Here is a 132322-nt window from a genome sequence, read left to right on the forward strand (position 1 = left end):
ATGGTCCCTGTAGCCCTACCAGGAGTGATGCCTGGTCATCAGCAGGTGTGGCACAAAAAAATAAAAACAAAAGGAAAAATATTCTTTTTTTTTTTTTTTTGGAAAAATAATCTTAAAATAATCAGGACCAGGGGCCCGGAGAAAAAGCACAGCGGTGTTTGCCTTGCAAGCAGCCGATCCAGGACCAAAGGTGGTTGGTTCGAATCCCGGTGTCCCATATGGTCCCCCATGCCTGCCAGGAGCTATTTCTGAGCAGACAGCCAGGAGTAACCCCTGAGCACCGCCAGGTGTGGCCCAAAAACAAACAAACAAACAAAAAAAAAAATTAGGACCATTGGGCTGGGGGAATGGCACAGCAGTAGGGCATTTGCCTTGCACGCAGCTGACCCATGACGGACCGCGGTTCGATCCCACCCCCAGTCCCATAGGGTCCTCCAAATCAGGGGCGATTTCTGAGCACATAGCCAGGAGTAATCCCTGAGGGTCTCCTGGTGTGGCCCAACCCCCTCTCCCAAATAATAATAATCAGCACCAAATCTATTTTGTACGAAGTAAAGGGAGCATGCTGTTTTGACACAAGGAATCAAACCCAGGACCTTACACACAGGAAGCCTCTACTTTACCCAGCCACTTTCCCTCCCAACCTTGACGTTTTTTCGTTTTCTACTTCCCCATTTTGTTCTTAAATAAAATCTCATACCTCAACCACCAACACTTTGAAAAGGATACTGACAAAGTCATCAAATCCTAGAAGTGTGCCAACGATTTCCTTATCACTCTTCATCACAATGTGAATTCTGGATCCTATACATTTGTCCACAAGCTCTATGTATAGATATATTTTTATGGGGGAAAATATTTATGGGGGAAAAACATTTTACCCATAATTTCAACAAACATTTGAGCACTGACACGTGTTTCCTCCCCCCCCCGCCCCAACGGAGCCAAATCTCGCCCAAACCACGACTGAAACTTATTTTGAGAGCCACTGACAGAGGTTAGGAGCAGAGTCTGACTCCTGGAGCGGCCGCCCGGCACACAGAAGAGCCAAATTCAAAGTGGAAAGAGCCACAAGTGGCTCGTGAGCCGCAGGTTGCCGACCACTGGGCTAAAGGAATGGACCGGGAAAGTAATACCTTTGGCAACTTGAGGTTTTAACCACAGCTCTCTGCTTAAATATTCTAGCAGGGAAAGTTTACCCTATTCTTTCATGCACCTGCGCCTTTGGGAAGCTGCCTTGGTTGTTGGATAATATCCCAAACTATCGATTAGCTTATTAACTGTCTCAACAACTGCTTGTGAGGTCGTTTCCCAGGCCTGCAGGCTCGCTCGCCACAGAACCACGGATGCTTCCACCGAGCAAGGGCACAGGCTGGGCTTTCAAAGTCAGCTTCGGGCCTCACTGGAGTCTAGGCCGGCAGCGACGCTGGAAACGGAGTTCGCGCTACTTTAACATCTGACACCGACACCACCCACCGCACTTGGAGCATTCGCTTCTGGTTTCTTTTTCTCTTCCGCCCAAGGCTGCCTCAGCACCCCCACCACCACCACCAACATTCGGCTCTGGGTCCCCCAACCCTAAAAGCTGGCTGCCCAACCCCACTGCTACGGACAGCGATTACCTAGAGGAAGCAACTGCGAAGGGTTGGTGGTAGCGCTAGCCGCCATGGCGACGCCGGAAGTGACCCGCGCGCCGGCGAGTCGTGATTTAAAAGAGCGCGCTTCCGCCTTTGGCCACGCCCCTCCGCAGGCTCGACCAGTCGGAGACCGAGCGGCTGAGCCGGCCAGTCCTGATGGGTCGCATCGTCGAGTCATTTCTCTACCGTGACATTGGGGAAGTGTTTCCGTGCCTGGAATAGTCTGCCATCTCAACTGATACCCTCTCTATTCTTGAAGTTTTCCAAGGCATTAGAAATATGCTATGTTGTGTGAATAAATTGTTCGTCTTATCCGGGTGACTTTACCGGATACCAAAACTTTACTTTGTCTGTTTTTAGTTAAAGTTACATGTCATCTTAATCCAGTTCTTTATCCCTGCATAAATCATGTTGACTTCCCCTGACCAATAGATTGCTTTGCAGTGTATTTTATTTTATTTTATTGTTTCTCTCTCTCCCTCTCCTCTTTCCCCCTCCTCCTTTCCCCCTCCCCTCCCCTACCCTCCTCTCCTCTCTTCTCTCTTCTCCTATTCCCTCTCTCTCTAGACCTTTTTCCCTGGGGTGGAATCATGGCGTGTGGAGCCCAACAATCTCTTATCTTGTATCAGACAGTCAGTAAACATAGTTTATTACTGCTGTGTTGATTTTGTTTTGGGGTCACACCAGGTGGTGCTCAATTAGCCAGGGCTCTGTAGGGATCACACCTGGCAGAGCTCAGGGATGCTATGTGGTGCCGGGGATTAAAACCAGGGTAGACGGTATTCATGGCAAGTAACTACCTGCTCTACTATGACTTCAGCCCTATTACTGACATGAATCATCAATTTATTATCTAACAATTTATTATCTGATGTACAACCAGCAGGTGTCACTCTGGGCTAGTCATCACACTTAATTCCTATGTTTTGAAAAGATTAAAAAAAAAAAAAGTTCTCTGCTTTATTCTCCTATTTGTATCCAAGAAACTTGGGTAAAATGTCTAAATAGGAAATGCCATAAAGAATATCAGTTAAAGGGGGCCTGGAGAGATAGCACAGCGGCGTTTGCCTTGCAAGCAGCCGATCCAGGACCAAAGGTGGTTGGTTCGAATCCCGGTGTCCCATATGGTCTCCCGTGCCTGCCAGGAGCTATTTCTGAGCAGACAGCCAGGAGTAACCCCTGAGCAACACCGGGTGTGACCCAAAAACCAAAACCAAAAAAAAAAAAAAAAAAAAAAAGAATATCAGTTAAAGGGGCCGGAGAGATAGCATGGAGGTAAGGCGTTTGCCTTTCATGCAGGTCATTCGTTCAAATCCCGGCCGGCCTCCCATATGGTCCCCCGAGCCTGCCAGGAGCGATTTCTGAGCATGGAGCCAGGAGTAACCCCTGAGCGCTGCCGAGTGTGACCCAAAAACAAAACAAAAAAACAAAAAAACAAAAAACAAAAAAAGGCAAAAAAAAAACAACAACAACAAACAAACATAGAAGTTGACAGGCATCTTGCCAAGTATAAAAACAATGTACAAGATATTTTGTTATTAGGTCATAGGGATTAGTAGGGAAAAAGTCAACTAGCAAATATTATGTGCGAACACGTGAGCTATAAAACAAAAAGAAAGCTTTGAAGCAAATATCAATAAGAAGGTTCAGAAGACTAAACAGCTTCAAAATGGACTATAGTTCAAAGTCCCCTAGAATTTAGTGACTCCTAAATAACGGGAATTCTGGGATCAGAGATATAGCACAGCGGTAGGGCATTTACCTTGCATGCAGCCGACCTGGGATGAACCCAGGTTCGATCCCCAGCATCCCATATAGTCTCCCACGCTTGACAGGAGCATTCTGAGGGCAAAGCCAGGTGTAACCCCTGAGTCCCACCTGGTGTGCCCCAAAACAATAAATAAATACATAAATAATAACAGGAATTAGCTATTCCTTTTAAATTTAACAGCTTTCCATTTACTTATTTCATAACTCTTTATTCCTATCATTTGAATATGTGCTGATAAAATCCTTCATTCCCAGGTTAAGTAACATACCTAACCATTGACCAATAACTTGGGAAACCTCAAAGCAAGACATTTAGAAAAGTTATCTTTTTTAAAAATTTAATTTAAAACTCAAATATGTGGCCTGTGCACCCATTTGTGTGGACATGAAACACCCCATAATTTTAATCTGATTTCTCAGTAGAAATACACAAAATATTAAGTGAATTATTCCTGCCTTCCAAGGGACAGATTTCGGGGAGTTTTGGAAACTGATGACCAGGTTAGAGGGAATTTTATATTTATGGTGGAATATTGAATGCCAGAAATAACAGAATGAATAGCTCTGTAAACCAGTATCTAAAATAAAAGAATTAATTTTAGAATTTAATTAAAGGACCAGTTTATAAAGTGATTGATAGTTGAGTTTTAGGAATATTAAATTTCTTTTGTTTTTTGTTTTGTTTTTGTTTTTATTTGTTTTTTTTTGTTTTGGTTTTTTGGGTCACACCCGGCAGTGCTCAGGGGTTACTCCTGGCTCTATGCTCAGAAATTGCTCCTGGCAGGCTTGGGGAACCATATGGGATGCCGGGATTGGAACCACTGTCCTTCTGCATGCAAGGCAAACACCCTACCTCTATGCTATCTCTCCGAACCCCTAGGAATATTATATTTCAACACCAATCTCTGTCACCACCAGAGTCAACTCCCATCACCACTGCTCCCATACTTCATCATATCCCACCCTTCACTTTCCTCCCCTCCCTGTCTGCCACCTTGGTAGACACATTACAAAGTTCAGTGGTTGCAGCCTAGATCTCATGTTTTCAGTGTTGTTGAATCTGTGCTTTGGTATACTTCTATATCACTCTTCCTTATCCCCCATATAACAAGCCCAAATCCCTATTCCCTCATTATTTCCCTTTCTTATCTTCTTCCTTCCCACTTTGATTTATTTTCTTCAATGTCCTTTTCCTCCCTAGGCCTTAAGGTCAAAAGTAATTTAGACATCTCATTTACTAAATTACATTTCCTCATCCAGTTATTCTATATACCCCAGTGTGATCTCTTGTGTTTATCTTTCTTCTTCTGACTTGCTTCACTCAACATAATATCTTCCAGTTCCAACTAGTTCACAACAAATTGCATGATTTCATCATTCCTTGCAGCTGCACAGTATTCCACTGTATATATATACTACATCTTCATAATCCATTCATCTGTCAGACACCTAGGTTGATTTCATAGCTTAGCTACTGTGATAAGTAAAGCAATGAATACTGGCATGCATTCATACATCTTTTTGAATGAATGCTTTTCTGTCCTGGATAGATACTCAAAAGATACTCAAAATTTCAAATGTGAAATTGCTGTGTCCTGTGGCAATTCAATTTTACTATATAAAATAATTTATACTATACAATTATACTATATAAAGTAAACTTTATATATAAGTAAATAAAGTATATATAAGTAAAAATAAGTAAAGTGTACTATATATATGTATATACATAAATGTATATAAATGTATTTACTTTATATATATGTATACTATATGTTTACTAAGGACTCTCTATACTGTTTTCCACAGGGGTTGAACCAGATAACAGTCTCATCAACAGTAGATGAGACTTTCTTTTTAGTTACATACCTCCCACCACAGATTGTTCCTACTATTTTTAATATGTTCCATCTTTACTAGTGTGAGATATCTGGTCCTGATTTGGATTTCCCTAGAGATACTGAGCACTTTTTCATATGCCTATTGGCCATATAAACTTCTTTCTCTCTGAGAATTTTTTAATTTTTTAATTCTCAGGTCTGCTGCTGAGAATTTTCTATTCGCATCCTCCCCCCCCCATTTTTGATAGTTTTTTTTATTTTTTTGCTGATATTTGTTAATTAATAAATATAATGAGAATGAACAAGTTGCATAGGCGGTACTGTATTCTAAGTAAAGGGAACACTATTCAATTGCTAGGAGCCCCGCTAAATTTCTTTTGCTGTACCATTTTTTTTGTTTTGAGGTTGAGTTTTTTGTTTGTTTGGTTTTGGTTTTGGTTTTTGGACCACACCCGGTGACGCTCAGGGGTTACTCCTGGCTATGCACTCAGAAATCGCTCTTGGCTTGGGGGACCATAAGGGACACGGGGGGGGGGGGATCAGTCCATCCTAGGTCAGCCACATGCAAGGCCAACAACCTACGCCTGTGCCACCACTCCGGCTCCCTTTTTTTTTTATGGGGGGGGTTGGTTTTGGGCTGCTGCTCGCGGAGCTCAGGGATTGGTTACTCCTGGCTCTGTGCTCAGAAATCACTCCTGGCAGGCTCGGGGGTACCATATGAAATTCCAGGGATTGAACCCCATTCTCGATTGTCGTCCTGCAAGGCAAATGCCTTACCACCATGCTATCGCTCCAGCCCACAGCTGTACTTTTGTTAAGTCTTTTCTTTTTTCCCCAAGTTTGGCATAAAATAGTGAAGTCTTGGCTAATTTAAAGACAATGTTACAGGCGAGAGTGATAGCAAAGCAGGTAGGGCATTTGCCTTGCACGCAGTCAACCTGGATTGGATCCCCAGCATCCTCTCTAGCTTCCCAACACAGCCAAGAGTGATTTCTGAGCGCAAAGCCAAGAGTAACCCTGAGTGCTGAGGGGTGGCCCCAAAACCGAGAGAGAGAGAGAAAGAGAGAGAGAGAGAGAGAGAGAGAGAGAGAGAGAGAGAGAGAGAGAGAGAGAGAGAGAGAGAGAGAGAGAGAGAGAGAGAGAGAATGACCTTGCGTGGCCCTAAAAAGACAAAGTGACCTAGCATTGATAAATTAGGTCAGATAAAACTCTCTCACACTGGGTCATAGTGACAGTGCAGCAAGTGGGGCATTTGCCTTACACCTGGCTCGCCCAGGTTTTATCACTGGCATCTCAGTCTCCAGAGCAGCAGTACCACCAGAAATAATTCCTGAGTACAGAGCCAAGTAACCCCCTTGCATTGTTGGATGTGGTTTAACAACAAAAAGAGGAAAAAGTAGTCTACTGAGGTGCTGGAGAACTAATACTGTGGGTAGGACATTTGCCTTGTACCTAGCCCACCCAGGTTTCATTACTGGCATCCCATGTGGTCCTCAGAGCACCTCTGGGAGTGATCCCTTAACACAGAGCCTGGAGCATCAAGGGTATGCTCCCAAACAAAAACACACACTAGCAAAAACTTGCTCACACTGCTTTCATAAACTGCTTTGAAGAAGCAATAAATACAACTTTTTGTGGAAAAGAATAGCAAGCAGACATACATATCTCACATATGTTCTTGGATTTTTGCCTTCAGCATTGCCAGCAGAGTATAAAAGGGAACTGGTGAGACTGTACAATAGTTAGGGCATTTGCTGCACATGGTTGGGCAGGTTTGATTCCTGGCCCCCTACATGGTCCCCTAAGCACTTTCAGGAGTGATGCTGGGGCACACACAGCTGGGTGTGACCCCTAAACAAAATGAAAGATCTGTTTACAAGGAAGAAATGCAAAGAAAATAATCCTGAAGGCCAGATGAACTGGTTATCTCAAGGCTCTGTTCTATTATTGAGAAACCTACCTCCTGTATTTTTAAAAAAGAGATAAGAGGGGCTGGAGAGATAGCATGGAGGTAAGGCGTTTGCCTTTCATGCAAGAGGTCATCGGTTCGAATCCCAGCGTCCCATATGGTCCCCCGTGCCTGCCAGGAGCAATTTCTGAGCATGGAGCCAGGAGTAACCCCTGAGCACTGCCGGGTGTGACCCAAAAAACACAAAAAAAAAAAAAAAAAAAAAAAAAAAGAGATAAGAGAAGTTTCTAACCCTTCTTTCTACCTTTGTAAATATTCTAAAATAAAAAAAACAGCAAGAAGGAATGAGTATGGTACTTGTGTTCTGCATTCCTTGTTCCCTAATGTACAGTAAGACTTTCTTTCATGCAGAAATACTCATGTGCCAGAATTTGCCTCCTTTCTTCCTTATTTTCCTCCCTCCCTTGTTTTCTTCCTCCCCTCCTTCCTTCCCTCTTTCTTTCCTTCCTCCCCTCCTTTTTTCCTTTCTTCCTCCCTCCTTTCTTCCCTCTTTCTTTCCTTCCTTTCCTCTTTCTTCCCTTTCTTCTTTCCTTCCCTCCTTCCCTCCTTCCTTCTTTCCTTCCTTCCTCCCTCCCTCCCTTTTTTCCTCCCTTCCTCCCTTCCTTCCTTCCTTCCTTTCTTCCTTCCTTCCTTCCTCCCTTCCTCCCTCCCTTCCTTCCTCCCTTCCTCCCTCCCTCCCTCCCTCCCTCCCTCCCTCCCTTCCTTCCTTCCTTCCTTCCTTCCTTCCTTCCTTCCTTCCTTCCTTCCTTCCTTCCTTCCTTCCTTCCTTCCTTCCTTCCTTCCTTCCTTCCTTTCTTCTTTCCCTCCCTCCCTCTCTCCCTCCCTCCCTCCCTCTTTCCTCTCTTTCTGCTTAGAACTTACTCCTGGGATCACTCAGGGATCATTCCTGGCAGGGCTCAGAGGACCATATGCAGTGCTGGGAATCAACCCCCACCTAGCTGCTTGCAATGCTAGTGCCCACGGTATGATGGCTCCTGCTCTAGTATTCAACTTTATTATTATTATTATTATTATTATTATTATTATTATTATTATTATTTGGTTTTGGGGCCACACTTGGTGACGTTCAGGGATTACTACTGGATATGAGCTCAGAAATCACTCCGGGCTTTGGGGGGACCATATGGGATGTCCGGGGATCTAACCGCAGTCTGTTCTAGATTAACTCATGCAAGGCAAATGCCCTACTGCCTGCACCACTGCTCTGGCCCCTAATATTCAACTTTCTTTTTTGTTTTGTTTTTGTTTTTGGGTCACATCTGTCAGCACTCAGGGGTTACTTCTGGGTCTATGCTCAGATATCGCTCCTGGCAGGCTTAGGGGACCATGTGGAATGCTGGGATTTGAACCACCATCCTGCATGCAAGGCAAATGCCTTACCTCCATGCTATCTCTCCAGCCCAATATTCAACTTTCTTTTTTTGGAGGGGGGTTTGGGTCACACTCGGCAGTGCTCAGGGGTCACTCCTGGCTCTATGCTCAGAAATCGCCCCTGGCAGGCACAGGGGACCATATGAGATGCTGGGATTCCAACCACCGTCTTTCTGCATGCAAGGCAAATGCCTTACCTCCATGCTATCTCTCTGGCCCCATCAATATTCAACTTTCTGATGAAGCTTTCTACAGCAGACCAACATTAGACTTCAACACTTCACTTCCCGAATCTTTTCTTAAATAATAGTTTTATTTTTAATGTATTTAAGGTGTTTTAGTCCCTCACTCTGATAGAATTCTGTTCATCTTTTAAGACCTTGTTCAAATGAGACTTTCTATATGAAGAAACTTGATCCACATGCATTGCTCTCTAACAATACTAATAGCTCTCAGAATGATATGTACTCAGGGGGCCAGAACAATAGTACAGTGGGTAGGAAGTTTGCTTTGCATGTGTCCAACCACATATGATCTCTGGAATCCCATATGGTCTCCTGAGCTGCCAGGAGTGATTCCTGAGCACAGAGCCACTGTGAATCACTGGGTGTGGCCAAAAACAAACAAATATAATATGTATTCTTTTAAAATTATCTAAGAGAGGGCCAGAGCAATAGCACAGTGGTAGGACGTTTGCCTTGCACTCAGCCAAATTCAGAAGGGATAGTGGTTCAAATCCCAGCATCCATATGGGCCCCCATGGTGATTTTTGAGCACAGAGCCAGGAGTAACCCCTGAGCACTGCTGAGTGTAACCCCCTCCCCCCCCCCAAACAAAACAAAAAAAAAAACATTATCTAAGAGAGTATTATCTACCTTCACAAAACTGGAGCTACTCAAAATCAAGAATTTTGGTAGTGTGTGTGTATGTCTGTGTGTTTGTGTCTTTTATTACTTAACTAATATATATATCTTATTATTTATCTCACACGTAAAGTGATGTTTTTTTTTTTTTTTTGGTTTTGGGCCACACCCGGTGATGCTCAGGAGTTACTCCTGGCTATGCACTCAGAAGTTGCTCCTGGCTTGGGGGACCATATGGGACGCCGGGGGATCGAACCGCAGTCCGTCCTAGGCTAGCGCAGGCAAGGCAGGCACCTTACCTCTAGCGCCACCACCCGGCCCCTGTTTTTTTTTTTTACCTTATTTTTGTCTTTAGTTTTGGGTCAGACCTGGCAGCGCTCAGGGGTTTCTCCTGGCTCAAAGCTCAGAAATCACTCCTGGCAGGCTTGGGGGATCATATGGGATGCTGGGATTCGAACCACAGTCCTTCTGCATGCAAGGCAAATGCACTACTTCCATGCTATCTCTCTGGCCCCTACATTTACCTTATTTTTATAACCAGACACAAACCACATTAAGGCAATATTATCTTTTTTTGGGGGGTCCACACCCAGCAGCACTCAGGAGTTACTCCTGGCTCTATGCTCAGAAATCGCACCTGGTAGGCTCAGGGGACCATATGGGATGCTGGATTCCAACCATCGACCTTTCACATGCAAGGCCAATGCTTTACCTCCAGGCTATCTCTCCACCCCCTGGCAATATTATCTTTAGCTTAAAGCACTGTGCCTATCGCTGTTCCAGTTGTACTGCAGGGTCTTATAAATATATCTTGGATTTTTGTTTTTTTGCTCAGCGGTTACTCCTGGCTCTACACTCAGGGATCAGTCGTAGTAGGCTTGGAGAACCATATGAGATGTTGAAGATCAAACCTAGGTCTGCCTCAAGCAAGGCATTTATCCACTGCACTATCACTCCAGGCCCCTCATAAATATTTTTAAATCAATTGCCACCATTTCACTCCTACGTACCAACATTCTTATACTTTTCATATAATTCTATACATAGTAATGCCAAATTAGTTGTGAGACTCTTTTCCTCTTTTATTTACTTTTTTATTTTAGTTTTTGGGCCACAACCAGAATGGTGCTCAGGGGTTACTCCTGGCTCTGCATCAGAAGTTACTGCTGGCAGGCTCAGGGGACCATATGGGATGCTGGGGATCAAACTTAGGTTGTGCAAGGCAAACAATGCCCTACCTCTGTGCTAGCATTCCAGCCTGAATCTTTTCTTCTGCTTTTTCTTTCCCCTCTCTATTCTTGTTATGTTTTCACTATAGTAAGAACCAATTCAAAATAACTCAAAACAATTCAAAAGAATTGTTATAAATTTATAGATTTAAAATTCAGAGTTTTCCTTAAGAAATCCATTATTAACTTCCAGTAGAACATCAAAATAAACATTAGTAAGCTTCAGTGATATTAATAATAGTTTCTATTCTCTGAAAAAGGAGTTATCTTTCATTTGCACAGTGAGTTAATAGGGATGCTGGAAGGGAATGGTTCTATTCTATTATGATCTTTCCTCAGATCTCTTTCTCTCACACACACAGACACACAGATACACACACACACACACACACACACTTACACACACACACACTTACACACACAAACCACAGGCTAGTTTCAGATGGAGAATTCATTTTTAATTAATTTGAAAATATGTCAGTTCTTTGTCTTGAGAGTTTTTCTTCCTAGAACAAACAAAAAATAATGTATAGTTCATTATAAAACATGTAGTTTTATATCATGTGTTCAGAGAAGCACTTCTCATTTTCCCCTGGAGATAGATGTCATTAAAATACAAGTAGAGGGGCCAGAATGATAGCACTGTGGTAGGGCATTTTGCCTTGCACGTAGCTGACCTGGGATGCAACTGGATTTGATTCCCGGCATCCCATATGGTCCCCTGAGCCTGCCAGGAGCGATTTCTGAGCACAGAGCACAAAGTAACCCCTGAGCACTGGGTGTGGCCCAAAAAACAGTCAATTAATCAATAAACTGCTTTAAAAAATAAAATAGGGGCTGGAGAGATAGCATGGAGGTAAGGCATTTGCCTTGCATGCAGAAGGTCGGTGGTTCTAATCCTGGCATCCCATATGGTCCCCCGAACCTGCCAGGAGCAATTTCTGAGCATAGAACCAGGAGTAACCCTGAGCGCTGCCAGGTGTGATGCAAAAAACAAACAAACAAATAAAAACAAATAAAATAAAATAAATTTGGAAGTGGTCAGGGACACTTAAAGTTCAAGTGTAAGTCCTGATAAAAGTGTAAGCAATCTGCTGGGCTTGAGGGCAGTTTTCTGGTGATTTCTGCAAGTACCCAACTTTCTTCTAGTCCAATGCTTGCTATCAGTTTGAGAAGCCATGAGATTGAAACAGTACCTTCCTCCTAAAGGCTCACACTAAATTCTTGACCTTAAGCATTGGTCTCACTCTTGAATTTATCTTACTTTGGCAGAAAGTCACTATTCCTCACTCAATAACTTCAGCTTTGAAACCAAACAGCCTATCAGTAACACCTTTAAATCATAGCCTGCTGGTTGCTTTCGAAATGAGGCATGGGCTACATCTGGAAAGGACCTGGCACTGTCAGAAAATAAAGATTCCTGTGTTTCTTATAGAATAACAAATATGGCTTGTTTGGCCCCCACCCCACCTCCTAGTTTGATTTTTTTCCTTGAGAGTTTGTCTCAGAGTGCTTTGTGAAACCTGTGTTCTGTGATAACATTTTTTTTTTGTTTGTTTTTGGGCCACACCCGGTAACGCTCAGGGGTTACTCCTGGCTATGCGCTCAGAAGTCGCTCCTGGCTTGGGGGACCATATGGGACGCTGGGGGATCGAACCGCAGTCCGTCTCCTAGGCTAGCGCAGGTAAGGCAGGCACCTTACCTCCAGCGCCACCGCCCGGCCCCCTGTGATAACATTTTAATGGACTGCTAACATCCCAAATCTCCCAAATCTCTTAGTCTGTCCTTCAGTCTCCACCTTCCCACTACCTTCATTCCATCTTGGCAAGTTAGGGTTTTAACTAGAACTTCTTTACTAATTGTGGTTAATGGTTCCACCCAAATTTAGTAATAATTTTCTACTAAATAACCTCTGGTGCCTTATTATAGTATGCAGCTAGATTCTGAGCTCAAGTGTCCTTCAAGAATAAAGTCATACATACTTCGTTGGGCGAAGAGGCCCTGACTTAAATGGGAGGCATTCTTCCTTACCTTATTGGGCCTATAATTAGGGAGAACCTATTGTGTGGGTTCTATGAGAAACAAAAACTTCCAGCTGCAAAAGTTAGAATCGCATCCTTCATCTGGCAGAGCCCAGACCGTCCTGGCTGCCTGGCTCACACTTCAGCTCAATCAATTCAGTTCAGAGGGAAGAAGGAATAAAGGGAGGGATGCATTTTAAAAAATCTGGCAAATGCTCAGTTTTACTCCTGGGCACTTCTGAGAGGAGAATTAGGAGAGAAAAAAAAAGCCTTATTATTGTTATTATTATTATTATTTTTGTGAGTTCAGGTTCTAAATTGTGTTTACCTATCACTTAAAAAAAATAAAGTGTGGGCCCGGAGAGATAGCACAGCGGCGTTTGCCTTGAAAGCAGCCGATCCAGGACCAAAGGTGGTTGATTCGAATCCAGGTGTCCCATATGGTCCCCCGTGCCTGCCAGGAGCTATTTCTGAGCAGACAGTCAGGAGTAACCCCTGAGCACCGCTGGGTGTAGCCCAAAAACCAAAAAAAAAAAAAAAAAAAAAAAAAAAAGTGTAAGCAAAATAAAATGTCTGGAGTGTTGCCTGGACCAAATTGAGTGGGTGCAAATTGTATGTCTGCACAGGGAGGTGAGAAGACCATCCTCGGAAGAGGAAATTGTTAAATAAGATCTCTGGGCAGTCCATGCCTCAGCCACCTGGCCTTTTTTATAATGGATAAAAGACCTGCATTAGGAAAATTGACTTTTTAAAATAAAAACCATGTATGTCCAAATTGATCTAGAGAGACATTAAGATAAGCATTAAGATCACTAGCCTTGGGGCCCGGAGAGATAGCACAGCGGTGTTTGCCTTGCAAGCAGCCCATCCAGGACCAAAGGTGGTTGGTTTGAATCCTGGTGTCCCATATGGTCCCCTGTGCCTGCCAGGAGCTATTTCTGAGCAGACAATCAGGAGTAACCCCTGAGCACCGCTGGGTGTGGCCCAAAAACAAAAAAAAAAAAAAAAAAAAAAAAGATCACTAGCCTTCATTGGAAGGTTTATCGTTCTATTCGCATAGCCTAGAAACAATCTGTGCAAAGGATTCCTCTGGTGTTGTGGTGGCTGATCTTCTGGGTGGAGACAGACAGAATCACTGGTAAACAAAAATGCTGGAATTCCGTTGATGAATTTTCATTTGAAAGTTCTAAATTTGAGAAATAAAGATCATTAAAAATCAAAATAAAATTGATTAAATAAATAACTAAAATACAAGTAGAAAGGCTGGAGCAAGAGTTCAGCGGGTAGGTCGTTGGCCTTGCCCGCAGTTGACATCCCATGGCCCCACCAGGAGTGATTCCGGACAGCAGAGCCAGGGAACAAGCCCTGGCGCTGGCCCCAAACAAAACAAAAGAAAAGTACAACCAGAGGCAATTCCTCAGGAGCTTGAGGCAGGTGAGCCCGAGAGCCCACAGGGCCCGCAGCATCCTCCTCCCTCCCTCAGGCTCCCCTCCGAGGCCCGCCCCCTCCGAGGCCCCGCCCTCAGGCCTGGTCCCGCCTCGCCAGCGCGCTCTGACGTCAGCTGACACCCGGAAGCCGGAGACGCGGCGAGGAGCCGCGGGAGGGGGAGCGGGAGGCGGCGCGGCTCGTGCAGCGCTTCGCCGACGGACGGACGGACGCCCGAAGGCCGCTCGCAGCTCGGCGTCCTCCCTCGCCCACTCGCCCGTCCCCCCTCCCTCCCTCCACCTAGGCGCGGCCGCCCATGGAGCAGAAGGCCGAGCGCGAAGGCGAGGGCGCCCCGCGGGGCCCGGTGCTGCACATCGTGGTGGTGGGCTTCCACCACAAGAAGGGCTGCCAGGTGAGGAGAGGGGCTCCGCGCGCGCGGACCGTCGGGGCTGGGAGGCGCGGCCGAGTGTGGAGGAGCCGGAGCCGGAGCCGGGACGGACCCTCCGGGGCTTCCTCGCCACGACGCGAGTTCTCGGCGACGCTGCTCCCGCGGGCCGGAACCCGGATGCCGCAGCTCGGCCGCTCGGAGCCTCCGCACGCGGCGCCGTGGGAAAAGCCGCTTCCTTTGTTTACCCGGAGCCGAGGCCGGGAGGTGCGCGCGTGGTCTCCGCCCCCGCCCAGCTCGGGTCGCTGAGGCCTGCGCTCGCCGAGCCCCTTGGCCTTCCTTGGAGGGAATGAATTTACCGGAAAGCATGGTAGAAACAGCCCCATGCTATTCATTTTGCCATTTTATTTCTGCAAGGAAACAAACCAGAAAGCGAATGCGCCCCCACCCCCGTACAGGTCCTCCTTGGAAGGCAATGATGTCATTCTTATGTCTGTGCTGGGGAAGAATATACGGAAGGACTTTTTTCTTTTACTAATTTTATTTGATTTCATTGTTTTACATACTGATTTCTGCCACTAGGTGATGTAGCCCTTACGTTCTTTGCATTTTCGCAGAAAATGTCACATCTTAGAAGAAGGACACAAGTTTCAGTTCCCCTTGGGGGATGCCGAGAGAAAAGTGGTGCAGGGAATGAAGGAGAAGATACCCCTAAAAATTACTTAACTTGGAAAGAGCCACGTGTTCTTGGCCCTCGGGTTAAGAAGAAAGTCATTTTTGAAAAGCGTAGGATCCAAAGAGGAAGTGGCATTATTCAGTGCGTTTTATATTTTTATTTTTAATTACAGATGGCTGCAGTAGAATGTACGTGGTTTTAAAAGTGGCCATAATTGGGGCCGGAGAGATAGCATGGAGGTCGGGTGTTTGCGTTGCATGCAGAAGGACGATGGTTCGAATCCCGGCACTCCTTATGCTCCCCGAACCTACCAGGAGCGATTTCAGAGCATAGAGCCAGAAGTAACCCCTGAACGCTGCCGGGTGTGACCCCAAAACAAAAACAAACAAAAGTGGCCATAATTTAGAGAAAAGACGGTAGATATTTGAAACTGCCAGGGGATGCAACGCTGTGTACCATTAGACTTTTACTACTTTAAAACGAAACATCTTTGGTTTTATTCTTTATAGCTTGACTTTTGGATAGGGCTGAAGTAACAGACTTGGAGGGAATAAGATGATCTTACTGAGGTCACCGTGAAACAGTTAGTTTTACAGTTAGACTTCGAATTGCTCTGGCACTGTTTGTGTTCATTCTGCTGGGCCCGGTTGCATTTAGTCTTCTGGGAAGAGTAAGTGGGAGCCTAGGTTAGAGCATGCTGAATGGAATTTTTGAAGAGAATAAAAAAAAGGAATATTAAGAGAAGACAAAAACTTAACTTTTGTTCTGAGCTAAGATCGAGTACTATTATTCACCTATTGTTGTTTTACTATTCTATATACACATATATATTTAATAATTTGTATTTTGAGCCATTTATGGTTGGCTGGGGAATCAAACCTGGGACTCCCACATGCAAAATGGGATTTGTGCCCTATGAGCCAGCTCCCTTACCCAGCTTATTAATCTATTTTATTGACAGATGTGATATTACTTTTATTTCCAAAGAGGAAGAAGTACTAACTTTTAAAAGCACATGACACAGGGCCATAGTGATAGTGCAGTGTGTAGGACTCATAGGCCTTGCTTGCAGCCAACCCAAGTTGTATCGCCAACTGCATGTGATCCCCCCAACCTCATCAGAAGTGATCCCTGAGTTCAGAAGCAGGAGTAAGCCTTAAGCAGTGGTGGGTGTAGCACCCCCAAAATAAATAACAACACAAAAGTACATCACACTGCTTAGAAAAGAAAACTGGAAAGATTCTAAGATGAAAGAACTTTAGGTTCCAGTAGTACCCTGTATACTATGCCATGTCTTGGCATTCCTCTGGCTTTGGATTGCAAAGCACAGGAAAATGCAAACTGCTTGTGTGAAATGAATCCTATATTATGAGTTCACAGTCAGCTTCATACAGTTCCCATGACCTATAGCATGTTTAAATTGTTTAATTTCTTGTACTTCATTCCCCTTTACCAGTTTTTTTGGGAGGGTTTGTTATTTTTTTGCCACCCTAGGAGTCCCAGCTCCTTTGAAGCAGTTACTCCTGGCTAAGCTCAAGTCACCAGACAGTGTGTGCTTGGAACCCAGGTCTCCTGCTTGCCAAACAAGTGCTCAGCCTTTTGCCCTATCTGTCTGGCCCCATACTAGATTTTGGTATTAAATCATCTATTCCAGCTTTTCTAGTTTAGTAAACTAAATTCCAGGAAGGTCAGGTGACTTAAACATACTTACATACCTAGTTTGGCATGATCATAGAAAACCAGAGTGGGATAATAAAGCAGTAGAAAACAATCTATTCACAAGAGCTGTTGAAGTACAGGGAAAGAGATTTCTATATCGAATTGGACTTAATCCTAAGTTCAATAAGGAAAAGTAAGAATTCATAGCTGAGAAAAAAGATAGAAGAGAGCAACCTTAAAGAAAGTTGCTAGTTCAACCGACCTCATAGAGTAGTCACTAAAATTGGACTATTTTAAAGCCCCAAGGTGAGGGTGAGTTAAGAACAGAATCCAGAAGTGCAGGAGTCAAACTTGGTTTGGTAGCAACCTGTGGTCAACACTACTACTAACCAGATGACCCTCTTTTTTGTTGTTTATTTGATTTTGGTCCATACTTGGTGAGCTCAGGAATTATTCCTGGCTCTGCACTCAGGAATTGCACTTGGCGGTGCTCAGGGGATCTTATGGGGTGCCAGGGATCAAACCTGGGTCAGCCACATGCAAACCAAATTCCCTACCTCCTCTGTCCCCATGATAGCCCTCATTTTTTATTACATCCCATGTTTGTTTGTTTTTTATTTTCACAAGCCTTTTAGTCAGTTAGTTCTGGGGCTACGCCGGGCAGTGCTCAGGAGTTACTCCTGGTTCTGCATTCAGAAATTGTTCCTGGCAGGCTTGGGGGGACCATATGGGATGCTGGGAATCGAAACTGATCCGGTCTGTTCTGCATTGGCCTCATGCAAGGCAAATGCTCTACCACTGTGCTATCTCTCGGGCCCCTACTACATCTATCTTAATAGGACTTTTAGATCGCAGGTTCTTAGTAGGTATAATTACGTATCTTATTTACTTACATTTTTGTTGGACAGTTTTTATTTGGAACGGAGGGAGAGGATAAGAAAGAGAATAACAAGCCCCAGAGAGAACCAGTACGCATCTGAGTGTAAAAGTATGAAAGCATGAAAGTATACATCTCAAGATGGAAGATGTGGGCACCATAAGAACACATATACCTCATACTTTATATTTTTTAATCTATCTGGTGTTTTGTAGAGGGGGGAATATTTTTTTTATGTAGAGCTTAACTCAGGGGCCCCCTCACACACACACACACACACACACACACACACACACCTCATACTTTATACTTTATATTTTTTAATCTACCTGGTGTTTTGTAGAGGGGGGGATATTTTTTTTCATGTAGAGCTTAACTCGGGCGCACGCACGCACACACATGCCTTTTAGTCCCCCCCTCTACAAACACACACACCCCAGGACACACACACACACACACACCCAGGCCTGTTATGAGAAACCTGTCACACACGAGAAACCCACACACACACACACACACACACGCGCACACACACACACACACACACACACACACACACGAGAAACACACAGGCCTGTTATGAGAAACCTACACACACATACACACACAGGCCTGTTATTGGAAACCTGTCACACACACACATGAGAAACCTACACACACACACACACACACACACACACACACACACACACACACACACACACACACACACACACACACACACCAGGCCTGTTATGAGAAACCTGTCTGTTGCTCATAATGTTTTCTTGTTTGGAAGTGGAAGGAGGCCTGTTATGAGAAACCTGTCACACACACACACACACACACACACACACACACACACACACCAGGCCTGTTATGAGAAACCTGTCTGTTGCTTGTAATGTTTTCTTGTTTGGAAGTGGAAGGAGTTTGGGTTTTGGGTTGGAGACCATATCTGGCAGTGCAGCAGTGCTGGCTTCTCTCTCTTTACTTGGATCTGGGCCTTTGGGGCCAGAGCACACAGAGGGTAGGACACTTACTTTGCAGGCAGTGTGCCTGGGTTCAATCCCTGGCATTCCATATATTCTCCTGAGCCCACCAGGCATGATCCCTGAGCACAGAGCTAGGAATAACCCTGAGTGTGGCCTCCAAGCAAAAAAGAACATGGGCCTCCTGAAAATAAATGCATGAGTATACTCTGCCCACTGAACTATTTCTCCAACCCCAGAGGCTTGTGTTTTTGTTTGTTTTATTTTGGGGCCACACCCAACGGGGCTTGGGGATTATTTTTGGCTCTGTGTTCTGGGGTTACTCCTGGAAAGTTCAGGTGATTATATGGGATCCAGGGATCGGGTCTGCTGCTTGCAGGGCAAATGCCCTCTCCACTATACTATTGTTCTGTCCTCAGAGGCTTGTTTTCTTAGTGATATACTGATAACAAATAGCAGCTTTAAAGAATTACACTTTCCTTTTTTGTATTGTAGCAGAAAATAGAAAAGTCTCAATTTTTCAAATCAAACTTGGAAATGTTTTAACAAGTCAGAATGCATAGTAAAAATTAAAATGTGACTTCTAGATTAACCTTTTGGATATTCTGTAGCTTTTACAAATATCAAATGTTTATAATTTATTTTTGGTTTTTCAGGCCACACCGTTTGATGCTCAGGGGTTACTCCTGGCTAAGCACTCAGAAATTGCCCCTGCCTTGGAGGACCATATGGGACGCTGGGGGATCTAACCAAGGTCCTTCCTTGGCTAGCGCTTGCAAGGCAGACAGACCCCTTACCTCTAGCTCCACCTTACTGGCCCCAAATGTTTATAATTGAATTAGCATTAACAGAGCTATTACTATTTTTTAGAACTATAATTTAGGAGTAATCCTTTTCTTCTTTTATCTAGGTTGGCTAGATAAATGATTTCTGGATTTTAATTTTTTGTTATTGTTATTTTTGGGCCATACCCGTCAGCGCTCAGGGTTACTCCTGGCTCTGTGCTCAGAAATCGCTCCTTGGCAGGCATGGGGGTTGTGGGGGGTGGGGGGGGGACCATGTGGGATTCCGGGATTCGAACCACCATTGGTCCTGGGTTGGTCGCTTGTTAGGCAACGCCCTATCACTGCTGTCTCTCCAGCCCTTCTATTTTAATTAAGTTAACTTTCTCACACTTTTGGTTTTTGGGCCACACTGGCTGTGACCCTGAGCTATGGCTCTGTGTTCAGGGATCATCACTTTTGTTGGGTTCAGGGAAACCATCTAGAGTACTCGCCAGTACTGGTAGGAAGGAAGGGTGGATGGAGGGAAGGAAAAGAAAGTTGCTGGTAACATGTATAAATTTATGTTCGTTCATCCAGCTAGAACATACATTTAGGCGTTTTATAGTAGCATCCTCAGTTGACATGTGCAGTGCCTTGGCTTGAACTTGGATTCTCTGTATACAAGACATACTCCAGCCCTTTGAGAGCTCTCTCACTGACCCCTCTATTACTGTAGTTCTTTTGGTAATGGGGCCACACCCAATGATGCTCACAGCTGACTCCTGGCTTTGCTCTCAGAAATTACTCCTGACAATATTTGGGGGACCATATGGGATGCCAGGAATTGGACGTAGGTTAGCTGCTTGTAGCATAAACACCTACCCGCTATACTATCTTTCCAGATCCCCACCCCATTAGTTATTAAAATAAATTTTTTCCTTTTGCAAATAATTATCTTGTGTAGATAGTACAGCACTGTAGATCTGCCCTTTTAAACTCTTTAAAGTCCAAATTTCATGTTTCAGAATTCATTCTCTACCATTCTTAGAATGACTGTTGCAAGCATTTTATAATTTTATAAGATTTCCCCTCAGAATGGTTTAATCAAGTACTTCAGTCTTTGTTTTAAGATTTTTATTCAAGGGCCGAAGAGATAGCATGGAGGTAGGGTGTTTGCCTTGCATGCAGAAGGATGGTGATTTGAATTCCAGCATCCCATATGGTCCTCCAACCCTGCCAGGAGCAATTTCTGAGCGTAGAACCAGGAGTAACCCCTGAACACTTGCTGGATGTGACCCAAAAACCAAAAAAAAAAAAAAAAAAAAAGATTTTTATTTCCAGGCATAATAGATTAAAAGTGCAGGTCATAGGAACAGAGAGATGGATAGGGTGCTTGTCATGTAATTTGGCTAATCTGGATTCAGCCAGGTATGACGACCCCCACCTCCCCAATTTTTTTTTTTTTTAAAAAGGGCTGCTAACTTCAGACGGTTTTTTGTTGTCTCAAGGACCTGCTGGCTAGATTGCTCTTCTGGGTGTTACTGGCTATTAGTTCTTTCAGTGTACTGAGATTATTCACTCTGAAAGTCCTGTACTTGATTAATTTTCATAACTTGGTAAGTTCCAGATTCTAACAAACCTTTTTTATAGTAAGGCCTTTGATTAGTCTGACCTGTACATTCTGATCATGTCTGCATGATCATATAGGGGAATGTATGAAATCCCTGTAGACTCCTCAGTTACAAATATGCTCTATGTGTTGTGATAAAGGGATCCAGTTATTTCACCTGGAGAATATGGTGAAAGCTGTCTCCTAAACCAACTCTTTGGGTTCCCAGCCTTTACATGTGGGACAAATTTCTTCATTTGATTTCCTACAGTTTTATTTTCATTTTGAAACTTGCAGCTGGATTGTTTGTCTGTTTATGACAAGCATCTGTTGTACTCCAGCTAACTCCTGGCTCTGTGCTCAGGGATTGCTAGTGGGGCTTGTGGAATCATATGTGGTGCCAGGGATTTCTTCTGTGTTGACTATTTGCATGGTATTGCCCTACCCACTCTACTCTTTCCCCAATCCCCTGCAGGTGAATAAATGAAATACTGCTTCATTAAAATGAAAACTTTATTTTTATCTTTTTTTTTTTTTTTTTTTTTTTTAGTTTTTCGGCCACACCCATTTGATGCTCAGGGGTTACTCCTGGCTAAGCGCTCAGAAATTGCCCCTGGCTTGGGGGAACCATATGGGACTCGGGGGGATCGAACCTTGGTCACGGTCCTTCCTTGGCTAGCGCTTGCAAGGCAGACACCTTACCTCTAGCGCCACCTCACCGGCCCCTAAAACTAGTCTTATTCTATTCTCTGACTATGATGACAGATTAAAAATATGGTTCCTGCCAGAGAACTACTTAAAAGGGCTGAGCACATGATTTGCATGCATGAGACCTGGATTCTGTACATGGCACTCCATGGTACCCCTGCAGAGACTGGGAGTAATCCTCAAAAATTGCTGGATATATGCCCCAAACTGAATAATAATAATAATAATAATAATTATTATTAATAATAACAGCAATAACATATAGGTAATAACAACAGCCACACTAAAAATAGCCTTCTGACTTCTCTCTATTTTGGAGGATGTATGTGTGTGTGTGTGTGTATGTGTGTATGTGTATGTATTTGGGGAGGGGGCACATTTAGCAGTGCTCAGGGCTTACTCCTAGCAGTACTCAAGAGACCGTAAGCAGTGCCTGGGATCAAACCTGGGTTGGTGAGATATGAGACAAGCATCCTACTTGCTGTACAATCTCTAAAACTGGATCTGCCTTTTTATGTAACAATATATTTTGTATATTTGGGCCCGGAGAGATAGCATAGCGGCATTTGCCTTGCAAGCAGCTGATCCAGGACCAAAGGTGGTTGGTTCAAATCCCAGTGTCCCATGTGGTCCCCCGTGCCTGCCAGGAGCTATTTCTGAGCAGACAGCCAGGAGTAACCCCTGAGCACCGCCGAGTGTGGCCCAAAAACAAAACAAAACAAAAACTATATTTTGTATATTTGTATAGTACAAACAAAAGGTTGTAGTGACAATAGACACTTATCATTAAGGAAATCCAAATCAAGGCAACAATGAGTTATCTTTTTTTTTGTTTGTTTGTTTGTTTTTTGTTTTTTTTGGGCCACACCCGTTTGACGCTCAGGGGTTACTCCTGGCTATGTGCTCAGAAATCGCCCCTGGCTTGGGGGGACCATATGGGACGCCGGGGGATCGAACCGCGGTCCTGATCCTTGGCTAGCGCTTGCAAGGCAGACACCTTACCTCCAGCGCCACCTACCCGGCCAACAATGAGTTATCTTATACCAGTGAGATGGCACATATCAAAAATACTGGGAACAACGTCTTTAGGCAGGGCTGTGGTGAAAAAGGAACTCTCATCCATAGCTTATGGGAATGCTGCCTGGTCCAATCCCTATGGAAAACAGTATGGAGGGTTCTCAGTAAACTCAAAATTGAGCTGTCATACAACCCAGCAGTTGGATATGTATCCTCAGGACAGAAAAACATTGATCCAAAAGGATGTATGCACACCGCAATTCATTACAGCACTCAGTACAATAGCTAAGACTTGGAATTAGCCTACATGTCCAACAACAGATGAATGGATTATGAAGATCTGATACATATATACAATGAAATACTACATAGCTATAAGAAATGATGTAATCATGCAATTTGCAGCAACATGGACAGAACTGTTAAATGAAGTAAGCCAAAAGAAGAAAAATAAATACAAAATGGTACCATTTACATGTGATATTTATAATACCATTGCATGAAGAAATGCAATGGTTTAAATGGGAGATGTCTCGAACATCCTTGGCCCTGAAGTATAGCAAGGAAAAGGAAAGAAACTGAAGGAGGAGGGGGCTAGAGAGATAGCATGGAGGTAAGGTGTTTGCCTTTCATACAGAAGAACAGTGGTTTGAATCCCGGCATCCCATATGGTCCCCCGAGCATTCAAGGAGTAACCCTTGAGCTGCTGGGTGTGGCCCAAAAAGCAAAAAAAAAAAAAAAAAAAAAAAAAAGTTGAAGGAAGAGAAACACAAATTTGAAAGATGGAGGCCAGTGGCCAAGCGGTCTCATGTGCTTTGGTGCACTGGTGGAAATTAAAAAAAAAAAAAAAAAAAAAAAAAGGACAGAACTAAGTATCTCAGCAAAAGTTAACAGCAATGGTATCAAGAGACCTAAACTTTAAAAATAAAAATTTAAGATGAGGGGGCCAGAGAGATAGCATGAAGATAAGGCATTTGCCTTGCATGCAGAAGGTCGGTGGTTCGAATCCCGGCATCCCATATGGTCCCCCGAGCCTGCCAGGAGCAATTTCTGAGCATAGAGCCAGGAGTAACCCCCCCCCCCAAAAAAAAAATTTAAGATGGGCCTGTTATACTGATAGGCTGGGGAGTGGTTTGGGATATTTTTTGGGTAACTGGTGGAAGGAGGTTGACACTGGTGGTGGGATTGATTATTTGTCTGAAATCCAACTATGAAGAACTTTGTTGGGGCTAGGGTAAGGTGTCTGCCTTGCCAGCACTATCCTAGGACGGACTACGGTTCGATCCCCGGCGTCCCATATGGTCCCCCTGCCCCAAGCCAGGAGCGACTTCTGAGCGCATAGCCAGGAGTAACACTTGAGCGTCACCGGGTGTGGTCCAAAAACAAAAAATAAATAAAAAGTAAAAACCTTTGTAAATCACAATGGTTTCAATAATAATAATAAAAAAGGTGTAGGGGGTTGAATCCAGGATCTTTTGCATGTGAGATCTGCACTCTGCCACAACACCACACCTGTAAACATGTAAAAATGTTTCCTTATATTAACATTGCAGTGTAGCATTTAGAATTTGCCAAAGTGTTTGTTTTTGTTTTGGGGCCACACCTGGCAGCACTCTGGGGTTACTCTTAGCTCTACACTCAGGAATCACTCTTGGTGGGCTCAGGCCCATTGGGATGCTGGGATTGAAGCTGGGTTGGCCATGTACAAGACAAACATTCTACTGACTGTACTATTGCTCCAAGAATTTTTCTTTTTTAAATATGGAATGCTTCACGAATTTGCATGTCATCCTTGCGCAGGGGCCATGCTAATCTTCTCTGTATCGTTCCAATTTTAGTATATGTGTTGCCGAAGCATGGCTCCAAGAATTTACTAAAAGTATTTTGTAGCTATGTTTATTGAACTGGTCTATTTTAGGCATTCCAGTGTGTGTTCTGTTGAATAATGTTAAGAACATTCTTGTGGATACATCTTTGCCCGTTTTTAGAGAGATATTTTTTAGCTTCCTGTTTTCCTGAAGATCATATTAAAATGAGCACAGTGGTTGGCTGCCTTTTGAACAAGTGCATTCTGTTCTGTGGTAGTTTCAGTTGAACTAGGTTTTCCACATGTCTCCGACTAAGCTGAGTTTTGTTAGTCAGGGAGATGATGGTATGGCAGCAATTACTTCCTAGGTTTGTCTTGAAATAGTATTGTAGTTAACAGCTTCCCCAACTTCTCTTGTTAATTGCTTCTGTAGTTAGTGGACTACCATTTCAGCTAAACATTTTAACTGTTTGAAATCAGCCGACTCAGATCATGCAAGACAACTTGGCATTGCTTGTGCGAGACCGAAATTCTGTGGTGACCACTTAGGCTGTTGGTGCATTTCTCAGTGTGCTGGGTAATGGTTAAAAAGTGCAATATCTGACTGTGTTTGGGTATCCTCTATTAGATTTAGGACATGATCCCATATACTTCACCCTTCACCTGATGTTGGTTGTCATGGTCTGCTGGGTTTTCATATACAAGGAATTGACCACATGCTTATTACTGACACCCTGTTTTTGTCCTCACAACTTTGCTCAATGGTAATAGTCATTTATTAGACTCCCTTTGGGGAAATGGGGCACTACCACGAGTTGGAATCATGTTTTCACCAATGGCATTCAATATTGAAATGTTTGGGGTTGCAGCAACACAGCTTGCCTTGCTTGTGGCTGAACCAGGATCAGGAGCACCATCGGGAGCTCAGGTTGACCCTGAACACCATTAGGAGTAATTCCTGAGCACTTTCAGGTATGGTCCAAACACCCCCCACCCAAAATAATGGAAACATTAAAAAGAAAGCTAAAATATAAGGGTAGAATTCATTAAAATTGACTTAAGTTATTTGCTAGGAAATTTTCTACTATTTTTCCTATAAGAAAATATTTTATGTAATTTTGATAACGTCTTTGAATATATTTTGAGTTACCTACATAGCAAATTCTGTTTTGTTTATATCATTTTGTCCAGAAGATAAGTCTTTTACTTCCCATCATGTGGTTGTTTTATTTAGTAACCATAAAATTACAAAGTTCTCATAATTGGGTTTCATCATATATAGTTTTTGCAAATCCTCATTCCTTCTACTGTTCTAGCTTGATGTAGTGACTATGAAGTGTGTAATCTGGGACACGTTGCCTACCATTCAGGGTCTTCCTTCATTATCTGTAATATGAGAATTAAAAGTAAATGATTGCAAAGATACCCTCCACTTCTGTGATTTAAAGAAGAAATTAAAAAATGTACTGTATTTGCATGGTCAGAGAGAAATAGTCAGCTAATGTATGGTGCTAGGAGTTTGAATAGAGGAGCTTTGCAGGATGATCTTTCTGTGTCTTGATGAGGTTGTGGGCAATAAATTTATTAAAGTCTCTGAGCAGTGGGGCCAGAGTGATAGATAGCACAGCAGGGAAGGTGTTTGTCTTGCAGGTGGATGACCTGCATTTGATCCCTGGCATTCATATGGTTCCCCCAATACTGTCAGGAGTAATTTCTGATTGCAGAACCAGGAGTAACTCCTGAGGGTCGCCAGGTGTAGCCCTAAAGCCAAAATAAATAAAAAACAACAGCAACCAAAAATCCATGAACTATGTACTTTAGATCTTTATTCTTCATACCCTGTAGTTTAGATCAAGTCTAAATGATTTTTATTTTGGCCATACCCAGCCCAGCAGTGCTTAGGGATCATTCCTGGGTCTTGTGCTCAGGAATCACTCAGGGTCAGCTTCATGCAAGTTAAACACCTTACTTGCTATACATCTCTCTCGCCCCAAATCTAAATACATTTTAAGTTTTTTAAAATATGAACATTTCTCCCTGTGGACTTTACAAATGACTTGTCTGTCCCATTTGTCCATACCAGTTACAGTTCATTGGCACTGGTTTTTGTTTTTCTTTCTTTATTTGCGGCACTAGGATTGACAGCTGTGTTCCTGGTGCAGTTTCACGCATAGCATATAGCATTTCAGCACCAACATTGTTTCAGTGTCCGCTATTGACATTGTTTTATAGACAAGGAAGTTCACCTTCAGAGTCGGCCTTGTTCAAGGTCAACTGAGGGAATTTTGTGGGACTGGGATGCAGTGCTTATACATTTTCAAAGACCTTGTGCTTTATTTAAGTAGTAGGCCCAAACTTATTTGGCTTAAAACCCAACTACATGGGTGCCGGGCGGTGGCGCTGGTGGTAAGGTGCCTGCCTTGCCTGCGCTAGCCTAGGACGGACCGCGGTTCGATCCCCCCGCGTCCCATATGGTCCCCCAAGAAGCCAGGAGCAACTTCTGAGCGCATAGCCAGGAGTAACCCCTGAGCGTCACAGGGTGTGGCCCAAAAACCAAAAAAAAAAAAAAAAAAACAAAAAACCCAACTACAAACATACGTGTAATCATGATGCTTAAATAAAGATATTTATAAAAATAAATAGTTTTAAAAATGCTCTACCTGCTATGGGTATATGTTGATTGGAACTGTTTAGGTCTCTTGTATTTGAATGTTCCTTTTCCTTCTGGAATCCCTATAACATGTATTATTCCTGTTGATGTACTCAGAGAATTCTTCCACTGTCTTCATGTTTTACAATCCTCTTTTCAGTTTTGCTCTTTAAGATGTTTTCCATTATTGTTCTCTACTTCTTGTTTACTGTTAAGTGCCTCTTCTGTAATCTTTTGGTCCATTATCAATGTATGAAGCTTTTTAATAGTTTTACTGTCCTTGATATCAATCTCTCTCTTATTTTTTGGGCCACACCCAGCAGCCTCAGGGGTTACTTCTGGCTCTGTGCTCAGAAATCACTCCTGGCAGGCTCGGGGGACAATATGGGATGGTGGAGATCTAACTGGTTGGCCACTTGCAAGGCAAATGCCTACCCGTGTGCTATCCCTCTGACATCGGTATAAATCTCATATTAGTTTTCAATTGTTTTTTTTTAAATCATTCCACATCCTTTAATCACTCCACACATGTACTTGGAATGCCGGGCCTCGAACCTGAATGGTTCCATCTGGGCAGCTTGCTAGGCAAGCGCCTTTCCGCTGGGCTAGGGCTCCGGACCCAGTTTTCAATTGATTTACTGGTCTTGGAGCTTGCTATAACATTGGGGTTTGTTTTATTCCATCATTTATAGCCTGAGTTGGTTTGATATTTGGGGGGGGGGCACACCCAGCAGTGTTCAGTAATTACTCCTGGCTCTGCACTCAGAAATCGCTCCTGGCAGGCTCGGGAGACCACATGGACTGCTGAGAATTGAACCCAGGTCGCCCACATGCAAGGCAAATGCCCTATCACTGTGCTGTCACTCTAGCCCCTGTTTGATATTCTGTATTAACTACTGTGCATTGAGTGAAAGAGTGGCACTTTCTTTTTTTGGTTTTTGGGCCACACCCAGTGATGCTCAGGGGTTACTCATACGCCCAGAAATCTCTCCTGGCTTGGGGAACCATGTAGGACGGCAGGGGATCGAACTGCAGTCCATCCTAGGTCAGCGTATGCAGGGCAAACACCCTACTACTGTTGTGCATGTAAACATTTCCATGGGACTAACGGAGGGATGGAGGATGAGGTCTTTCTCCTCCAGCTCAGAGCACGCATCTGTCACCCCATTCCGCCTGCGGTTCTGAGGTGAATGCGGCGGGTATAAAGCTAACAGGCAGTCAGGCTTCAGAAGAAAACAGCTTTATTCAGTAGACATGGCTGAAGCCAAAAGCCCCTACCTTCCACAGATCCTTGCTTTTATACATCAGAATCAGGTACCACCCTCAGGTGGGAGCAGAATGCCAGGTCACACCCTAGGGTAGGGCACAATCAGCGATCAGGGTAGGATCAGTAACATAATAATCCCATGGAAATGTTTACATACACAACAGCCTCTTGTGCCACTGCTCCAGCCCCAGAAGTGGCACATATTTTAAACCACAATTACATTCTATAGAATATAACCATAGGATATTTAGCAGGAGTCTCTGGAATCTGTTTGTGGATATCCAACGCTCCTGCATCTGTATATGTGATTGGCCAGGCAGGCACTGCTGACACAAGTTAAAGCTGAGGCAGCTGAGGGCAGAGAAGGTACATAACTTCAAGCCTCCTAGGGGCTGGATTGGCAGGGAGGAGGGTATGCCAGAAACTTTCAGTTCCAACGCCAGGTTTTCTCAAATGTTTCAGGTTACTGTGGACTATTTCCTTCTCCCCCCACAGGGGGTGAGTTTAAGTCAGTTAGGACTGAACAAGGATTTAAAATGCCCTCCTTGCACTCTGCTTTTAACTCTGACCAGGAGCTGGAAACATCTCTGAGTGAACTCAAGCCTAAAGTGCTTTAACCAGGCCAGGTGTGGGAGGAGCCTCACTAACAAGGAGGCCACGGGGGGAGGGGTTAGGGGCTCTCCTTCCATCCCCAAGGTACAGACTCAGGTGTAATTCACATTACAGTGGACAGTCATGAGAGCTGTGCCAGAACCTCCCGAACCCCTCTCAGAATCCCCCTTCACTTCTACCCTCTCAGAATCCCCCTTCACTTCTACCTTCCTCTGCTCCCTAATTGCTCTGCTGCCCTCCAGAGGAAAGCCTCTGCATTGCAACGTACCTTCTTTTTTTTTTTTTTTTTTTTTGGTTTTTGGGCCACACCCGGCAGTGCTCAGGGGTTACTCCTGGCTGTCTGCTCAGAAATAGCTCCTGGCAGGCATGGGGGACCATATGGGACACCGGGAGTCGAACCAATCACCTTTGGTCCTGGGTTGGCTGCTTGCAAGGCAAACGCCGCTGTGCTATCTCTACGGGCCCGCAACGTACCTTCTAATGCAGCAGATCAGAATTTGCTAGGAGGGCTCAGAACTCAGGAAAACTCGATATATGTTTACTGCTTTGTCATAAAGGATGGAAGTTTAGGAACAGCCAAAGGGAAGGTGCTGCTTAGGACAAGGTATGCTCTCCCATGACCTCTCTGTGACTCCTTTATAGCTTCCTCAAGGGAAGCTATAAAGCCCATTTGTTAAGGGCTTTTATTGATGGAGGCTTTGGTTCACAGGCATGATTGTTTGAGTTGCTAGTTATTAGTGATATTGATGGAGGTTTTATTACATAGGCATAGTTGATAGAGTTATTCATTATTGTTGATAGAACTTTTAGATCTCCAAACCCGTTCTCCTTCATGAGGATCAAGGGAAAAACTGAGAATTCCAGTTTTCTAATCAAGGCTTGGTTAACATTGCCCCAATTGAGGCCCAGCTCAGGTGACTACTATGTAGTATAAACCCTGGCATGGTTGAAGAAGCTTGTTAAGAATTGCAAAAATGGGGCTGGAGAGATAGCACAGCGGCATTTGCCTTGCAAGCAGCCAATCCAGGACCTAAGGTGGTTGGTTCAAATCCCGGCTTCCCATATGGTCCGTTCCCCCCCCCCCCCACACACACCTCACCCCCGTGCCTGCCAGGAGCTATTTCTGAGCAGATAGACAGGAGTAACCCCTGAGCACCGCTGGGTGTGGCCCCAAAACCAAAAAAAAAAAAAAAAAAAAAAAAGAATTGCAAAAGTGTGCCTGTCACTTAGGTAACTCTAAAGATTTTAGGCGTTCTAGGTCAGGGAACATTGGGATAAAGCCCAGCTATATTTATTATTGTATGACATTTGAATAATATGTAATGATAAGCTGTAAAATATGTTCAGCAGTAGATACTTGATTTTAAGATAAAATAACACTAAATATCAATTAAAAGTTTTGCACATTTGAGGACTTAGAAAGGAGTTGGAGTGAAGAGTTTTGACCTTAAATAAGTTTCAAAATGGAAATATTGATGTCAATACTGCAAAAGAAAATAATGTCCCAGAAGATGGCTGTTTGAAATTCTGAGCACATTTTTTCTAAGAAACTATTTAAAATACTATAGACCTGCCTTCATTTTTATTTTATTTCTTTATTTTGGTTTTTGGGTCACACCCGGCAGTGCTCAGGGGTTACTCCTGGCAGCTCTATGCTCAGAAATCACTCCTGGCAGGCTCGGGAGACCATATGGGATGCCGGGATTCGAACCTCCATCCTTCTGCATGCAAGGCAAACTCCTTACCTCCATGCTATCTCTCCGGCCCCTAGACCTACCTTAATTTTATACAAATGATATTATTGGAACATAGGGGTAAAAATAGTGAAATTTTACTTAGCCTCTTTTATGAGAGATTTTAAGTGTCAAATTGGTCACGCAACACAGATCACACTTTATAATATTATCAGATATTAATTATACTCTGGCCATTTGTACTAGTTAACTGAATCTTTTAAGAAGAAAGTGGAGAGATAGTATAGAGTAGGACACTCACCATGTACAAGGCTGACCCAGGTTTGATTCCTGGTACCACATATAATCCCCTGAGCACCACCATAAGTGATCCCAGAGTGCAGCATTAGGAGTAAGTTCTGAGCAATAGCCAGGTGTGCCCTCCCTGCCCCCCAAAAATAGGGGCTGGGAAGAAATTTTAGTGGTAAAAGCTTGCCTCGCAGGTATGAGACTGTGAGTTACATTTTCAGCACTGCCATAACTGGTCCCTGATGACACAGGGAACGTTAAGTGCACTAATGTGCACTACAACAAGGTATATGCAGCTTGATTCCACTGATGTGTGAAGATGAGCCATCATCTATTTTTTCATTAAAGTAAGGGGCTGGGGATCACAGTGAAGAGGATTTGATGGGGTTGAGGAGGGAAGGATGGAAAGGAAGAAACCTTGGTGATCAAGGTGTAGTAGCATTGTATACCTTAAACATATTAATGCTGTTGCAAATCATGATACAATAAAAATATTAATGAATTAATAAATACAAAGAAGGGTTAAAATGATTCTTTTTTCTGTGTTGAAACGATGGTAGTGTCTCTACTTAATTAAATTAATTAAATTATACTGGGAAAATTAAGTGTAAGTGATCTGAAATTTTGGGAAGAAAATAAAACATAGGTAGTTATTTGGAATGTCTAAGATAGTAAAAGTAATGCGAGTAATTCATTTCCTTCTGCCTTCCCCTTCAAACGTTTTGTTGGGGAAAAACTGTAAAATGTAGGAAAATAAAAAACTATACACCTTGGGAATGCCAGAAACAAGGAATATATAGTTAAAACTGCTATTTTATCAGGATAGCATTGGTTTTCAGCCTTCATGTAATCTTACATCATGAAGGGATGAGTGCTGGAACATTGTATGACTGAAATTCAACTATCAACAACTTTTTAACTCTATCTCCTGATGATTTAGTACAAAATTTTTCTTTGAATAACCCAAAATGTTTGTTATAACTCATCCACTGCCAACTCCACTCTCATTAGATCCTTAAGCTCAAAGCCACAAGCAATGGGCTTTGAAAGAAAGCCAACTGAGGGAAACGAATTTGGATCTTAGCTCTCACTCCTTTGTTTAATTGCTCATACTATATTCAGTGGGATGTTGATCAAAAACCTTTTGGCTAACATTCCTTACCATTTTAGGTTGAATTCTCTTACCCGCCCCTGATTCCAGGAGATGGTCACGACAGTCACACTTTGCCTGAAGAATGGAAGTATTTACCCTTCCTTGCCTTGCCAGATGGTGCACACAACTACCAAGAAGGTGTGTAAATAGAAAAAAGAACTGTTTAAAACTCTAGACCTGCCTTAACTTACAAATTAGTAGGTTCTTTTCCCTTTAATTTGCTAAGACATATTAGATTTATTTGTTTGTTTTTGTTGTTTTTTATGGGGGTGGGGTGGACTACACCTAGTGACACTCGGGTTACTCCTGGCTATGCACTCAGAAATTGCTCCTGGCTTGAGGGGACGCCGGGGATCGAACCGAGGTCTGTACTGGGTGCCTTGTGCGAGGCAAATGCCCAACTGCTACACCACCGCTCTAGCCCCTGAGACATATTAACTTTAATTTCTGGCCAGTGAATAACCTTTGGCCTGTTGTGACTATGTTAGTTTTTGTTTACATTCTGAAAAGACATGCCAGATGTTGACCAACATTGGCTAGTAAACCTTAGCAACTCTTTTGCCAGAAGCTCTGAGTAAAAGAAGAGATTATTGAGTTTGGGGCATCTGCTGCTACATTTGTACTTCAACCTTTTCTCAGAGGGAACTGTAAAGGCTCACCTCTACCAACTGCAGATTGATTGGCACTTTCGGTCTGCAGACTTTTTGTTTTTGTTTTTGTTTTTTTTTGTTTTTTTGGGCCACACCGGTTTGACGCTCAGGGGTTACTCCTGGCTATGTGCTCAGAAATCGCCCCTGGCTTGGGGGGACCATATGGGACGCTGGGGGATTGAACCTCGGTCCGTCCTACGCTAGCGCTTGCAAGGTAGACACCTTACCTGTAGCGCCACCTTCCCGCCCCAGTCTGCAGACTTATTAGGTTAGTTTTGTTTTTGATGACCTAGAAGTAGTTCCAATTGCTTTCCCACCTGAAGCTATTAGTATCACAATCCTTTGCTTAAATGTGTGCTTGCATATCTGTGGAGCATATTAATTACCTCAGAAGGCTACTAAAGTGTCTACTAAAGTTGTGTCCCCTACAAATCTGTAAATAGGTGCTTTCTTTGACTGCTTAATTAAGGAAGAACTATACTTTTTTTGTTTGTTTGTTTGTTTGTTTTGGGCCACACCCGGTGATGCTCAGGGGTTACTCCTGGCTATGCGTTCAGAAATGCTCCTGGCTTGGGGGACCATATGGGATGCTGGGGGATTGAACCGTGGTTTGTTCAAGGCTAGCACTGGCAAGGCGCCACCACCCCTGCCCAGAACTATACTTTTATCATAGTATTAGAAACTAACAAAACAAATGAAACATGACTTATTAAACTGTTTCTTAATATTTTCTTGTTAAATGATGAAGCAAATATTATAATGTAGATTAGTATAAAACTTTTTTCTCTTCACAAGTTTATTTACCTAATTTTCTATTATGATGGCTTTTAATATACAGAAAAATCAAAAGAATAGTCTGGTGAATTTCCTGCATATTGTCTTTATAATAGTATATGTGATCAATCGTGGCTATACTTTTTAAAATATTCAAAATCATTTTATTCTTCTCATTATTTAGCTTGTATCTCTGAGGAAAATTAGTATTCCTCTAGATAAATCCCCATGCTAAAAGACTTAATATTGACTGTTTACTGTCCTATCTGTCTTCAAGTTTCTGCAAGTTGTTCCAAGAACTTCATGGTTTTTTTTTTTTTTTTTTTTTTTTCTTTTTTTTTGGCCACACCCAGCGATGCTCAGGGGTTACTCCTGGCTGTCTGCTCAGAAATAGCTCCTGGCAGGCATGGGGGGACCATATGGGACACCGGATCCTGGATCAGCTGTTTGCAAGGCAAACACCGCTGTGCTATCTCCCCCAGGCCTGGGTTTTTGTTTTTATTTTGCCTCTTGGGGGTATTTTTTTTGGTCACTCTGGTGGTTTGAGGGGGACCATATGCAGAGTCCAGGATTGAGCCTGAGTTGGCTATGTGCAAGGCAAGTACCTTACTTTAATATCATATCTCTGATGCCAAGGGTTCTTTCAGTTTTTATAGCTGTCTACTCTCCCCCCCTCCCCCAGAACAGGGTATATAAATAAAATCTTATTTGAAGTGATTGTAGTCTCAATTTGACATAACATAATTCAGCCTTTAGGCTTTTCATGTTGTATATACAGTATAAAGCAGTGAAAGTAATTCCAAACCATTGATTTATTTTTCCTTTTATTTTTTGATTTTTGGGCCACACCCATTTGACACTCAGGGTTACTCCTGGCTATGTGCTCAGAAATTGCCCCTGGCTGGGGCCGGAGAGATAGCACAGCGGCAATTGCCTTGCAAGCAGCTGACCCAGAACCTAAGGTGGTTGGTTCAAATCCCAGTGTCCCATATGGTTCCCCATGCCTGCCAGGAGCTATTTCTGAGCAGATAGCCAGGAGTAACCCCTGAGCCCAAAAACCAAAAAAAAAAGAAAGAAAGAAATTTCTCCTGGCTTGGGGGGACCATATGGGATTCCGAGGGATCGAACCGCGCCTTGCAAGGCAGACACTTTACCTCTAGCGCCATCTCTCCAGCTCCTCAAATCATTGATTTAATGCTAGAAATAGATATAACATGAGTCCCCTGCACATCTTGATTTTTGTTTTAATGACTATATTTAATAGCTATAAATTTTATTATTTTATAATAAAAGTAATTTACCTTTGTTTTTATTTTCTTATGTACCTCCTAGATACCGTGTTTTTTCACTTGCCACCCAGAAATGGAAATGGAGCCACAGTATATGGTATCTCTTGTTATCGACAGATTGAAGCCAAGGTAAGGTTGTTACTATGGACAGCAGCAAAAAATACTCTATTTCCTTCCTTCCTTCCAAGGTGTTGGCCACTTGTAGTATAATAATAGAAAAACAATCTTTATATGTAGTTCTTATGATGTTTTAAATTTTTATTAAAAAAACATGTACCTATTGTTCCAGTAGTACCAAATTATTTGTGTGATTATTTTTTTCAGGTGATATTGCTGGATATAATTATTTCTTTTATCATGGAATGTTTTATATATTGAATTTTAGATAGTGTTGCCTGACGTACTCATTTGTCTGACATTTTATTTAAATTTTATGGTATCCTTGAATTTTCTATTTTCTGTATAATTTAAGAAAATGGAGTGGTGAAGTATATTGTATTATTTTTTAAAACAACAATGCAGTCACTGGTGCCATGGCCCAAACTCAGGCCTCCTGCATGTAAAACAAGGGTTCTACCTGTTGAGCTAGCTATTTTTGTAGCCTAGTATTCTTTTTTGTTTGTTTGCTTTTTGTTTTTGGGCCACACTCAGTGACCTTCCGGGGTTGCTCCTGGCAGGCTTGAGGGACAATATGGGATGACGGGGATTGAACCAGCGTCAGCTCTGTGCAAGGCAAATACCCTATCCACTGTGTTATTGATCTGGCCCCAGCCTAATCTTAATAAAGACTTTCTAAATCTAATGAACTAATATTTTTTCTAATTGCTAGTTTTTCTAATTTTTATGTTGAAAAATATGATTGGGGTATATGATGTTTCTAATCTGAACTATGTTTCTACTAGGCATTAAAAGTAAGGCAAGCAGATATCACCAGAGAGACAGTTCAGAAAAGTGTCTGTGTTCTAAGCAAGCTGGTAAGAGATCAAAAATAACATGTTAAAGGCTTTGTTAAATATTGATGTGGATGATTTTTTTTACTTGTTACTGGGTTTTGGGTCATACCTAGAAGTGTACTTAAGACCACCAACCTTCTGCATGTAGTCAATCTGTTGTGCTCTCTGCTCCTGCCCTTGTTTTGTTCTAAAGACACTGAGTGTTTAACGAAAAGTTCAAGTATCATAGTCACAAAGATCTTATTGAGAACATAGAAGTACATGTCTTTTTTGATAAATATTAGAGCATTGACTAGCTTTTTAAAAACATAGCATGGAAGCCAGAAATATGAATCAGTAATAGAACATCTCCCTTGTATCTGTGAGGCCTTTAGTTTGCTTTCCCTCACCACACAAAAACAAATAGCAAATAAAAGCCATAGTTTGAGGGACTGGAGCGGTGGCGCAGCAGTAAGGTGTTTGCTTTGTAAGCAGCTGACCTAGGATGGACCATGGTTTGATCTCCTGGCGTCCCATATGGCCCCCCAAGCCAGGAGCGATTTCTAAGTGATTTTCTAAATAGCCAGGAGTGACCCCTGAGTGCCACAGGGTGTGACCCACCCCCCAAAAAAAACCACCAGAAAACCATAGTTTGAAAAACTAAAATTTCATAATGAATTGTATTATATTATTTCTTTTGAGGGTATTGAGCCAAACCTGACAGCAGTCAGGTTACTCCTGGCTCTGTGCTCAGAAATTAGTCCTGACAGGCTCAGGGGGATCGCAAACACTGTACTGGCTATGTATCACTCTGGCCTCCTATTATTTCTTAACTAAGCTTTATCTCCTATATGCAAATTGATGATATAACTGTGCAATCATTTAAACTTGTTTCAATTTTTTGTTTGTTTTGGGGCACATCTAGCAGTGTTCAGGGCTTACTCTGTATTCTGGGATCATTCCTGGTATGGCTCAGGAAACCAGTGTATTGGTGGGGATTGAACTTGGGCTAGTTGCTTGCAAAACAAGCATCCTTACCCACTGTACTATTGCTTTGGCCCACAATTTTATTTTGCCCACCAATAGTGTAGGAGCAGGTTATCTAATAAAAGCTTCACAAAATGGGATTTATTTTTATTTCCATTACTAAATCTATCCAATACAAAAAACATTACACCTCTTTTCTAGACCCCAGTATTGCACCATGTGAGACTGTTGGCTAAGTTTTGCCTGTAAATTCCTTTAGACCCACTGAACACTGCTTGGAAGGCACACACACATGTGCACATGCACACAAACAAACACAATGCACACACATACACAAAAAAGTAAACTCTAAATTATAGAAAGTTAATATAATGAGCCTTAGGCTAGAATGATAACTCAGTGGGCTGGAATACAGTTTGCATGTAAGGAGGAACTGGTTGAGCATGGAAGTGCTTTGGACCTCCAGGTCCAACACCCATCGGGTAGGAGAAACTGCACAGTGCCAGCTTACATTCTGAAAGTCATGAGCTTTCGTCCTTTGGATTGTTCTTCCTGGCCCATGGTGAATTGCTCTTTGACCCTTTTCCCATGCCTTTTGCTGATGTTGCTATGACCAGGGTGTCTGTCTCTCACACATACACAGAGTTGTGGTGCCTGCTATTGATTTCACACTTTAGTTGTGCTTGTGCATTTTTTTAGTTGTAATGAGTACCAGGAGTCTCTGTGTCTCTCGTACATTTGCTCCCTGGTATTTGTGCTCCTGACCAAGTGCACGAGAGCCCTAAGCAGCTGCATACCCCAAGTGTATGCACACTTACCTGATAGCTATTCTCGTTTTACAGATACAGTGATAACTCAAAGAAATATATCTAACCCTCATAAACAAAGAACTACTATGTGATTAAACTGGGTTAAAATCAAATTATTTTGGGGCTGGAAAGATAGCACAGTGAGTAGGGCATTTGCCTTGTATACAGCTAATTCGGGTTCGATGCCTGGCATCCCATATAGTCCCCCAAGCCCTACCAGGAGTAATTCCTGATATAGGCATTTCCAGGTGTGGCCAAAATAAAATTTATATTAAGTAAGAAAAGGAAGAACTAAGGAATAACTTTGTTTTTGCATCCAAGTAAATAGATGACAAATAAGGTAAAAGGAGCCAAAGTGATTAGTCCAGTGAACGAGTAGGGAATTTGTCTGACACACTGTCAATCTGGCTAAACTCTCTGGAACGGCCCCTGGGGTCATCAGGAGTGATTCCTGAGTGCAGGGCCAGGAGTAAGCCCTGAGCACATCAGGGTGTTGTCCAAAAAACAAACAAACAAAAATCTGAAGCGTTGGCATTTCTTCATGTCAAAGTAAGATATGTAAATTAAGTACAGAACTAAAATGTTTTAAGTTTTATAGTAGCTAATATTCAACTGCTTTTTTTGTTTGGGCCACACCCGACGGTGCTCAGGGTTACTCTTGGCTCTGTGCTCAGAAATCGCACCTGGCAGGTTCAGTGGATCATATGGGATGCCAGGGATTAAACCCGGGTCTGTCCCGGGTCATCGAGGCAAACACCTTCCCCATCACTCTGGCCCCTCAAGTGCTTTTTATATACTATAGTCTACTAAATTGTTTAACCATTGTTACCTAATCTTGCAAACAACTACACAAATTATACCACTTTTCATAAACTCACTTTACATCAGCAAGATGGTATGGAGGGGTTTAATGCCCAGAATCCTATGACTGAGTTGAGTAGAGGCCCCAAGAGTCAGAACCCAGTTTTAATCAACAGCTATGTTCGGGCCGGGCGGTGGCGCTAAAGGTAAGGTGCCTGCCTTGCCTGCGCTAGCCTTGGACGGACCTCGGTTCGATCCCCCGGTGTCCCATATGGTCCCCCAAGCCAGGAGCAACTTCTGAGCACATAGCCAGGAGTAACCCCTGAGCATTACCGGGTGTGGCCCAAAAATCAAAAAAAAAAAAACAAAAAAAAAAAACAGCTATGTTCAGTCCAGGCATACTACAGACAAAGAACTCAAAGAAGTGACTTTACTGGTGACATTTACCTCTTTCTCCTTGTTCTGTTCAAAGTAAAAAATTTTAGATTTTTGGTTTGTCTTTTACTACTGTAACTTAATGTTTGTTTGTTTTTTCTTTAAGCCTCTCTATGGCTTACTTCAAGCAAAGCTACAACTCATTACCCATGCATATTTTGAAGAGAAGGATTTTTCCCAAATTTCCATTCTGAAGGTAACTTTATATTAAGGTAACCTCTTAATAGATGTGTTTGACTGAAAATAGTTAATGCATCTAGTAAATCTTGACAATAATATTGTGAAGATAATCACTTATTAACTTTAAAATTATGCTCTTGTTTGTTTGTTTTTGTTTTTGGACCATACCCGGTGACCCTCAGGAGTTACTCCTGGCTATGCACTCAGAAATCGCTCCTGGTTAGGGGACCATATAGGACACTGGTATTGAACCAGGTCCGTCCTAGATTGGTGTGTGCAAGGCAAACGCATATGCTCTTTTTTTGGTTTTGTTTTTGGACCACAGTTGGTGGGGCTTAGGAATTATTCGTGGCTCTGTGCTCAAAAATCTCTCCAGATAGGCTCAGGGGTTCATATGGGATCATGGGGATCTAACCCGATCAGTCAGTGGATCCCAGGCCATGCAAGGCAAAAGGCAAGCACTCTATTTTTCTGTGCTATCACTTTGGCCCCTGATGCTTTTATTTTATTTTATTTATTTTTGTTTTTGTTTTTGGGTCACACCCGGCAGCTCTCAGGATTTACTCCTGACTCTGTGTTCAGAAATCACTGCTGGCAGACTTGGTTGCCATATGGGATGCCAGGAATTGAACCCAGGTCTGTCCTGGATTGGCTGCATACAAGGCAAATGCCCTACCACTGTGCTCTCTTTGGCCCCCTTGATGCTTTTTATTGAACATAAGTTAGAGTGCTAGGAATATGCCTAGTAATGAATGTATTGTTCATACTTAAACTTAATGACTTGTTTATTAGAAAATAATGACTATAAGTTACTAAGTTAATATCACAGTTTCTCTCACTAGATAATAGAACATCTACTGTGGCAGTGTTTTACTAAACTTAATTTTCTGGTTAATGGTTATCAGTATTTGGGTTTCTAATTTTCATAGCAGGAAGGAAAAAACTACGTGATCATTTGATCAACGGTGGCTAACATTTTACTCAGCAATGCCACGGTTATAGAGAACATGGATCTCTTTTGGTTGTCATGAATGGACAGTTCAGAAGGACATATAGAAAATTTGTTTGCAGTGTTGTGTGAATTAATCAAGTTCTGAAATGTACAGGAAGGGAGGTTAGGTTGGAAAATGGCCTGGGTTCAGAAAGACATTGTTCATTTCGAAGTTGAGTCTACCAAAACAACTTACCTCAGTTAAGCCAAAATTTCAGGTTGTAATTTTTTTTTAGTTTGGTACCTAAAATACATTAAACTATATATATTTAGGAACTTTATGAACATATGAATAGTTCCTTGGGAGGAGCTTCGTTGGAAGGATCCCAAGTTTATCTTGGTAAGTAACTTTTTTTACAAGTCAGAAAAAAATTTTCCTCATTATTTTGTAAACTGAGTTACATGTAAAACTTCATGATCAGATTACCATATTTTTTTACTCTATATGACGCACGTGACCATAAGATGGACATAGGATTAGACAAGAAAACAAGAAATAAAATACTCTAAAGCAAATGCGAGATGTTGTCAGGAGACGGTGCCTAGGAACAACCAGCCTGTGAGAAGTATATTTACAATACTCAGGTCCACAGCTGGTTAAACATATTTACTTAATTTTTTTTCATCAGAAAATAAAATCACTTTTTTTAAAAAAACTTTTTTGTTGGGCCCGGAGAGATAGCACAGCGTTGTTTGCCTTGCAAGCAGCCGATCCAGGACCTAAGGTGGTTGGTTCGAATCCCGGTGTCCCATATGGTCCCCCGTGCCTGCCAGGAGCTATTTCTGAGCAGATAGCCAGGAGTAACCCCTGAGCACCGCCAGGTGTTGCCCAAAAACCAAAAAAAAAAAACAAAAAACAAAAAACTTTTTTGTTAATATATAAAAAAATAAGTCACAGCAGCGACCAAAGTGTGTTAACTTGATTGCTCGTACTATGTGGTATGTCTGTGCAATAAAGGAGGCATAACACTGTGGATTTCAAGTGGTTAGTATATTCTCTCCTCCCCTGAACTCAGGCTTTAGCTCCAGGTGGCATTCACTTCATAAGACACACAGACATTTCCCCCCATGTGAGGGAGGAAGGGGCATCTTATGGTACAAAAAAAATATGGTACTTTATATATATTTGTTTATTTACTTATTTATTTACGGTTGTTTTTTTTTAGGGTACTTTTGAGCCACCCCCATTGATGCGCAGGGGTTACTCCTGGCTAAGCGCTCAGAAATTGCCCCTGGCTTGGGGGGACCATATGGGACATTGGGGGATCAAACCACGGTCCTTCCTTGGCTAGTGCTTGCAAGGCAGATACTTACCTCTAGCGCTACTTCTCCGGCCCCTATTTATGGTTTTGGAGCTATACCCAGTGGCATTCGGGTTATTCCTGGATCTTCGCTCAGCAATTACTCCTGACTGGCTCTGGGAACTATATGGGATGCCAGGAATTGAACCTTGGTTGGCCAGGTTCGAGGCAAACATCCTACCTGCTGTGCTATCCTTTTAGCCCAACAAATTGCATTTTAATATGGGAATCTAAGTAGCATGTGATGTTACTTTATTCTGGAAAATTTTTTTTTCTTTTCTTTTTTTTCTTTTGGGCCACACCTGACAGCGTTCATTTTGGTCTGCACTCAGAAATAGCTTCTGACAGGCTCTAGTTACTATATGGGATGTTAGGGATTGAACTCAGGTTCATTCCAAGTCAGCCATTTCCAAGGCAAACACCTTCACTATGCTATCTCTCTGGTCCCTGAAATATTTCCTTAGCCAGTATTTATATTCAGCAAGCTATTCATAGCATGCTTATATCACTATTTATCACTTATATCACTATTTACTTAAAAATTTTTTACTTAAATTTTTTGAAATTTAATCACCATAAAATTACAATTTTTTTTTTTTTTTTTTGGTTTATGGGTCACACCGGCAGCGCTCAGGGGTTACTCCTGGCTCTGCACTCAGAAATAGCCCCTGGCAGGCATGGGGGACTATATGGGATTCTGGGATTTGAATCACCTACCTTCTTCATGAAAGGCAAATGCCTTACCTCCATGCTGTCTCTCCAGCCCCACAAAATTATTTTTGATTGAAGCAAATTGCATGATTTTATCTTTTCTGGCTAAATAATATTTCATTGTGTATGTATACCTTAGTTTCTAATTTGTTAAGTTATCTACTCTTGGATGTTTTGGTTATTTTCGAATTTTGGCTGTTGTGGATATTGCTACAAGGAACGTAGGGGTACAAATGTCTTTTCTCCATTTTTCTTTATGGGCTATTGAGACATATTTCAAGAAGTGGAGTTTCTGGGTCAAATGGAAGTTCAACTCCTAGAATTTTTAGGAATGTCTATATTTTTCAGAAAGACTGTACCAGTTGACATACCTGTCATCAGTGAATGAGAGCCCCTTTTTCCCCTGCATCCATGCCAGCAGTCGTTCTTGTTCTTTTTGATGTTTACGAGTCTCTGGTATGAGATAATTCATTGTTGTTTTGATTTGCATCTCCTTGATGATTTAGTGATGCAAAATATTTTTCATGTACCTTTTAGTCATTTGTATGTTTTCTTTGAGGAAGTTTCTATTCATTTCTTCCCATTTTTTTTATGGGGTTAGGTGGCTTTTTCTTGTAAAGTTCTACCAGTGCTTTATATAGCTTTAATATTCACCCTTATCATATGAGTGATGGGCATATAATTTCTCTCAGTCTGTGGTCTATCTTTTATTCTGGTTAATTATTTTTGAGATGCAGAAGCTTAACTTAATTTAGTTTTATTTGTTTATCTTTGCTTTTGCTTGGACAATGGCACTTTATTCTTGAAGATGCCTTTAGCATCAACATCATGGAGAGTTCTGCCTGTGTCATGAAATCTTTTTACAATATTAGTGGAAGCTTATTCCTACATAATATTCTTTCTTTCTTTTTATTTTGTTTTTGGGTCACACCTGGCAGCGCTCAGGGGTTATTCCTGGCTCTATGCTCAGAAATGGCCCCTGCCAGGCACAAGGGACCATATGGGTTGCCAGGATTTGAACCACCAACCTTCTACATGAAAGGCAAATGCCTTACCTCTGTGCCATCTCTCTGGCCCCCCTACATAATATTCTGTGTTGACAATCCAGAATATCTATTGTTGCCAGTGGTTTTCATTAGATACTGTAATTAATATCCTTCTCATGATTAACATTTTAATTTAATTTATTTTTTATGATTAACATTTTTAGAATATTGTGATTAATACTCCATTTTTATTTTGGGAATGGGGGTGCTACATCCAGCTATATTCACAACTTATTTTTGGCTCTGCATTCAGGGATCACTCCTGGTGGAGCTTGAGGGGTCAGATTGCCAGGGATCAACCTTGGGCTAACTGTATGCAAGGCTAGCATCCTAGACACTCAGTCCTCCCATCTTAACATGAAATATCTAAATTTGTTCTCAATTTTGCAAGCTTGTTTTTTTTTTAAGTGAAGTGAAAAATGTTTTGAAGGAAGTTACTCATTTTAAGGAGAATTTACCTAGAAAGCCTGTCTAGAGTACAGGTGGGGGCAGGGTACGGAGGAGGGATATTTGGGATTTTGTTTAAAAAAACAAAAAGAATTTACCAAGAGAAGAGAAAAGAACCTTATAGAGAAATTTTCCACCTCAAGTTGGGGTGCCAGTAATCTGTACTCCATAAAGCAAGGGTGGAAAGTTGCACACCTAGCATAGAGGGAGGTGATGATTCTAAGTTGGAATGGGCCATAATGAAAAGAAATAATCACCCCAAGCTGGGAGGAGAGAGCTCTGAGTGGAGTATAGGCTGGATATATATCTCCTGTTCCTAGATAATCTTTTCCTCCTAAGTTTTTCTTCTGTTATCATACAGCATATATCAGATGTCAAATAAGTATTTAGAAATAATAGATAGCATACAGTCTCTAGTGACCAAGATCCTTGTTTATTTTTATGGTGTATGTGTGTATATTGAAATGACATTGGCTTACAAAACTGTAAATGTTTCTATATCTTAGGGTACACTATCACCACACCCACTACCAAAACCACTAGAGTGCATTGCGTCCTCTCCACCATGCAAACCACTCCCTGCACCCCACTTGGTAATCTCAGTTCTCTGGTCATTGTATAAGGACTTAAAACAGCCGTTTTTAAGTGACTGTCCTTTGGTATACCTAACAACTGTACTATATCACTCAGCCCTCAGTGGTGATAGTGGCTATTATATTCGATAACACAAATTCAAAACACTTGCAGTATTGTAAAAATTATATCGGATAGGACCAGAGACAGTACAGTGATTAAGGCACATGCCTTTCATGTCACCCATTTTGCTTTGATTTGTAAGATCACATGGTCCCCTGCATTACATTAGAACTGCCAGGTGTGCCCCTGGAGACTTAGAAGCACCACTGAATGGCCTGGCCAGTCCCTGCCACTAAATGACCTGAGCATCCTTCAGCCCTACCACTGACCCACTGGGCTGGTTGACTGAGAATTGGGAGGAACCACCTCGACTCCTAAGTACCACTTGGGAAGGAACCCCCCCCAAAAAAACAAGTTTTATTGGATAGTGCTGTTAATTTGTTAACAGCCATCTGATAGATTTAGAGTATCTGTACCTAATTATATACTACCTATATATTTTAATATTTGAAAATTGTTAATCTTTTAAGCAATCTTTTGGGGTTATCTTTTGTTGATAAAAGGTATAACCATATATTAACTTCCTTATTCATATTGTAGGTCTCTCTCCTCGAGACCTTGTGCTTCATTTTCGACACAAGGTATGTTATTTTATTTGCTGGTATATTGAATTGTGTTCATTTGATAAGGTAAACTTTATGTGCTATGTGGTTCAGTTCAGATTGTGAATACCCATGTTTTAGTTCTAAGATAGCTCTAAAAAGCAAAGCTGAAAGTGTTGGTCATGTTCATATCATAAAAATTTCTTTAAATATATACAAGTATTGGACCAGAGAGATAGTACAGAGTTAAGGTGCTTACCTTGCTGTACAACTGATCCAGTTTAAACCCTGGCACCTTATATGATCCCACTGACTGAGCACCGCAAGGTGCCACTCTTGCACACAGCTATGAGTGAGTCCAGAGCACTACTACGTGTGACCTAACCCCCACCCACACATACCCCAAATATTTAAGTGGTTCTCACATGTTTTAGAGGATACAGATAATCGTCTAATTTCTTAATGTAAGTTTGTCATTTTTAATATATTTTTAGAGCACTGTAATAATTTTGTATTATTGATAGGTATGTTGGAGGGGAGGGCAAAGGCACATGTATAAAAGCTTGATTTTATTTTAATACAATTATTTTGTTTGTTTTATTTTTGAGCCACACCAGCAGGGGTCAGGGGTTACTCTTGGCTCTACACTCAGGAATTACTCCTGGTGGTTCTCAGGACCCCAGTCTGCTGGGTCCAAGGCAAACACCCTACCCACTGTACTATCTCTCCAGCCCCATTTAATATAATAATTTTTTCTTTCTTTAGGTCTTAATTCTATTTAAATTAATTCTTCTGGAAAAAAAGGTAAGATTTGAAATATACAATATCTCACACTTACTGACATTTCTCAAACACCCTGTAAAATTTAAACTAAAGATACAGTGAAGACTTTTGGGCTTATCAAATTCTGTTCATTGTTCTAGAAGCATAAATTCACTGTTTTTCTGTAGGCACTTTGATACTTTAATTATTGAAATGATTTTGCTATAGGTAGCAGAAAAATAATTAAACTGGCTTAACACTGACTCATTGTAGACTTTTGCTTGGTTGACTGAGTGGCTCAGCTGTATAATTTAGTACCTAGATCATTTGTTCTTATGTCTTTTGCTTTTATGTATATGTGTGTGTATATATGTGTGTGTGTATATGTGTGCATATATAATATGACCAAAGTGCCACTTTTTGAGTTTTTGTTTGTTTTGTTACCATGTTATGTTATGTTATGTTATGTTATGTTATGTTATGTTATGTTATGTTATGTTATGTTATGTTATGTTATGTTATGTTGACATACCTGGCAGTTCTTGGGTTACTCCTGGCTCTGTGTCAGAAATTTCTCCTGACAAGCACAGGGGACCATAGAGAATTTAGGGATCAAACCCAGAGAGTGCAGTTAGAGTAGAGAAGGGTCTTCTATGAAAGTGGTAGTTGAAACTGATCACTCTGGACAAGAACTGGGTGCTAAAAGGGGATAAAGTAACATACACGGTCACCCTTCATTAACAGTAGTGCAAAACACAGTGTCTAAAAAGGAGAGAGAAGGGGGCTAGAGTGACAGCACAGTGGTAGATCATTTGCCTTCAATGCGGATGACCCAGGATGGACATGGCATCCATATGGTCCCCCAAGCCAGGAGCAACTTCTGAGCACAGAGCCAGAGTAACCCAAGAGAGAGGGGGAGAGGGAGAGAAAGAGGAGAGAGAAGGAGAGGAGAGGAGAGGAGAGAAGACAAGAGAAGAGAAGAGGAGAGGGGGGAGAGGAAGAGGGAGAGAAAGAAGAGAGAGGGGAGAAGTAGAGAGGGGAGAAGTAGAGAGGGGAGAGGAGAGAGAGAGAAAGAGAGAGATGAGGGTATCAGGGAGGGTGAAAGAGAAACTGGGGATATTACATTCTATGACTGTGATTCAATCAAGAACAGCTTTATCTGGAAAAAACTATATTATGAACACTCTTGTAAACACAGTGTTCAAATAAAAATTGGTTTAAAATAATTTTTTCCTTTAATTTGTTTGGAGTATATGCCTACCCTCAGTTAATAATTGTTTTAAAAAAATTCTTTTACTGATTGATTTAAACTTGGGTTTCAGACTGCTCTAGTACTAAGGACTGGGACTGGCAAAGCAAACACCCCACCCACTGTGCTATCGCTCTGGTCCCTCCTCTCATATGACTCCATATTCCTCTGTGCAGCATGCAAGGCAGATGCCTTACCCACTGTGCTATCATTCTGGTCCCTCTTATATGACTCCATATTCCTCTGCGTATGGACCCAGTGATCCCAAACTGTACTGGGTGCAACCCCAGCAACCAAAAGAAGAGAATTCAGACAAGTGTGTTAGACTATTAGATTTGTCTGTTTTTTGGTGTTATTTTTGTTTGTTTGTTTGTTTTTGTGGCTAGTTCCTGAACACACTTTCTTGGTTAGTATACTGCCAAGATGGTCTTGTATCTCTCTCAGCCATCTCATCAGGAAGCCCATATGTATGTGCCATTTTTGGTGATGTGAAGCTTGGTCATTTGGTTAAGGTGATGATTGCCAGATTTCATTTTAAGGTATCTTCCCCCCTTTGCAGTTAATAGGTGTTAATGATGGGGTGTTAAATTAAAAGCTACCTGAATATCCTGTTGCTGAACAATCTTTCACAATTATTTTAGCTTCCATTGGTAATTTTCACTTCAGTCATAGTGGATGCTTAGGAATTTTTCTCTTTTTTATCTTGATTTTATTTTTCTTAGCTGTTAATCTTGTGTAAAGAAAGAATTTTCCTCCCCACCAGACCTCCTTTTTAAAAAACATGTTGTAAGCTCATGAATTTCTAATTTAAGTAAATTTTAATCTATTTTAGGTTCTCTTTTATATTTCTCCGGTGAATAAATTGGTGGGTGCCCTGATGACTGTGTTATCCCTTTTTCCAGGTGAGAAATTATTTTAAGGATTTTTTTTAATAATGATTTTTTTTTAAGGATAAACTAATTGGAGTTAGTATTTCTTTTTTTGTTTTTTGTATTTTTGTTGTTGTTTTTTGGGTCACACCTGGCAGTGCTCAGGGGTTACTCCTGGCTCTATGCTCAGAAATTGCTCCTGGCAGACTTGGGGGACCGTATGGACTGTATGGAATGCCGGGATTTGAACTACTGACCTTCTGCATGCAAGGCAAATGCCTTACTTCCATGCTATCTCTCTGGCCCCAGGGTTAGTATTTCTATTTTGATGTGGCATTTTCTTTTTGGCTTTAGTTTTTTCTTTTGTATGGGATTTTGTTTATTTTAATTAAAACATGAAAGCATGGCTTGTTATGTATGTATGTATGGTCTGGGCCACACCCAGCGACGCTCAGGTGTTACTCCTGGCTCTGAGCTCAGAAATTGCTCCTGGCAGGCTCAGAGGACCATGTGGAATCCTGGGAATTGAACCTGGGTTGGTCTCAGGTTGGCCACGTGCAAAGCAAATAACCTACCCACTGTGCTATTTCTCCAGCCCAGCTTGTTAAAATTTTTATCAGAGAGGGGCTGGAGTGTTAGTATGAAAGGTAGGTTCTTGCCTTACACGCAGCCTATGTAGGTCCCATTCTTGGGACTCCAAATGGTCCCTCAAGCCCATCAAGAATGATTCCTGGGGCTGGGAAGGTGGCGCTAGAGATAAGGTGTCTGCCTTGCAAGCCCTAGACAAGGACGGACCTCGGTTCGATCCCCTGGCATCCCATATGGTCCCCCCAAGCCAGGAGTGATTTCTGAGCGCATAGCCCTGAGCGTCAAATGGGTGTGCCCCCCCCCCAAAAAAAGAATGATTCCTGAACACAGAACCAGGAGTAATCCCTGAGCATTACTGAGTGTGACTCCAAAACAAGACAAATTTTTGTATGAGAATTTTGCTTTATATGACAGTATAAACAGTTTTATTTTATCAATCTTATTTTCTTTTTTTTTTTTTTTTTTTTTTGGTTTTTGGGCCACACCCGTTTGACGCTCAGGGGTTACTCCTGGCTATGTGCTCAGAAGTCGCCCCTGGCTTGGGGGGACCATATGGGACGCCGGGGGATCGAACCGCGGTCCTTCCTTGGCTAGCGCTTGCAAGGCAGACACCTTACCTCCAGCGCCACCTACCCGGCCCTATCAATCTTATTCTAAAGTAAACTATTTTATTATTATTAAATCAGTTTTATATTTTTATATTCTGTAATGAAGAATTCATTATAAAATCAAGCTGTTTTATGTTCTAGGCATGATTGAGCATGGTCTCAGTGACTGTTCTCAGTACAGACCTCGAAAGAGTATGTCTGAAGATTCTGGGCCTCAACAAAGTAATCCCCCTACAGATGATTTTGTTTCAGTGTCTGCTCCTGGCATTTCAACTACTAACTTGGGAGTTAAGAAAATCACGATAGGATACCATGGAGAAGATAATACTGTTATAACCGAAGAATCTTTATGCCACATGGAAAACAACAACAACAAAGAACAAGAACCCAGTGATAATGATACCAATCAATACTTGAAACTTCCTTCTCGCCCATCCCCAGAGTCTTCAGAAAGTGACTGGGAGACATTGGATCCTAGTGTCTTAGAGGATCACACCTTGAAAGAAAGAAAACAGGTGGAGTCAGAACAGACAAACTCATTTCCAAAGGACTCAGTGCCCTCAGACAGTCCTCCAATTACTGTACAACCTCAAGCTAATACAGGCCAAGTGGTCCTCATACCAGGGCTAATTTCTGGCTTGGAAGAGGACCAGTATGGCATGCCTCTGGCTATCTTCACAAAGGTAAAGTTAAATGTCATTTAGAATCCTTTAGAATTGAGGACTTGGAAGATGACAAAAGTTTTAGAACTTAACTTTTTTTGTGTGTGTGTGTGTGTGTGTGGTTTTTGGGTCACACCCGGCAGTGCTCAGGGGTTATTCCTGGCTCCAGGCTCAGAAATTGCTCCTGGCAGGCATGGGGGACCACATGGGACGCCGGGATTCGAACTGATGACCTCCTGCATGAAAGGCAAACGCTTTACCTCCATGCTATCTCTCCGGCCCTAGAACTTAACTTTTGTTGAATGCATTTTCATGTTGTAACATCTTCCTTGCAAATTAAATACAGACCAGATGTGTAGTCCTAAGGCATCTGTTTCTGTAATATAAGGCTATAAACAATTCATTTATTTATTCTCTTCTGATTGGAAGAGAATATTAAGATACTACAATTTCTTGAGGCCAGAGAAATAGTACAGCATGTAAGGCTCTGCCTGCAGGGGACCCTGATTCTATCCTTGGCATCCAATATGATTCCCTTAGCTGACAGGGGTCTCAAACTCACGGCCTGCGGGCCACAAACAGCCCTCTGTACAACATTTTGTGGCCCTGCCCTAGAGGAATCTTTTTTTTCTTTTGTTTTGTTTTAGTTGTTTGGGTCACACCCCCCTATGTTCAAGGCTTACTACTGACTTTGCACTCAAAGATCACCCCGACTTTGCCTCCTGCAGCCCCCAGGTAAATTGAGTTTGAGACCCCTGCCCGGGCTTAGCATGACCAGGGGTCGGCCCTGAGCATTATTACCAAGGGTGTTCCCTCCCAAAAAACCCCGAAAACTTAATTTCTGGCATTTAAAGATATAAGGCAGTTAAGATGCTTATCTAGACCCCAATTTGATACCAGCAGTATTTGGTCTTGTCCTCTTAGCACTATAGGAACACCACCAGTTGTGACCCAAAACCCACCAAAAAAATAAAAAGCCCTCTAGCATACAGTTTTATAAGGAACAATTACTCAAAGTGTGTTTGTCTAAAATGTATTTGTATGTCTCAAAGAGTTTTGACTTGCTTGTCCTATAAGCTAACATTTTTTTTTTTTTTTTTTTTTTTTGGTTTTTGGGCCACACCCAGCAGTGCTCAGGGGTTACTCCTGGCTGTCTGCTCAGAAATAGCTCCTGGCAGGCACGGGGGACCATATGGGACACCGGGATTCGAACCAACCACCTTTGGTCCTGGGTCGCCTGCTTGCAAGGCAAACGCCGCTGTGCTATCTCTCCAGGCCCTATAAGCTAACATTTTTAACATTTTTTGGTGACACCCGTTTGACACTCAGGGGTTACTTCTGGCTATGCACTCAGAAATTGCCCTGGGTTTGTGGGAACCATGTGGGACTTCTCTGTGGTCCGTCCTAGGCTAGCACTTGCAAGGCAGATGCCTTACCTCTAGTGCCACCTCTCCGGCCCAACATTTTTATGAAAAACCATTGAAGTCTATTTAAAATTTTGAAAATAACCTTAACACAACATAATCTAGTTGGATCTTTTTTTTATTAATTTTTTTATTTTTAATTATGAGAACAAGGATGCAAAGAAAGAGGACAAGGTAAAGTTACAGTGGAAGGACAATCACCCATAACATAATTCTCAGAAGTCCCCTTGCTGATATCTTAACTTTGAAATTTCAGCCAAAGAACATTAAGATAAATAAGACAGAATCCATGTACAATTACTTTGTCCCTCAAGTCCCCAGATTGTAACACATTATAATATTTCTTAACAGCACACAAGGCAATCTAAAGCCATAAAACATACGTAACTCCTTAAACATTACAGGCATAGTATTTTTTTACATTTCCAAATACATGCATATTAGCTTAAGTTAACCTCAAATTTTAAGTGGGTTCTTTTTAAGGATTAGAGTCAAAGGAGCACAGTAAAAATGGTGTTGGAGTGGCTATTGTTGTTTGCATAGGCCCACCAAAATATGAGGGACATGGAAAGAAATAATCTTGGTCTAAATACAAAGAGACCCGACCCCTGAAGTTTCCTGGCACAAGACCAACTCTAGGCTCCAGGCAAGCTAGATCGTCCAATCCAAGACACTGTCTGTAGTGCCAACACACTTTTATTTTTCACACAGTCTCTGTTGTTGGTATCATGTTTCTGTATTAAAGATCCTGGAATCTTCATATCCTACATTGAGGTCAGGATGTGGAACGTCCTCTCGTTTCACCTCACAATCAAAGGGCAATGCAGGGAGCCCTGTCCTGTAAGCAGGTCGTTGTGGTTGTTAAGTCTTCTCAGTGTTAAGGGAAGTCTCTTTTGAGCAGGTCGATGTCTGAGCAGTGTAGGGTCTTCCGTGGTAGAGGATTGCTTCCAGGTGATGTTACAGACCAGCCTGGATGTTTCGTGGATGGCTTCCCTGGTTCAGGGGTGAATGGAAAATGCCCTTTCTTCACTAGTTGGATCTTTTATTCAGGATTTTATGTACTATAATATGTTGGTTTTTATGTTCTGTTTTTTTTTTTTTTACTTTAAACCCAAGGCCCCAGGGTATCATTTTTTTTAATGTCAGCAGTACATTAAGATTCTAGAAGCTTTATGATTTGGAGTATGTGGTGTACAGAGGGTGTGGATATGAAAAATTACTTTTTTGGTTTTGGGGGCCACACCCAGCTCAGAAATTACACATGATGGGCTCCTGGAAATCATGTGGAATCCTAGAGATTGAACCCTGGTTAGCTTCATGCAAGGCAAATCTGCTGTACTATTATTGTTCTGCTTCAAAATAACTACTTTTATTATTTGTGAATTAGTTTTCAACATGGAAATGGAAAAATCTTTTATTATATTCCTTATTCATCAAATATTTGTTGCTTTTCTGTGTACCAGACATTGTACAAATTACTATATTCTTGACATCCCTGATGAGGATCTTCCATGAAAAATGAGAACATCTTTCCAAAAATTAAAGCAAAAATCTTGATTCTCTCTAAATACTGTTATTTTGTTTTGCTTTGTTTTGTTGGGCCATACCCAGCTGTGCTCAAGGCTTATTCCTGTCTCTGCAGTCAAAGACTGGCGGGACATGAGGGACCATATGGGATGCTGTAGAGAAAGCCTGAATCAGCCAAATGCATGGAGAGTGTCCTTCCACTTTTTTTTTTTTTTTTTTTTTTTTTACTTTTTTTAAAGAGATGTATCACATAGTTGATAATACATTTGTTTCAAGGTAAGCAGGAGTGAAATTATTAAAAAATAAAAAATAAAGAGAAAAAAGTACAAGCAAATTGTATCTTCAGAATCATTAAGAAATTTTCAGAAGATTTAGTAAGCTTTTGTTGCTTCATTTGCTTCTGAACATTAATTGGTTTTGTATACACATTGAAGTCTAAATTGGTATATTTTGACAGGGATGGCAGTATTAAACAAAAATGGAGTTCATGGCCACATGGTTCAGGAATTCCAAGCTCTTGCTGACAAGCAGCTTTTGTGGGGCATGTTTTCAGCTGCCAGGGCTTCAGAAGTATGAGAAGGCAGGCGTGGGGATGGGGACAAAGTGGGTGCCCTTACTCCAAAAAATGTCTGGGTGGTATCAGCTCAGATACCAGTTTACCTGAAGTTTTGGTCAGATTAGTATCTCTACAGAAAGCCCTAAAGGAAGGGTGAACCAGAGCTATTGGAGCTATTGGTAAAGTTCCAGTTGGTGGTGGTGTAGCAGGTGTAGCTTCAGCAGGATGGGGCTTGGCCTACCACTTCTCCAAAGATTGCCATGTTTTAGCAGCATGGCCAGTATAATTTTTCATAGCTTGGTTTATCTCTTTCAAGAACAGTACGTTTATGGAGCTAGCTGGGTGTAGACATGGAGATTGCATTTATGGAGATGTGGTCTAAATACTACCCTTAACACATAAAGTAAAACATAATTTTTGTAAAGAATGAAGAGTACTATTGAACACGTGTTACTTGTGTAAGGCATGTGCCCTTCCCACCATATCTACTCCTGCACACTATTCTTTAAGATATTTCTCATATGTTTTTCATAGGGACCCTAACAAACCACATTCCCACCACCAACAGTAAAGGTTCCTTTTTCACCACATTACTGCCAACACTGGTTGTTTCTTGTCTTTCTGATAATATGCCCTTCATGCTGGTGAATATGCTATCTCATTGGTGATTTAATTTGCATTTTCCTTTGATGATGAGTCAATTGGCCATCCTCTCAAAAAAGTGTTCTCTCCCCATTTGTCAATGGAATTCTTTAGATGTCATTGAACTTTCTAAATGCTTTATTTTGATTATAGCTATAAAGTATTTAATCAGTATAAACACTTATGTAGAATTTACAACTATTTTCTTTCATTCAGTAAAGTGCTTAATTTTATTTATTTTGGTTCCACACCTGGCTGTGCTCAGGGCTTACTCTTAGCTCTGTGCTCAGGTATCACTCAGGTATCTGGAGGGTTCAGGCCTGTGGTGTTGGGGATTGAACCTAGGTTGTGCCCTTACGTACTAGCCCCATTTTTTTTTTTTAATTTTAGCCTCGATTTCTTTTGCCATGTAAAAACATTGTAATTAGATATAGTCCTCTTTGTTCATTTTGGTTTTGTTATCTATACTGTTATACCTAAATCATTGAAAGCTCTTCTCAAGTTCATATCCTGGAAAGTTCTGTTTTCCTCAGTCTTATATCAAGGCTTTTATATATTTTGAATTAACTTTTGTATTTGGTGTGAGATACTGGTGCAACTTTTTTTTTACATGGTTGTATGTTTTCTAGCACTTTTTTTTTCTGGTTACTTGTATTTTTTATTTTACTTTTTATTTTTGGACCACATCCTGCAGCACTCAGGCATTATTTCTGGCAGGCTCAGGGGCCCATATAGGATGCTGAGGATCAAACACAGGTCAGCTACATGCAAGGCAAACACCCTACCTGCTATGCTATTGCTCCAGCCCCTCTTTTTTTTTAATTACTTAATTGAATTACCATGGGATATACAGTTACAAAGTTGTTCATGATTGGGTTTCAGGCAGTATCCAACAACTTTTACTAGTGTACATTTCCCACAATGTCCCCAGTTTTCTTCCTGACCTTCCCCCACCTGCCTCTCTAAACTGCCCCATTCCTTTTCATCCTTTCAGACAATTCCTTTTGCAATATTGTTACTGCAGGGATATCATGCATATCATTTTATCTCCTTTCAGCACTTAGTTCTTGTCCAGAGAGATCATTTCTAACTATCATTTTCATATCAGCCTCTTCTCTGCCCTAACTCAATCCCCTACTATTTATGACAAGTTTCCAACAATGAACCAGTCCTCCTGGCCCTCATCTCTGTTGTCTTTGGATATTATTACCATACTGTCATTTTTTTTTAAATATACCACAATTTAGTGAGATCACTCTTCTATCCCTTTCCCTCTGTCAATTTCGCCCACCATAGTATTATATCTCCATAAACACCCATGTATAAACAAATATCATGACTTCATTTTTCATAACAGCTACATATATTCCATTGTATGTACCACAGTTTCTTTATACATTCATTTGTTCTTGGTCATTTGGGTTATTTTCAGATTCTGGCTATTGTGATAGTGTTACATAGAAGTGCAGAGGAGTTTTCTGCATTTTGCTTTTGGGTCCCTAGGACATCTTCCTCGGAGAAATATCCAGCATTATTTGTTGACCATAACACTCCTTGCTACACTTAATGTACTCATCTCCTTTGTCATGGAGATATCCATAAATCTCTAGACTTTTAATTTGTCTTAGTTATTCTGAAAGTCTGTCTTTATTCCAATACCATACCTCTTTGATTATTTTAACTTCATAATAAAATTTAAAGTCTGGGGCAGGGAAAGATAGTACAGTGGGTACAGTGCAGACAACCTTGGTTCAATCCCTGCACATAATGTGGTCTCCTGAGCACTACCAGGAGTGATTTCTGAATGCAGAATTAACAGTAACCTCTGAGCATTATCAGGTGTGGCCTCCCCAAAATAATTTTTTTAAGTCAGGATATGTGGGATCTTCCATATATTTTTTTTCTTAGAATATTTTAGCTAATTGTGGAATTTTATGATCCTATACAAATTTTAGTAATGTTTTTTCTAAGTTCTTAAAAGATATCATTGTAATTTTGATGGGAATTGCATTGAACCTATAAAGCTTTTAATAACATAGTCATTTTGACGAAGTTAATTCTTCCAGTCTGTGAACGTGAAATATTTTCTTGGTGACCTCTATTATTTATTTAAATGATTATTTGGTTTTCAGAGTATAAGTCTTTCACATCATTTTAAAAGGTTGACTACTAGGTATTCTATGAATTTGAACACTTTTAAATAGTTTTTTTAACATTTCTTTTCTAGTTCATTATTTGCTTATAGAAATGTGTCCTGTTTTTATGTGTAGATTTTGTAGCTTGCTACTTTACTGTTTTATTATTTCTAAGAGGGTTTTTTTTTGTTTGTTTGTTTTTTGTTTTTTGTTTTTGAACCACACCCGGCGTTGCTCAAGGGTTACTCCTGGCTGTCTGCTCAGAAATAGCTCCTGGCAGGCACGGGGGACCATATGGGACACCGGGATTCGAACCAACCACCTTTGGTCCTGGATCGGCTGCTTGCAAGGCAAACGCCGCTGTGCTATCTCTCCGGGCCCTAAGAGGGTTTTTTTTAACTTGATTGATTGATTGATTGATTGATTGCTTTTTGGGCCACACCCAGCAGTGCTCGGGTTACTCCTGACTCTACGCTCAGAAATCACTCCTGGCAGGCTCAGGGGACAATATGGGATGCCAGGAATTAAACCGGGTCCGTTCTGGGTCAGCCGTATATAAGGCAAATGCCTACTACTGCACTATCTCTCAGACCCCTCTAAGAGTTTTTTTATTGGTTTTTAGAATAACCTTTGTATATGATTTGTCATCTATAAATATTGATAGTTTGACTTACTCTATTTTGATCCCTTTGATTTCTTTTTCATTGCCTATTATAGTAAAGGGCTTTCAAGACTGTATTTCATACAAACAGGCAAACATGTTTCCTGGGCTCATGAACATGGTCCCCACATGAACCTGTCACCCACATCTCCCTGCTTCAGATGTGGACTTTACTACTCTTGAGCTGGTGGGTGTGGCACTCTCCCTTACCCACCAAAGAAAAACCAAGATGGGGGTGGAGCAATAGTACAGTGAATATGGCATTTGCCTTGCACACAGCTGTCCCTGGTTTGAACTCCAGCGTCCCATGGCCCCCAAGTCTGCCAGGAGTAACCCCTAAGTGCCACCAGGCACGGGCCAAAAACTAGAAGGAAAAAAAAAAAAGAAATATGGGGAGAAAATCCAAAACTCTAAACTCATTATATCAAACTGCATGTGGGTAACATGAAGACCTTCTTGAGCCTTTATGTGACTGTTTCACACATCCATCTATTCATTTTTTTTTGGGGGGGGGGGTCATACCCAGCAGTGCTCAGGGGTTATTCCTGGCTCTATGCTCAGAAATCGCTCCTGGCATGCTGGGGGGACCATATGGGATGCCAGGATTTGAACCACCAACCTTCTGCATGCAAGGCAAACGCTTTACCTCCATGCTGTCTCTCTGGCCCCTCATCTATTCATTTTTTAATGTTTACCACTATTGGGTACATTAAGAGATTATTAAGATCAATTAGGGAGAATTTCTTTTTTTTTTTTTTTTTTTTTTTTTTAGTTTTTGGGCCACACCCAGTAACGCTCAGGGGTTACTCCTGGCTATGTGCTCAGAAGTTGCTCCTGGCTTGGGGGACCATATGGGGCACCGGGGGATCGAACCGCGGTCCGTCCAAGGCTAGCGCAGGCAAGGCACCTTACCTTTAGCGCCACCGCCCGGCCCCCTAGGGAGAATTTCTTTAATTTTGTATTTTAATATGACATGCTAACAACAGTGCAATTGTTATTGATATGTGAATACAGCAATGTAATATTTTCGTTAATAATTTTGTATATAAAGATATTTTTACTGTCACTAAATGCCAAAGAAACAATGGCAACAATGACTGTTGCATTAGCCCTTGGGATGGACTTGGATGGTGGATGGAGGCTTTTGTCCTTAGGCTCAGGACCACATGGCTTCATCCTCCATTAACCATCAGGTCATCATCTTCAGGTGGTCTCGGAGGTATTGAACTCACTCACAGGCAGGCTTCATGAGAGATAACATCTTTATTGCCCTGGCTAATAAATGTGGCTGCTAATCATTTACGCATGCCATTGTTAGCTTGCCCTGCGTCTTAACTCCTTTCAGCCATCTTCTCTCTGACCTCCATGCTGGACAAGGCCAAAAGCCCCTAATCCCTTGGCCCAAAGGCCTTATCTCACCTTCCCAAGACCATTCCCAGGAATGGGCGGGGTCTTGTAGGTAAAGATAACATGTAATATCCGCTTCCCAAGACCCCTCCCAGAAATGGGCGGGTCTCAGGTAGATACACCTAAATCCAGGGTGGAGTTACAAATGACTGTTTCACCTTCAGTTATTTTACTTCTAGTTTCTTCCTTCTTCATCCTACTCCCCTCTTGGTAACCACAATCCTATAATCAAAGGCCACGGGTTTGTTTTCAATGGATACTGGATTACTGCCGATTCATATACCATAATAAGTGAGATCATCCAGCATTTGTCCTTGCCCCATAGACATATTTTGCTTAACATGATACCTTCTAGTTCCAACAAAGTTAACAAAAAAGCAAGATTTCTCTTATTGCCGAGTAGTATTCCATTGTGTGTGTATAATTACAATTTCTTTATCTACTCATCTGTCATTGAACATTTGGATTTCAGATATTGACTATTATAAATGGCTCTGCAGTGAGCACAGATACGTATGTATATTTTTCAAGTTAAGATTATTGTATTCTTGGAATTAATATTTGTGTCATTGGCCTCTGCCAAGGAGTGGAATTAATGGGTCAGATGATAGTTCTGTTTTAACTTGCAGTGGGAGGACCATACCCAACAGTGGTCAGGGTCTACTCTTGATTCTGTATCCTGGGGTCATTTGTAGTAATGCTTGGGGACTCTGGTACCAGCTTTTGAATTTGACAAGCATCTTAATACTTGTGCTATCAGTATGTCTCTAATATTTAATTTTTGAGACATCTTCATACTATTTTCCCTTTCTATGCCAACACTGAAGAAATCTTCTCTTTTTTACCTTCCAATATTGGTTGCTTCTAGGCTCTTGGGTCCCATTGATATGAGGTAATTAATTCATTTGACTCGAATGTCTGATAATTAGTGCTGATGACACTTTTTTTTTTTTTTTTTTTTGGTTTTTGGGCCACACCCGGTAACGCTCAGGGGTTACTCCTGGCTATGTGCTCAGAAGTTGCTCCTGGCTTGGGGGACCATATGGGACACCGGGGGATCGAACCGCGGTCCGTCCAAGGCTAGCGCAGGCAAGTCAGGCACCTTACCTTTAGCGCCACCGCCCGGCCCCTGATGACACTTTTTTATATGCCTTTTGACCATCTGTATGTTTTCTTTGAGGAAATGTCTGTTCATTTCTTCTCTCCATTTGTATGGAGTTTTTTAGTTGCTGAGCTTTGTGAGTTTTTTAGTTGCTGAGTTTTCTACGTATCTTGTATATTTGTCCTTTATGAGATATGTAGTGTATAAGTTTATCTCAATTTTGAAGGAGGAATTTTATTTTGTGAGGTGGCTGAATTTAAAAGAGCAATGTAAAGATGTATTTTGTGTGCTGTCAATAAACCATGTTTGGCAGACTATTATATTCATGTATATGTACTGAATATTTGTGCTAAATAAAACATTTTAATCTTATATTTTATTTATTTTTTACTTTTTGTTGTTGTTGTTGTTGTTTTGTTTTTGGGTCACACCCAGCAGTGCTCAGGGGTTACTTCTGGCTCCACACTCAGAAATCCCTCCTAGCAGGCACGGGGGACCATATGGAATGCTGGGCTTTGAACCAATGACCTTCTGCATGAAAGGCAAACGCCTTACCTCCAGGCTATCTCTCCAGCCCCTATATTTTTATACCAATGAAAACTTTATTGGGGCCAGAACAGTAGTACAGAGGGGAAGATTATTATCTTTATTGTGTTATACACAGCTGATCCAGGTTGCATCCAATGTAGTAGTGATCATTGAGCACATAATTAGAAGTAAGCCTGAGTACCTTCAGTATGATCCAAATAATCTAATTTTAATAAATTTTAATTTGTATGTGAGTTGGGGTCTAGCAGTGCTCTGAACCTGTTTCTCGGCTCTGTGCCTAGGAGACTCTGCAATGCCAGCTGTCCAGGTAGCATCTACCAGTATCCACAATAAAATACGCTGTCAAGTCACTGTCTTGAGACATTTTCATTTTCTTTTTAATATCTTTTTTTTTTTTTTTTTGTGGTTTTTGGGTCACACCCGGCAGTGCTCAGGGGTTTTTCCTGGCTCCGCGCTCAGAAATTGCTCCTGGCATGCACGGGGGACCATATGGGACGCCGGGATTCGAACCGATGACCTTCTGCATGAAAGGTAAATGCCTTACCTCCATGCTATCTCTCCAGCCCCTCTTTTTAATATCTTAAATGTGTTTTAAGATATTAAGAAGAAATTAAGTTAGCAAAACATTTTGAAAAGTAATTTCAAAAATTAACTGAACTCCAGAACTTTGGTACTTGAAGATTATTACTAATATGGGCATTGAATTTTGAAAAGAATAAGTCAAGGGCCAGAGAGATAGCACAGCTGTAGGGCATTTGCCTTGCATGCAGCTGACTCAACAGGAGGGACCCGGTTTGATTCCCGTCATCCCGTATGGTCCCCAGCCTGCCAGGTGTGATTTCTGAGTGCAGAGCCAGGAGTAACCCTTGAGCACCACTAGGTATGGCCCAGAAACCAACCAACCAATCAATAAATTTTTTTTTAAAAAAAGAAAAGAAGGGCCCGGAGAGATAGCACAGCGGCGTTTGCCTTGCAAGCAGCCGATCCAGGACCAAAGGTGGTTGGTTCGAATCCCGGTGTCCCATATGGTCCCCCGTGCCTGCCAGGAGCTATTTCTGAGCAGACAGCCAGGAGTAACCCCTGAGCACTGCCGGGTGTGACCTAAAAACTAAAAAAAAAAAAAAAAAGAAGAAAGAAAAGAAAAGAAGGGGCCGGAGTGATGGTGCAAGTGGTAAGGCATTTGCCTTCCATGTGCTAACCTAGGACAGACCACAGTTCAATATGGTCTCCCAAGCCAGGAACAATTTCTGAGTGCATAGCCAGGAGTTACTCCTGAGCTTCACCAGGTGTGGCCCGAAGAGCAAAAAAAAAGGAAAGAAAAGAATAAGCCAATTTATTCCCTGTCTCAGCATATGAATAAATGGAAATGGAAATAAATCTCTACATAAAATAGTTTGTCTGGAAGATTCCTCTGAGGACAGAGGAATCTAGTTTCTAATTTTGAGTACTGGGAATCTCCTGAGAAAAGGCTTACCTTTAAATATCACATTTGTTGGTGGTAGGGAGCATACCAGATTCTGGGATTACTCTAGGTTTTGTTTTTTTTGGATCACTCCTGTAAGTAAGCAGAGAACTATATGCATTGCCAGGGACAAAGTCTGGGTTCACCTCATACAAGGCAAGCACCCCATCACTGTATTGCCTTTCCAGCCGAAATACCATTCTTGTTTCCATACTGTTAACTAATTTAGAAAGTGTAGGGGAAATGGAAGGTGCTGCTTCGAGAGAATTATTGAAAGTGAAAGCAGATACTTGTGCTGATAAGGAGAGGATGTGGACAATTAGGAAATGAACGGCCTGTCCAATGCTGTGCCTTGTTGACCATACCACTGACACCCCGTCAGCATGGAGGGAACCTGCTTCTTATCCAGTCCTACCTATTCAGTATCCAGTGCGCAATGAGAAAATGCTTTTCATCTTCACATGCAGCCTTTTCCAAGTTGCAATAGGAAAGGTATACCTGTGCTGAATGCTAACCCTTAGTAGTTAGGCCAACTTTACTAAACTGAAGCTTTTGTTGTTATTGATTTATTTTTTTATTATGGTTCCAAAACACAGGATCCAGGGAGATGACTTTTTATATGTGGAAATCATGGGTTTAATTCCCTACATAGTTCCCCAAACACTTTTGGGTGTTCCCAAGACACAAAATTCAGTGGTGTTATATATTAATATTACTATAGAACTTCTTCATCCTGAAAATTTGAATTCTATATCCGTTAAATCCTAACTCTTCATTTTCACCTCCCACAAGATCTCTCAACGTTCTTTGTTATCCCTTTGCTTTTGAAATTTTTTTTTTTTTTTTTTTTTTTTTTGGGCCACACTCGGCGGTGCTCAGGGGTTACTCCTGGCTGTCTGCCCAGAAATAGCTCCTGGCAGGCACGGGGGACCATATGGGACACCGGGATTCGAACCAACCACCTTTGGTCTTGGATCGGTTGTTTGCAAGGCAAACGCCGCTGTGCTATCTCTCCGGGCCGCTTTTGAAATTTTATCTAATTCAAATCTATTATGTAAGGAGATACAGCAGTATTTATCTCTTTTTGTTTTGAGGCTACGCCCAGCCATACTCAAGAACCACACCTGTGTGTCTGCTGTGTACTGGTCAAATGCCCTACCAATGACCTTTCTCTCTGGCTTAAGTATTTGTCTTTTTTGTTTTGTTTTGTTTTGGGGCCACACCCGGTGATGCTCAGGGATTACTCCTGGCTATGCCTTCAGAAATCTCTCCTGGCTTGGGGGACCATATGGGACACTGGAGATCGAACTGAGGTCCATCTTGGGTCAGCCGCGTGCAAGGCAAACGCCCTATTTGCTGTGCTATAGCTCCAGCCCCAGTATTTGTCTTTTATAACTGACTTATATGCCTTGATGTGAAGGTTCATTCATTTTGTGGACGTGACCTTCCTTCCTTCCTTCCTTCCTTTCTTCCTTCCTTCCTTCCTTCCTTCCTTCCTTCCTTCCTTCCTTCCTTCCTTCCTTCCTTCCTTCCTTCCTTCCTTCCTTCCTTTTTCTTTTCTTTCTTTTCTTTCAACTTTCTGGTGATACTCAAATCTGGCTATGAAGGCTTTATGGTCCAGTGAAGAAGCAGTGCTGCTTGGGATCAGCCATCAGAATTTCTCTGGTGGTGTTCAGGGATCACTAGATCTAAATCCAGTAGTATTCAGGAGGTCAAGTGGCAACAGAATTAAACTCAAGGCCTGTAGCCTTCTAGGCATAGAATTCAGCCTTCTGATCTACACTGTAGTCCCAAAGGTGGAGACATTTTTTCCACTTTATATCATTCTAAGCATCATCCTTTTTTTTTTCTTTTTTAACTGAAACCCAACTACACACATGTTTATAATCATGGTGCTTAAAGACATTATTATAAGAAAAGAAATTAAAAATAAATCTTCAGTCCATATTCCTTTTTTCTTTTCTTTTTCTTCTCATTCTCTTATTTCTCTTCTTTCTCCTCTTCTTCCTCTTCTACTTCTTCTTTTTTCTCCTCTTCTACTTCTTCCTCTTTCTTTCTCTTCATTTTCCTCCCCTTTGTCTTCTTCCTCTTTTCTTCTCTTCTTTTCCTTCCTCTTTCTCTTCATCCTCTTTTTCTTCCTCCTTTTCTTCCTCTTCTACTTCCTCCTCTTTTTTCTTCCTCTTCCTTTTTTCTTTTTCTTTTTTCTCCTTCTTCCTCTTCTTCTTCCTCCTCTTCCTCTTCTCACACTTCCTCCAACTCTTCTTAATATTCTCCTCCTGAGTCTCTGGGACTCCAATGATTCCTATGCTGTTGCTGTTAAGTTTATCAAGGATTTCTGTTTTCATCTGTTCACATTTTTTTGAGTAGTTTATTCATTGTCTGATCATTTGCTTTAAGGTTCTTAGTCTCTTCTGCTGTGTGGAGCTGTTCTGCATCTCATTCTCTGGCTCACTGACCCCCATCTTCAGCTGCTGTTACTTTCTTGGAAAGGCTTTCCAATGAGGTTTTCATTTCATCTACTGAGTTTTTCAGACCTGTTCTTTCAGTTTGGAGTTTTCTGAGTTCTATCATTGTGGTCTGTTCAGCTCTATCTATGCTTGCTTTGAGTTCTTTGAGCATCCTCCATAATAATACTCTAAACTCCTTATCTGAGAGGCTTTTTAGGTCATCTTCATTCTCTTTGCATGGTGTTATCCTGTATAGTTTTCCCATTGCAACACTTGTGCAGTGGTTTTTACTATGTGCTGTACTGGAGTTCTTGGTTAGAAGATGCCTGGCCACGGAGCAAAGCAGAGTGGCTGCGCTCCTCTGACTCCACCTTATTGGGTGGGGCCCTTACCAGGATTGGGCCCTGGAGATTGTGTTTGATGGCATCTTCTTGGCTGTCCTGTGCAGAAAAGCAGACAGGGAGCAAGACAGTAGACTTTTATAATGGCTCACTTGTTCCCAAACACACGGCAGGGATCAGCACCCACCTTATTAGGTGGGGCCCTTACTGGGTTTGGACCCTGGAGATTGTGTTCAATGGCATCTTATTGGCTGTCTTGTGCAGAAAAGCAGACTGCGAGCAAAGCAGCAGTCTTTTATCCCGAAGTTCTTCTTTTTTAAAAAAAGGTTTGAAACTTAATTTAAACGACCATGAGTGTTGTTCACAATACAGCCATTTCAGGTATTCAGTGTTCCAACACTAATCCTACCACCAGTGTGACCTTCCCTCCACCAGTGTCCCCAGTTCCCAGCAACCCCCAACCTGCTCCCTTACCAACACTAAACAATTTACTTTATATTGTTTATAACTATATATATACATATATATCTCATAATGGTGGTACTAAAATTATTCTCCAAGAACTTACTGCACTGTTAGGTGCTAGGTGCTAGGTAAGTGCTATTGCTTTAAAAAGCTCATTAAGCTTAGTAGCTTCTATGCAACTTTCCCATCTAATTCTCTGTGCTCATACTGGGCTGTTAGTAGCTCATACTGGGCTGTTAGTACTGTGAAATTTGGAGATCTCGTGCTATCACATGCTCTAGGAGCTGTGAACTAGGATGATTCAGCAGCAAGGCATCACAGCTGGGCCAGCGGAAGCGGGTGTGGGTGAGACCATCTTTGGCTATAATGCTCTGTGAACAGACATGCATGTACAAATACCTCTTTAATTTTTATTCAGCTGTGTGGCTCCAAATATGAAAATTAAAGCACTCCAACATCATGTGATAGGACCATAAGTTTAAAAGGTAGAGATTGGAGGCTGGAGAGATGGCACAGCGATAGGTTGTTTGCCTTGCAGGCATCTGACACAAGATAGACCTGGGTTTGATTCAGCATCCCATGTGGTTCCCCCGAGCCTGCCAGGAGCAATTTCTGAGCACAAAGCCAGGAGTAACCCCTTAGTGCAGCCAAGTGTGCCCCTCCAAAACAATAAATAAATAAATGATACAGATTTATTTGATCATTACTGAAAATGTTTGGTGTGCCAAAGAACTGACTATAAGGGTTGGAACACACATTTTGCTTGTGGGAACCCTGGATTTGATATCTGGTACCACATGATCTTGTTTGTCCAGTGATAAGGTAATACCATTCCCTGAGAACTACCAGGTATAGCAGAGAAACTAATAAGGTAATGATGACAAAATTTAAGGATTTTGTTTTTGTTTTTGTTTTTTGAGTCACACCAGGCAATGTTCAGGGGCAATTTGGCTCTGCGCTCAGAAATTGCCCCCGGCAGGCTTGGGAGACCTTATGGGATGCCGGGATTCGAACCACCATCCTTTTGCATGGAAGGCAAACTCCCCACCACCATGCTATCTCCAGCCCGGATTTTTTTTTTTTTTTTTTTGCCATACCCAGTGATGCTCAGGGGTTACTCCTGGCTATGCACTCAGAAATCGCTCCTGGCTTGGAAGACCATAGAAGATGACCGGGGATTGAACCACAGTCCATCCTAGACTAGTGTGGGCAAGGCAGACGTCTTAACCGCTTGCACCACTGTTCCAGCCCCAAAATGTAAGGCTTTTTCACATAATTTTATGAAGCTAATGCTCTCACATGGTTTAATACTGAATCTCCCCATCATTCCATCCCCAGATCCCTAGTTACCTTTCCAGTAGCATAATCTGTACCTTTTAGAGGATTGTATTTTATTTAATTATTGGGGTGGGGGGGCAATACTTGGTAGTGCTTGGGTTTTACACTCAGAAATCGCTCCTGGCAGGCTGAGGGGACTATATGGGCTATACTGGGAATTGAACCAAGATCATTCCCTGGTTGGCTACATGCAAAGCAAATGTCTTACCAGCTGTACTATTGCACCAGCTCCTAGAGGCATTTTTCTTTTCTTTTTTTTTTTTTTTTTTTTTTTTTTTGTGGGGTTTTTTGGGGGGGGGGGGTCACACTCGACAGTGCTCAGGGGTTATTCCTGGCTCCAGGCTCAGAAATTGCTCCTGGCAGGCACGGGGGACCATATGGGATGCCGGGATTCGAACTGATGACCTCCTGCATGAAAGGCAAAGTCTTACCTCCATGCTATCTCTCCGGCCCCCTAGAGGCATTTTTCATATAACACCCTCCTTTTTCACACAGATGGTAACAGACTGTACCCATCTCCAAAGAACAGTTTGTGGAAAAGATGAGCATTGTCATTCTATGACTATAGGGTACTCAAATATAAATGAACACTTAATAATTTCTTCATCCATAAATAATTAGAATTCCAGTTTGCTGTAATAAACCACACCAATAAGTTATATATAGAGCTAAAGGGTTTTTTTGTTGTTTTTGGTTTTTTTTTTGTTTGTTTGTTTGTTTTTGGTTTTTGGGTCACACCTGGCAGCGCTCAGGGGTTACTCCTGGCTCTATGCTCAGAAATCACCCCTGGCAGGTTCAGTGGATCATGTGGGATGCCAGGATTTGAACCACCATCCTTCTGCATGCAAGGTAAACGCTTTTACCTCCATGCTATCTTTCCAACCCCAGAGATTATTAACAGACATTTTAGTAGGTAAACTGTAAGAAGTATAGTATATGTAATTATATATAATATATTAGTATATATAATTAGTATATATAATTATATGTATATAATGATAACTTTTTGTGGTTGTTTTTAGACCATACCTGGAGGTGCTCAGGGCATATCTCTGGTTTAATTCTGGTGGGCTAAGGGGAACAGTGGGGGACTGGGAATTGACCCAGGTTGACTGTATGCAAGGCAAGCACCATATCCACTGTACTAGCTCTCCGGCCCAATTAAAACTTTTTCAGGATTGTATTTTTCAGACCTTCCAAGAGCTCTGAACTACTGATTTTTAAAAACATATTTCTTAGTTTTTATGCTGATAGACTTAACCTGTAATCTCTTGACAGTGAACTTCTTTTGTCCTAGCAGAATCAATTCTGAAATAGAACTAATATTTATAACTATATGATTTTTAATATAACTAATTTGTAATAATATACTATTATTTTACAATACATACTGTAATATTTGTGTTTAGAAACAAGTAGTTGGTTAGATGGAGTCTAGTAATTCTAAGTACATGAGCATGATGAGCATGAGCTCATGAACCTTGACCAAAGCATGAACTCTGAGCCTTCCAGTGGTCCTCAAACTACGGCCCATGGGTTGGCCACATATTGTATATGTTCCCGTTTTGTTTCTTCACTTCAAAATAAGATATATGCAGTGTGCATAGGAATGTGTTCCTAGTTTTTGTTTTTACTATAGTCCGGCCCTCCAATGGTCTGAAAGACAGTGAACTGACCCCCTGTTTAAAAAGTTTGAGAACCACTGCTTTACCCTGTTGTTTAGACAAGAGGGTATGTCTGAGGAATAAGGCTTCTCTGAGCTGTCAGTTACTGGACTGGGTGGCTTGAGAAACACCTGTACAAAACTGTAGAAGTCATTGATGTAGATTTATTTTTGCAACTTCTATTGGCCGGGGTTTTTACAAAGCAAGTAAAGACACTGCTAAGAATGAGAATATAATCAAGTTACTAAAATTCTGCTCTACTTAGAATTCTTCTCTTATATCTTGAATATTTTATGACTACATTTGAGCTTAGATGCAGTGATTAAATTGTAAACAAGTTATCATTCAGATAACTTTAGTTCAATATTATTTAATTTTTAATAAAAAAAGATGAGAAATGTGAGGATGGGAAAAATATCTCATAGAACTTAATATTGAAAATCAGGGGCCGGGCGGTGGCGCTGGAGGTAAGGTGCCTGCCTTGCCTGCGCTAGCCTAGGACAGACCGTGGTTCGATCCCCCGGCGTCCCATATGGTCCCCCAAGAAGCCAGGAGCAACTTCTGAGCACATAGCCAGGAGTAACCCCTGAGCGTCACAGGGTGTGGCCCAAAAAAAAAAAAAAAAAAAAAAAAAAAAAAAAAGAAAATCAGTTCAGACACTCAGAAAATAATACCTTCTGGACTTTAGACAAAAGTCGTGGCACTTGTTAAAACCTGTCTTCTTTTAGAATTTCTCAGCAGAAATTCTTTTTTCCTCTCCTTCAGTGTTAGCACCTTTATTCCCTGCAGATAGGCATTTTTTTTTATCTACTGCCTACTATAGCTTGGCAATCGATTATAATCTTCAAGATATTGCTGTTTTCGAACATAATAATTCAGATAGAAATTTAATAGTTACTGTTATTTGTCCTTTAAACATTTAGTAGCATATATCTGGAAAAATATTTTTGCATGATTTTTAAGAATGGGACAATAGAGCAAATGCTTTCAGTGCTTCACTTATTCTCATGCCAATTTGGTGATTATATGCACTTAATATTAACTTTATTTCTAAATTAACAAGATCATTCATTAGTTACTGTGGGAACTCTACTACTAGAACACCTTGCCACGTTTAGATATTTATAGAGAAGAATATTCATTAATTAGGTTTAGTGCAGTTAAGATCTGAAGTGCCTCTGAAATATTACTGGAGTTGTCAGGGCCGTATGTATTAGGATGGCATGTGGTTGAGGGAATATTGGGAGGTATTTTTTCTACTATTAGCTCTTTTAGAACTTGAAGAGAAAAATAACTATTCCATTATCTCATACTTTCTCTTGCTCTTATAATTCATAGGGATACCTGTGTTTGCCTTACATGGCACTTCAGCAGCACCATCTTCTTTCTGATGTCACTGTCCGGGGATTTGTGGCTGGAGCTACTAACATTCTTTTTCGACAACAGAAACACCTCAGTGATGCCATTGTGGAAGTAGGTACACTTCTGAGTGTGTGTTTTCATCACTTTTCCTAAGTGAAGGTAGAATGGTAATGATTATACTAACTGTGTGATAATTGCTTCCTATATGCCAGCATTCTGCAAACCACAAACCTATGAAGTAAATATTGTTACTATCTATATTTTACACCTGTGGACTCTAAGGAACAAAAAGCTCAAATCTCTAGGAAGTAAAGGAAGCAAGAATCTAATTCAGGAATTCAGGGACTTGTCTTACATGTGACCCACCTGGGTTCAACCTCCAGCACCACATATGGTTCCCCTATTCCAGTCTGGAGTGATCCCCAAGTACAGAGCCAGGAGTAGTAAACCTGAGCACCACTAGGTGGGGCCCAAAATTTTTTTTTGTTTGTTTGTTTTTTGGTTTTGGGTCACACCCGGCAATGCTCAGGGGTTACTCCTGGCTGTCAGAAATAGCTCCTGGCAGGCATGGGGGACCATATAGGACACCGGGATTCGAACCAACCACCTTTAGTCCTTGATTGGCTGCTTGCAAGGCAAACGCCACTATGCTATCTCTCCGGGCCCCCCAAATTTTTTTAAAAAGAATCTAAACTTGGGGCTGGAGAGATAGCACAACGGTGTTTGCCTTGCAAGCAGCCGACCCAGGAGCTAAGGTGGTTGGTTCAAATCCTGGCGTCCCATATGGTCCCCCGTGCCTGCCAGGAGCTATTTCTGAGCAGACAGCCAGGAGTAATCTCAGCACAGCCGGGTGTGTCCCCCCCTCAAAAAAAAAAAAAAAAAAAAAAAAACCAAAAGAATCTAAACTTAGCAATGTAGTTCTGCTATAAATGTCCACATTAAAATAAATTTATCATTTTGGGCCCAGAGTGATGGCACAACAGTAGGGCATTTGCCTTGCAAACAGCTTGAACCCAGGACAGACCTCGGTTAGATCCCTGGTGTCCTATATGGTCCCCAAGCCAGGAGCAATTTCTGAGTGCATAGCCAGGAGTAACCCCTGAGGGTCACCGGGTGTGGCCCAAAAACCACAAATAAATAAATAAATAAAATAAAAATTTTATCATTTAAATACTTCTAGTCTGTTTAATATGTGCCTGACATCAAGACAGAAAAAACGAGGGATAGGGGCCGGGCGGTGGCGCTGGAGGTAAGGTGCCTGCCTTGCCTGCGCTAGCCTAGGACGGACCGCGGTTCGATCCCCCGGCGTCCCATATGGTCCCCCAAGAAGCCAGGAGCAACTTCTGAGCGCATAGCCAGGAGTAACCCCTGAGCGTCACAGGGTGTGGCCCAAAAACCAAAAAAAAAAAAAAAAAAAAAAAAACGAGGGATAATATTTTTCATCTAAACAATATGTAAGAAACTGAAATAATTTGTTCAGTTGTGGTATTGTCAGTAATTACAATTCTTTTCCCTGGAGCGAGAGATATAACAGAAGTTAAAGCACATGTCTAGCATGCATCTGACCAGAGTTTGGATCAGTACTATGTGGTTTCCTAATGATCATTGCCTGCAGCTCTAGAGTTCCTCAAGTACCAGAAGCCCCAGAACTGCCCAATAATCACAGCATCATATCCTTGGGCATCAGTTTGGTTGGTCAAGAGTCATCAGCAGATTCGATTCTTTCCAATTTGGGAAGTCTCTCTCCCTTCCCATTTTTTTTTCTTTTTTTTTTTTTTGGTTTTTGGGCCACACCCGGCTGTGCTCAGGAGTTACTCCTGGCTGTCTGCTCAGAAATAGCTCCTGGCAGGCACGGGGGACCATATGGGACACCGGGATTCAAACCAACCACCTTAGGTCCTGGATCAGCTGCTTGCAAGGCAAACACCGCTGTGCTATTTCTCCGGGCCTCCTTTTTTTTTTTTTTTAAACTCTGACATTTTTGTAGTTTCTTTTTTTTTTTTTTTTTTATTTTTGTAGTTTCTGACAGAAATTCCAAAACATTCTTCCTGGGAAAATGTTTATAAGAAATCAAGAATTCACAACTTTGTGTTTTAAGAAAGAGATCATTTTTAAGAAAGAAAAATATATACATAGCTTCCAAGATAATTCACTATTTTTAATTTTGAAGGATCTTTTATTTCTTTATTTAAAAATTTTTTTTCTTAAGGTACAATGATTTATAAGGTTTCAAGCATACTATGTTCCACTAGCTAGCAGTATCACCTTTCCTCCATCCTCAGCATGCCTCTTAACAGGCAGTTTTAAAAATATTTTTTTAATTGTATCATTGTTGATTACAGTGTAACAAAGCAATTTATGATTGAGTTTCATCCATTCTTTCACCAGAGTTTACTTCCCACCACCAGTGTCGCCAGTTTTCCTCCCTCCCCAGCCTGCCCCTGTTGCAGACTTTTGGGGGGGGGAGGGTTGGGCCACATCTGGAGGCATTCAGGGGTTTACTCCTGACCCTGTGCTCAGAAATCACTGTTGGCAGGCTCAGGATCATATGGAATGCTGGGGATCTAACTTGGGTTAGCTGTGAGGGAGGCAAATGCCCTACCCACTATGCTATCACGCTGGTCCCTATTGAAGGCATTTTTAAATTTTTAATTCTCCATACTTTTAGGCTCTGTGGTTTACAGTACTGTTACTAATAGTGGATCATCTATATCACTTTACCTCTTTTCATCACGTAGTCATGGTCCCTTCCCTTTCCCCTCCCCACACAGTGGTCAACTTCCTACTAAGGACCAGTCAATCTCTGCTCTTCATTTCTGTTGAGGACACTTTTTTTTTTTTTAAGTTTTTTATTTTTAATTATGAGAACAAAGATGCAAAGAAAGAGGACAAGATAAAGTTACAGTGGAAGGACAATCACCCATAAACAGAATTCTCAGAAGTTCCCTTGCTGATATCTTAACTTTGAACATCCAGCCAAAGAACATTAAAACAGAACCTATGTACAGTTACTTTGTCCCACAAGTCCCCAGATTGTAATACATTATAATATTTCTTTTTTTTTTTTGGTTTTTGGGCCACACCCGGTGATGCTCAGGGGTTACTCCTCGCTATGCACTCAGAAGTCGCTCCTGGCTTGGGGGACCATATGGGACGCCGGGGGATCGAACCGCGGTCCGTCCGAGGCTAGAGCAGGCAAGGCAGGCACCTTACCATTAGCGCCACCGCCCGGCCCCATTATAATATTTCTTAACAGCACAGAAAGCAATCTAAAGCCATAAAACTTATGTAACTCCTTAAACATTGAAGGCATAGTATTTTTCTACATTTCCATGCACCTGCATATTAGTTTAAGTTAACCTCAAAAGTTTAAGTGGTTTTTTTTTAAGGATTAGAATCAAAGGAGCACAGTAAAAACGGTGTTAGAGTGGCAATAATTGTTTGCATAGGCCCACCAAAATATGAGGGACATGGAAAGGAAAAGCCTTGGGCCTAAATACAAGGAGACCCTACCCCTGAAGTTTTCTGGCATAAGACCAACTTTAGACTCCAGGCAAACTAGTTTGCCCAATCCAAGTCATTGTCTGTAGTGCCAATACACTTTTATTTTTCACATAGTCTCTGTTGTTGGTGTCATATTTTTGTATTAAACATCCTGGAATCTGCATATCCTATGATGTGGAGCGTCTTCTAGTTTCACCTCACAACTAAAGGGCAATGCAGAGAGTCCTGTCCTGTAAGTAAGTCGTTGTTGTTGTCAAGTCTTCTTAGGGTTAAGGGAAGTCTCTTGAGCAGGTCGATGTCAGAGCAGTGGTAGGGTTTTCTCTGGTAGAGGATTGCTTCCAGGTGATGCTATAAACAACTTTGGATGTTTCGTAGATAGCTTCCCTGATTCAGGGATGAATGGAGAATGCCTATTCTTCTGAGGCCTGTGCCAGGTCATTATGTCAATGTTAGGGTGTAAGGCCCCATTGCACTACAAGATTTGTGTGTTCCAATCTCTATTATATCAGAATTTATTTGTATGTATGTTATTTTTCCTTTTAATATGCCTGTGCAAACAAGAAACAATGTCACGTGGCATTATTGGCGCATATGGGAGGACACATTTTGAGTTTGGTTGTTGTGGTTTAGGTCTCCTGATTTCAGTGTTGTTTGCTTTGTGGTTTAGATATATAATATGCCACATCTCTATACCACCCATGTGCCTGAGACCCTGGCTGCCTCCTGTCTCTCTTCTTCCTTCCTCTCTTGATTTTCCTTCTCTTTCCTCCCCATTTCTCTAATCTAAGGCAAGGCTAAGCTGGGTATCCACTTCCCCTTTTTTTGGGGGGGGCCCCCACACCCAGTGACCTCAGGGGTTATTCCTGGTTATGCGCTCAGAAAGCATTTCGGGCTTGGGGGACAATATGGACGCCAGGGAATGGAACTGCAATCTGTTCTGGATCAGCCACATGCAAGGCAAATGCCCTACTGCTACACCATTGCTCTGGCCCCTCCACTCCATTTTTTATACCTTGCATTACCTTGTCCTGTTAGTCTGTAACCACAGATAAATTATTTAATCTGATATTTGTCCTTGTGTTTACTTCACTTAATATTATTCATTTCTATCCATGTTACAGTAAATTGTATGATTTTATCATTCCTTGCAACTGCATAGTATTGCATTGTGTATATACGTCACATCTTCATTATTCATTCATCCGTTGTTGGACACCTGAATTGATTTCCATATCCTAGCTATTGTGCTAAGTGATGTGGTAAATAATGTGCACATGTTCTTTTTTGAATTAATGTATTTGTGTTTTAGGATTAAGTGCCAAGAAATGAAATTTCTTCTGAGTTGCATAGAGGCATTATTATTATTATTATTATTATTATTATTATTATTATTATTATTTGGTTTTTGAGTCATACCCAGTGGCTCTCAGGTGTTACTCATGAATCTGTGCTCAGAAATTACTCCTGCTGGTGACCATATGGGATGCATGCAAGCAAATGCCCTACCCTCTGTACTATAGCTTTGGCCCTGTATTACTTTTCTGAGATTAATCTCTCTGATGCTTCCATAGAGATTATACTTAAGTATTAAGTATTAAAAATACTTAAGTATTTTTAGTTGTAGTTATGAAGTTTGTTGGTAGACTCATGAGTATTTTTTGTTATACTTCAGAATTGGCCTTAACTTTCATATATTTTATTATATGCTCTTCTGGTTTTCGGAAATTGATCCTCTGGAATACTGGTGATCAGACCTGGGTAGCTGCTTGCAAGGCAAACACCATACCCACTGTACTGGCTCTCAGACTCCAAAATGAGAATTTTTTGAAGTAAAAAAACTGCCTGTCTCTTAGATTTATCACTTGAGAATGTTGTTATTTATATTTGTTTAACTTCAATTCCAACTTCCCAGTAGTTTTTGTTGAGTGTGGTATGAATAGCTGTTTCTGTGCACATACGCAGACTCTGATTTGTACTTGGGCCCCTCCAGGTAGAAGACGCTGTGGTCCAGATCCATGATCCAGAACTCAGAAAGCTGCTGAGCCCCACCACTGCAGACTTAAGGTTTGCAGATTACTTAGTGAGGCATGTGACCGAGAACCGCGATGACGTCTTCCTGGACGGTACAGGCTGGGAGGGAGGTGATGAATGGATCCGAGCCCAGTTTGCAGTCTATATCCATGCACTACTGGCTGCCACACTGCACTTAGGTAAGAAACACAGAGCTTATTTTCTAGATCTAGACTGTGTGAGTTTTCTAGTTGCCTGAGAAATAAATCTTCAGTGTAGAAGTTTGGATAGAAATGTGTTTTTATCCCAACACTGATGACATATTTCAGTTACATGAAAGGAAAAAAGCGAAATCATTAGAAATGACTTTCTGAGTGACTAAACTTCTAAGGACATGCCCCATTCTTTTTTTTTTAATTGATTGATTGATTGATAGATTGGGTTTTGGGTCACACCCACTAGCGCTCAGGGGTTACTCCTGGCTCTGCACTCAGAAATTGTCCTGGTTGGCTGGGGGACCATAAGGGATGGATCAAACTGAGTCTCTCCCGGTCAGTCACATGCAAGGCAAATGCCCTACTGCTGTGCTATCTCTCCGGCCCTGGACATGCCCCATTCTAAAAAATATTCTTATTAAAAACTCAAAAGGGGAGAGATATCATATGGTCCCCTGCACACTACCAGGAGTGATTTTTGAGTGCAAAGCCAGGAGTAACTCCTGAGAACTGCTAGGTATAACACAAAAACAAAAAAGGCAGGGGGTAAGCTTAGAATTACTTCTGTATTGAAACCATCTCATTTTAAGAGGTTGTATAGAGTTATAGCTCTTGCCTTCATTTGGCTGACCAATTCTCTCCTGGACATCATGTGGTCTCCCTGTGCCATAGGGAGGGAAATCTCCAAGCAGAGTTATTAGTAGCTCCCATGTAACATCAAGTGTGCCCCCCAAACCAGAAAATACAGAATTGCCACTCATTGTGAAAAAATTCTGAAGACAAAAATGAAATTTTACAGTGATCTTTTTCAGCATAGACACTTAGTCCACTAAATATTCTTTTGGGTTGTTAAAAGTGGAAGAGAAAAGTGTGTGAGAAGACAACCCAAACTCTGGCATGTTCTTCATTTACAGAGAAACTAAGAAACCTATTTTCCATTCTTGAGGGGAGGAAGTGTCTGTATACTTTCACATATGTACGTTGTGCATGCACATGTCTGTGTGTGCCCACATGCACTCAAGAAGTCAAACCGAGTCTCATACATGTCAAACATGCACCGTATTGCCCTGCCCTCTTTAAATGAGTCAGTCTTAGATCAACTACCACTAAACGTTCTAAAGCCATCACTGTGAAAGTGATCCACTATCTCATTTTCCATACCCATCCCTTTCCACTTCTTATCCATCATATTTTTCCTGGACATTTTATCTTTTCCTGGATATTTGAACTTTATTATTTTTTGCCAGTTAATTTATTTTTGGTAAACTATATTTCATATATGAATGAAAAAATATGGTTTTTCACTTTTTTTATTAACTCACCATGAATTCCATCTAGGTTGTCTCAAGAGGCATATGTCATACTTGTTGTTTGGCTTCTGGTATCAACCCACAGCCTTAAACAGCAAATTAAATAATCTACCTCTGATTTATAAAACCAGTTTCTATTTTATCTTAATTTCATCTTTCTGGGGGGCATGATGAGGGTGACCTCATACCTGGCAATTCTTGAGGACTGTCCACCTTTGCACCAAAGGACCTTGCCCATGCCAAGGGTTGAACATGGGATTCCTATATGTAAGGCATTTGCTCTAAACTTTGAGCCCTCTCTTCAACTTCTCACTCTTTTTCCCATAGTCATCATTAGCTTGCAATATTTTAGAAATTCAGGTATTTTGTTTGTCACTGCTGCCACTGCTAAACTTATAGTATCAGGTCCAGATCAGAGCTAGAGCATCATAGATATTTGTCTTCTCAGTGAAAATCTATTGGCCAAAAACAAAACAAAACAAAAAACTTTTGGCCCTGCAGCCACCAGCAGTGCTTCAGGGATCCTGGATTATTGTCTTTCTGAATGCAGTATAATGAGCACCAGGATTTTCTGCTATAAGCAGGGAATGAGTGAAAGCAAAGTTATTTTAAAAAAGGAAGATCCCACCACATGCACTGCCAATCCGACTTAGCTGCACCAGGACCCACCCCACCCTGAAGAGCCCACAGAATGCACGTCATTGAAGGAGGGCAGATCCAGAGGTATCTGGCCAGTTCGTTTTCTGCAGCTATGTATGTCTCCTAGTCATTGAACCTCAGCACAACAAGTAGAAAATAACACACAACAGGCATGACAGTGGAGAAACAACACAGGCCTCCACTAGACATAAAGGATGAAGGTGGCAGCTCTGATGATCTGAAAACTTCAGGATCGGAGTGGTAGCACAGCGGTAGGATGTTTGTCTTACATGCGGCTAATCAGGACAAATGTAGGTTTGATCCCCAGAATCCTATATGGCCCCCTCATTTTAGGAGCGATTTCTGACTGCAGAGTCAGGAGTAACCCCAGAGTGCTGCCAGGTGTGGCCAAAACAAACAAAAAAGACCTGAAAACTTCTAACCACCTATTTATTATTTAGCCTGTCAGATAGTACTTTAAAGAAGAAATATGGGGCATCTTGATAGAACTCATAGATCCTCATAGAAAAAAGCATAGAATAAACTGAACAAAACACAAATAAGAAATGAGATTGGGGCCGTAGAAATAGCACAGTTGGGGGTGTTTGCCTTGCAAACAGCCAGTCCAGGATGGATGATGGTTGGAATCCCAGCATCCCAAGTGGCTCCTGTGCCTGCCAGGAGAGATTTCTTTTTTGGTTTGTTTGGTTTTGGTTTTTGGGTCACACCCGGCAGCGCTCAAGGACCACTCCTGGCGCTACACTCAGAAATTGCTCCCAGCAGGCTTGGGGGACCATATGGGATGTCGGAATTTGAACCATCATCCTTCTGCATGTAAGGCAAGCACCCTACCTTGCCAGGAGAGATTTCTGAACACAGAGCCAGGAGTACCCCCTGAGTGTGGCCAGGTATTACCCAAAAACCAAAAACAAAGAAACAAAAAACCAAGAAATTATGAAAATAAAAATGAGAAAATTTCAAACTGAAATACCAGGACTGAAAAACTTGGTAGTTGAAATGAAAACCTTACTGGAAAGCCTCTCCAACAGATTAACATCAGATGAGGACAGAATCAGTGATCTGGAAGATAAGTTGCATAACAACTCCACACAACAGAAGCGATTGGCAAAGAACCTTAAAACAAATGATCAGACAATGGAAAAAACCTTTGAAGTGTGTGAATAGATGAAAATAGTGGTAAACTCAACAGAAATAATGTAAGAATCATTGTTGTCCCAGGGATGCAGGAAGAAACTCTCCAGGAAGAATCAGTAGTCAGAGACATCATTGCAGAAAATCTCCCAGAAGTAAAGAGTGCATGCAGCCATATCTTGCATGCCCAAAGAGTACCAGCTAAAAGATACCCAAAGAAAAGCACCCAAAGACACATCCTTGTCACAATGATGAATCCCACTGATAGGGATAGAATACTGAAAGTAGTACAATCAAAAAGGGAAATTACATTCAAAGGAGCATCCTTAAGATTTACAGCAGACTTGACACAAGAAACCCGCAAAACTCAACTAAATGAAAGATTCACCAAGAATACTTCATCCAGCCAGACTCACATTCAAGTTTGAAAGAAGGATACATAGCTTCATGGATAAACTACAGCTCAGAAACTTTACAGACTCAAAACCAGCCTTTCAACAGGCAAACTGAAAGGTCTACTTTAAGACAAGACCAAGAGACACACCAAACTCCTACTTAAAGATAACACTAAATCCCATGACAGTTATCTCTGTTGATGTCAGTGTACTAAATGTACCAGTTTAAGAGTCGCAGAATGGCACAATGGATCAAAAAGTTCAATCCAATATTCTGCTGCCTTTAAGATATATCTGAATAGTCAAAACAAACAGAACCAAAATCAGAGGTTGGAGGACGATCATCCAAGCAAATAATGCCCTTAAATAAGCTGGAGTGGTCATATTAATATCAGAGGACACAAACATTAGATTAAATAATTTGTAAGGACAAATACAGACATTTTGTAATAATCATGGGATATGTACAACAGGAAGAAATCACAATCCTAACCATATATGCACCCAATTAAAGACCAGCAAAATATTTAAAACACTTGTTAACAAATCTGAAAGAAGATACCAATAGCAACACAATAATAGTGGGAGACCTAAATACTTCCCTGTCATCTGGATACACATTCTTCTCCATTGCACTTGGGACATTCTCAAAGATAGACCACATGCTGGGCCACAAAACATACCTCCATAAAGTCAAAAGGATACAAATTATATCAGTTATCTTCTCAGATGCACTGAAATTAGAAGGGAATTACAAACACAGAGAAAAAACTTTAACACCTGGAAATTAAACAGCTCACTACTGAACAGTCAGTGGGTCAGAGATGAAACCAAAATGGAAATCAAAAGATTCCTGGAAACAAATGTGAACAAATACACAAATTATCAAAATTTGTGGTACACAAAACCTAGAGGAAAATTCATAGCTTTGCAAACACTCATAAGGAAAGAATAAGGGGTCTACATAAATAACTTAATGACACAGCTTATAAAATTAGAAAGCAATCAACAAAATGAACCAAAAATAGGTAGGTGAAGGAAATAATCAAGTTTAGAGCAGAAATTAATGAAATGGAAATAAAAAAAAGAAAAATCGTTTGAAAGATCATTGAAAGCAAAAGTTGGTTCTTTGAAAAATATAAATAAGATCTATAAACCACTAGCAAAACTCACAAAGCTAAAATTACCTTGTTACCAAAAGCAGATAGAACAGAGATACTATAAAAACCAAAAGCAGAGAGAGATGCTACAAAAAAAGAAAATTATAGGCCAATATCCCTGATGAACCCAGGTACAAAGATCCTCAACAAAAAACTAGCAAATAGGATCCAGTGCCTCTTCAAGAAGATCATAAACCATGACTAAGTAGATTTTATTCCAGAGATGCAAGGATGGTTTAACATATACAAATCAATCAACGTAAATACACCATATTAACAAAAGAGGAAACAAAAATCATATGATCATATCAATAAATCCAAAGAAAACATTTACTAAGGTCCAATACCCATTCATAATAAAAACTCAACAAGATGGGAATGGAAGGAACTTTCCTCAGTACAGTCTTTTGCCAGCATGGAGAGGTAGCAGAAGCAGAGATGGCTGAGAGACAATTACAATGCAGAGCTGAATAGATATACAGCATAATTGGTTATGATATAGGCCACACACGTGGGCCAGGGCCAATAAAGATGTTATCTCTCATGAAGCCTGTCTGAGTGAGTCTGAGTCCTGCCGCGACCACCTGGGGAAGGAGGAAAATGGGGGTGGCATTGGTGGCAGGAAGGTTGCACTGGTGAAGGGGGTGTTTTTTTATGACTGAAACCCAACTACAAATGTTTGTAACCATGGTGTTTAAATATATTATTAGAAAAAAATTTGTAGTATCATCCTACCACCAAAAAGATTTGACTCATTATTCCCACAGTCTGGTATTTCACAGTTTCACCATTTCCTTCGATAATCCGCAGCACTCTCACCAATCTAGAAGTGCTGTTGTTTTTCCCATTTTGTTTTTCTTGTTTATATACTACCTGATGAAATCATCTGGCAACTGTTTTCACTTCCTTACTTTATCATAATCCCCTCAAGGCTATCCATTTTGTTCCAAAAGACGGTTTCATTCTTTCCAATACTGAGCAGTATTCCCTTGAATATAAGTATGTAGCTGATATATATATATATACACATATATATATACACACACATACATTTGTATGTATGTATGCATGTTTATATGTATATAAACCACAGCTTCTTTATCCTGTGTCTGTCATTGGACCTTTAGGTTGCTTCCATGTTTTACTGATCGTGTGCAATTGATTATGAACATAGGGCTTTAATTCTTCTTTTTTTTTTTTTTTTTTTTTTTTTTGGTTTTTTTTGGGTCACACCTGGCAGTGCTCAGGGGTTATTCCTGGCTCCAGGCTCAGAAATTGCTCCTGGCAGGCACAGGGGACCATATGGGGCGCCGGGATTCGAACCGATGACCTCCTGCATGAAAGGCAAACGCCTTACCTCCATGCTATCTCTCCGGCCCCTAATTCTTCTGAATGTGTTTTAATAAATGCCTAATATTGGTTTTATTGGAACTTACGGCATTTCCATTTTGTCCTTTTATTTGTTTTTTTTTTGGGGGGGGGGCGTTATCCACACCTGGCAATGCTTACAGGTTACTCTAGACTCTGCTCAGGAATTACTCCTGGCAGTGCTTGGAGCAGGAGAAGTGGGGAACAAATGGGATGCCAGTAATCAAACCTAGGTCTGCCTCATGCTAGGCAAGCTCATTATCCATTGTATGATCTCTCCAGCCCCTCCATTTTATGGTTTTTTGGTTCTTTTTGGGTTTTGGATCACACCCAGCTTTGCTCAAGGGTTACTCCTGGCTCTATGCTCAGAAATCGCCCCCGGCAGGCTCAGGGGACCATATGGGATGCCGGGATTCAAACCACCGTCCTTCTGCATGCAAGGCAAATGCCTTACTGCTGTGCTATCTCTCCGGACCCCCATTTTATGTTTTTTTGTTGTTGTTGTTTGTTTGTGTTTTTTTTTTGGTTTTTGGGCCACACCCGATAACGCTTAGGGGTTACTCCTGGTTATGCGCTCAGAAGTTGCTCCTGGCTTGGGGGACCATATGGGACACCGGGGGATCGAACCGCGGTCCATCCAAGGCTAGCGCAGGGAAGGCAGGCACCTTACCTTTAGCGCCACCGCCCGGCCCCCCATTTTATGTTTTTTAAAGTATTTACCTTTTATATTATATAGAGACCAGACCTATTTACATTCCCCTCTGTATATCAGAGTTTGTTTTTGTCCACATCATTACCACGAATACCTGTCATTTCCCATCTTTTTTTACCTAGGCCAGCCAGTCTCCAGTGTGAAGTGATTTTGGTGATGTTGAGCCTTTCATCATATTTGCATGTTGTCTTTGAAGAAGTGAGGTCTTTGACCCATTTTTTATTGGGTTGGCTGCTTTTTTTATTGTATGAGCTCTTTATCAATTTCCAACATCTTATTGAGATAACAAGTCTTGTCAAATGAATGATGTGTAAAAGCCTCCAAATTTATAAGCTACCTTTTTTTTTACCACCCCCTACCTTTTTTATTTTTGTAGTAGTTCTTTAACTATATCAGAGTTTTTTTTTTTGGTTTTTTTTTTTTGGTTTTTGGGCCACACCCGGTAACACTCAGGGGTTACTCCTGGCTATGAGCTCAGAAGTCGCTCCTGGTTTGGGGGACCATATGGGACACCGGGGGATCGAACCGCGGTCCGTTCAAGGCTAGCGCAGGCAAGGCAGGCACCTTACCTTTAGCGCCACCGCCCGGCCCCTATATCAGAGTTTTTTGATTTCTTGATTTTGTTATTCTTGCTTTTGCTTTCCTTAACAAATTGAAGTACTTTACCTGTCATTTCTTATATGAATTTTGTGATTTCAAGCCTTACGCCAAATGTTTAATACAATCAGAGTTCATTTTTGTGTGTAGATTAAATAGTAACTTTGTTGTATTCTTATTCATATAGCTGTGCTTACTTCACCATTTGTTGAAGAGAAATGTTGAATTGTCTTTATAATATAGTCATGGCTCCTTCATCATAACCTAATGTTTATATATGCTTTGGTTTATTTCTAAGCCCTCTGTTCCATTGAACTATGTATCTGATATATACTGTTTTGATCACTGTTGCTTTGTAGTATCATGATATACTTTTCTTCTTCCATTTTTGTTTGTTATTTGTGGTGCCAGGGATTAAACCCAGATTCACCAAAAGCAAGGCATGCATTCTACCACTGAGCCACATCCTCTACCCCTACATTTCTTTTTGCTCCCATACAATTTTTAGAACTATTTTTCTGTTTTCTTGACAAATATCCTAGAATTTTTTTCTCCCATTTTTCTTCCTATATTTTATTATTTTTTAAAATTATTGCTATTTGTTATTGTTGCCATAATGACCAAGTAATGCACATACACTTTTCTAGGTACTCCCCCTGTGCCAGAGATCAGACATTATGTTGTGATGCCAAATCCCAAAAAACAGACTGTCAGGAATCTAGGGGTTGAAGCGATAGGTAGGGTGTTTGTCTTGCACGCAGCTGACCCAGAATGGACCTTGGTTTGATCCCCAGCATCCCATATGGTCCCCTGAGACTGGAGCGATTTCTGAGCGCATAGCCAGGAGTAACTCCTGAGCATCACTGATGTGGCCCAAAAACCAGAAGAAGAAAAAGGGAATCTAATCAGAAAATCCCATTTTCCACTGGTTTTGCAGTTTTACTAGTGATCCACTTTTTGTTTGTTGGTTGGTTTTGTTTTGCCACCATTTTTTAAATTAATATTTTTATTTAAGCACCATGGTTACAAACATGTTTGTAGTTTGGTTTCAGTCATAAAAAGTATACCTCCCCTTCAACAGTGCAACCTTCCCACCACCAGTGCCCCCCTATTCCCTCCTCCCCCACCACTGCCTGTCTTAGAGACAGGCATTCTATTTCTCTCACATACTACCATTGTCATAATAGTTGTTAGTATAGTTATTTCTCTAATTGCACTAACCAATTTTTGTGGTAGGCTTCATAATATAGCTGGTCCTTTCAAACTTCATCTCTATTGTCTCTGGCTATTATTACAATAATGTCTTATTTTTCTTAAATCCCACAGATGAGTGAGCCTATTTTGTGTCTATCTCTGTCCTTCTGACTCATTTCACTGACAATAATAGTTTCCATGTCCATTCATGTATAGGCAAATTTCATGACATCATTTTTCTTGACAGCTGCATGTATTCCATTGTGTATATATGCCACAGTTTCTTTAGCCACTCATCTGTTGTTGGGCCTCTGGCCATTGTAAATAGCACTTCAATGACCATAGGCGTGCAGAGAGCTTTTTTGTATTGTGTTTTTGTGATCCTAGGGTATGTTCCTAGGAGTGATATTGCTGGATTATATGGGAACTCAATATCCAATGTTTTTGAGGAATATCCATATTGTTTTCCAGAAAGGGTAGACTAGATGTCATTCCATCAGCAGTGAATGAGCGTTCCTTTCTCCCCATATCCCCGCCAGCACTGATTGTTCTTGTTCTTTGTGATGTGTGCCAGTCTCTGTTGCCACCATTTTTGACAATACATATAACAATACAGTTAACAGTAGTATTTCAGGCACACTGTGTTCCAACACCAACCTTCCACCAGTACATCCAAAACACCAGCGTCTCAGGTAGCTTTTGTTCCCTTGGTAGCTTCTGTTGCCTTTTGTTATTCCCTTAATATATTTCTTTATATCCCACATTGGAAAGAGGTCATTCTGTAATGTAGCTTCTAAAACATCTTTGCCAGTGAACTGTAAGCACTGAACAATAATAGTAGCTACTATTTAATTGTTGTTGTTGTTCATGAACATTTAATTATGCAGGGACTAGTGCTGGCCATTTTATATTGACTAATCTCTTTCATCAACACAAAAATTATGAGAGTGGATACCTTGTCATTCCCATTTCATGAGATGAGAAAATGAGGCACAGAAATATTAAGTAGACTTGGTAATCTATCTATTAAGGGGCTGACCTAGGATTTAGATCCAGGTCATCTGACTCAGGTCCATGGTATTAGCCTTACTTAAAGAGGAAATTCAACCCAATGAACTGCTTAAGAAATAAATTATTGTAACCAGAGAGATAGTTCAGCAGGTATCGCTTGCATGGCATGTGGCCAGCCTGGGTTCAGTCACATTCCATATGGTCCTCCAAGCTCACCAAGAGTGTTCCTGAGTACAGTCAGAACTAAACCTTGAGCACAACCTTGTATAGCCCCAAAACAAAAACAAAAATACATGTGTTCTTCATAGAACTTCCTTTGCTATGTATGGAAATATGTTTTTTTCTTTTCCTTTCTAACAACAAAAGGTACATATTTGAATTTCAGGGCAAGGAAGATATAAATGATATAAAAAACAATAGTCATTTGAATCAATTTTCCAAATTTCCAAAATTTTTCTATACTCTGTATAGTAAACCTCCCCCACGAGGGGCCAAAGAAATAGTACAGTGAATAGGCACTTGCTTTGCATGTGGCCAGCTAACCCCAATTTGATCCTCAGAAGCCCATATGGTTCCCTGAGGCTTCTAGAAGTAATCCCTAATGCAGTCCCTGAGCACAGCCAGATGTGGCCTCAAAACCAAAATAAATATAGCTCCTCCATGATATGATAAAAATGAAAAGGTTTTACATGTTTTTTTTTGTTTGTTTTTTTTTGGGGGCCACACCCGGTGACGCTCAGGGGTTACTCCTGGCTATGTGCTCAGAAGTCGCTCCTGGCTTGGGGGACCATATGGGACGCCGGGGGATCGAACCGCGGTCCGTCCTAGGCTAGCGCAGGCAAGACAGGCACCTTACCTTTTGGGCCACACCCAGCGGTGCTCAGGGGTTACTCCTGGCTGTCTGCTCAGAAATAGCTCCTGGCAGGCATGGGGGACCATATGGGACACCAGGATTTGAACCAACCACCTTTGGTCCTGGATTGGCTGCTTGCAAGGCAAACACCGCTGTGCTATCTCTCCAGGCAAGGTTTTACATGTTAAGACAGGGATCAGAGGCATAGTGAATAGGTCTCTTAGCCAATCCAGGTTTGATCCCAGGCACACCATATGGTCCCCTACCCCAGCAGGAGTAAGCCCTAAGCATTAATGGGGCCCCTAAAACCAAAAATAAATAAATAAATAAATAAGATTAAATAAATGTGAAAACTTCCTTAAGTGTTTTGACACTTAAGTGAATTAGATGGAAACCTAAGGGTGAATTTTATCAGATAGTAAATCATAATCTAAAGAAAAGAAATAGTAATGTAACCAGAGAATGGTGTTCACTGTTAATCGTCTTCATAGAAAAATGTCATTTATCGAAAGTAGGTACCTTTTATGCCTCCTTCATATGTGTATATTAGTACTTTTACTCACTGTCCAATTGATAGTTTTTGTTTACTAAGTAATAAGCTGTTTCTTATCCTTGTTAAGGAGAACATGGAAATATGTAGAGTTGTAAGGAACCTTAGAAAATATATGGCTCAACCCTCTTATTTTCTGGTTAGGAAAATGAAGTTCTGAGTGATTAAGTGACTTGCCAAAGGCCACATAGCTTCTTAACAGGATTTCTGGAATAAACCCAAGTTTTCCGATATCTGGTAGGCTATCTCCCCCAAAGCAGGGTGGGTTGGGGGGCTAAACTAATTTTTTACCTTTTTTGGTGGTTATCTTTATATCCTTGACTGGCTACAGTCTAGCTCAACTTCAAATATTTACTTGACAGATAATGAAAAGATCTTATCAGACTATGGCACAACCTTTGTTACAGCATGGAAGAACACTCACAACTACAGGATTTGGAATAGCAACAAGCATCCAGCACTTGCAGAAATAAATCCAAAGTAAGTACCTCCTCTGAAGACTGATTAAATGATTGATTTACTATTTAATAGAAAGAAAAGCATAACTTTGATAATACTGTGACTGTCTTTGAGAATCTCTTCAAATAGGTTATTAAAAAGACCCCAAGCTACAGAGAAATACCTGAAAACTGCTTCCCTTTCACATTCCTTTGTTTGTTTGTTTGGGGGCCCCACCAGTCGGCACTCAGGGGTTACTCTTGGCGTGGCTTGGCACTCAGAGATTATTCCTTGCAGGTTCAGATTTTATATGGAATGCCACAGATCAAACCCAGGACCTATCAAACCTCTGTGCTATCTCTCTGGCCCCTGTCCACTTTTCTTATTTAAAAAAAAAATAATAAAAGCTTAAAGCATTTTTGGAAGTTCTAATATTTTTCCCAATTCACATATACTTCTGAAAGAAGTCCTGAGATTTGCGGATGCTCAGTAGAAGATGGTTCTTCTTTCTTCCCTTTTCCTTGAAGTGCACCTTATCATCAGAGATATAATCAAACCATAGAATGGTCAAATAAGACAGAAGCTTTCAAGGAAGTACTACTCGTATGAAAAAGAAAAGGTTAGGGCCGGAGAGATGCACAGTGGTAGGACATTTGCCTTGCAAGCAGCCAATCCAGGATGGACGGCGGTTTGAATCCTGGCATCCCATATGGTTCCGTGCCTGCCAGGAGTGATTTCTGAGTGCAGAGCCAAGAGTAATCCCTGAGCACTGTTGGGTATGACCCAAAAACCACACCCAAAAAAAAAAGAAGAAAAGAAAAGGTTATTTTTAACTGGTGATAGACACATTATTTTAGTTTCAGTTTTATAACATAATGAGTCATGGTTTACATTGTGAAATGATATGCAGTTATATCTAGGTATCATATATCACTTTTAAAAGTGACACCTTCGTTTTTCCTTGTAAAGAGAACTTTAAGAGCCAAAAGAGAGAGTTGTGTGGAATAAGCATATGATTTGCACACAGGAGGCCTGAGATTGAGCCAGACTTCACATAGTCTCTTGAGCACTGCCAACAGCAGTCTCAGAACACAGCTGGGAGTGTGACATGGCCCCCACCCTACCAAAGGAGCTATTATCTTTAGGAATATTCAACTATGCTCTATCATTTTATTGACTATAGTCACTGTGCTGTACATTACATGTCAGAGGTTATTATAAAACATCAAATATGGGGCCGGTGAGATAGCATGGAGGTAAGGCATTTGCCTCGTATGCAGAAGGTCAGTGGTTCGAATCCTGGCATCCCATATGGTCCCCCGACCCTGCCAGGAGAATTTTCTGAGAATAGAGCCAGGAATAACCCAAGTGCTGCTGGGTGTGACCCAAAACAAACAAAAAACATCAAATATAAATAAAGTTGCTAATAGAGTTTGTACTTCGACAGGTAAACTTGATTTCCACATAAGATTCTAAAATTCTTTTTTTTTTTTTTTTTTTTTTTTTTGGTTTTTGGGTCTCACCCGGCAGTGCTCAGGGGTTACTCCTGGCTCCAGGCTCAGAAGTCGCTCCTGGCAAGCATGGGGGACCATATGGGACGCCGGGATTCGAACCGATGACCTTCTGCATGAGAGGCAAACACCTTACCTCCATGCTATCTCTCCGGCCCCAAGATTCTAAAATTCAATGAAATATAATGCTTACCAAAATTTTTGGTATTGCCTGGACAAAAGACTTATCCACCTTTAAACCTGAAAGATGTTTAGTCTGTGGAGAAATACTTACATGTGGGCACTTTGCTATGACCTCATTTTAATCCCTGGCACCATGTGTCATACTGCCAGGGGTCACTCCTGAGCAGTGATGGATGTGATCCCAAACTTAAAAACAATTATATTTAAAAATATAAAATATAGGGTTCGGAGAGATAGCATGGAGGTAAGGCGTTTGCCTTGCATGCGGAAGGATGGTGGTTCGAATCCTGGCATCCCAGATGGTCCTTCGAGCCTGCCAGGAGTAACCCCTGAGCGCTGCCGTGTGTGACCCAAAAACAAAAACAAAACAAATATATAAAATATATTGATTGATATATTGATAATATTAGATCAATAATACAGCAGGTAAGATGCTTGCTTTGTAGGCAGTCGATCTAATTTTATCCCCTGCACCCTACTGTATGGTTCCCCCAAGCCTACCAGGAGCCTACCAGCACAGACCCAGGAGGAAGTCCTGGGCCCCACTGGGAGTGGCCTATAAATAAATAAGTATTGAGTACAGCAGGTAAGGTGTATTGCATGCAGACAATCAAAGTTTAGTCCCCAGTAACCCCCTATGTTCCCCAAACACTGCCACTAGTTATTCCTAAGCATAGAGCCAGGAGTAAGCCCTGAGTATCACCAGGTATGGGTCCCCAAACAAAAACAAAAAGTAAAGTAAAAATGTAAAATAAACATGCTATGAATTAGGGACTTTATGAAGTGTAAATGGAAGAGTCTTAGGAGATAAATCGATATAATCTTCTGTATATATAAGTAATATCCTTATAGCTCTAAATTGAGATATTACAGTGTATGGCATCTTTAGTTTGGATTGGGGGAAGTATACTCAGCTGTATTACCACACCCTCTGTACTATATCTCTCCAGCCCCTAAAGTGCTGGGCTTTTAATGATACAAACATATATTGAAATGTTCATGTTTCCTTTTACTTGGTGATGACATTATTCGAAGGTGGAATTAGCCATAGACAGGGAGGAAGGGAAGAAGAGAGAAGGAGGGGGAGGGAGGGAGAGAGGGATGGAGGAAGTATGAATACAAGGCACATTTTCTACCTGCTGTATGATCACTCCAGCCCCATAAAAGTAATTTTGAAAGTTCTTTCAAAATAAAGAAAATTGAGGTTATTAAGAATGAAAAGAAGGCTGAAGAAAGCTCTGAAATACAGGGGCTTGGGGGAAACATATGAGATGCCGGGGATCGAACCCAGGTTGGCACATGCAAAGCAAATACCCTACCCACTATGCTATCACTCCGATGCCTTAGCCTAAAGCTTAACCTTGACTGTCCTAAAGATATTTTGGAAATGTAGTACTTGGGCCAGAGAGAGAGAACTCACTGGGCTAAGTGTTTGCTTTGCCTGGGGTGGGAGGTAGGGAGGAGACCTGGCTTTGTTTCCCGGCACCACAAGGTCCTCCATGTACCCCAAGGAAAGGTCCAAAAGGAAAAAAAATGATGCTGCAAACCCTACCCCATCCTAACACAAGTAAATGAGAACACCAGATCCTGTCCATCCAGGGGGAAGGCATTGGCTGCATGTGCAGTACAGAGATCAGAGCCCACACTCACAGCTAGATTGCTCCTGCAGTATACATAGGTATTCCTGTGGTAGCTTGATTGATGAACAAGTCCAAGTCTAACTGCAAACTTTGTTTTACAGCCATCCTTTTCAAGGCCAGTACTCAGTGTCAGACATGAGGTTAAGATTCTCACAGTAAGTATTTAGAGAAAATAGGAGGAAAATTCTGAGGTCTGAATTCATGCCATGCGTTTCTTTGCTAATTGAGACTTTTCCCCCTTCACTTGATAGACATGAGCTTCAAATAGTAACCAGATAATGTGCATAACTATCTAACTCAGCAGTGTGTATGTTTCAAAGTGAAAACACTTGTTTCATGGAGAATGTTGGGAACTAATAATAGGATTTGCCATTTTTATTCTGGTGCGGTGCATAATAAATCATGACAATCATACATCCTTATGTCCTTACCACCTGTTTAATTTACATATTGGCTTTTCTTTGTTTCTTTCTGGTACATTTCCCCTCCAATTATCCACAAAAAGAAGTTTTGTTTGCTTTCATGGTATTCTTTTTGTTTTTTGTCTTTTTTTTAACTGGTAACATTAGCTGACAAGGGCTTAAGTGTTTATATAGTTTAGGGCTACGGTGTTTCCGTACCAGACCCACCACCAAAGTGGAAAGGGGTGTTCTTTTTTGTGACTGAAAGCCAACTACAAACATTCTCGCAATCATGGTGCTTAAATAAAGATACTTTTAAAAAAAAAAAAAAGTATTTCTCACCACAACCCATTAGACCTTTTCAGTCCACTTTTTTTCTTTTTTGAAGTAAAAACAGGTTTTATTTGGAGGTAACGAGGAAGGGAATGGAGTGGATAAGAGAGAGTAGTGAGTAAAGTGCTCAAGAAAACATGGGTTTCTCTAAAGGTGGAGAGAGCCCAAGTCCACAACCCAGCATGAAAGTAGGAAAATTGGAGATTCCACATCTCAAGAGGAGAGATGTGGACGACTTGTAGTTAGGCACCATGTACCCAGGTGACACATGTGTGCCTCAATACACCCCTCAACCTCAGTTTTATGGTCAGAGTCTCATCTGTATATTCTTTTATTAGTCTCTAAAAATTTATGTATGCTTAAAATGTAAGTATATTAGTTTATAACAAATAGTAATTTAGCTTCTTTTCTCAATAACTTTAGGGTGTCTCAATTATTGTTTTCTCAATAAATTTGGGGTGTCTAGTATGAGTTACCTTTTAAATTGTATCTTACACTTCTTTCCTACACTCAGTTCTGTTCAAAACAGTGAACGTGGCAAAAGGATTGGAAATGTTATGGTCACAACCAGCCGGAATGTTGTACAAACCGGAAAAGCTGTTGGTAAGGCATGTCTGCAGCCAAGAGGTTGCTCTGTCCTAAATGTGTCTGACGAGAAAGCATTAGTCTTAGAAACATATGTATCACTTACTAGAACAAGATAGTTGTGGAATAATGGAAAGTTATGCCACACCTCAAACCCAGGGGCTCATATGTGTGAAGCATTTGTGTGCTCTGCCACCTTGTATGTCTTTAATTCAACATCATTTTAAATGACAAAAGGAGAGTTACCCGTAGCAGCCTTGCCACTCTACTGTGTATAAGTGGTTAGCAACTTACTGCTTAGATGTAGGGCACAGAAACCCGATGGGGGTTTGCCAGCTCTCCAGGTGACTCTGATTTTGGGGATTGGTTTGTGGACTTTTTTGTTTATTTGTTGTGAGGCTACACTTAACTGCTAGCTCTGTGCTCAGTGATCACTCCTGATGAGCCTCAGAGAACTATATTAAGGTTCTGGGGTTCGAAGCTAGTTGGGCCATGTTCAAGGCAAGAACCTTTACCCACTGTACTTTATCTCTCTGGCCCTTCTCCAGGTAATTCTGATCTAGAGCCAATGCTTAGTGCCATTAGCCTAGTACTGTGGGTATGAAGTAGGGAGTTTATGGGCTACCTTCAGAATGTGTGTGAAAATATCCAATTTCCTAATAGATGTTCCTGTAGAAAGGAAGTTGCTTTGTAAATTGACAGTTGTGTGGACATTTGAATGTGTTTCATTACATTTACACTTGTTAATTACATTGTTATTTATTTGTTAAGCTGTCTTTGACAGAAATAAAGAACATTTTCCTTTTGTTTTTCCCTTTCTTTCCATCCAGGCCAATCTGTTGGAGGCGCATTTTCCAGTGCAAAGACAGCTATGTCCTCATGGCTCTCTACCTTCACCAGTTCCACTCCTCAGAGTCTCACTGAGCCTCGGGAGGGGAAGCCCTGAGCATGGGGCCAGCAAGCTGCTGATACTTCCCTAGGTTTAAGTGTTTCTTGTCTGTCCACTCTTCCCAGACTGCTCCTCTTCATTGGCCACAGTTTCACAGCCAGAGGCCAGTGTGTCGGACTGTTTACATGATGGTTCCCCTCTGTTCTAATGAATGTCACAGGATGCTGGAAAAATGAAATCACAACCAGAGCAGGACTGGCCTTTTGGTTGGGGTTCAAATTGACTACTTTTCTTCTCAGTCTGAGCCTGATTAAAATATTACACAGTGAACCTTCCAATGAATTTTTGAGTTCTGCTATTGTACATTTGTTTACTTTTAAAAAGTTTTTACTTCTGTAAATTTTGTTATATTGTTTAAGTGTCCAGATAGTCAATATAATTTATATTTGTTAAAATTAAGTTATACTACTATTTTAAATTTCTCTAAAGCTGGTCTTCAAATGTACTTATAAAGTCGTGGGACCATGCAGTCCAGCCCTTTGTTATCATTTTGATCTTCTGTTTGTTGGTTTTGTTTTATTTGGTTTTACTCACAAAACACATTCAACAATTTACTTCCTCCCAGAAGTGTGACCAGTCAGGGATGGTAGTTCTGAGATTGGCGTGTTTTATTTCATGTTGTTGTTTATTCCTGAGTCCTTAAGCATTTTCTTGATACTCCTCAAGGAGTATCTTTATTCTTTCTTTCTCTTCCTAATCATGGGAGTAAGTTTGCAGATAAATCACCACAAAGGTCTGAGCACTGTTCTAGGGTTGTTGTTTGAGCTAGTAACATAAATGTGTTAGGACAAGACTTTAAAACACCTGGGTATTAGTTCTATTACCTACACATTTTGTAACCTCTTACAGGCATTTTAAACCCGAATTTTGTGCCTTCTATTTCTTCTTTTTTGTGTGTGGTTTTTGGGTCACACCCGGCAGTGCTCAGGGGTTATTCCTGGCTCCAGGCTCAGAAATTGCTCCTGGCAGGCACGGGGGACCATATGGACCTCCGGGATTCGAACCGATGACCTTCTGCATGGAAGGCAAACGCCTTACCTCCATGCTATCTCTCCGGCCCCTCTATTTCTTCTTTTGAACAATTTTCAATTGCGTGTTTACAGACCTTCAGGTTTTCTCTTGCTCTTACACTCTTCTTTAAGATTTCCAAGGCTTTGAATCTTCCAGATTTCCTAACCAAAAATCCTGCCACTTTCAATTTCTCTTCTATTCTGAAAGTATTCGTAAATGAAAAGCAAGATGGTCCACAAATATTAAATAGAACTCTTATCTTCGCTCACACTTAAAATAAGCAAGAGGCCAGAGAAAAACAATCGCATGGTTGATAAAGGATATTTGGTTTCATTTTAGAACCATGCCTCTGTGCTGGCTTCTGAAGATTTTTTACACACCACAACTGAACTTTATGTGTTTATCATGCCCAATTCTCATGTTTTCACCAGGACTTTGAATGGGTTGTTCTCAGGGGATAGACTGCTTTTTCATTAACAAAGGTTATTTGGCATATACATTGTGAGTATAATTTATATCTATCTGTCTATCTGTAACTATCTAATATGAAGGCTATTGGGAAAGGGATTTAGTTAAGAGACACTGATTATACTTGATTTATTCCTTCAGAAATGTTAATATGAAAAGTCCTCTAGGGGAGATTAAATGAACATAGGGGCATAATCTGAAAATCTCAATTTCCCATTTTGAGTTTTCATACAAATCGCCTAATCTAAAAGTTTTACTTTCTGAGATCAGAGTGGTGGATCAAGTGCTTGCTTTGCATACCGCTGACCTGGGTTTGATCCCATATGTCCCCCAAATCTGCCAGGAGTGATAGGTAGGAGGAGTAAGGCCTGAGCACTTCCAGGTGTGCCCAAAAACAAAAAAATTTTAATGAATAAAAAATAGTTGTACATTCATTTGAGCAAAATAACTAACAATTCAGTGATGATTTATTCAAGAGCTTATTTTGAAAACTTCATTAATTTCCCTTCTCAGGAAAGTTAACCTCAGGAAACAAGATTTGAAGAGAAGAAAGTAATATCCAAACAAAACTTTGCACAGTACTTAAATCAGTGTTACATTAGGACTGTGTAGAATTCATTCTAACATCTAATTACACTTATTAGTTGGAGTGTAATAGTGTGTGGGTATACAATGTTTACCTCTCAGCTGCCGAGAGTGCACAGTGGTAAGAGCACTGGGAGGAGCAGGTAGCAGACTGCTGGTTCATCCTTGTTTATGATTCATTTTAACATCCATCTTTCAGTACCAAAATTGTTCAGTTCCTAGCTAGGAATCCCGCTGAAATATAGTTACGTAACATTCCACTTGGTTTTAGTAGCACTTGTCCCCCTTTTAATATTGATCTTAATTAAACTTTGCATGGTTATTTTAGTTAAAACTTGACTTCTTGAGCCTGAAAGTTCAGGATGCTAGTGTGAACTGAGTCCCTGGTTTCATCCTAGGCACTGCCTCCTCAAGTGCTTCTGGGAGCCTGGCTTGGCTTCCTGAACATCACCTGGTGTGCCCTCAAAAAAAGAATTGAACTCTTCAGGTGGTTCTCAGCATAATATGAATATTTCTGAGAATAGAACTTTACTCATAGAGATTGTTAAAAAGATCTTGCCTAGAATTCATTCAGCATCTGGGAGGAATTGGATTTTCAGGGAGCTTAAGTAGGACCCCTCGATCAGCCAGCACAGATGAAGGCAAGAAGCTTGTCCCCAATCCTATAAGCCTTCTTGCTTCCAGTTGAAAACTATTTTTCCTTCAGCTCCAGAAACCTCCCTCCCGTAAAGTAGGTGTTACTGTACTGCACCAAGCCTTTATATTTGCCCCTCCCTATGCCCTTAAATAATACTCATCTACTTTTTGCTTTAACCAACTCAAAACAAAGAATGGGTATAGGACAGCAAACAGAATGTATTCCATCACTTTTCAACTTTATCTTGCTTTCTGGGTTCTGTATTAAGCATTGAAAAACAGAATTTGGCAGGGAAGGTGAATGTGCCACACCTAATGGTGCTCTGGGACTACTCTTAGCTCTGAGCTCAGAAGTAACCCTGGCATTGTGCAAGAGACCATATTTGATATCAGAAATTTTTGTTTTTGTTTTTAGGCCACACCTGGTGACGCTTAGGGTTTACTCCTGGTTATGCGCTCAGAAGTTGCTCCTGGCTTGGGGTGGGGGGACCATATGGGACGCCGGGGGATCGAACCGTGAAACTGTGGTCCATCCTAGGCTAGCGCTGGCAAGACAGACACCTTACCTCTAGCGCCACCGCACCAGCCCCTGATATCAGAAATATAACTGGGGTTGCTGCAAATGAGGCAGCATGTCATTTCCTGTATTATCTCTCTCGCCCAGCAATTTTTTCAAGATTAATTCACCTTGAAAAGACCAGGAAAAAGCAAGTTGGAGACAGGTCGAGAAGTGAGAAGTGCAAGGCTATTAAGGCACTTAAAACCAGAATAAAAGTATTTTGAGAGCAGTATTTAAGTGACTTAAGGTTATATGAACTCTTAAAAACAGGTTAGAATTTTTGTCTTCTGGTTCTAAGTTTTTTTATTGTCGTAGTTGGTTTGTTATTTTTTGTTTGGTTAGGGTTTTTTTTGTTTGTTTGGGTTTTTTTTTTTTTTTTGGTTGTTTTGTTTAGGAGCTACACCTGGTGGTGCTCAGGGGTTACTCCTAGTGGGCTCCAGGGACCATATGGGATGCTGGGGATTGAACTTGGGTGACCCACATGCAAGACCCTACCCACTGTAGTATCACTTTAGTTCCTGGTTCTAAGTTTTTTAATGAAACTATGACATTATCTCACTGGCAGGCAAGTTTCTCTTTTCTGGTCATGGAAACTACAGCCACTGATACTCCCTCATCCCCATTGACAAGTTTAAGAGCATACAGTCTAGCTCTGCAGCTTTGCGGGCCCCCAAACACATGAACTTTTCTTCAGCAGTTTGGGAACTAATCTAATGGGATGGTAGCTACTATGTGTTCTCTGTTGTATTAGGATGTTGGTTGAAAACTTGACATGTCATCACCATTTGTATGATCAGATTCTATGGCTAGGTTGTAGAGAATGCAAACCTCATTTCTAAAGGTGATTCCATGTCATTCCATGTTGCAAAATATGCCACTTGCAGTTTTATTTATTCAAAGTCCTTGTATGTCATAACATTGGAATTACTTTTCATAATTTCTAACATTCCATAAATATGTGTGAAAGACAAAGAAAAGGAATTTGTCCCTTTTGTTCTTTTCAGATAAATAACTGTACATATGACTTTCTGCTTTTATGATGAAGAAACAAGCTCCCTTGTATGGTAACTCCAAAAGATAATGCACGTTTAGGGGTTGACTATTTTGTAAAATTCTAATGCATTTGTATTTCTGTGATGTTCTAAAATTTACCTTTTTACTTATATTAATTAAAATATAGAAACTATATATTTAAATCATGTAAATGGGATGTAGGGATTTTTATCCAGTCATATTTTTCATCAGCTTCTCACACACACACAGTATGCTGCTCACTTTGAGAGAAAGAGAGAGAGAGAGACAGAGTGTGTGTGTATATGGATGTGTGCAATATAAACAGAACATTTCAGTCGGGTGTGGGAAAAAAGAACATTTCAGTCAGGTACTGAGCCAGAAAAAAAAGTAATGGAAGTTTTAAAAAAGCTTCTATGCTTAGGAAATAGTTTTTCATGTTATATTAATAATTTATAGATGGGAAGATAGGATCAAGATGTACATCTTTCAGGCCAGTTAATCATTAGTTCCTAAATTTAGGAAATTATTGATTAACATGGTGGTGAGGCATTTAGTGGTTACAGAAATTAAAATTTGGAATTAAAAGACTTTCCACTTACCCTTTTTAAGAAAGATTTCTAAGGAAGTTTCTCTTTGCTCTAGTAGTTTTATGATTTGTACTAGTTCTTTGTTTAAATTGTCATTTGTTTAAACAATGTTAAGATTATAAATCATGTCTAATCATACTCAATTACAAAACAACTTCTGTATCTTTATTTTAAGGGAAAGTGACAATAAAATCTTATCTGTCCTACATATACCTGTGTTTGCCTGATTGTTCTAATTTTTGTCATTTTCATTTAATTTCTGACTTGCTCCACACTTGGACACACTGGGGCTAATGGGAACCCAGAGTGAACTACCTAACTCATTGTTTAATCTTCCTTTAACATTGCTTACAGTGGTGCCTGGGTTTTTGAGGTAGTGAGCTGTGTGTGAAAAACCACTTAGTTTTTAGTGAAATGGAAAGTGTTGTAAAACAATGGCCCACAGAACCCAGACTCTGCCTACTCATTCATTTCCCCCCTCATGAAGTTGACCTCCTAAATGATGTCTTCAGGAACTTTTTGGAACTGGAGGTGGATTCTCTTTTTCCTCACCTGGGTCCCCATGCCCGACAACTCTACCTTTTCTACCTCACCATTGCACTCATACTGGGTGAGGATCAGTACGAAAGGAAAAGAGCCACACCTAATAACCTAGTAATGAACTACCATGAGTCATCCCTAGAGCACAGCAGACATAGTGAGGAACCACCAAATTTAATAAAATGGCTTTGGGGATTGGAATTATAGCACAGTTATAGGATGTTTGCCTTGCATGAGGTCAATCCAGATTCAAATTTCAGCATATAGGAATATGGTTCCTCTGGACCTGCCAGGAGTGATTTCTGAGTGCAGAGCCAGGAGTAACCCCTGAGCGCCAGTAAGTGTGGCCCGGGAACAAAAAAGAAAATAGCTTTGATATGGGAGGAGCCTTGTTATTGTACAAACAGCCAACTTGGGTTTGATCTTCAGCACCCCATATGGCCATTAAGCTCGTTGAGTAATTCCTGTGCAGAGAGCGAAGAGTAAACCCTAAGCATTTGTTGAGTATGGCCCAACATGCTCTGTAGCCCTCAAATAATAACTCTAGAAATACCAGGGTGTGACTGTTCAATGAGCTCAAAGAAATGATGGTACAGGTAGTCATCAAAGCAATAACATGAAAACAAAAATGAGAAAACTACAATCAAAAGTGATAGAACTGTAAAGTATGGTAGTGAGGGGGAAAAGGAGATCTCGGAAATTTAACAGTGAGGGAGGAGAAATTTTGACCTCTGAGATACAAGCTTCTTGAAAACAGAAGATGGGAAAAAGACTGAAAATAAATAGCATACCCGAAAACTATGAGATGAGTTCAGGAAGAACAATATAAGAACCAGGAGTCAAGAATAGGAAGGCAAGCTCATTGAAGAACAACTAGTCAAATAAATCCTAGATAAGAGTTCCGGAGTTCAGAAGTACACATCCAGGTTCAAGAGGTCAAGGGTACCAGGGAAAATTGACTCAAATAGAAAAGCATTATAATCAAAATTACAAAAGCCAAAGTTTATACTGAAGAGCAAAGAAGGAATATGTATACAAAACAACTCTCATAAGAAACAGTGGGTCTATTGAGACTACAAACCAGAAAAGAATAATAGGATAAATAAATCTTTAAAAATCAACTCCTTACCAAGGATACTCAGTTCATTTATATTATCATTGATATTTTAAGGACTTAGACAAAGCCTCAGGTTCAAGCAACAGCTCAGGGAATTCATAGATCTGTAACCAGTATTTCAAGAAACATTACTGGAACTTTAAAAGACAAGACAAAATTTTAATACTTTGCTACTGAGTATTCATTTAATTATGACACAGTTGCCTCCTGACTAAAAAAAGTCAGTTAAAGATGACTGGATAAACTATGGTACATAGGCACAATAGAATGATACCTGTTCATAAAAGATGAGGTCATACAGGGCCCGGAGAGATAGCACAGCGGCGTTTGCCTTGCAAGCAGCCAATCCAGGACCAAAGGTGGTTGGTTCGAATCCCGGTGTCCCATATGGTCCCCCGTGCCTGCCAGGAGCTATTTCTGAGCAGACAGCCAGGAGTAACCCCTGAGCAATGCCGGGTGTGGCCCAAAAACCAAAAAAAAAAAAAAAAAAAAAAAAGAAGAAGATGAGGTCATACAAAGAAAACCCTAAAGGCCCTACCAAAAAGCTTCTAGAAACAATAGATTCATATGGCAAAGTGGCAGGCTACAAAATTAACACACAAAAATCAATGGCCTTTTTATACACTAATAATGATCGAGAAGAAATGGGCATAAAAAAAAATCTCATTCACTTTAGTGTCACACAAACTCAAATATCTTGGAGTCAACTAAAAGTCTGAAGGACTGGGACCAGCGCGATAGCACAGTGGTAGGGCATTTGCCTTGTACGTGGCTGTCCCAGGACGGACCTCAGTTCCATCCCCAGCGTCTTATATGGTCCCCCAAGCCAGGAGCGATTTCTTAGCGCATAGCCTGGAGTAACCCCTGAGTGTCACCATGCGTGGCCCAAAAACATAAATAAATAAAAGATGTGAAGGACCTATACAAAGAAAATTATAAAACCCTGCTTCAAAAATAAGAGGACACAAGGAAATGGAGACACATACCCTGCTCATGGATTGGGAGGAATAACACCATTAAAATGTCAATACTCCCCAAAACCTTATACAAATGTAATGCAATCTCTCTAAGGATACCCATAACAAACAAAAATATATATATGTATATATATAATATAATATGTATAAATATATATTTAAATTATATTACAGAGCTAGAGTCATTAAAACAGCATGATACTAGGGGCCATAGAGTTGGCATGGAGGTAAGGCAATTGCCTTGCATACAAAAGGTTGGTGGTTCAAATCCTGGCAACCCATATGGTCCCCTGAGCCTACCAGGAGCAATTTCTGAGCGTAGAGCCAGGAGTAATCCCTGAGCGCTGCTGGGTGTGACACCCCCCCTCCAAAAAAAAAACAGCATAATACTGGAATAAAGACAGACCCTCAGATCAGTGAAATAAACTTGAGTATTCAGATAATGTTACCCAGACATACCATCAATAAATCTTTGATAAAGGGGAAAGAAATGCAAAATGGAGCAAGGAAAGCCTCTTCAGCAAAATGGAGCAAGGAAAGCCTCTTCAGCATATACTGTTGGCACAACTGGTCAGCCACTTGCAAAAAAGTGAACTCAGACCTCCATCTAACTAACACCATGCACAAAGGTCAAATGCAAATGGATTAAAGACCTTGATATCAGATATCAGACCTGAAACCATAAGGTATATAGAACGACACATAGGTAAAATACTCTATGACATTGAGACTAAAGGCATCTTTAGGGAGGAAACAGTACACTCCAAACAAGTGGAAGCAGATATACACAAATGAGACTATATTAAGCTGAGAAGCTTCTGTACCTCAAAGGAAATAGTGCCTAGGATACAAAAGCCATCCTCAGAATGGGAGAAACTCTTCACCCAATACCCATCAGAAAAGGGGCTAATATCTAAGATATATAAGGTACTGATAAAACTTAACAAGAAAAAAAAAACATTAACCCCATCAAAAAATGGTAGAAGAAATGAACAAACACTTCCTCAAAGAAGAAATACAAATGGCCAAAAAGCACATGAAAAAAAAATGCTCTATATCTCTGATCATCAGGGAAATGCAAAGCAAAATAACAACTAGGTACCATCTCATGCCACAGAGGCTGGCACACATCACAAAGAACAAGAACAATCAGTGCTGGCAGGAATGTGGGGAAAAAGGAACTCTCATTCATTGCTGGTGGGAATGCCATCTAAGGTCCAGCTTTATGAAAAACAATATGGAGGTTCCTCAAAAAACTAGAAATTGAGCTTTCATATGATCCAGCTATACCACTCTTAGGGATATACCCTAGGAACACAAAAACGCAATATAAAAATCCCTTTCTCACACCTATATTCATTGCAGCGCTATTTACAATAGCCAGACTCTGTAAACAACCAAGATGTCTTTCAACAAATGAATGGCTCAAGAAACTGTGGTACATATACACAATGAAGTATTATGCAGCCATCGGGAGAGAAGTCGTGGAATTTCCCTATACTTGGATGTACATGGAAACCGTTATGTTGAGTAAAATAAGCCAGAGGGAGAGAGAGATACACAGAATAATCTCACTGATTTATGGGTTTTAAGAAAAATAAAAGATATTATTGTAATAATATCCAGAGATGAGAGCCAGAAGGACTGGCTCACGTATGAAGCTCACCAAAAAGAGTGGTGAGTGCAGTTAGAGAACTAATACACCTTACAATGTTAATGAGTGAGAGAAATAGAAAGCCTGTCTCCAATACAGGGGATGGGGGAGGAGGAAGATTGAGGGCATTGGTGGGGGGAATGTTGCACTGGTGAATGGGGGTGTTCTTTGTATGATTGAAACCCAACTACAACCATCTTGTTAATTATGGTGTTTTAATAAAGGCATTATTAAAAAAAGATGAAATCAAGAAATTTGCTGCTATATGGTTGCATCTGGAGGATATCATGTTGTGTGAAATCAGAACTGAACTTACCTGGGAGGAAGGGACATGAGAGGGGTCCTTGGGTCCATTATTAAAAAAAAAAAAAAAGATGAAGTCAAGAAATTTGCTGCTATATGGTTGCATCTGGAATGAAGGGAAATGAGAGGGGTCCTTGAGGGATAGAGAGAAGTGGCTACTCTGGTGGACTGATACATGCATGAAAATGTCATTAATAGTATTGTAAGCCACTTGAATGAAAGATATCTTATATTCATGGCATTATACACAGTATAGCTGAATGATTAGGAAAAAGTAATTCTGAGTAAAATGAGTCAGAGGGAGAGGGATAAGCATAGAATAATCTCATGGGATATAAGAAAAACAAAAGATAGTGTGGTAATAATATCCAGAGACTATAATAGAGTGAGCCAGGACCAGTCCATGGTAGGAAGCTTGCAACAAATAGTGGAGCAGTGCAGTTAGGGCAGAGAAGGGACCACTATGGCAAAGATATTTGGAACTGATCACTGGACAATAACAGTATTTATGGAAATAACATGATATGCATGGTACCCCTCCTAACAATTAACAATGTATAGTGCAAACCACAATGTCTAAAAAGAAAAATAAAGGGACCGAGGTGGTATACATTGTTAAGACTGAAACAATCACGAACAACTTTGTGATAACTTTTTTTTGTTTGGTTTTGGTTTTGGTTTTTGGATCACATCCGGCGGCACTCAGGGGTTACTCCTGACTCTGCACTCAGAAATCACTCCTGACAGGATGGGGGACCATATGGGGTGCTGAGATTCGAACCACCATCCGTGCTGGGTCTCCTGTGTGCAAGGCAAACACTCTACCGCTGTGCTATCTTTCTGGCCCCAATAAGTGCGGCATCTTTTTTTGTTTTGTTTGGGGGCCATATCTGGCAGCACTCAGGGGTCACTCCTGGCTCTCTGATCAAAAATAGCTCCTAGCAGGCTGGGGGACTATATGAGATGCCAGGAATTGAACCTGGATCTGTCCTGGACCAGCCGTGTGCAAGGCAAATGCCCTACCACTATGCTATCTCTGGCCCCTGATACCAGTATTTAAATTTATAAAAGTACAGATAAATGATGCTTGGTGGTGTGCATGTGGAGTGACTTTCTTTTACATGAATTCTGAAGACCCAGAATGGTCATGTTCCCCTTGTTTCCCTTATTTCCCTTGGGCCAATAAGCTTCAATATACTCTGGCATTTTTTTCTCCTAATTCCTAGAGTATTTGTTGCATATAATCCTATATGCTGTATAGCTGTGCTCTACAAAGGAGATGTATGAAGAGCTTCTCCTCCTGAGAGAAGTGCTTTCATGAGATGGCTTTATATTCCAGGGATCTCTCGATCTTTTGAGCCATTGCATCCTGAAGCTTAGAAGGTGACTTGAGAACATAGTGCCAGAGTGTTCAGTCTTTGCCCAATGATCTGTTGGTTTCCCACTGTCCCTAAAGTAGGAGCTGCCTTCTCTTACTTCCAATTGGATAGCAGTCATATTGATTGAACCTGGTGACATCTGGACGGAATGTTGTGATTGTGCAACCCATTATTCTTCCCATGAAATAACCCTTTTTGAAGATTTATCTGGAGATAATTCCCATGACTGGAACCCATTCAGTTGCAGGATTGCTTTGTGCAAGTTCCCAAATGACCTTTAAATCTATGACTGATAGCCAAGACAGTTCAGATCAGGTCATTCACACATGCCACACTGTATATGATCATGGGATTAGAACCCAGGAAAGAATCCTGCCAGAATATCTGCTCCTTTGGGGAAGCTGAAAAGGCACTGAGGTGAACGCATTTCCCAAATAGTTTTTGGCAATAAGGGATCTCCCAAGACACTCCCAGCCATACTTGACCTACTAGGCCAGATAGTTGAATTCATGGGCTTAACAGTGCAGGGGAACACCAGGACTATACTGAAATGTTTAAGGGTGAGGTTGAGGTATGCAGGGCTAGATGTTGCATACAGTCACATACATGCAAGTCATGTGCTCCTGATCCCTAAATGTTCTTTCTGACCCAAATGCTTTTTGTTTTTAGCACCTGCACTCAGAACCGTTGACATGCCAGCATGACACAAAGAACTAAGGAATTATTTATTTATTTATTTATTTTTGGTTTTTGGGTCACACCCGGCAGTGCTCAGGGGTTACTCCTGGCTCCATGCTCAGAAACTGCTCCTGGCAGGCACGGGGGACCATATGGGACGCCGGGATTCGAACCGATGACCTTCCGCATGAAAGGCAAACGCCTTACCTCCATGCTATCTCTCCAGCCCCAGAACTAAGGAATTATTTTTAATGTAAGTGTTTTCTCTTTCATGGAACTCTACACTCCTGGAATACAGAAATAAGCATTAGTTCTAGAAGAAGGGTAAAACAAAGCCATGTAATATAATGTTGATCGTTGTCTAAGCTAGGTGGTATGTACATAAGGATTCATTAGACTCTGGTTTTGTGTATGAAAATCTCCATAATGGAAAGTTAAAAACTCCTTACTTGTCATTAAAAAACTCTTGATGAAAAGGTTCCATGCCCTCCCCCATTCCAACCACCACTCTTAATTTACTGTTAATTCATGCCCAGGCAAATCTCTTAAATAGTTGGGGAAAAGTTAAAAGCCTTAATTTGGATCCTAGCATAAAATCAGTGTGTCTGCTAATCTTGTTCTGACCTTGTGTGGTTTAAGTCCATAAATATCTATCTTGGAGTTTTCTTCATACTCTTGCAGTTTGCTTTAGTGTTGAAGAATTTTAAAAGAACAGAAAAAGAGTGGGGAATCTGTGTCACAGAACTCTGTGACTCTGTTCCTCTCTCATTCATATCATGTCAGCTCATTCTAGCTTAATTTGCAATACCTGTGCTATACCTGTTATACCTTAATTGATTTCCCTATTTTGAGTACCCTACCCTCAACCTACATTCATCTCCCCCCACCAAGTTTTGCTGCATGAAAACATACAATGTTTCCTTCCTAGCCCCCAATTTCTTAAATCAGGCCCAAGAACCATCCACACAGTTCTCTGGTACCTCTGCCAGCTTATCTGGTGGGCAGAAGGTAGCTAGTGACTATTTACAGTTGAGCTCATGTGAACAGCAGTGCTGTGTGACAGGTGAATGATCTTTCCGTGAGGACATCTGTAAGGCAAAAACATGGACTTGACACTGAGGAGTGCTGGTAAGGTGAGTTTCTTTCACCTGGTAGTTGATGTCGATTTGTCTTCCAGTGGTGCCACCGTTGTCCTCCAGCAGGTGTGAAAATATCATGATTTCACATCACCTCCAGCACCTTGGAATTATCAGGAATTCTGATTTTTTTTTTTTTTTTTTGGTTTTTGGGTCACAACTGTTTGACTCTCAGGGGTTACTCCTGGCTATGCGCTCAGAAATCGCCCCTGGCTTGGGGGACCATATGGGACACCGGGGGATCGAACCGTGGTCTGTCCTACGCTAGCACTTGCAAGGCAGACACCTTACCTCTAGCGCCACCTCTGATTTTGACTGTTTTGTCTGGTGTGATTTGTTACCTCGTTGGTTTTCATTCCACTTCCATGAGCATGAATAAGGTTGAATTTAGATAGCCACTTTGATGAAGTATCTGTTCTAAGACTTGCCTATTTTTCTTCTAGGTTGTCTGGGTTTTTGTTTCTTAAATTCTTATGTGATTGCAGGGGGGTTAATTATATGCAGTTTATATTCTGAATACTTTGTATGTGTGCAAATATCTTATTCTGTGACTTATTTTTATTCTTTATCTCTTGATGAATTGGAGTTCTTATTATCTTCTTTTATTGTTTGGTTTGGGAGGGCAAATATGGCGGTGATTGGGGTTATTGGCTTTGAGTGCAGAGCCAAGAATAACCCCTGAACACTGCCAAGTGTGACAATCCCCCCAAAATATAGTGGCTGGAGAGGTTGTACAGCAGGTAAGAAGCCTGCATTACATGCAGCTGCCCTTGATTCACACCTGAATGTCCCAGGTTCAATCCCCGGCATTCCATATGATCCCTTAAGCACTGCCAGGAGTGATTTCTGAGTGCAGAGCCAGGATTAACCCTTGAGTATCACCAGGTGTAACCCAAAAACTAAAGAAAAGAAGAGAAAAGAAAAGAAAAAGAGAATAGAAAATTTATATGTGAGGTGAGTGGAAAGGTCCATGAGACACTCATCTGAAGGGAAGCTGTTGGTGGGTGTGGTGTTAGGGCACTGTTTTGGGGCAGGAGACATAGTACAGAGATGCATTGCATGCAACTGACCTGGGTTTTTTCTCCAGCATCCCATATGGTTTCCAAGTCCCTTCAGGAGTGACTCTTGAGCACAGAGCTAGGAGTAAGCCCTGTGAATCTACAAGTGGCCCCCAAACAGACCACTATCTGCATAGAACTTTGTTACTAGCAATATTATAAATCATAATACCTCAATAAAAGTTGGAATAGGGGCCAGAGTGATAGCACAGTGGTAAGACATTTGCTTTGCATGTGGCCAACACAGGACAGACCCCAGTTCAAATATCGGCATCCCATATGGTCTCCCGAGCCTGCCAGGAGTGACTTCTGTAGCAGAGTAACCCATGAGTGCTGTTGGATGTGACCCAAAATAAAAAAAAATAAATAAAAGAAAGAAAAGAAAAGAAAAGAAAAAAAAAGTTGGAATAGAGAGGCTTAACCAATAGTATTTGCCTTGCGTCAACCTGGATTCAATCTCCAGCATCCTTCACAGTCACCTGAGCCCACCAGGGGTGTTTCCTGAATTCAAAGTCAAGCCCTGATCATTGCTGGGTGTGCCCCAAATCAAACAAACAAAAAAGAAGGGGGAAATGTCCATCTGCCATTAACACATGAGATTTTGTTCATAGTTATATTCATAGAGGTGAGTTTTGTTTGTTTGTTTGTTGTTGTTTTTTTTTAAATAAACTTGGCCAGGTGAACCAGGTGGCTGCCATTGCGGATGAGCAGGTGGCAGGGACAGTAGAGATTATGAACAGTTTCCTTTCTACCTGCTCCTCCTGTATCTGCCCTAGAAAACAGTTCCTGGCTGTACTTGCTGGAAACCATGAGAAGCAGAAGCAGAGTGACAGCATCCTGAATGGGCTCCTTGTATGCCAGCTATCTTGGACGTCTTCTTTCTGCTTCTTCTTTTTTTTTTTTTTTTTTTTTTTTTGGATTGGTTGGTTTAGGAGCCACCCCCAGCGGTGCTCAGGGCTTACTGCTGGCTCTGTGCTCTGAGATTACTCCTGGCAGGGTTTAGTGCTTCTCAATTATTTTCTGTCATGCCCCCCTAGGAAGAAGAAAACACTTTTCGTGCCCCCCCGGGGGACTGTAAATAGTATCTTTATTTATTAAAAAGAACTTTAACCTGCAAAACAAAAATATATAAAATAATTTGAGCTGATTTTTTAAACAGAGGTGATGTCTGGATTAATGGCTACAATGAGCACGTTTTGCAATGCATAGCTTTTCGAAGCGGGGTTTGAAGCAGGACACAGCAACTCTCAGCTCCAGAGACATACAGAGACATAAACACGGGGCTTAGCTTGTTCTGACAGTGTTTACCAAGGTCAAACGCGCCCCCTTTTACGGAACCTCGCGCCCCTCCTGGAGGGGTGCCCCACTATTTGAGAAGCACTGGTTTAGAGGACCAAATCGGTGCTGGAGGTCAAATTGGAGTCAGCCATGTGCAAGGCAACTGTGTTATCGATCCAGTCCTGAGCTTGGCCTTGTTTGCAGTTGTGAAAGAGCTGTCCAGGCTCCCCCTTCCCTTGTCTCTCAGCTGCCACAGAGATGAGCGATTGAGCATGCAGGCTCTTGGCTGGATCTTTGCTTGAACACGTGTTCTAAACTGTAGCACTGCACATACACTGGGACACACACTCTGTAGGTTTGGTATTCATACGCTTGTGGGGTTTGCTCTCCCTTTTTTTTTTTTTTTTTTTTGGCATGAATGAGGCCTTTTGGTTGTGGGACTCAACTCACCAGGCTACATTGCAGCCATGACTCACCTGTGTGACCAAGAGCAAGGTTGTCTTTATTTAACCTTTGGGACCCCTAGAAGAAATGTGCTCTTAGAAATACAGGTCGGGGCCAGAACTGTGGCTCAGCGGTAGGGTGTTTGCTTTACACGCGGCTGACCCAGAACGGACCTGGGTTAGATTCCCAGCATCCCATATGGTCCCCCAAGCCAGGAGCGATTTCTAAGCGCATAACCACAGGTAACCCCTAAGTGTCACCAGGTGTGGCCCAAAATCCAAAAAAAGAAAAAAATACAGTGGAAAGGACGTTTGCAAATGGTCAACCTAGGTTAGATCCTCAGCATTCCATATGGTCTCTCAAAAACTATCAGGAGATTCCAGAGTACAGAGCCAAGAGTAACCCCTGAAAAGAAACAAACAATACCCACTCAATATAGAAAGAGTGAGCATTAAGGGGCTGGACTGATAACACAGTGGGTAGGACGTTTGCCTTGCATGTGGCCTACCTGGGTTCAAACTCCGGCATCCCATATGGTCCTCTGAGTCTGCCAAGAATGATTTCTGAGCTCAGAGCCAGGAGTAAATAACCCCTGAGTGCTTCCGGGTTTGGCCTCCACCCAAAAAAAGGAAAAGGGGAAAAAGAAAGAGTTAGCATTTTGAAGGCCCAATAAATCAGATGTGCATCTAAGTCCCTTTGAAAGAACTTAATGGGGTAGGGGGAGTGCATTTAGCTAACGTGGGCTGAGAGCTTGCAGGAGGCTAGATTCATATCCACACCTTCTGATCCCTCAAGCAAAACCAGGAGTGATCCCCAAGCACAGAACCAGAACTAGCCCCTAAGCATCTCCTGGTGTGCTCCCAAAACCAAAACCCAAAAACCAAACCTTATTCCCATCCTCAGCTTAACCAACATTCTATTTCTTAGGGTTAATTTCTAAGAAAATAATCTGAAAGTGGGAAAATCCATGGACTTTTCTGCCATGGCTTTAATTAATTAATTAAATTAATTTTTGGGAAGGATACTCCTTGTAATATTAGCAAGTTAAGTCATGGTGAAAATTCACATTGAATTTTCTCTAACCTGATTGGCAACTGTCTTCTGTCCTGCCCTGAGACTGGGCAGGGTATAAATTAAAGTAGCAAAGAAATAATATGAGTAAAAGTCCTGCAGCTCTTCAATGTATTTTGCCCCCAGTGGGCTCCAAATGTCTATAATCTCTTTTGATGTAATAAACCCTGAAACCAGGGGGATTCAGTGAATATTATGACAAGAACAAAACATTCCTGTCCCATGCAAGAAAGCCATGGCTTTCCAAGAAGCATGATGTCACGGGCTTACTGAAAGAGCAAACGGAACTGAGCACAAGAAAGCAAGGCTTTCAGCTCTTTCTGTTTTGCAAAGAACTTGGTGAAACTGTAAAAGGATATTTAGTAGTACAGGAAGTAGGCCAAGGGTAAGAAAAACTCCCCATTCCCAAGGGAATTCAGCTGACCAAATTAGGTCTGATCCAGAATAAACACTGAAAATCTAGTCGGTCCAGAAAGGACTGCGGGGGCTGAAGGGAGCGGGGGTGGAGAGAGGGGATGGCGGGATGGGGAAAGCCCACAGCATGGGTCTGTATAGGATGTACGGGGTTCTAGGGGAAATCAAATGTGTCAAAATCACAGTTCCTGAACCTCAAAGGAAATTTTATTACTGAAGATAAATCAAAAGCTGTGCCCTTTCCCATGGACTTGACCAACCTTAATTTTCCCTGTATGCATCAGTTTCCAAAGGCTAAAACAAGGGTTCTATTCTCAAGTGCCTCCAACAGAAATGACTCTCAAATAATTATGATGTGAGCAGGACTGTTATGAAGATGCTCATCTGAAATAAAACAAACTTCTGTTATTGCCAAGAAGCCAGAATCTTCATTGTAGGGTTTTATCAAGAAAATATCATTAGTCACAAGCGCCTCAGCAGTCCCCTAAGAGTCTCACCAGATGAAGTGATATGTATGATACCCCTTCAGTTCAAACAACAGTGCCTAAAAGGAAAAAGAAAGAAGAGAGAGAAAGTATCTGCCATAAAAGCAGGCTAGAGGTTAAGGTGGGAGAATGGGAGGGAAGCTGGGGAAATTGGTGGCAGAAAATGAACACTGCTGGGGGCCGGAGAGATAGCATGGAGGTAAGGCGTTTGCCTTTCATGCAGGAGGTCATCGGTTCAAATCCCGGCACCCCATATGGTCCCCCGTGCCTGCCAGGAGCAATTTCTGAGCCTGGAGCCAGAAATAACCCCTGAGCACTGCCGGGTGTGACCCAAAAACCAAAAAAAAAAAAAAACACTGCTGAAAGGATGGGTGTTTGAACATTATATGGCTGTAACTCATCAATAACATTTTTTAACTCTGTGAATCACGGTGATTTAATTAAAAATATTTTTAAAGGAGTCCCATCAGCAGGAAAGGAGCAATAATACAAGCAGGTAGGATACTTGCCTTGTATATGGATAACCCAGGTTCAGTCCCCGCATCCCATATGGTCCACTGAATCCTGCTAAGAGTGATCCTTGAGTAAAGAGTTAAGAGTAAGCCTGGGGCACAGTCAGGTCTGACCAAAAAAAAGATAAATTTAAAAACCAAGAATCTCATCTGGGCCAGAGAGAATTCAAAGGGCTGGTACTGATGTCTTTAGTTTCATTCCCTATTATTCATGGTCCCCACAGCATGGTTATGGCCTATGGTTATGGTTATGGTTATGGGAGTCATCCCAGCACCACTTGGAGTGGCCTCTGAAAGTGACACTAAGTGACACTGGAAGTGGTACCACACACTCCAAGTTGCAGAAAAAAACAAATCAGAGGCCCAGAATTTAAATCCTCAGTAAAACCTGTGGTCTCTTGACCACCTATGGTCCCCTGAGCACAAAACCAGAATGCCCCTGAGCATTCAAGGTGTGTCACCCAAACCAAAAAAAAAATTCTAATTTAAAAATTAAAGTAAAATTTTATGTCAAGAGGAATTTAAAATATAACTTCCTGGACTCTGTATATCACATTGTTTTACTAAAATAAAATTTAAAAAATATATAACTTTCTTTCTCCAAGAAAATTATAAAAATCCAGCAGAACTTATGTATATATATATATATATATACATATATACACCCACATTCATAAAATATTTTTCACAAGAGGTGTGTGGAAATAGCCCAAGTGTTCATCAACAAGATAAATGGGTAAAAAAAATCACATAAATACACAACAGTACAGTAGGAAAAAGAAAGGAAATTCTGGGTCATGTATATAACTTAGTGATGGAGCACATGCACTTTGGAGATCCTAGGTCTCATAGCACCAAAAAGACCCAAATCAAAATTTCACTCCCCAAAAAGGCGAAAGGGAGAGGAAGTATAGAGGGTGAGGTGTTCACCTTGCATGCAGCCAACATTTGATCCCCAACACCACACATGGTTTTCTGTGAAGCCAGGAGGTCACGGAGACTATCAGGTGTGGCCCCATAAATCAGAGTCAAACAAACAGAAACACTAGAGGGAATTCAAGAATTCAAGAGAGATACAAGAATGGGAGTACAGGCTTTGATTTGGAGGCCCTGGCTTGATCCCCTGTATAGGCCTAGCACTACTAATGAAGATTTTTCACACATCCTATTAAAATGGATGACTCTTAGTTATGCAAGGAAACTAATCCCACTCACTTGAAGGACTGACATCAGTTAAAATTAAGGGCAGAAAGTGTAATTGGGGTCCCACAATAGATAGAGCTGAGGGGAGAGGGAGAGCTGGTATACATTAGTTGTAGATATTCTGTTTCATTAGATGAGTAGAACAGCCAGAATTGATGGCAATGACATATGACAATATGGATGTGCTTGATGCCCTGAGCCATGCAGCTTCAGATTGTGTATTTTGCCACATTTTAAAAATCCACTTTTAAGGCTGGAGAGATAGTACAATGGATAAAGAAAACTGAATTAAAATCCAATGTTTCCATGTCACCTTTGTTTAGTGATGCAAAGGTTTCTAATTTTATGCCTACTACAAAGGAAGGAAGGAAGAAATTAAAGAGGGAGGGAGGAGTAAAGGGAGGGAGGGAAGAAGGGAAAGGAGAAATGGAAAAGGGAAGAGAGGGACAGAGAGAGGAAGGAAGGGAGAAAGGGAAGAGAAGGATGGAGGGAAGAAAGAAGGAGGGAGGAAGAAAGGGATGGATAAAGGAAGCAAGGAAGAAAGGGAGGAAGAAAGAAAGGGAAGGGGTGGAGGGAGGGAAGGAGGGAGGAAGGAAGGAAGAAAGGAAGGGAGGGAGGGAGGAAAAAGGAAGAAAGGGGGCCCAGAGAGATAGCACAGAGGCGTTTGTCTTGCAAGCAGCCGATCCAGGACCAAAGGTGGTTGGTTCGAATTCCGGTGTCCCATATGGTCCCCCGTGCCTGCCAGGAGCTCTTTCTGAGCAGACAGCCAGGAGTATTACCCCTGAGCAACCGGGTGTGGCCCAAAAACGAAAGAAAGAAAGAAAGAAAGAAAGAAAGAAAGAAAGAAAGAAAGAAAGAAAGAAAGAAAGAAAGAAAGAAAGAAAGAAAGAAAGAAAGAAAGAAAGAAAGAAAGAAAGAAAGAAAGAAAGAAAGAAAGAAAGAAAAAGAAAGAAAGAAAGAAAGAAAGAAAGAAAGAAAGAAGAAAGAAAGAAAGAAAGAAAGAAAGAAAAAGAAAGAAAGAAGAGAGAGAGAGAGAAAGAAAGAAAGAAAGAAAGAAAGAAGAGAGAAAGAGAGAAAGAAAGGAAGAGAGAGAGGAAAGAAAGAAAGAAAGAAAGAAAGAAAGAAAGAAAGAAAGAAAGAAAGAAAGAAAGAAAGAAAGAAAGAAAGAAAGAAAGAAAGAAAGAAAGAAAGAAAGAAAGAAAGAAAAAGAAAGAGGAAGAAAGGGAGGAAGAATAGAAGAAAGGGAGGAAGAAAGGGAAGGGATGAAGGCCTGGGAAGGAGGGAGGGAGGAAAGGAGAGAGGAAAGGAGGGAGGAAAGGAGGGAGGGAGGAAGGAAGGAAGGAAGGAAGGAAGGAAGGAAGGAAGGAAGGAAGGAAGGAAGGAAGGAAGGAAGGGGAATTCTGGGCTTGAGCTACAGTGGGTAGGACTCTGCCTTATATGCAGTTGATCTGGATTTTATCTCCAGCATCACATATAGTCCCCAAGCCCCACCAGGAGTGATCCCTGAGTGCAGAGCCAGAAATACCTCTGAGCACTGAGGGGTGACCCCAAAACAGCAATAAAAGTGTTCAGAATCTGTCTTGTAATGGCGATATTTCTAAAGAAAAGCCCTTTCCTGTGTGTGTGTGTGTGTATGTATGTATGTATGTATGTATGTATGTATGTATGTATGTATGTATTGAAACAGTTTATTGCTTATTTGGGGTTTATCTGCTTATTCCTTATTTAAGATCTTTACTTTTTTTTCTTCTGGCTAGAATCTGCCAGATAATGTTGTGTCTGGCCTTAAATATCTGTTGCTTCCAAGCTGGCTTTCAAGGCCAGGTCTGGCACTGAGCTCTGGGGGGTGGGGGGGTGGGGAGGAGGCAAACTCCTCCCCCATGCTTTTTCATACTGGAGAGGGAGGCTGCAGCTTGACCCAGACGATCCCACATGCCAGGTTCCTGCTCCTCTCCTATGGGTATGGCTGGGAATCTGGGCAGGCAGCTGGCCAATAGCCTCCTGGGCTGACCACTTAGTCCAGGAGACCAGAGTCCCACATGCCAGACTGGTCTTCAGGGCCAGGTTTGGCAAATGGGCTCTGGGGGGAGGGGGGAGGAGGGAAACTCCTCCTGTATTCATACTGGATCCCCTACAGCAGTGTCTTTTCTTACTAATGCTCGTTTTTATAATCGTGCAGGCACAAATGCGGCAAATATACTTTTTAAGCATTATTTAAAAATGTTCTTCATTCTATACAGTTCCTAGGAAAGAAAACGGAATACCAAAGATTTGGAGGATAATACTCAAATAGTCAGTCAAACGTGACTTTCCATACTGACTACAAGCCGAAATCACAAACAATTCATGTATATTGTATATAGCCCCTGTCATGTATTGCCTCTCCTCTACCCCTGTGTCTCCTCTATCCCCTCATTTTTCAATCCTGATCCGTTATCTTCCCCTAATTTAACCCTCTTTACCCCCAGTTCCTAACTCGGTAGGCACCAAGATTGACCTCCTGCCCCAACAGACCACCTTCCAGCTCCTCAGTGAAAGACACCCTCTGGGTCCCCATTCTCATGCATCAGCAAAGAACTACAACCAGTATGCCTGCTGACTCATGCTTGATGGCCCCTCTCACCCCCACCAAATTGTGGACTGTTGCACGATACAGGAATCGGCCTCAGCAAAACTCCCAGCTCAAAGCTACTATATGGTCTCGTAATGCAGCAAAGCATCTCTCAAACTCAATTCCAAGGCCTGTGAATCGAAAAGTACCTTGGCTTTTACTCCCCACAAGAATATATCAAAAAAATTAATTGGGAGTCTTATATTGCCTATGGAAGCTCAATACCTGTATAACAATACATCTTAAGATGTGTATTCCTAAATATACAAGTAGCCTCCTCCACCACTTGTTTTATTCAAATACCTTTTCTTTTTAACTCAGTTTTATTTATTTGTTCTATTTTAATATATAAATTTTTTCTCTATCCTTACCATTTTTGGTGCTGCTTGGTACAAAAAGCCTTGACTGGGATAAAAGCTCAGAACAAAACCAGACGACAGAGACTGTGTGTGCAGCCTGTCATCCTTACCCAGATTAGCACCAGCAACACAGTATGACACCATACGTTTTTGTATGGGCACAGTAAAAAAAGGGGAAACCATAGACACAGAAACAAGATCTTATCTTCTAGGGATAAGAACTCACTTTTTATAGCAGGAGGGTGTCTCCCATCCTGAGCATGTGTCATGTGGATACAACAAGTCCCCAGGAGATTGAACAGTGTTAGTCCAATCCGAAACCTCAGATCCCTGACGTAAAAATGACACAGCTCCGGGCAACACCACCAGGAACTAAGCTCCATTGGGAGATTTATAACACTACTCTGGCACCAACTTGGGCCAGTTTTGATATGACAACGAGGAAAGGAAAACTTGACATAAGACCAGGCTGTCCTATCACATCACCTAACACTAAATGGAAATCAGAAGAGATATCGTCCTTTGAACTGTGAAAAATAAGAGCACCAACAACAGAAAACTGACTTTGACAATCGTGACTGAACAGAGCCTACCTTGGGACTAATAAGAAAAACCCTACCCTAACACATAAACAACAACAACAACAACAAGATGTCTTATTGCAGAGGTCCAACTTGGATGACAGAGACTGAGCAGAACCTTTGGATCCATAATATCGTAGGCTTCAGCTTAGGGACTGAACAGGGAGCAAGTGTTACAGAAGACTGAACACCACAACAACGATGGTTAGGAACCTCAACCTAGAGACTCTATCCTAGACCCTGACCTACAACCTGCACAAATACCAAGATCGCTAGCTACAGTGGCTTGATTTTCTCACACACAACCGAGAGGAAACTTTCCTGGCATCACAAAAAAGCCTTTGGGATGGGGTAATGAGTATATATGGAGCCAGGGGTTGATCCCATGATGGTATGCTTCAAGGATGGAGAAACCCTGAATCTTTTAGGCCACGGGAATTTCCTTTCTTCCCCAATGCTTATTGTGCCTATGCAAAAAAAAAAGGGGGGGGGGAACGCCACACCCTGCCACTCCAGCACCCATACTTTTTCTTGTTTTGTTTTGATTCGTTAGTTTTTGACTTTATTTTCCTTCTCTTTTTTCTTCCACTTTTCTCATTCTTTTTCACTCTTGTGGTTATTATTTAGAGATTTATTTTTATTTTTATTTGCCGGGTCCATTTTTCTTTTTTTTTCTTTTCTTTTTTCTTTTCTTTTCTCTCTCTCTCTCTCTCTCTCTCTCTCTCTCTCTCTCTCTCTCTCTCTCTTCTTTCTTTTCTTTTTTTGGTAGTAGTCACCAAATTTTTTTCTCCCCTTTTTCTTATCCTTTTTATCTCCAATGACGGAATAGATGCTCAATCTACAACAAGCTGTAAAGTGAAGACCAGTTGCACTAGCATACTGGGAGGTAGAGGAGGGAGATATGGGATGCATACTGGGAACAGGGGCGGAGGGAGGACAGCACTGGTGGTGGGAATGCTCCTCATTCATTGTCACTATGTACCATAAATGATGCAGTGAAAGATTTGTAATGCATTTGATCACAATAACAATTTAAAAAAATATCTGTTGCTTCACTATTTTTTGTCTCCCTTGCAAAAATAATAATAAACAGCCTTTAGAGTTACTTTCTGATGTTGCAAACAGCCTACTTATCAGGTTATCAAAACCTTGAAATTTGGTGTCTGTGCATAGACACCTAGCACTGCATAATAGATTACATGCAAACTTACTACTTTAAAACAATAAAGATTTGTGTTCTTATTTTCTATTCGCCAGTAAATAGATAGTGCTTATCTGCTTGCTTAATGTCCAGGAAGTTGTCTTTCAATTATTAGCCACATTCTGCAGTGCTGGGGTGGGGGGGGGGCAAGAGAAATCCTGTCTTTGGCAGGGATCAAACTCCATCCTCATGCAGCTTTTTGCTCTCTCTCTCTCTCTCTCTCTCTCTCTCTCTCTCTCTCTCTCTCTCTCTCTCTCCCCTCCCTGTCTCTCTCTCTCCTTGTCTCTCTCTCTCCTTGTCTCTCTCTTTCTCTCCCTCTCTCCCCTTTCTCTTCCTCTCCCCTCTCTCTCTTTATGTCTCAAGCAAGCAAACTTCATTCTGTTTACCAAATCGGCATTCACCCATTGACATTTATACAGAAAATGTACGAGGGATCCTTTTCCCTACACACCCACCCACACTTCTGATTATTCCTTTTGATACGGGCCTATTTCACTGATGTGAGGTGAAATTAGTTGGTTTGGATAATGTGGTCATGAGCCTTTTTCCCTGCCTGTGCCTGATAACATTGTGCAGTCACCTGACCATCCACCACACTGGTATTCCTAGAACTCTGGGCCTGAGCAATGCCTCACTGCCACCCTGAGCATGAGCTGTTCGCCTGGCTGAGTATTGCCAGGAATAGCTCCTGGCTCCACTGACTACTGACTATGCGAGTCCCCCTCAAAAATCAAAAGATCAAGACAGCTGAACATTATGTTCTAGAATAACAGTTACATATAATCTAGTCTTGCTGCCACTGACGTTAAGTCTGAATCTGATTAAGCCTTTACTCCCAGTTACCAATTTACGAAACTATAGGTGTGACTACATGATAAAGTATTCCAAGAAGAATAACCAGCAAAATCCAGATTTTGCCAAATCCAAAGGAAAATGTTTGCAAAATGAAAAGAATAGAAAAGTTGGAGGGGGAAAGTATAAGGGAAGAAAAGGTTTACCATCCAGTGACATGGTGAACCCTTAACTTTGGAGCTGAGTCTAACTAAAATTAAATATGTATGCACACAAAACTTGCTCGTAAGTGTTCACTACAGTGTTCCTCATAAATCAGGTGGATAAATAAATGGCAATTTATCCATGCAGTGAAATGTCAATCAGTCATTGAAAGAAAAGATTGATTCAATGAATCACAACATGAACCAACCTTGACATGTATGCTAAATTGAAGATAAAAGAACATATTGAATTTATTTGAATTGTACAGATTGAGCAAATTCTCAGAAGCTGCATTAGTGGTTGTCAAGGGCTGAGAGTAGGGAACGAGAAGCAGGAATTAAAGGGATTTCTTTGGTGGGTGACTCAGACAGTAATGACCCTATGACTTCATGAAAACAATACCAACCATGATCTCACACTTTCCTTTCTCTACTTAATCAACTTTATGGAAAAGTGGAGAACTCTAGGGTCTCCTTGAACTGCTGCCTAGAGTGTGGTCTCTGGCTTGGAAATCCAGGCTTGAAGGGGTCAGGGTGAAAGACTATGGCAGTGGACTGGCCTGGATTCTACCTTCCTACATAGGACAGGGACAGTGAGATGAGACCCCTGCCAGATCTGGACACCAAATATCAGCCATTGCCTTGGATGATTTTCTTTCTTTCTTTCTTTTTTTTTTTTTTTTGGTTTTTGGTTCACACCCGGCATTGCTCAGGGGTTACTCCTGGCTGTCTGCTCAGAAAGAACTCCTGGCAGGCACGGGGGACCATATGGGACACCGGGATTCGAACCAACCACCTTTGGTCCTGGATTGGCTGCTTGCAAGGTAAACGCCACTGTGCTACCTCTCCGGGCCCGGATGTTTTTCAACTAATAACTGGTAAACTTCGTACTTTATAAAGGGCAAATTTCTGACATGTGAATTGTAGCTCAATTTAAAAATTATATGGCAGTCAGAGGCCAAGGAGATGAAAAGTACCTGCCTTCCAGGCATGAGACCCCATTGTCACCAAAATGCATCAAACATATTCCCAACAGCCTGTGTGTCTTCTTAAGGAATGTCTTTACTGGGATCTTCTCTCCATTTTCAGTGAGTTCTCTCAGTAGTGCTGGGGGCCATTAAGATTAGCCTCACTGGTGTTCGGGAGGCCAGACAGTGCTGGGGATCAAACTTGTATCCCTAGGCTAGCTCATATCAGAAGTTTATGCGATCCTTGAGTCTCTTGTCATTGCGAGAGAAGCATGAATTCTTTATATACCTTACACATTATGCTTGTATCAGATGGCTTATGATGTACAAATACCTTCTCCCACTCATTATGTGGCCTTTCATTCTGTAGATTCTTAAAGGGAGTAGCAGTTACATTGTTTTAATTTATTTAGTTTGGGGACAACACCTGGTGGCACTCAGGTGTTACTCCTGGCTCTGCACTTAGGTATCACTCCTTGATATCACATATAGGCTTCGGGGACCAAATGGGGTACCAGGTATCAAACCAGGGTTGACCACATGCAAGGCACTGTACTGTCACTCTGACAGCACTTTTTTTTTTTTTTAGCATTTTTTGTATTTTTAAATAAATTTATTAAAAGAGAATGCATCCTAGTTGGCATAACAGATCATAATACATTTGTTTAGGATAACAAAAAAGCAAAGTTATCAAAAATATAAAAAAAAATAGGAGATCTAAAAGTAATAAAGAATTGGGAAAAGAAAAGGAGAGTTCATTAGCAGATATATTCATGACAATTATTGTATCACCAATAAAGTCGTAAGTAGTAGATGGTCTAGAAGAAAAGAAAGGTGTGTGTGTGTGTGTGTGTGTGTGTGTGTGTGTGTGTGTGTGTGTGTGTGGCAGTTGTTGTTTGCATAGGCACAGCAAAATATGGGAGAAATTGGAAGGAGAAAACTTTGGCCTAAAAACAGAGAAATCTCACCCCTGAGTGTTGGGCATAAAACCAACTCCAGGCTCCAGGCCTAGTAGGTTGTCCTATCCCTTCGACATTCTCTGTGGTCCCAGAAACAGTTCTTCACCACTACAGTTGTTGCTGTTACTGTCGGGTTTCTGTAGTTATAGATCCTGGTTTCTGTACAGGTCCTATGTTGAAGGCTGCGTGGTGTATGGCTTCTTCTGGTTTCGTCTCACCATTAGGTAGCATTGCAGAGAATCCTGCCCTGAAAGCACACTGTTGCTGTTCCTAGGTTGTCATGGTGTCATAAATACAATCTTTTGAATAAGTCAATGTCATGACGGTAGTGGAGCTTTCCTTGTTAAGAGTTCTTATTCCTGGTGATGATGTAGGAAACCATGTTTGTTTCCGCAGACGGTGTCCACAGTTCAGGGTGAATGGTCAATGTACAATCAGCTGAAGTCTAAGCCAAGTCCCTATGCCAGGAGTTCAGGGTATGAGGTCCCACTGCAGTGGGCCGGAGAGATAGCATTGAGGTAAGGCGTTTGCCTTTCATGCAGGAGGTCATTGGTTCGAATCCTGGCGTCCTGAGCCTGGAGCCAGGAATAACCCCTAAGCACTACCGGGTGTGACCCAAAAACCACACACACACACACACACACACACACACACACACACACACACACACACACACACACACACACAAAAGATGTGCTCCCATCTCTATTAGATAAGAACTTGTTTACATATGTAATCTTTTCCCATTTTAATGTGCCTATGCAAAAAGGAATAACAAATAACAACAAAGGTATTATGGTGCATATGGGGGTGGAGGTATCAAGACCAACAATCCCCATAAATTTTTTCTTACATGGCCTCTAGACAAAGACTAGTCTTCTAGAATTCTGTATTAAATGGATCCCGAGGATGGGGGAAATTGTCGCTACATGAGAAGATACGCGGCCACCACTCGGATATGCTTATTAAACGAATGTAATTAAATAAATATTCAAAGATTGTATATCCTTTTTAAGTCTTTTGAAATAGACGAAGAATGGGTAAGATCCAGTTCCCAGCTTCAACCTGTGAGTTGGTTTTTGGAGTCTAGGGAAGATGGCTCCCAGCAGTCACATATCAGTGAGTATCCTCAAGCACAGGGCTTTTCAGCCACCGAATCCTGTAGCAAGCAAAAGTCCAGGGTAGAGGGAGGTGAAGGGAGAGGGGGCATCGAGAGTGTGTCAATAGTAGCTGAGTGTTGGTGTTTCTTATATAGGAAATCTGTATTTTCACTTTGGGAGCTGGTTGACATCTAGTTGGGGTGGGGAGGATGTTCTGTGTTGTGAGGAGTTAAGCAATGGAGTGTTATCCTGTGTGCTTTGAGCATTTCGTTTCCTTTCCTAGGAACAATCTAAAATTATGAGCAGTGTGATATCACGCATTTTTGGAAATGAGGACTGATGAGAAAGGACCCCAGTGCAAGAAGGGCCGCTGCACAGCCAGGTTTATGGCCTTGGAAGGGGTTGCTTTCCCTTCCCCCACAGCCCCGAGGAACAGTGCTCGGCCTTGCTGTGGAGGCCTGGCTTGGGGGTCCCATATCGCTGCTCTAGGGTTCAGTACAGGGGTCCTGTAGGCCAGCTCCGCCGCTCAGAGACATCCCAGTTACCAGTTGCGAGAGGAACAGTGAAATCCTGGTATCTGGGGTCTGCCTTATTTAACATTTTAATTTTGATTTTTGAGGAGTTGTTTTTGATCCATACGAGGCTGTTCTCACAGTTTACTTCTGACTTTGTGCCCAGGGATCACTTCAGGTAGGTCTCAAGATATCATATGGGGTATTGAGGATCAAACCCAGATTGGTTGTGTGCAAGGCAACGCTCTACTGCTGTACTATTGCTCTGGCCCCAGCACTTTTTATTTAAAAAAATATTGGGGGGGGGGGTCACATCCGGTGACGCTCAGGGGTTACTCCTGGCCATGTGCTCAGAAATCGCTCCTGGTTTGGGGGACCATATGGGATGCCAGGGGATAGAACCGCGGTCCATCCTAAGTCAGATGCATGCAAGGCAAACGCCTTACCGCTGTGCCAACGCTTTGGCCCCAGAACTTTAATTTTAAGTTTTTGTGCCTCCCCCCGACGTGTCCTAATTTTATTGCAGTTTGGGTAATATTTTTTAATACTTTCTTTCACTCTGCTATAAAAAGCTCCTTAACCTTAGTGTAGTCCCAATTTTTTTTTTATTTTTGCTTTAATTTCTCTTGTCACTGGGATCAAATCTTCAAACATTTTTTTTTTGGGGGGGGGGCCACACCCGGCATTGCTCAGGGGTTACTCCTGGCTCTCTGCTCAGAAATAGCTCCTGGCAGGCACGGGGACCATATGGGACACCAGGATTTGAACCAACCACCTTTGGTACTGGATCGGCTGCTTGCAAGGCAAACACCGCTGTGCTATCTCTCCGGGCCCCCAAATATATCTCTAATGCTTAAATAACTCATGGTATTGATCACCTATATGGTCTTCTATATGTTTTATTGTTTCTAGTCTTACATCCAGGTCTATTAATCCATTTTTGGATTTAATTATTTAATACATTTAAATAAATTAATTAAATACAATTTTGATTGTATTATTGTGTATGGAGTTAAAGAATGAAACATTTGGGGCCGGAGAGATGGCATGGAGGTAAGGTGTTTGCCTTTCATGCAGGAGGTCATCGGTTCGAATCCCGGCATCCCATATGGTCCCCCGTGCCTGCCAGGAGCAATTTCTGAGTCTGGAGCCAGGAATAACCCCTGAGCACTGCCGGGTGTGACCCAAAAACCAAAAAAAAAAAAAAAAAAAAAAAAAAAAAAGAATGAAACATTTTTGTTCTTTCACATGTGACTGTCCAATTTTTTCAATACTATTTGTTTAAGAGTTTTTTCTTTCTCCATTATATAGTCATTATTCTATTTATTATTGTTTCAATATATGTGTGATTTATTTTGGTGCTCACAATTTTATCCCAAAGATCTATGTATCTACTTTTATTCTATAATTATTTTTATTTTTTAATTTTTTTGTTTTTCGAGCCACACCCGTTTGATGCTCAGGGGTTACTCCTGGCTAAGGGCTCAGAAATTGTCCCTGGCTTGGGGGGACCATATGGGAGGCCGGGGGATAGAACCGCGGTCCTTCCTTGGCTAGCGCTTGCAAGGCAGACACCTTACCTCTAGCGCCACCTCGCTGGCCCCTATTCTATAATTATAATTCTATAATAGAATCATACTATTTTGTTGTTGTTTTTTAGAACACTGTAAATATATTTTAAATTTAAACACGTTGATTACAAGGTTGTTCATAATAGTTTTTTTTTTTTACAGATAAAGTTGTTCATAATTGTTAGGCATACAATATACAGGATATACAGGATATATACAGGCATACAATATACAACAACCTTCACCAGTATGCATTTCCCATTTTAGGTCACACTTTGAAGTGCTCAGGGCTTGTGTACTCTCGTCACTTGAGGATCACTCCTAGCAGGGCTTTTGGAACCATATGGGGTATTGGAGGTCAAACCTGGGTGGCCACAGGCAAGGCAAGCACCCTACCTGCTGTACTATCTATCATACTGTACTTCCTATCATACTATTTTCATGACTGTCACTTTAAACTATAGTTTTAGGTGAAACAACATGAATTCTGAATTTTCCTTTTTTTCTCCAAGATTGCTTTACTTGTTTGGAGTCTTGAATTTTCATATACATTTTCGTATGTTTTGTTTTATTTTCTTAATCTATCATTGGAAAGGCCAGTAAGATTGTGATCCCTGAGTGCAGAACCAGGAGTAAGTCCTGAGCACCACTCAGGAGTGTGGCTCACCAACTCCTATTCCCCAAAATATATTTAATATTTCAATTTATCTCATTAAAAATAATGGTATAGTAACAAATGACAGTGAAAATTAATCAAAATGAGGGGTCTCAAACTCACCGCCCGCGGGCTGCAAACGGCCCTCCATACAACATTTTGTGGCCCTGCCCTAGAGGAATCTTTTTTTCTTTTGTTTTGTTTTAGTTGTTTGGGTCACACCCCCAATGTTCAAGGCTTACTACTGACTTTGCACTCAAGGATCACCCCGACTTTGCCTCCTGCAGCCCCCAGGTAAATTGAGTTTGAGACCCCTGTAGAGGAAATGTGCTGTACCAGTGAAGCTTTAATTTTCTTTTATTTATTTATTTTTATTTATTTATTTTTTATTTTTTTTGTTTTTCGGGTCACCACCCATTTGATGCTCAGGGGTTACTCCTGGCTAAATGTTTAGAAATTGCTCCTGGCTTGGGGGGACCATATGGGACACCAGGGGATCGAACCGCGGTCCTTCCTTGGCTAGCGCTTGCAAGGCAGACACCTTACCTCTAGCGCCACCTCACCGACCCCTATTTATTTTTTATCTTTATTTAAACATCATGATTATAAATATGATTGTCGTTGTATGATTTCAGTCATGTTAAGAACACCCGCCCTTCCCCAGTGCAACATTCCCACTACCAATGTCCCAAATCTCCCTTATTCCCCCCCACTCTCACCTGTACTTTAGACAGGCTTTCTACTTCTCTCATTCATTTATATTGTTAGGATAGTTCTCAATGTAGTTATTTCTCTAACAGCACTCATCACGCTTTGTGGTAGAGCCAGGAGTAACCCTTGAGCGCTGCCAGGTGTGACCCAAAAAACAAAACAAAACAAAGCAAAACAAAACAATCAACTTTATACAGATAAACTGCAATCTCATAATCACAAAATTTGACTGGTGCCCTTCTATTTTTACATCTATATGTATTTTTTTCTATGCAGAAATTCAGTCCCATTTCTGAAAGAGTCTAGTAATAGCATTGTAGATTATTATTCACCAGTACCTACATTATTAACCCCCAGTACTTAAACAATAATTACAGAATGCCAAAACCAATATTAACATTAAGGAAATGAAGAGCAGGACTAGCACGTTGGGAAGCCGAGGTTTCATCCTGGCACCACCTTGCTCCTCCAGCAGCTGTTAAAAGCAAATGCCAGCACTATCAGAGGATGGGGGAAGGAAAGAAAAATAAAACATCTACAGATTTTCCTCCTCAGGGTTATTATAGTAGAAACATACAAATAATTGCTTTATATTGGTGAAATGTTACTTTTTTGTGTGTGGTTATGCCACTCACTCAATACTAATTTAGATCTATTAGCTTCTTAAAATATTTAAATTTAATTTGTTTTATAATCATGTTAAATATTTACTCATTTCAAATTTACAAAAGAAGGTATAATTCAAAGACTTGTTTATAATCCTCTTCCAGTTCCAGTTCCTTCCCACTTCCTCTAATCATTTCTAAATGTTTACAATTTTTTATTTTAAACATATAAGCAAATATTATAAGAAACAAACATTTTACTACACACACACACACACACACACACACACACACACACACACGCACGCACTTTCCTTTTAAATTCAGAGGAAGTGTTTGTAAGTCTACATTCTGTAGCCAATCTTCTATTGAGGACATCTAGGTTATTTTCTTTTAATTTATTTTTTGTGGCCTGCTAAACAATGTTGGGGGGGGGTTTGATGGGGAGGACAGTGCTTCACTAACCAGGCTGGTAGTTGAATGTGAGGATCCTGCAGAGCCAGTCATTACTCAGACCACCCAGAGGTACTCAGGGGGCTCTAAGGCTGCACCCAGCAGTACTCTCAGACTATGTAGTGTCAGAAATTGAACTGGGTCAATCCCTATGAGCAACTCAGACACTTTAATCCTGCACTGGCCACGGTTTCAGTTCTTTTTTATTTATTTGGCTATTCATGCTCACATTTTTAAAAAATAAATTGTTTAATTGAATCACCATCAAATATACAATTACATAGTGGTCATGACTGTCTTTCAGTCACTCAATGTACAACACTCTTCGCCAGTGCACATTTCCTACTACCAATATCCCCAGTTTCCCTCCTCCCCTCTCCAATTTCCCCTGCCTGCCTGCCTCTTTAGAAGACATGCCCACCCCTTAGACACTGTTTTTTGCAAAATTGTTATTGAATGAGATATCATGTAATCCACAGTTATCATTACTGTCCAGAGTGATCATTTCCAACTATCATTGTCATCGTGTCATCACCCTTCTTTGCCCCAACTGCACTCCCCCACAATTTTGGCAAGCATTTTACCGTGCATGAACTAGTTTTCCTGGCCCTCATCTCTATTGTCTTTGGGTATTATTACTATCCTATCATCTTTTTGTCTGAGTTCTTTTTCTTTTTTAAATTTTATTAAAACCATTGTGCTTTACAAAGTCCTTCATATTTGGGTTTCAGACATACAATGAATCAGGGCCAATCCCACCAACAGTGTCAACCTCCCTTCATCAATGTTCCCCAAGTGCATGCATCCTGTACCACTCCCTACTCCCCCCCCCCAAGCCTGGCAATATTTTAAGTTTTGATTTTTGTTTAAACTTTATTTATGTATGTATGTATTTATTGGTTTTAGGGCCACAACCCGTGGTGCTCAAGGGTTACTTCTGGCCCTGCACTCAGAAATCACCCCTGGCAGGCTAAGGGACCATATGGGATGCCAGAAATCGAACCAGGTCCCTCCTGGGCCAGCTGCATGCAAGGCAAAAGCCCTACCTCTGTGTCATCTCTTCAGTTCCAAATTTAGATAAAGTTTGGGTATCTTGATTCTATTTTAGAATTGAACCATCCTTGCAGCTCTGGAATGTGTTGATGGATTCTGTTTGCTAAGATATTTGTTAAAGATTTTTGCATCAATATTCATCAGTGAAATTGATCTGTACTATTCTTTCTTGGTAGTATCTGTCAGCTTTAGGAATGAGTGTAATGTGAACATTATAGAAGGTATTAGGAAGGATTCCTATCTCTTTAAAATGTTGGAAGAGCCTAAAGATCAATGGTAGCAACTTTTTTCTGAATGATAAAACTCACCAGTAAACCTCTCTGGTCCTGGACTTTTATTATTAATTACTGTTTCACTTTTCTTACTTGTGTTTGGCTTGTTTAGGCTTTCTTCTTCCTCCTCATTCAGTTTTGGTAGATTATATGTTGTTGGTTAACATATTAATTATAGAGTCCTGGATGGTGGTGGATGAATGGATGAATGGTGAGACCTTTCTCTGCCAGCCCAGGCCATGCACCTGCAACCCCTTCCTGTCGGTGGTTCTCAGGGTTCAGGGTAGCCTCGAGGAAATGATTCGCAGCAGTCATGAAGTTTCAGGAGACAAAGTTTTATTACAAGTCATAGCCACCATGTGGGGTCTTTAATCTAACCTTTATAGCAGACTCTCTTCAGCTGCCCTGCATCTCAAACCTCTTTCTATCATCTCATCCTGCCTCCTGCTGAGCCTTCTTCTTGAATCTCCTTCTGAATTTTCTTACATCCTGAGGCAACCTTTATTAGCAACCATAGACCCCTCCCAGCTATGCGAGGGTCTCCCTCTCCAGGTGAGATAGGAGGAAGTTGGGGGAGGCATTACATATGTATATGTATCCAGGAATCTGTTTATGTATCTATTTTTTTCTAGGTTCTCTAGCTTAGCTGAGTACATTAGTTCATAATAAGCTCTCATGTTATCTTGTATTTCTTGTGGTTCTGTTATACCATCCTTTCATTTCTGATCTGATTTATTTGAGCATTTTCCCTTTTTTCCTTGTGAGTCTTGCTAATGGTTTGTCTATCTTGTTTATTCTTTCAAAAAAAAAAAGCTCCTTGTTTCATCTATCTTTGTATTGTTTATCTTGTTTCTATATTGTTGATTTCTGTTCTGTTTTTTTTTTTTTTTTTTTTTTTTTGTGATTTTTGGGTCACACCCGGCTGTGCTCAGGGGTTTTTCCTGGCTCTGTGCTCAGAAACTGCTCCTGGCAGGCACGGGGGACCATATGGGACGCCGGGATTCGAACCGATGACCTTCTGCATGAAAGGTAAACGCCTTACCTCCATGCCATCTCTTCGGCCCCTCTGTTCTGGTTTTTATTATTTATTTTTTTCTGCTTGTGTTTGGGTTCCTTTGTTGTTGGTTTTCCAGAAATTTAAAGTGTGCTTTTAGGTTTATTTTATTTTTCTTCTTTCCTTATGTAGGCCTATTAAGTTTATTATGTAGGACACATTAAGTTCTGATTTTGAAAGACATCAAAATAAAAAATGTTTCCCCCTAATTACTTCTTTTGCTTTGTTCCATAGATTTTGTTAACTTGTTTCTTCATTATCATTAGTCTCAAAGAAACTATTTCTTCCCTGATTTCTTCTTTGATCCAGCTGTTGTTGAGCAGCATGTTTTTAGTTTCCAGGTGTTAGATGTTCTTCACAGCTTCCTTATACAATCAGTCTTGCTCTCTGTGGCATTGTGGTCTGATATGGTGCTTGATATAATTTTTATGTTTATGAATATATGTAGGTTAGACTAGCCCTGAAATGTGCTCTATCCTAGAGAATGTTCCATGTGCACTTGAGAATGTGTATTCAGCTTTTTTGAGGATGAAAGGCCTTGTTTAGATTCAGTACTCCTAACTCTTCTAGTTTCTTATTGAGGACTCATGTCTTTCCCAATGTTCTGCCAAGTGAACCTGTTCAGTGGCGAGAGTGTTGTGTTGAAATCTCCCACTACTATCATGTTTCTATCCATGTTTCTTTAGGTTTGTGAGCAAAGCCTTACATACTTTGCTGACTCTGCATTTGGTATATATGTTGATCAGAGTTAGTACTTCTTGGTCTATTGTTCCCTGATCAATAAGTACAGTTCATTCTAATTCCTAAGTACTTCCTTGAGGTTGAATGACATTGGGTCTGATACAAGTATGTTCTTTTCCAGTAGCTTATATAATTGTCCCTTTCCTTTTTCTTGGAGCCCGTGTCTATCCTGAAATTTTAAGTGTGTTTCTTGCAGAGAGCAGATAGCTGGATTTGTTTCCTGACCCAATCCATTATTCTGCCTTTTGATGGAAGAGTTTGGTTCATTGACATTTAAGAACTATTGACAGAAAGGGCTGTTGTGTCATTATATTTGTAGGCTTATGGTTGTTACAATTGGGTATTTGATTTATATTATTGATCTTTAAATAATTCGTTTAGAGTCAGTTTGGTTAGTGTGAATGTTGCAAGTACTTTTTTATGAGAATGTTTTTTATCTCTCCCTCCCATATAAAAAGAGGTTTTCTGGGTAGTGGACTCTAGGTTGAAAATTCCTTTTATTCAGTAGTTTGAATATATCATTCCACTCTTTTCTTGCCTGGGTTGTTTCAAATGGGAGATCTGGTTTGATTCCTATGTTCTTTCCTTTATACTTAATGTTTTTCTTCTTTCTTACTGCTTTAAAGAGGTTCCCCCCCCCCCACTTTGCCATTTGGATTACAATATCTTGGTGGTGTTCTGTTAAGGTCTATTTGACACTCTTTTTGCCTCTTGGGTTTGTATAGCAGCATCTTTCCAGAGAGTGGGGAAGTTCTCTGCTATTATCTCCCTCAATACTTGATCTTCCCTTTTCCCTCTTTCCTCCATTCTGGTATTCCTATAATTTGGAGATTATTTCCTTTGTTTTTGTTCATTAATTACCTTACACTTTCTTCCATTGTTTTATCTTTCTTTTATGATTAATCAGTGCTGACTTGTAATTAGTCTTCAAGTATGTCTATACAGTTCTCCACTGGTGTAATTTGGCTTCTGTGGCTTGCTAACATGTTTTTTAATTCCTTCAGATCCATTTGTAAGAATTCTCTCATCTTCTGAAAGAGTTTTTTGAGTTGGTTGAATTGTTCATCTGTAGATTGCTTAATTTGTCTGGCTAGTGCCTTCTTGAATTCTGTTGCAAAAACATGTCACTATATACCTTAAATATTACTGTGAAAGATTTGTAATTCACTTCAGCCACAATAAAAATTAATAAAAAAAACATTAACTATTGATTTTAGATCCTCATCTACAAGGAAGAGTTTTTGTGGGCTTGAAAATTAGCCTGGGTTCCTCTCAATATCCTCATTGCAGTTGTTTTCCTTCACTTACCCATTGTTCTTTGCATTTAGTGAGTTGGAATGATTGAGTTTCAAGTTGTTTAAGAAACTACTTGAATTGAATTTATTGTATAAGAGGTGGCTAGCAGCGTTATCTGCTTTAGAGGTTATTTACCTAATGTGAGGTTACCTAAGTACGATAAAAAATACTGCCAATTAGTTGGTTTATTTGACTGAATTTTGAGGTTGTATATATTTTTTCTTTTCTTTCTTTCTTTTCTTCCTTCCTTCCTTCCTCCCTCCCCCTCCCTCTCTCCTTCCTTCCTTCCTTCCTTCCTTCTTTTCCTCCCTCCCTCCCTTCCTCCCTCCCTCCCTCCCTCCCTCCCTCCCTCCCTCCCTCCCTCCTTCCTTCCTTCCTTTCCTTCCTCCCCCCCTCCCTCCCTCCCTCCCTCCCTCCCTCCCTCCCTCCCTCCCTCCCTCCTTCCTTCCTTCCTTCCTTCCTTCCTTCCTTCCTTCCTTCCTTCCTTCCTTCCTTCCTTCCTTATTATTGGGTCACATCCGGCAGCGCTCAAGGATTATTCCTGGCTCTATGCTCAGAAATCGTCCCTCGCAGGCACAGGGGACCATATGGGATGCTGGGATTCGAACCACTGTCCTTCTGCATGAAAGGCAAACGCCTTACCTCCACGCTATCTCTTTGGCCCCGAGTTTGTACATTTTCTTTTTTTGTGTGGTTTTGGGTCACATCCGGTAGTGCTCAGGGGTTACTCCTGGCTTGATGCTCAGAAATTGCTCCTGGCAGGCACGGGGGACCATATGGGAATGCCAGGATTCGAACCGATGACCTTCTGCATGAAAGACAAACGCCTCACCTCCATGCTATCTCTCCGCCCCCCAAGTTTGTATATTTTCTAAGAGAAAAAAATGCTAGGTCCAATCTGCCTGAAAATATCAGATATTTTCAGATGCATTAGCATTCATGCAGTTTATAAATAGGGTTGAAATGAGGGAACAAAAAAAAGTTCCTCTCTCGGCAGACGTACCTGAGATGGGGTGGGAGACAGAACAGATTATCAGGCCGGGTGACAAAGTGAGGAAGAAGCTTCCATTTTTTAAATATATATCCCACAAATGACTGTGATCTTTCTATGAAAATCCATCTCCTTTTGACTCATTTTGCTCAGTACAATACTTTTTTTTTTTTAGTACAATACTTTCCAATTTCATTACTTTATTTTTCCTAATAGCTGTATAGTATTCCACTGTGTAGATATATCACACTTTATGTACCTATCTACACTCAGGTTATTTCCAGATTCTGGCTATTGTTAGTGCTGCAACGAACATAGGAATACAACAGGGCTTTTCTGCATTGGTTTGTGTGTGTGTGTGTGTGTGTGTGTGTGTGTGTGTGTGTGTGTGTGTGTGTGAGACGTCATGAAGGGCTATTCCTAATGCATAGATGGGTCAACTGTGGAGCTCAATTTCTAGTTATTTGAAGAATAGCCACTTGTTTTTCTTTTCTTTTTTATTTTTGGGTCACAAACGGCAGCGCTCAGAGTTTACTCCTGGCTCTACGCTCAGAAATCGCTCCTGGCAGGCTTGGGGGACCATATGGGATGCCAGGATTCGAACCACCATCTTTCTGTATGCAAGGCAAATGCCTTACCTCCATGCTATCTCTCCGGCCCTCCCACTTTTTTTTCAGTAAGGCTGGACCGAGTGCATTCCCACCAGCTGGTGCATCTGCACCAGCACTGGTTGTTCTTATTTTTGTGATGTATGCCAGTTTCTATGGTGTGAGATAGCTCGTTGTTGTTTTAATTTGCATCTCCCTGATGATTAATAATGTGAAGCATTTTTTCAGGTGTCCTTTTGCTGTGTGTGTGTGTGTGTGTGTGTGTGTGTGTGTGTGTGTGTGTTGGTTGGGTCACACACGGCGGCACTCAGACTCTAGGTGCTCCTGGCTCTAGGCTCAGAAATCGCTCCTGGCAGGCTCAGGAGACCATATGGGATCCTGGAATCAAACCGAAGTCTGCCCTGTGTGGGCTGCATGCAAGGCAAACACCCTACCACTGAGCTATTATTCCAGTCCATGACATCTGAATTTCTTCTTTGAAGAAATTCTTGTTCATCTCTTCATTTTTGGATGAGGCTGGATATTGTATTCTTTGTAAGTTCTACTAGTGCCTTAGATACCTTAGATATTTAATCCCTTCTTGATGGGCACTGTATGAATAGTTTCTCCCATTCTGTGGATACTCTTTGTATCCTTGTTACCATTTCCCTTGAAGTGCAGCAGCACTTTAGCTTAATGTAATCTCTTTTATCTGTACTTCCACTTACTTGGTCAGTGGAGTTTCATCCCTGAAGTCACCTTTGTCATGGAGAGTTCTTGCTATCTTTTCCACTATGTAACTTATGGCTTCAGGTTTTTAATCTTTTGTTGTTTAGTGGCCACACCTAGTGATGACTACGGGTAACTCCTGCCCATTCTCAGAAACTACTCCTGGAAGACTTGGGAAACATGGAATTGATGGGGATGAAACCCAAGTCTACTGATTGCAAAGCAAATGCTATTGCTATGGCTCCAAACTAATTTTGTTTTGGGGCCACACATGGCATAACTCATGGGTCAGTCCTGCCTATGCACTCAGAAATTCCTGGCAGGCTTAGTGACCATATGGGATGTGGGGATAGAACCTGGGTCAGCCACGTGCAAGACAAACGCCCTAACCCATGCTCTCTCTGATTTTTAATCCCTTTTATTTTGATATTTGTACATGGAGTTGAGAGGTCGAGTTCACTATTTTGCATGTAGCTGACCCTTTTTTATTTTTTCAAAATTTCTTGTTAAAGAGGCTTTCTTTGCCCCACTTTGTATTTCTTGCTCCTTTATCAAAGATGAATTGATCATATATATACGTGAGGGTCTGTCTTTATTCCAATACCATGCTGTTTTAGTGACTACTACTGTTTTAGTGACTACTAGTTTGAAGTTGGGGAGATTCCTCCATCTTTTCCTAAAAGATTTCTTTAGCTAATAGTGAAAGTTTATTGTTCCATATAAATTTCAGAAGTGGAGCTGGAGAGAGCACAGCAGTAAGGCTTAGACGCAGGACGGTAGTTCAAATCCTGGCATCCCAAATGGTTCCCCAAGCCTGCCAGGAGCGATTTCTGAGCATAGAGCCAGGAGTAATCCCTGAGCACTGCCTGTTGTGACCCAAAAACCAAAAATAAATAATTAAAAAATAAATTTCAGAAGTGACTGATCTATTTCTTTGCAATGTCATGGGTATCCTTGACAGGATTGTATTAAATCTACATTGTCAGGCTGGAGCGATAGCACACACAGGGCATTTACCTTGCACACAGCTGACCTAAATTAGATCCCTGGCATCCCATATCCCCTATACCAGGAGTGATTTCTGAGCACAGATGGAGTAACCCCTTAGTGCCTCAGGATGTGTTCCCACCCCTCCCCCCAAAAAATACCTATAAGCAAAACCTCTACAGGGAATAGGATAGACATAGAATAATCTCACTCATTTGTGGGATGTAAGAACAATAGATAGTATGATAATAACCCAGAGACAAAAGGGACAAAGACTAAGATCAGGAGGTTCAGCCCAGGGTAGAAAGCTCACTACAAAGAATGTTGAGTGTAGCAAGATAAAGAGGAGGAAGAGGAAGAGGAGGAAGAGGAAGAGAAAGGGAAAAAAGAAAAAAGGCAAGAGGAAGGGGAAGAAAATGAAGAGGAAGAAGAGGAAGAATAGGAGAAAGAGGAAGGGAAAACAGGAAAATGGACTGAAGATTTTTAAATTTCCTTTCTTAGCGTCTGTTTAAGCACCATGATTATAAACATGTTTATAGTTGGGTTTCAGTTAAAAAAAATTAAAATGCTTGAAACTAGTACCCATTTCACACCTCTTGGTGTTCACACAGGTAAAGGGGTCTTCTACTAATGTCCACAAGTTTCAGTGATGCTGAGGTGACCCCAGTTTCTGTTCATAACTTTAAAACATATTGTTCCTTGAGTTCAGGAGCCAGCAGCACCAACACAGGCAATGCACATGACTCCACCAGCACTGCCATTTGCCTTGACTCAGTCAAGATGCGGCATTCTAGTGAACCACACCCAATGTGCGATTCCAATCTGAGACAGAAGTGAA

The 132322-nt window shown here is 41.2% G+C and overlaps 2 protein-coding genes and 1 non-coding gene across 3 annotated transcripts in view; 1 reads left to right on the forward strand and 2 right to left on the reverse strand.

The window, feature by feature from the left end:
* LSM5 (LSM5 homolog, U6 small nuclear RNA and mRNA degradation associated) overlaps nucleotides 1-817 on the reverse strand; it is a 2905-nt gene extending 2088 nt beyond the window's left edge. Inside the window, exon 1 of the mRNA XM_049769238.1 lies at nucleotides 730-817. Coding sequence (XP_049625195.1) covers nucleotides 730-784 — 55 coding nt within the window. The 5' untranslated portion in view covers nucleotides 785-817. The remainder of the gene's footprint in view (nucleotides 1-729) is intronic.
* A 13596-nt stretch (nucleotides 818-14413) lies between these two features.
* AVL9 (AVL9 cell migration associated) lies at nucleotides 14414-92146 on the forward strand. The gene is made up of 16 exons (XM_049768956.1): nucleotides 14414-14538; nucleotides 32281-32401; nucleotides 35020-35105; nucleotides 35879-35950; nucleotides 39047-39136; nucleotides 40385-40451; nucleotides 44853-44893; nucleotides 45620-45658; nucleotides 47698-47767; nucleotides 49072-49613; nucleotides 68651-68785; nucleotides 74169-74388; nucleotides 85707-85824; nucleotides 89218-89271; nucleotides 90365-90453; nucleotides 91266-92146. The coding sequence occupies exons 1-16, from the start codon at nucleotides 14443-14445 to the stop codon at nucleotides 91379-91381; spliced, it is 1956 nt and encodes a 651-aa protein (XP_049624913.1). The 5' UTR covers nucleotides 14414-14442; the 3' UTR covers nucleotides 91382-92146.
* LOC126026004 (U6 spliceosomal RNA) lies at nucleotides 24548-24650 on the reverse strand. The gene has a single exon (XR_007501554.1). It is a non-coding gene; the product is annotated as a U6 spliceosomal RNA (small nuclear RNA).
* Nucleotides 92147-132322: the final 40176 nt, after the last annotated feature.

This window comes from Suncus etruscus, chromosome 1, assembly GCF_024139225.1.
Source record: "Suncus etruscus isolate mSunEtr1 chromosome 1, mSunEtr1.pri.cur, whole genome shotgun sequence".
Taxonomy (NCBI): Eukaryota; Metazoa; Chordata; class Mammalia; order Eulipotyphla; family Soricidae; genus Suncus; species Suncus etruscus.

Bases quoted from the DNA above. Each gene is read 5' to 3' on its own strand.
- AVL9 (XM_049768956.1), top strand. From the start codon at position 14,443: ATGGAGCAGAAGGCCGAGCGCGAAGGCGAGGGCGCCCCGCGGGGCCCG. The intron at 44,894-45,619 runs GTATGTTATTTT...TTCTTTCTTTAG, and splicing joins TGCTTCATTTTCGACACAAG to GTCTTAATTCTATTTAAATT. The intron at 45,659-47,697 runs GTAAGATTTGAA...AATCTATTTTAG, and splicing joins TAATTCTTCTGGAAAAAAAG to GTTCTCTTTTATATTTCTCC.